Genomic DNA, 144179 nt, shown 5'->3' on the forward strand with positions numbered 1-144179 from the left:
ACATATGACTTTAAGAAGCGTGTTATGACCAGATTGATCACATGTGCCATGCAAGGAGCGTGTGTCAGGTGACCTAGACGCAGTGCAGCCACAACGTTCTTGCCGTTATCAGAGACAACATTGCCCAGTGTGAGTTTCAGAGGAGACAGCCAGCGTGCGATTTCCTCCTTGATGCACAGCAGCAGCTCCTGCCCTGTGTGGCTTTTCTCGCCCAGGCTCAGCAGGTGTAAGACAGCGTTGTGGCGCTTCACCTTGCACCTATGAAAAGAGGAGGGAGGAGGAGTGGAAGATACGCTGTGTCCTGTCGGGGACGGGAAGACCTCCAAGGAGGAAGGCAAGGAGGAGGAGTAGGAGGAGAAGGATGGTAGGCGCCTGGTGTCCGGAGTTGAACTAGAAACATACAAGCGTGGAGGTGGTAATGCCTGGCATTGCTGCGGTGGTGCATCGGACTGCAAAATATTGACCCAGTGGGCCGTGAAAGACATGTACTGTCCCTGCCCATAGTTGCTGCTCCACGTGTCGACGGTGGCATGTACCCTGCTGCACACGGATAATTGCAAGGACTTGGACACCTTTTCCTCCACATGCTTGTGCAAGGCAGGGACAGCTGTTTTGGAGAAGTAATGTCGGCTAGGTATTCGCCACCTAGGCTGAGCGCACGCCATCAATTGCTTGAAGCCGGCGGAGTCGACCAGGTGGTACGGCAGCGACTGCACCACCAACAACTTTGCCAGGTGTGAATTAAGCCGCACGACAAGTGGATGACTGGGTATATATTGTTGCTTATTGGACAACGATTCCGTAATGGATAACTGACGGGACATAGGAGGAGCACTAGATGACAGTGATGATGATGATGACAACGACATGGTGGATAAGGCCTGGCTACTACTTAGATGACAGGGACTCGGAGCAGCAGCAGCAGCGGAAGAGGGGTCTTCATTAGATGTACATGATGGTGGGGCATGTTGATTGTCCCACATGGCCTTGTGATGCCGTTCCATGTGTTTACGTAGAGCAGTAGTTCCTACATTGCTGCCCTGCCCACGCCTTACTTTCTGCTTGCAGATACGGCACTGTGCCATGTTTTCCTCCTCTGGGAAGGTACAGAAAAATTGCCACACGGCAGAGTACCGTAAAGAGGTAGTACCACGTCCACCACCACCACCACCACCACAACCACCCGAGCTTGCCCCTTGTCTGGCAGGCTTTTTTCGGGAACCTACACCAGCATCTGTGTCGCCGTCACCGGCTCCTGAGCTGACCCTACCGCTGCAACGTTTTGCAGATTGACTTCTGCCCCTACCTCGGCTTGGCTGTTTATCACATCCAGTGCCGCCACTACTACCCTCCTCCTCTGACGCCGTCATCACCTCGTCACCTGGTTCCCACGTCCTGTCTAAAACAACATCATCATCATAGCCTTCCTCATCATCCCCGCCACTTCTGTCACTGTGTTGTGAATGTGATGTGACATCATGGCGGGCTCCATGCCCCCCCTCATTACTGCGTCTGCCACCACGGCTACCACCACCAACACCCCCACTACCGCAGCTATGCGTCTCGGTCACCGCTTCCACCTCCACCACCGCCGCAACACACTCCGTTGGCTGACTCGCGGAAAACAAATCATCATCATCACTATGTTGTTCAGTATCTTCCTTCGCACCCGAGGAGATGTCTCTTAGGACTCTCAGGAAAGATGGCTTCCCGCTAGGAAGGGGGAGCGAAGACATAGATGATGGAATGGAAACGCTAGAAATACCTATATTACTACTGTCACCGTGCCAAGGAACTGTAGAGGATCTGGAATCCAACGAAACCTGGCTTGAAGCCAGATCGTCAGAGTCTTCCTGCTGAGATGACCGCGAGCCAGCCAACCAGTCCACAATGGCCGTATTGTCTAAAGTAACCCGCCCACCGGAGGAGATGGACAAGTCTGGCTTGCTGATACTACTACTAGCAGGCACATGGCAGCTGCTACTAGTGGAACTGGGCACATGTCTTGTGCCACAAATGCTGCTACTGGGTCTGGCACCAACAGATCCAACATTTGGACTGGAAGAGGAGACGGCATGGGTGTTTCTTCCTCTACCCCGTCCTTTCACAACCTTTTTTTTCCCAGACATTTCAGAGCCCCTTTTAAAAGCGTATTCACACACGGACACTGGCTTGGCAAATGGCAATGAATGAGAATTTCAATCAGCCTCGCTGCAGTGCACTCAGGGAATGCTGGGCCTTGTAGTACTACTAGGCTGCCTGTATGGCAAGTTGGATTGTTATCCTGTTAATAACGGCCAGGGATGAGCCCCTTTTAAAAGCGTGTTCACACACGGACACTGGCTTGGCAAATGGCAATGAATGAGAATTTCAATCAGCCTCGCTGCAGTGCACTCAGGGAATGCTGGGCCTTGTAGTACTACTACTACCACTACTACAAAGGCTGCCTGTATTGCAAGTTGGATGCAATGGGGATGAGCCCCTTCTAAAAGCGTATTCACACACGGACACTGGCTTGGCAAATGGCAATGAATGAGAATTTCAATCAGCCTCGCTGCAGTGCACTCAGGGAATGCTGGGCGTTGTAGTACTTCTAGGCTGCCTGTATGGCAAGTTGGATTGTTATCCTGTTAATAACGGCCAGGGATGAGCCCCTTTTAAAAGCGTATTCACACACGGACACTGGCTTGGCAAATGGCAATGAATGAGAATTTCAATCAGCCTCGCTGCAGTGCACTCAGGGAATGCTGGGCCTTGTAGTACTACTACTACCACTACTACAAAGGCTGCCTGTATTGCAAGTTGGATGCAATGGGGATGAGCCCCTTCTAAAAGCGTATTCACACACGGACACTGGCTTGGCAAATGGCAATGAATGAGAATTTCAATCAGCCTCGCTGCAGTGCACTCAGGGAATGCTGGGCGTTGTAGTACTTCTAGGCTGCCTGTATGGCAAGTTGGATTGTTATTCCAGGGATGAGCCCCTTTTAAAAGCGTATTCACACACGGACACTGGCTTGGCAAATGGCAATGAATGAGAATTTCAATCAGCCTCGCTGCAGTGCACTCAGGGAATGCTGGGCGTTGTAGTACTTCTAGGCTGCCTGTATGGCAAGTTGGATTGTTATCCTGTTAATAACGGCCAGGGATGAGCCCCTTTTAAAAGCGTGTTCACACACGGACACTGGCTTGGCAAATGGCAATGAATGAGAATTTCAATCAGCCTCGCTGCAGTGCACTCAGGGAATGCTGGGTGTTGTAGTACTTCTAGGCTGCCTGTATGGCAAGTTGGATTGTTATCCTGTTAATAACGGCCAGGGATGAGCCCCTTTTAAAAGCGTATTCACACACGGACACTGGCTTGGCAAATGGCAATGAATGAGAATTTCAATCAGCCTCGCTGCAGTGCACTCAGGGAATGCTGGGCCTTGTAGTACTACTACTACCACTACTACAAAGGCTGCCTGTATTGCAAGTTGGATGCAATGGGGATGAGCCCCTTCTAAAAGCGTATTCACACACGGACACTGGCTTGGCAAATGGCAATGAATGAGAATTTCAATCAGCCTCGCTGCAGTGCACTCAGGGAATGCTGGGCGTTGTAGTACTTCTAGGCTGCCTGTATGGCAAGTTGAATTGTTATTCCAGGGATGAGCCCCTTTTAAAAGCGTATTCACACACGGACACTGGCTTGGCAAATGGCAATGAATGAGAATTTCAATCAGCCTCGCTGCAGTGCACTCAGGGAATGCTGGGCCTTGTAGTACTACTACTACCACTACTACAAAGGCTGCCTGTATTGCAAGTTGGATGCAATGGGGATGAGCCCCTTCTAAAAGCGTATTCACACACGGACACTGGCTTGGCAAATAGCAATGAATGAGAATTTCAATCAGCCTCGCTGCAGTGCACTCAGGGAATGCTGGGCGTTGTAGTACTTCTAGGCTGCCTGTATGGCAAGTTGGATTGTTATTCCAGGGATGAGCCCCTTTTAAAAGCGTATTCACACACGGACACTGGCTTGGCAAATGGCAATGAATGAGAATTTCAATCAGCCTCGCTGCAGTGCACTCAGGGAATGCTGGGCGTTGTAGTACTTCTAGGCTGCCTGTATGGCAAGTTGGATTGTTATCCTGTTAATAACGGCCAGGGATGAGCCCCTTTTAAAAGCGTGTTCACACACGGACACTGGCTTGGCAAATGGCAATGAATGAGAATTTCAATCAGCCTCGCTGCAGTGCACTCAGGGAATGCTGGGCGTTGTAGTACTTCTAGGCTGCCTGTATGGCAAGTTGGATTGTTATCCTGTTAATAACGGCCAGGGATGAGCCCCTTTTAAAAGCGTATTCACACACGGACACTGGCTTGGCAAATGGCAATGAATGAGAATTTCAATCAGCCTCGCTGCAGTGCACTCAGGGAATGCTGGGCCTTGTAGTACTACTACTACCACTACTACAAAGGCTGCCTGTATTGCAAGTTGGATGCAATGGGGATGAGCCCCTTCTAAAAGCGTATTCACACACGGACACTGGCTTGGCAAATGGCAATGAATGAGAATTTCAATCAGCCTCGCTGCAGTGCACTCAGGGAATGCTGGGCGTTGTAGTACTTCTAGGCTGCCTGTATGGCAAGTTGGATTGTTATTCCAGGGATGAGCCCCTTTTAAAAGCGTATTCACACACGGACACTGGCTTGGCAAATGGCAATGAATGAGAATTTCAATCAGCCTCGCTGCAGTGCACTCAGGGAATGCTGGGCCTTGTAGTACTACTAGGCTGCCTGTATGGCAAGTTGGATTGTTATTCCATGGATGAGCCCCTTTTAAAAGCGTATTCACACACGGACACTGGCTTGGCAAATGGCAATGAATGAGAATTTCAATCAGCCTCGCTGCAGTGCACTCAGGGAATGCTGGGCCTTATAGTACTACTACTACCACTACTACAAAGGCTGCCTGTATTGCAAGTTGGATGCAACGGGGATGAGCCCCTTATAAAAGCGTATTCACACACTGGCTGAGTAGTGAGTAGTGGATGAGCCCCTTCGATTTCTGAATTCCTGCCTTTTAGATTCCTAAAGCTTTCCCTTACTGCACAGAGATGCTATTCCTACAGCTCCTGTCTGTAAAATGGCCGCTGAGCTCCGTGCATAGACTTTTATTGCAGGCTTGAGCCCGCCCCTATGCTGCCTCCCGATTGGCTGGGAGAGCCGTTTGCAAGGCATTATGGGGTAGCCTGATGTCAGGTGATCTTCTGTAATCCTCCATTTTAGATGTAACATGTGGCAGGCGCCAAAATGTAGCCGGGTTCGGTCAAAACGGGTTCGGCCGAACCCGGTAAAGTTCGGATTCGCTGCGAACCGAACTTTTCCTGAAGTTCGGACCGAAACCGGGTTCGGTTGTCCCGGTTCGCTCATCTCTACTGCTGAATATAATTATAGTAAATGAAATCAATATTTTAGACCATTTGAAGGCTATATGACAAACTCTAAAACTGTGTTATCAGCCTTTTCATTCCACAGCATATTACCAGAAAGACTCTTATAGCGTCTACAGCGTGACATTTATTAGTTACTATTATCACTTTGACTACCAGTCATTCTAGTTTTGTCAGGTTCCAGTAATAAAAAAATAGACATGGTTTATCTGAAAAAGAGATTAGTAATTAACCATTCCTAATGACCTGCAATGAGTTTGCAGCACAGATGGCTATTGTTTACAGAATTTAATTTGATAAAATGCTATTCATATTTCCAGATTTCCTCCATTTTCTATTCAGCTATCCAATTGTATAATTAAGCTTTTATGTTTGCCATTCAAAATACATTGCTAAAGGTAAAGCTGTACTTACTGTACAAAAGATACAATTTGTCTGTTCCTTTATATGAGCACAAAATAATAACGTCAAATTTATTTTCAATTCACTATTAAAGTTTTAAAGTGTTTGTTGTATAAGGTTTAGTGGATAGCAGCGTGTAATGCAATTTCAATGTAACTGCCCCACAATTACTCTGCATTTGGCCATTATTCCAGTCAAAGTGGCTTTTTACAGTGCAGTAATACAGACTATGACACTTTTTTTTATTACAGCCACTGTAGATTTTAACTTTTTGAACATTTTTCTCAAAGTACCATTGTTCTGCGCTGTCATAGGAGCAGATCAGCGAGGATACCAGAAGCTCAGGATCAGTAGCATGATGGAAACCAGCGTGCTGCCCTATTTTGTTTGACAGTAAGAAGGAATCCGTGATGGAGGCCCTAACGGAGTCTCTGACGCAGATGTGAACAGCAGAAGTAAACAGCCCCGAATAATTTTACAACTTGTTTAACCCCTTAAGGACGCAGCCAATTTTGGACCAAATGACACAGCCTCATTTTTTAAATCTGACGTGTGTTACTATATGTGGTAATAACTTGGGAATGCTTTTACCTAGCCAAGCGATTCTGAGATTTTTTTTTTCTCGTGACATATTGTACTTTAAGTTAGTGGAAAAATTTGGTCGATATATTCAATATTTTTGTGTGAAAAACACAAACATTTTGAGAAAATGTGCAAAAAAATTAGCATTTTCTAAATTCAAATGTATCTGCTTGGAAGACAGATAGTTATACCACACAAAATAGTTACTAGTTAACATTTCCCATATGTCTACTTTAGATTGGCATAGTTTTTTGAACATACTTTTCTTTTTCTAGGATGTTACAAGAATTATAAGTTTAGCAGCAATTTCTCAAATTTTCAAGAGAATTTCAAAAGCCTATCTTTTTAGGGACCAGTTCAGTTCTGAAGTATATTAGGAACCCACACAAATCACCCCATTTTAAAAACTGCACCACTTAAAGTATTTAAAACAGCATTTAGAAAGTTTCTTAACCCTTTATGCGTTTCACAGGAATTAAAGCAAAGTGGAAGGGAAATTTGCAAATTTCATTTTTTTTTTGCAGAAATTCCATTTTAATAAATTTTTCCTGTCATACTGAAGGTTTTTACAAGAGAAACACAACTGAATATTTATTGCCCTGATTCTGAAGTTTTTAGAAATATCCCACATGTGGCCCTAGTGCACTACTGGACTGAAACAAAAGCCCCAGAAGCAAAGGAGCACCTAGAGGATTTTTGGGCCTTCCTTTTCTTAAATTATAGTTCAGGCACCATGTCAGGTTAGAAGAGGTCTTGTGGTGCAAAAATAAAGGAAACACCCCAAAAAAGACACCATTTTGGAAACTACACTACGCTTGAGGAATTCATCTAGGGATGTAGTGAGCATTTTGACCCTACAGGTGTTTCATAGATTTCATTAGAATTGGGCAGTGAAAATGAAAAATTACGTTATTTTCCAATAAGATGTAGCTTTACCTCAAATGTTTAATTTTTTTCAACAAATAAATGAGGAAAAGCACCCCAACATTTGTAAAGCAACTTCTCCAGAGTACGGAAATACCAAACAAGTGGTCATAAACTGCTGTTTGGGCAAGCGGCAGGACTCGGAAGGGAAGGCACGCCATTTAGCTTTTGGAGCGCTGATTTTGCTGGATTCATTTCTCTGCACCATGCATACAAATAGTCAGCAGATTAAGGGTATGTTCACACGGCCAAATTTCAGACGTATACGAGGCGTATTATGCCTCGTTTTACGTCTGAAAATAGGGCTGCAATACGTCGGCAAACATCTGCCCATTCATTTGAATGGGTTTGCCGACGTACTGTGCAGACGACCTGTAATTTACGCGTCGTCGTTTGACAGCTGTCAAACGACGACGCGTAAATTTACTGCCTCGGCAAAGAAGTGCAGGGCACTTCTTTGCCACGTAATTTGAGCCGTTCTTCATTGAAATCAATGAAGCACGGCTCAAGGTTTACGAGCGTCTCAGACGCCTCGTAAATTACGAGGAGGAGCTTTTACGTGTGAAACGAGGCAGCTGTTAACAGTCTGTCTTTTCACACGTAACTGCCTCTCAGCGTGTGAACATACCCTTATACCACACTAGGGACATATAGTAATAATTATTCAGTAGTGTAGTCTTACAACTATTTCCTACAGTTGTATACATGAAGGAATTTAGAAAAAAAATACCAGCTGCATAAAAGAGGTCCACAAGCCACAGGTAGCTACAAAGCAAAATAAAGCCTTATAACAGTATAATAAAAAAAATCAACATTCTAATATTTTGTTTTTATTAATTGATTACCATTTTAAAGATCTCTAATCGCTGTAAGGGAATGTAAACATAATTTTTTTTACTATAGGAGACTATCTGTAAATATCTAATAATTCTCTTAGTTGAGGGTTTTCCCACAATGCTTGCGAGCTAAAAAAAATAAAAAAAAAATAAAAAAAATTACTTTCTCTCCAATCTAAAATAGCTATTATAAAAAGTTGGCAAAAAATAGATACAATAAACAGAAATGTAAAAAAACTAATAAAAAATAAGTTTACTTGCACATATATCACATGACAGGAAATAGTGTCCTCCTAGGTTCATATTTCAATGTGATATTTTTTTCTGAAATGCTCATTTGTGAATCATATTGGGACTTGTGAGTTTCAACCACTGCTTTTAGCTGCCATGGGTTTCACAAACTGCCTAATAGATATTAATACAGTTGAAGGGTAAAGGGAAAGTTTACTATGGCCATGGATGAAGAAGGTGAGAATGAGGTATGCAAAAAAAAATTGCTGTAGCGTTCTCCACATGCCACATGTGCCTATTAATGGTTTCATAAAAGATCCCCAACTGAGGCCCCAGAAAAAGTAGAACACATACTAAAAAAGTTTGGCCAATCCTTATTTAGGGAAAAATCAAAATCACAAAGGGAGAAATATATAAAAACTGGTGTTAAGGGAAAGTGAAATTATATTCCACACGAAACAATCATGATCTCTTATTTCATATTTCAAACTATATTGAAAAATGTTGGCTGGAATATAAAGGGTTACTAACAGTACCACCAACAAGATATAATAATACACGGAGATATCGATAATTGTAATGTTTCTGTTTGTCTCTAAAAGCCTAGGCAATGGCAATGTTTCATATTACAAAACAGAGTCAAATCTTTATAGTGTTCACTTAGTGCACGGAAACGATAGACACTTACAGATACCTGGTAGTATTGTCAGCTGTATTTAACCCACAAGTGGTGGAATCGACATGCGTACAGAGTGTGTTGAGCAGCTGAGGATCTGTACTCTATACAAAGCACGGTAGCTTTGTAATATCTAATGCAAATTTCTTTATATTGGAGTTTTACAGTAAGTACACTTTAGGGCTATCATCAGTGCAACATATTTGTTTGCTGTCAGATTCCTGCTTACATTCAGAGTCACAAACCCTTATGCCTCATGCACACGACAGTGTGTGCCGGCCGCATCCCGTCAGTGATCCATGGAAAGATAGGACACGTCAGGAAAGTAGGACATTTCCTATCTTTCCACGGATCAGAGAACAGCGGCAGTTTTCACAGAGCCGATTCACCAGCTAAAGTCAATGGGTCCGTGAAAACTGTCGCGTGCCACTCGGTCATGTGCAACTAGACTTACATGTCTATTCCTGCTCTTATCTGAGAAGTAGACACAATTGTATCCAGTCTAGACAATGCTCTGTGAGCTAAACAACCTGTAATCCAGACTCATACATTGTAGCAAAAATATCAGTGAGATTTATGCAGCAGCTGCTGCTGATGTGTTTAGCTCACAGGGCATTGTCTAGACTGGATACAATTGTATCCACTCCTCAGATGAGAACAGGGCTGTCTGCAACTGTCTGTGCCGGTATGCAGCCTGTGAATATAAACAAGAATGTTCTCATTCACGGACACCAAACAAATATCTTGGAAAAAACTCACATAAAGGCCTCATGCACACGACCGTAAAAACTCCCGTTATTACGGGTCGTAATTACGACCCGTAATAACGGGCTCATAGACTTCTATTGGCCATGTCCTATTTCAGGCCGTAATAACGGCACGGACAGTCCATAGAAGTCTATGGAGCTCTCGTAATGACGGGTGGCTACATGTGTGCACCCGTCATTACGGCAGCGTTGCTAAGCGACGTCAGTAAATAGTCACTGTCCAGGAAGCTGAAAGAGTTAACTGATCGGCAGTAACTCTTTCAGCACCCTGGACAGTGACTACCGATCAGTATAAACCTAGCAAACGGCCGGGTAAGCATGAATTTCTTTAACTTTTATTACAGAAAGGGCTGTCCCTTCTCTCTATCCTGCACTGATAGAGAGAAGGGGCTGCCGATTAGTGCGAGTGCTATTTTGCCGCCAAAAACGTGCCCGTAAATACGGGTGGAATACGGGTGACACCGGACCCATATTTACGGGCACGGGTTCGTAAATACTGGTGCAAAACGGGTCGAATACGTGTGACACCAGACCCATATTTACGCCAGTATTTACGGGTGGGAAAAAATACGGTCGTGTGCATGAGGCCTTAGAAAGACTGGCATATCTTACTCCAATTTAAGTAAATTAGTTAGTTGGAGTGATTTGTGCCAAACTTACTAAAAGGTGCACGTCTCTTAATAAATTTGGCACATTTGGGACTGTATAATCAAAAATCAGAAAATAAAATCTATGCATGCTATAAGCAGGTATAGAAATGTAACTACTCCTTGACTACTACCCCAACTTTTCAAGTCACTTTTCAATGCATAAATTTGTCACACGTCATAAGTTACTATTTTGGCGCAGTTTATGCCAAAAACTGCTGTAAACCGCATAGTAAATGTGAGCCAAAGTATATTAAAAATCTGTATTATTTTTCATTTACTGTTTAGAATAGAATAGAATACAATAGAGTGGAAAACACTTTATTCATCCCCAGCGGGAAATTATTGTGTTACATCATCACATAAAAGAACTAACACGTACTCGTAAAAACATAAATACATAAGCATGTAGAGTCAATAAATTATCAGGTAAAAAAAATCTACCTCCAATAAGTAACCTACGTCTGATCACAAACTATATTAAAAAGTCTACCTACTCATCATTTACAGAGATTAAGCATTATTTGCCTAAAACCAGAAAACCCCTTAATTAAAACGTATTTTTATCATTTAGGAATGGTCATATAAAGTAATATTCTATCTGCTGCAAAATCTAGATCTACAATATTAATAATTTTATTTACAAAAATATACCCCAAAAATGCACTTCTATATTACTAATGTAAGTAACTAATCAGTTAATTACTAATCGTCATTAATTCGTGTTGAAACCTACCTGTAAGACATATTAAAAATCTTGAGGGTATCCAGAAAATAATGCCCCTTGTAATTTCTACCATTTTCATAGAAATAAAATAATATAAAAGTAAATATGTATGATATTTAAGTAAATGCAAATTTTCACTTTCTTAATGTTTAATTTGACTAAAAAGCGTAAAACAAATTTGTTTACCCTCACTCAACCATTACTAATCGTTTTCCATTTTTATTTACTTTATTTATTTTTAGCTTTATTAAGAACCCCAGGCTAAGTGTTTAATGATGTTTAAAAAACTTGTATGTTGCTTTTTACCCTGCTGTTTCTTTATTAAAAAAAAACCAGCAATAAATAACATTAAATATAAGCAATTGCAGTATTTTTAATTATGTATTTATTTTTAAAGGTTTTTATGATTTATATTGCTACTTGTATACATGAAATATCTATGTAATAAAAAAAATACTACATGGAACAATACTACTACTGATGAAATCATGAAGATACTATTCTGAACCCCCTCTTTGCAAATGTAAAGGATGCATATACTATAGTTCATCTGCACTTCCACCATTAGGGAGCTCAGACCATAACGTTCTATTATTGAAACCGGTTTATGAACCAGTTGTTTTGAAACAGCTGGTTATAATTAAAAATATTTGACAATGAACAAATGAGGATGAGAAAGCATTACAGGAGTGTTTTAAATATACGGGCTGGGACAGTTTATGTGGGACAACAATTGGTCGGGTTACCAACTATAAACATTTTTGCACTGATATGCTGATTCCTGTTCGGAAGGTGAACTGTTTTCTATAAAACAAGCCGTGGATCCATGGCCGTAACTAGAAAAGACTGGGCTCCATAGCAAACTTTTGACTGCCCCCCCCCAACCTCCCCAGTTCTGCGTGCAATGTAAAAATACAGCTATGCCACCAAATTGTAGATCATCTACCCCCTATTTTATGAGACCCCATTAACACAGCCTCCTGTAGATAGTGCCACACCCCGTGTAGATAATGCCACACCCCCTGTAGATGGTGCCAAATAGCCCTGTGGTAGAGAGTGCCACACAGCCCCTTCTTGTAGATAGTGCCCCACAGCCCCCCTTGTGGATAGTGCCACACAGCCCCCACCGTAGATAGTGCCACACAGCCCCGCTTGTAAATAGTGCCACACAGCCCGCCCTTGTAGATAGTGCCAAAGAACACCCTCTTGTAGATAATGCCACACAGCCCGCCTTGTAGATAGTGCCACACCCTTCTTTGTAGATAGTGCCACACAGCCCCCTTGTAAATAGTGCCACACAGTCCGCCCTTGTAGATATTGCCAAACAGCCCCCTCTTGTAGATAATGCCACAAAGGCTGCATTGTAGATAGTGATACACAGCCCGCCTTGCAGGCAGTGCTACTCCCCCCTTGTAGTTAGTGCCACACAGCCCCCCTTGTAGATAGTGCCAGACAGCCCCCGCCCTTGTAGATAGTGCCACACAGTTCTCTCTTGTAGATAGAGCCACACAACCCACCTTGTTAGTGCCACACAGCCCACTCTTTTAGATAGTGCCAAACAGCCTCCTCTTGTAGATAGTGCCAAACAGCCTCCTCTTGTAGATAGTGCCACACAGCCCCTCTTGTAGATAGTGCCACACCGCCCCCTCTTGTAGATAGTGCCACACAGTTCTCTCTTGTAGATAGAGCCACACAACCCACCTTGTTAGTGCCACACAGCCCACTCTTTTAAATAGTGCCAAACAGCCTCCTCTTGTAGATAGTGCCACACAGCCCCTCTTGTAGATAGTGCCACACCGCCCCCTCTTGTAGATAGTGCCACACAGGCCCCCCTTGTAGATAGTGCCACGCAGCCCGCCTTCTAGATAACGCCACACACACCTTGTAGATAGTGCAACACAGCCTCCCTTGTAGTTAGTGCCAGACAGCCCCCCTTGTAAATAGTGCCACATAGCCCGCACATGTAGATAGCGCCAAACAGCCCCCTCTTGTAGATAATCCTACACAGCCCACCTTGTAGATAGTGCCACACAGCCCCCTCTTGTAGATAGTGCCAAACGGCCCCCTCTTGCAGATAGTGCCACACAACCAACCTTGTACATAGTGCCACACAGCCCCCTCTTGTAGGTAGTGCCCCTGAGGCCCCTCCTTGTAGATAGTGACACACACCACTTAGCCCCCTTGTAGATAGTGCCCACCAAACAAAGAAGAAAAAAATTGTACTCATCTAGCCCCGATCCCACGATGAAAGAAGCTGCTCCACAGCCTCCCCAGCAGCCTATGAGACCCTGAGACAGGACACTTCTGTAGGCCAGCGTGATCCACTGAAGTCATCAGGCCAACCCACGCAGTGATCCTGTCCCCAGCGCCTTATAGGCTGCAGGCTTAATGTGGCCTGTAGCCTAGTGAATGGCCATAGCATTCAATTGTATTTGATACAATTGAATGTACCAGTCACTCAGGGCCCCGGATGTCCGGTGCGAGTGATTCCAGTGGGAATCAGGGTGCCCGTGCCGCCCAGCCCATAAATGATATGGGCCGGGCAGCATGGGCCCCCTCATGCCGCGGGACCTGTAATAGCCGCTATGGCTGCTATAGCAGTATTTCCGCCACTGCGTGGATCACTAGAGAATTGAAGAAATTGTTGAATAAGAAGAAATTGGCATTTAAAACAAAGGATAGGAAACAGATGAAAATAGTACAGAATAAGCTAAGGGCCAGGTTAAGAGAAGGAAAGGAGCTTTCACAGAATAATTCTAGGGAATTGTGATCTGGAATGATATTATTAACTAGATGTGAAATGTTGTTGTCAGTCTGGATAGGTCTAAATAGCTGAATTAATATTTTAATAGATTTAGTACTGTGGCCAGTGTGCCAATAGAGGAGGATGTTGCCCCTTCTGATTAATTGTTGTTTCAAGTGTTCGGAGCTGATATGATAGATTATATGGTCTCTTAAAATGAGTGGTGAAGGGACAATTTTTGTGATTAAAAGTGTTTAAGGCTGGATTCACACAAGCATGTTCGGTCCGTAAAGGACGGAGCGTATTTTGCCCGCAAGTCCCGGACCGAACACACTGCAGGGAGCCGGGCTCCTAGCATCATAGTTATGTATGATGCTAGGAGTCCCTGCCTCGCTGCAGGACAACTGTCCCATACTGTAATCATGTTTTCAGTACGGGACAGTAGTTCCACGGAGAGGCAGTGACTCCTAGCGTCGTACATAACTATGATGCTAGGAGCCCGGCTCCCTGCTGTGTATTCGGTCCAGGACTTGCAGGCGAAATACGTTCCGTCCTTTACGGACTGAACATGCTCGTGTGAATCCAGCCTAAAGCAGCAGGGCCGGATGGAATTACACCACGTGTGCTTAAAGTGTGTACAGATCAACTTGGTTCCAACTTTCATAGGTTATATAATTTGAGCCTCGGTTTGCAGAGTGTACCACTTTTATGGAAGACCTCTGGCCGTGTGCCGGTTCCAAAATGAACATTACCATTCTCCTTAAACGATTACAGTCTGATAGCTTTGACCTCTGATGATAGCTTTGACATGTGATGAAGGCGTTTGAGAGGATAGTTTTGCCATATCTGAGTCCTAAGTTTAAAGTTTTTACAGATCCACTACAGTTTGCTAATTAGCAAAAGATGTGGGTCGATGAATCAGGTATGTATTGTCTGCAAAGGGTACATTCTTATTTGGACTGCAATAATAGTGTTGTACGCATCATTTTTTTTATTTCTCAAGTGCATTTAATACAATACAGCGGCATTTATTGAGTGGAAAATAGACCGCTATGCATGTAGAAAATGAGATGATTTGATTGGATTACAGATTATCTGGTATATAGGCCACAGTTTTTATGGTGGGATACAAATGTGTTGAGAACCGTATTGAGTAATATTGGTGCACCGCAGGGAACTGTGTTGTCCCCGTTTTTGTTCACTTTATACACATCATATTTTATGTACAACTCAGGCTCCTCTCACTTCCAAAAATGGAAATGAGTAGACTGTATTTTCTGAGGAAACTGAGGTCATTTAATGTGTGCAGTAAAATGTTAGAGGTGTTTTACAAATATGCAGTAGTGAGTGCTATTTTTTTTTAGCTATTGTCTGCTGGGGAAACAGTGTGCCAAGTGTGAATGCCAACAAATTGAATAAGCTTATCAGGAAAGCGAGTTCTGCGGTGGGATGTACATTGGTTAGTTTAGGGACAATACTAGACCGGATAATTTTAACTAAGTGTATGGCAATCTTGGGAAACACATCTCATCCCTTACACCGTTTGTTCATAAAACAGCAATTGTTTTATTCAAATGAAGTGAAATAAAGAGATGTTTAAGAAATCGGTTGTGCCTACAGCTATTGTGGCATACAATAGGTCACTAAAATTATTGCATCTCTAGGAAAACCAGGATTTTTTTAGTTGATGTGGTCATTTATTTATTAGTATTTATATTATTGTTATGTATTTTAATTTAGTTGTTGTGCCGTCTGTGTTTAGGAATTGTTTATTGTGTCTAATTGTACGGATGTAGTCATCTTTAACTTGATTGATAACTTGCTGCAGCGTGATATCACACAACAAAGTTAATTGAAAAGTCATTGAAAAATTCAAGGGATCTAGCCACTGTTTATTTAAAGTGTTACAAGTCAAAGTAACGACGGCTACATCTGTATGTGATGCGTCTATGGTTATGTTGTGTGTTTATATGGTATTGCCTAACTGTATTGTTTTATTGAGATCTGTTGTGATACATAAATTTCCCCTTTGAGATTAATAAAGTTATCTAATCTAATAATAAGTAGTAATAATAATAATTAGAGATGAGCGAACTTATGAAAAGTTCGGTTCTGCTGGTACGCCGAATTTCATGAAAAAGTTTGATTCGGACCAAACTAGTTCTGACCGAACTAGTTCTGACCGAACCTGTAATTTCCGTGCGCCGAGCATGGTACTGTCCATGGTGCTGAAAGAGTTAATGGGCTGCACTAACTCTTTCAGTAACCTTGACAGTACCATGCTCGGCGCGCGGAAAATAAAATTTTAATGTAATAAAAAAAATAAAAAATACGTTCATACTTACATTCCTCCTGTCCGGCCTCCAGCGATGACGTTTCATCCATGTCGCTGCTGCAGCCAATCACAGGCTGTAGTGGCGGTCACGCACATCACGTGACCGCCTCTGCAGCCAATCACAGGCTGCCGCGACCTCTGCAGCCAATCACAGGCTGCCGCGGCCTCTGCAGCCAATCACAGACTGCAGCGGCCTCTGCAGCCAATCACAGGGTTTGTTTGTAATCGGTTACCGTAGAGACACACATTGTGTTTTTAACTGGGCATGTTTATGTGTATGACACTGACCAATCAGTGACCAGTCAGCGTCATACACTCCTCAACATCTGCACGCTCCTCTCCTGAAATATTCTGTGCTGCTGTGAACTCTGCTCTTACCATTACGTAGCTCTCAGTCTGTTACCTCTCCTCCACTCCCGTCCTTAATAACACCTTCACATGATTGGCAAGTCACCACCCCGCACAACATCCGCACGCTCATCTCCTGAAATACTCTGTGCTGCCTTAAACTCTGTGGACAGGTCAAGATCTTGTTTCTTTTAAATGCTGCTGGGGAACCCGCTCAATCCACTATATAAGGCTGTGCCTCCATCCTCTTCTGCCCCAGTCACTTATTCCCAAGCACTGTAAACTTTCAGATTGGTTGCGCTGTGAATATTCGGAGAACGTGATTGGTTTATGTGCAGGGTAATGAACATACAGACAAGCAGTAGAAGACTGACTAAGGGCTGAGCATTTCATTGAATTCAGTCTTCTACTGCTTGTCTGTATGTTCATTACCCTGCACATAAACCAATCACGTTCTCCGAATATTCACAGCACAACGAATCTGAAAGTTTACAGTGCTTGGGAATAAGTGACTGGGGCAGAAGATTATGGAGGTGCAGCCTTATATAGTGGATCGAGCGGGTTCCCCAGCAGCATTTAAAAGAAACAGGATCCTGGCCTTTCCACAGAGTTTAAGGCAGCACAGAGTATTTTTCAGGAGATGAGTGTCCCTCTCTTGACATCCAGCCCGACCTCCCTGGATGACGCGCCAGTCCATGTGACCGCTGCAGCCTGGGATTGGCCTGTGATTGGCTGCAGCCTGTGATTGGCCTGTGATTGGCTGCAGCGGTCACTTGGACTGAATCGTCATCCCAGGAGGTCGGACTGGAGGAAGAAGCAGGGAGTTATCGGTAAGTAGGAACTTCTATTTTTTTTACACGTTGATGTATATTGTGATTGGACGTCACTGTCCAGGGTGCTGAAACAGTTACTGCCGATCGTTTAACTCTTTCAGCACCCTGGAGAGTGACTATCTCCGCCGGTTTCGGTCAAAACGTGTTCGGCCGAACCCGGTGAAGTTCGGATTCGCTGCGAACCGAACTTTTCCCGATGTTCGGACCGAAACCGGGTTCGGTTGTCTCGGTTCGCTCATCTCTAATAATAATAATAATAAAAAAAATTATAATAAATTACTAAAAGAAATGAACAAAGAACATTTTAAATTATTAAGAATACTCTAGAAATAGTGCAAGGGGTTCTGAAAAAGAAGGCTGTTATAGCTCATTGCCATCATGACTCATAAAAGCAAGCCAGTTAATCTTTATGTAAAGGAAATTTCTAGCAATTTCTATTGATGACCTAGCTTCCATATAACAGGAAGTACACAAAACCATGTAGATTATGCTGTAATTTTAAAAAAGCGACTCTTACGCTGAATTACAGTCAATAAATAGCAGAAAGAAAGAGCACAATGCATTCATCTATGGACAATCCAAAACTAACATAAAAAGATGAGTTCAATAAGCTTTTTAACTCTTTTTCCTTTTGATTTTATCCTTCGTGTATTTACAAGCACAAACATACATTGTAACTTATATTAAATCACATAGTAACCTCTTCAATCACTAAATTAATTTATGGCAGTTTCAAATGCCTATATGCATAATATGGAACTGGAATAACTCTGGAATTACGGATACTATATAGTCTATGTCATCTCTATTGTATCAAAATTGCATCTTTCTGGTAGATCCGTAAGGCCAGTTCCACATGGCATGGCACCGTTTTTATATGTTTTTTTGTGACAGACAGGGATTTATTTTTGTTAAAAACACTTTTTTTAAGAATTACTGTGTTTTTAAGTGTGAAAAAGATTTGAAATTTTTTTTTTAGTTCAAGCATTTATATTTCTGTCCAACTTCCTCTGCTGACTATTTTGATATGCAACATAGTCTAGTTGATATCCACCTCAGTTTAGCCAGGGAGACCGAAACTGCAGGGAGATCTCCAAAAAGTAAAATGTTAAGTAGGCATTTCTTTAAAGTGACTTAATGTAGTAGAAGTAAAAAGACATGAATAAAAAAGTAACCCGAGATTGTTACTTTTAGAATCATAAAACACATTCAATCATTTATGCAAAATGCGTCCTAAACCTTTTCGAGAACAATCCACCAAGGACACATGCTATTTTAAAACTATTTCAACAAGATCAATGCACTTTTCCCAATTACTGGAATAGAAAAAGGCTTAGAGGATTTTCCACCTACACCTACTATGGTCTGGTCTGGATTTCCACATTAAATATAGTGGCTCATTATCTTTGTATGTGATGATGACTGTGGATCAAGAGGGATTTTTTTTCTTCTGTTTTGCTCCCACTGGGATCATGACTTAAATTTTTTATAGAATTCATGCTAGGTCTGACAAATCCATGTTGATCTATTGTGATCCAACATTCTCCATTTTTTTTAACAGATTGTAATAGATTCTATTAACTTATAAGAAATCTGTATATTTTTTTTTATTAGATAGAATAGTGCATCATGCTACATTACTGTGGCCATTAAAGAGCAACAAGAAGAAGATGAAAAACAGCTAATACTAAGGCCTCATGTACTACGGAGCCACAGGATCTTCATGTATTCCATGTGGCACCATATGATGGAGATATTCTCTAGAAGCAATGCTTTAAGGGGACAATAGTTCCATAATATGTCCTCTTATGGAGGATGCCACATATAGTGACTCTAACAGAAAAAAAAACCTATGTATGCCTTGTTATGAAATCAGAGGAACAAGAAGGTAGCGCAGGGCTTCTTAGAAGTCTATGGTTCTATTAAGCTGTAATATGACAATGTACCTATTGGCCTAAAGTTTGCCTTAGACATAAGATAAGAAAAAAATTAACACATTTAGGCTATGTTCACACGGAGTATTTTGGGGGAGGAATATCTGCCTCAAAGCTCCAAACGGAATTTTGAGGCAGATATTCCTCCCCCAAAATACTCCGTGTGAATAGCAATGATCGCGCCGTTTTTCGCCCGCGGCCATTGAGCGCCGCGGGCAGAAAACACGCTTTCTCCTGCCTCCCATTGAAGTCAATGGGAGGTCGGAGGCGGAAGCGCCCGAAGATAGGGCATGTCGCTTCTTTTTCCCGCGAGGCAGTTTTACTGCTCGCGGGAAAAAGACGCCGACGCCTCCCATTGAAATCAATGGGAGGCGTTCTCGGGCCGTTTCTGCCGAGTTTTGCGACGCGGTTTCCGCGTCAAAAAACTCGGCAAAAGACCCCGTGTGAACATAGCCTTAACATGCATCTTCCACAAGCTCCCTATTTACATGTATGCTCGGCATGTTTATTTCAATGGGGATGCCTGCCACCTCTGACAACGGATTATATTCCAGCAGAACAAAAGGATTGGGAAGTCCAACATGAACAATCCTCGTTTCCCCCAACATGAGGGGACAGTAATGAGGCCCCATACACATAGAAGGTTACATCATGTTACATTTTGATGTAATCTGAGGACATGAATCAAAAAATGATGGTCAGTATACAATTCTATTGTTAACTCCTTTTTGTTTACTTGCACTTCGTATTTGCCTATGACTTTTCATTTATGTATGCATGATCTTACCTAATATAGAAAAAATTTACATTGAAAATGTTGAAAGCTTCAAAAATATTAAGCATGCTTGAGTCAAATTGACCCACGGCCCATATTGAAAATTGTTAAGCATAAGGAAAACCGGCAAGGACTGGTCACTATATAAATCTTTATGCCATTTTCAGCACCATATTTAATTTAAAATGCTGTCTGTGGCAGTTTTTATACATGTGCCTCTGTGTGGTTTTTCTTGTTTAAATTTAATCAGTTGCAAATTCTCCATATTTCTTGTGTTTTTCTATTTTTTCAGTTTCCTTGGTATTGGCTTTATGATATTATTGTCTTTGGGTTTGTCTTGTTGTCTAGGCAGTTACTAGTATTGTTTCTGTGCTATCCTAGTAACGATCTGTGCCTCCAGGTGTCATGTATTGCACAGTTTGACATAGTCATGGTAATAACCACAAATAAACTTTTCCTACTGTGTGTGCTTTGTTTTTCTTTATGTATACATTAGTTGGTATCTTTCATATTGTATTTTATCCGTTTTTTTAGTAACCTTTTCATATAGTGTCAATGATGGGTTGTTTGGGACTTGTCTGTTTTTTTTCTTTGATAAATATATCTTGTTAGGGAATTCTGAAGCAAGTTCCCCTTTCAGGATTCTCATCTATTAGCCAGCCCAAAGAGAAGCTCCATAGAGTTTATCTTGCTATGAAGGACCAGGCTCGTCCACACATTACACAGACAGCCTATTAATTTAAATAAGAACTGTGCAAAATATAAGTTCTCCTGTCGTGCCACGGTAAAGTAATGTAACACTATATGTGCTTTCTCCCCTCACTTATCATAACTGCCATTACAACTGAACCTGTAAAACATTGCAAGAGCAGATCACATTTGTTGGGAAACAGACAATATCTCACTTACCTGCACTCAAACACCTGCATCTCAGTCTTTTACAGTAGCCTGAAACTATCCACCACATAGGCATAAGCGATTATTCGAGATTTACAAGGCCAAAACTGTGAAATTGAGTATCTGTCCTATACGTATTCAAAAGTCAATACCCTTACCCTGAGGATTGTGGTTTACAACAGTGCTACAGTGCCTGAGCAATAAGATGGTTGTAGATGGTTGCTCACCTGTCAACATGAGTAGTATATGCTGGGGTACGCAACCTATGCGTCCAACTGTATAAGTTAAAGTGTGGTTAAACGTTTGACAAACTTCTGACATGTCAAGTTTGTATTGGTGGGGGTCCGAGCACTGAGACCCCCACCAATCGCTAGAACGAAGCAGCTGTGTATCGAAGTACGGGCTCATAGACTTTCTATTGAGTCCGTACACCGATACATTTATTTCCGGAAAAAGCCGAACAGACACGAAGCAGCTGAGCGCTCACACGAGTGCTTCAGCTACCACGTTTTACCGATTGGTGGGGTCTCAGTGCTCGGACCCCCACCAATTCAAACTTCTGACATGTCAGTATGACATGTCAGAAGTTTGTCCAACGTTTAGCTACACTTTAAGGTTAAAGAGTGGGGCTCAGACTCCCATTTCTGTTTTAGGCTGGAACATCTGTATTGATATAGGATGGATTTACATGCTGGTGTGGAACATTTGCAAAGCAATATTCGATTTCTACCTCCTAAAGTCTAAGTATTGGGTATATTTGAAAAGTTTTAGCATTTTACAAGTTTCCACTTTCTAACTGCTACTGTTTTGTCATTCTTAAAAGTTTATGCTCAACAAAGGCAGATTTGTTACACACAGTGGTCATATAAAATGTGTTCTGCTAAAAAGGAACATGACAGTATTAATGTGTACAAAAGTTATAAACGTAATTAACTGACTGAAAGAGTCACTTGATATGTTTGCAACAGATGCTAAACCTTCACACATCTAGAACCTTATTAGCATAATTTAAAACCAGATGGCAATAACACTCCTAAACTAAATTCCTAAATTAAACCCATGTCATAACCATTGAAATTAAACAGTCAAAGATTAAAGATTTGTAGAATGCACTAGGACCTATACCTGATATCCTGGTCTTTGGATGACACTATTTATAGTGTACCTTGATTACCAAAAACTATAACCACCTACATTGTTTAAGGATAATTATAGAGTAGTATGGCTGAGAATTTACAATGCGGTTCAAATGCATTTTTGGCGCTAATTACGACCAAAAAATAAACTTTAATTTAAACATGAATTCTCAGTCTAAGAGTGTGTAAACATTGTGGATGCGGATTCACTTTCCTTTTTTGCCATATATTAAGTCTTGCATTCTGCATTAAATATAATTCTTACATGAATGCAGTCACCGTATATGTAATACAATGAAAAATAGGCACAAAAAGTGAGCCTGGAAACTTTAGGCCTGTAAATTTAAACCGCTATTGTGAGTAAAGTATGTGAAGGTTTCTGAAGAAATTCTATTCTGGAGTACCTCATCAAAAATAACATTATTACATATAATCAGCATGCGTTTATGAGCGATTGGTCCTGTCAAATTAGACTCATCAGCTTCTGTGAGGTGTTAAGTTCTATACTGGACCTGGGTAATGTTGTGGATGTTGTCTATCTAGACTTTTCAAAGTCGTTTGATACTGTTCTCAATAAAAAAATGTGTAACTAAAATGAGAATTCGTACAATTGGATTAACCCCCACATGTACGTGACAAGCGTTAAACGGAAGTTTGAAGTGTGCTTACGGGCTGAGCGCGCTGCATGCTCAACAGATGTGGGCTGTGTAATACAGTTGACATAGGCGGAATTAAAGACCATTTTGATTCCGCCAATTTAACCCCTTAGATCCTGCGGTCAATAGCGACCACGGCATCTAAGCCGTTAGAAAGAGGACGGCTGTCCCCTCACCCCCAGGACGAAATCGCTGGGTGCCGATGGTTGTCATGGCAACCTGGGGCTGCCATCTTTGTGCTCCTATTCAGCCCTGGCTTGGGCTGCGGTTGTGTGGGGCTTGGTTTGCGGTTGGGGGAATTTGTTGCGGAAAATCCGCAGCATAATACAGTTGCAGCAAAGTGGATGAGATAAAACAAATCTCATCCACACTCTGCATAAATAGTGTGCGGACAAACCACTCAGAAATTCACATGCGTTGTGGAGTTTTATTCTGCAGCATGTCAGTTATATTTGCGTAAACGCTGCTTATTTGTTGCGGGTTTCCATGGGAGGAATGGGAGGTAAAGTTCAATAGGAGGTAAAACCCACAACAAATAGCAGTTGTTGCATTTATTGCAGTGATTCCACCTCAAAAACGAAACTCAGGAAAAAAAATGTACCCAGAAGTCTACATTCTTCCTCCAGGCCGGCATCCTTGGATGACGTTTCATCCCATGTGACGGTGCTGCTGGGATAAAATGACATCCCAGGAGGCCGGCCTGCTAACAGGTTGGCTAAATCATCAAGAAAGTTTTCTGCAGCGGACATTCCGGGCAAAAAACTGCACTACAGTTTAGTGCGGTTTTTCACCAGGAATTTCCTTGCAGCCTCTGGGGCAGATACCAGATACCACGGCCCCGTACCAAATGATCTGTGGCCCGGTATTTGTTCATGGCCTGGTGGTTGGGGATCACTGCATTAGTATACAGCAGTATATAGTGTAAGCGATCGCTGGTTTAAGTCCTCTAGTCTAATAAATATAGTTAAAGTTTTTTTATGTCCAAAAAAAGAATAAATATTAATAGATCCAATAACCTTCCTTTTTCCATTTTTTCTCTGAAATAATGTTAAAAAAAATAAAAATGAACATAGCTCCAAAAAAATATGCAATAATAAGTGATCAAGTGGTTGCAAGTACCCCAAAATGGTACCAATAAAAACTACAGCTCCCACCGCTCATTCAATGAAAATATAAAGAGCTATGGCTCTCACAATGCGGTGACACAAATTATTTTTAACTGGTTGCAGACGCAGGACGAGAATGCTCGTCCTGAGCGGCGGGTTGTTGCCGCATTAGGACGAGCATTCTCGTCCTGCAGTTAAACTGTCACCGCTTGTAAACAAACGGTGACAGGACAGTGACTTCAGCTGTCACAGACAGCTGATCGTCACAGCTAACGGCAGCGGGACCAATTGCGGCTCTCCCCCCCCCCCCGCCCGGGGATCGCTGTGATTGGTCAGTAACTCCAGACTGACCAATCACAGCAAAAAATAGAATTTCTGCCATCCTCTGTGACGGATCTCCTCATTTCTGTCACAGTTGTGACAGTTCTAGGGAGATCGGACCTGAGAGACATTAGTGCATACCCTCACAAGTGTAAAACACAACACAAACCCATTTTTAACCCTATAAAGCTCCCTGATCCAGCTCACCCCCCTCTCCTTTTGGGGACCTGTCAAAAGTTATTTAGTTTGTTAAAAAAGCAATATATTATAGGTAGTAGTGTAGGATATATACAGGTGTTTATATTTTATATATATATATATATATATATATATATATATATATATATATACAGGGTGGGCCATTTATATGGATACACCTAAATAAAATGGGAATGGTTGGTGATATTAACTTCCTGTTTGTGGCACATTAGTATATGGGTGGGGGGAAACTTTTCAAGCTGGGTGTTGACCATGGCGGCCATTTGGAAGTTGGACATTTTGTATCCAACTTTAGTTTTTTCAATGGGAAGAGGGTCATGTGACACATCAAACTTATCGAAAATTTCACAAGAAAAACAATGGTGTGCTTGTTTTTAACGTTACTTTATTCTTTCATGATTTATTTACAAGTTTCTGACCACTTATAAAATGTGTTCAAAGTGCTGCCCATTGTGTTGGATTGTCAATGCAACCCTCTTCTCCCACTCTTCACACACTGATAGCAACACCGCAGAAGAAATGCTAGCACAGGCTTCCAGTATCCGTAGTTTCAGTTGCTGTACATCTCGTATCTTCACAGCATAGACAATTGCCTTCTGATGACCCAAAAGATAAAAGTCTAAGGGGGTCAGATCGTGGAGACTTAGGGGGCCATTCAACTGGCCCATGACGACCAATCCACTTTCCTGGAAACTGTTCATCTAGGAATTTATCTTTGGGGTCATCTGAAGGCAATTGTCTATGCTGTGAAGATACGAGATGTGCAGCAACTGAAACTACGGATACTGGAAGCCTGTGCTAGCATTTCTTCTGCGGTGTTGCTATCAGTGTGTGAAGAGTGGGAGAAGAGGGTTGCATTGACAATCTAACACAATGGGCAGCACTTTGAACACATTTTATAAGTAGTCAGAAACTTGTAAATAACTCATGAAAGAATAAAGTAACATTAAAACCAAGCACACCATTGTTTTTCTTGTGAAATTCTCGATACGTTTGATGTGTCACATGACCCTCTTCCCATTGAAAAAACTAAAGTTGGATACAAAATGGCCGACTTCAAAATGGCCACCATGGTCAACACCCAGCTTGAAAAGTTTCACCCCTCCCATATACTAATGTGCCACAAACAGGAAGTTAATATCACCAACCATTCCCATTTTATTTAGGTGTATCCATATAAATGGCCCACCCTGTATATTTACACGTGTATATTATATACATACATATATACATTATATAGTATATAAGTGAAGATTGGCTTTAAATAGAAATGTCTTAGTGAGTACCTGTATGGAATAATTGCCAAAGAGCTATCTGTATCAGCAGCCAAGTAACTGGTAGGCTGGTAGGTCCTGCCATTGAATCTTGAAATGCCATATTGAAGGTAGACTAGACGATGACCAGCAGAGGATTTTCTCTCTTCATTAACATTTCTTTATTTAATTTTTTTTGTCTATGGACTGTGTCTGTTATTCAAGTGAACGGTGCTGAGCTGCAATACCAGATACAGCACGTAGACGCGAGTGACCATTTTTTCTAATCCCAGACAACCCCTTGAAGTTTATTGATCCTTTACATATTTAACCTAACTCACAAGCAGCTTACGATAAGTAAAGCAATGGATTTACGCAGTTACTAAACTTATTCTAGAAACTAATACTCACAGGTGTGCCTACATTTTAAATAAAATAGGCAGTAATCATATTCATAACCTGCTATTTGTATCTTTTCATTTTGATTATGTACAAACATTACATTTACAAACATTTGCCTGGCAGGAATTCATCTTTAAATTTTTTGACTGAAGAATTATTGCATTTAATGCCGGCAATTTCATAAACTCCACAGCAGCATATATTGAATAGCTCTAGACCTTTTGGATACACAACAAATATATTCAGCCAAATAATGAATAATTGAATTACCACTATCTCTCTTTCTATCAATCTTTTCCCCACCTACTCAATAATATAGCAAATGATTGAAAATAGGAATGTGGCATAGATGAAGCCTTTGAGAGGAATTTGTTGAATCTAATCTAGCCCGGAATTAAAATTTGTAAGAACTATACCAATTAGGGTAAATAAGCAGTAAAATGAATGCTTGCTGAGAATTAAACGCAGCTACAGTAATTTAGCATATTTACTGCATATCCTTATCCCTGCCAATGCTAATGCCTCTCCCACAAAAAAATCTAAAATTGAACAATGGCCATAAATTCCACTATGTTTCTCGTTGAAGATATGCTTACTAGGATTATTTATGAATCCAAACCTTTGCAATCTTATGCAACTACAGTATATGTATAGATTTATGGTAAGTGATAAAGGAAGCTTCATTTACATCATGTTGCAAATGCCAGTAAAATATAAATTGCCTTAACAGCATAAGACAAACAAATTAGTTAATAATGCAGCCTGTAATCTTTTTTTATTGCTGGGAATCTCACATAATTTCTAATCTGTTTCACACTAAATTAGGTCTTAGTTTGTCCTTAATCTGAGAAGGGTAGGTTGCTTTGGCCAATATTGAGATAGTAAAAAAATCTAAATAACACACAACCTTTCACAGAATGGAACAGGCATTGCTGTCTATATACAATGATGTCTTGGAAAAGATTTACTCAGTGCAGGAGTCCAGCAAACACATTAACATATTCTACAAGGATATCACTTTTCTGAATTTTGGCATGCCACTGTAACTATATCTCTGAAGGAGTCTTCCAAAACATGCAAAATGTATTATGAAAGGTACATAATTATTTTTACTCTAATACTGAAGTATAAACCATGATGTTTGATTTATATTGATTTGATTAAATGGAGACTCTGGAAGAATAGGAGAAGAAAAAATATTGCAATTGAAAAGTGAAGAAGTTGACCATAGCCACCAAACAAACCAAACATATGCTATAAACCTTCTGTCTAAAAAAATATAATATAATATTAGATTTAGGTAAAGCCATGTACACAGAGCCTGTTTGGTGGCACTTGGAGTTCCTGCAGTTTCGTATAATAGAGTTAAAGGATCATATTCTCCCATAAAATCAATGGGGAGAAAACCTTTTTAATACTGTATTCAATTGATTTTCATTTCGTATGCTTTACAACAGCCACATGGACCTTTGAACAAGAGCTGACCCATTGACTTCTATGGGAGAGTTTTCTAGGCATGGCTGGCACCTGTGCAGTGGTCATTGTGCAGGAATGGATAGGAGGGGAGCTGTGTCCATGACCTATTGTCAGTTGTGGATTCTGTGCTATCTATATAGAGGTGTTATCTGTCATTGTAATGATAATCAGATGACTGCTGAGAAGTGATCTCTACAGAACAGGAAGTGTCATTCTATTAAGAGGCTCAGTGGTCAGAGTAAAAACTGCAAGATTTTTTGACATTTTATTAATATAGATAATGACATAGAAAATAAAAAAAATTACTTAAAATGCTGAAATATGTTTAACATAATAACTTTATTTAAACAATAGGTAATTTTTTTGATGACACATTCTCTTTGGGAAAACAGCATCACACGGAAGTAAAGTATGGGCCCATAGATTACTACAGGTGCCAAATTATTCATCCATACAACACAGATTTATAATACAGTTGTGTTCAGATGCTCTAATCTGACTATAAACAATGGCTCTGTTTTAATTTTGGTGCATTTTTTTTTTACAAATCTTCACAATTGTGGCACAATAACTCTCTAAAATTGATGATATCAAAATTTTAAATGTACAAGTTTGTAAATTGAAGTGACAGTTACTTTTGTTATTATGTTAGGACTGAATAACTAACAGTCCTGACATACATTAATAGTGTCACCAATGTATAGTGGGCCCAGAATGATTATTCAGTCAGAAAACTGAATGCTACTATACTAACATTTTACAGAATGAGAATTTTTAAAGGTAAATTAGGACATGCAGGAAGTCAATTATCTCCTATACATTTTATTATTTCATGGCTGGCATTAAAAAAAGGAGCCTTTTTTGTAGTACGGTAAATAACAAATTCATATTCCTAACTTACCTGCAATATGGTCAGTATTTTAAATAAATAGGTTCAGAGGGGTCAATCCAAGCTACATTAAGCATATGTCTGAGCTCCGCGGCCAGTCATTTTATATCGAGTCATCAGTGCATCAGATCAAAAATAGGACATGAGGATATGTGGATTCAGTAAAATGCTCTACTTTTTAGTAAAAGGAGATTTCCTCCTCTCTTGGGGTGTTGTAGAATTTTCAAAATCTGAAACCGTAAGGCCGTGTTCAGACGTGGCGGAATTTGTCCGCTGAAAATGTTGCTGCAGATTCTTTGAGAATTTGCAGGAACATTTTCATATTTGAGAGGTAATTCAGACATTGTGAATATCACAGCAGACTTGCTGCAGATTTTAGCCTTTGCAATGCAAATTCTGAAATCCGCAGTGAGATTTCGCTTCTTCTCCGCGACATAATGAGCATGCTGCCGGGGGAAAATTCTGCAACACAGCCTAAATTCCGCACAGTTAGGGCACGTTCAGACCTGGAGGAGTTTTTCCGCTGCAAATGTTGGTGCAGATTTGGGGCAATTACGCAACGAATCTGCACCAACATTTGCATATTTGACAGGTACTTCAGAAGTTGCAGAAAACACAGCGGATTTGCCAAAGGCTGAAATACGCAGTGAAATTCCGCTTCTTCTCCGCAACAGTCAGTGCATGCTGCGGACTGAAAATTCTGCACCGCAGCCTATGGTCCGCAGCAGAGTTTTCTGCAACGTCTGAACAAACTTGCCTAAAAATTTATTGAAACAAATTTAAAAAATGGCCGCTTAATAGCCAGACACTGGAAAGAGGTTGATCCCCCTACAATCACTGAGTGGTTAAGAGAAATAAATATAATACAATCGTACGAAAAAACTAAATGGCTTTTAAACCAACACCTAGACAAATTCCAACATATATGGGACAATTGGATACAATTTTATAAATCTGTAGATGTATCCTAATTATTAACTAATACCTCAGCTAGATCCCCCAGCTACATCTTCATCAGCTTTTATTCCTGAGGCAAGCCATCTACTCACCAGATCTTCCGTATATAGGTTCAAGGGATTTAATGCCATATTCTTTAAGATCAACACATTATTGATTTCTCAAAACACATTATTACACCTGATTATACTGTTTGAGATGCATTATTATATTAATAGATGTTTTGCATTGTGAAGATGATCTGATACCCCTTCTATTTTTTTTATTTCTATATCCCACCCCTTCCCTTTTTTATTTCTGTACCCTTCCTTTTTCTTTGTTGGAAAACTCTTAAATAAATAAAGATTTTACAAAAAAAAAAAAACGTCCGCTGGAGGATTCCACTGCGGACTGTCCACAGCGAAATTCCATAGCAATTCCGCCACATGTGAACCTGCCCTTATTTTCCAAAACCTCTGAACTAAGTTTCCTAAAAATGTTTATAAACAAATATAACAAACAGCTGCTGCAGAATTCAACAGCAATTCCGCCACGTCTAAATGTGCCCTAGTTCTGAAGCTTTATGCGCTTTCTTTCCAAAATGAAATGGTACGGATAATAGCAAGTTTTTATACTAACGTTTAGAAAAAGAAAAGTTAAGTGGGGCGTGGGCGGAAGCGGACCTAGGAAGACGTGTGTGTCAGAGCTCCAGATCTCTTCCTCCTAATCTGGTGGAATCCGGCTTCCCTGATGACATTGAGGACTTGATCCTTTGAAATAAGGTGCCACACATTAAGAGCTACTCTCTGACGCGTTTCTTGAGCTCATCGGAGCATTTTTGGAGTTGCAGCCTGGCGCCGCATGTGAAGCCGCAGCCTCAATTTTGGGCCCGTCCCGTTCGCGGACCCTCTCATTGCCGCTAATAGAGCTGGGCTGCATGAAACAGTGAATTGGTGCTGGTTGCTGCATTGAGGCCCTGAGTGGATTTTACCTAGGCCCTGGACTTCTTAATTACTGCAATCTGGACAACTGTTTCACCTGGGAGATACTGCAGAGAGAAGGTGAGACTGCGATCTTTATTATAAGTCCGCCCTTGTCCCTTCAGTCATATCTGTACCAGAAACAGACCTCTGTATTATTGTGGGCCTGGGACTAAATTTTTGGACAGACTTATGCAGTCATATTAACCTATTTGATACAACATTATATATATTTCCCTGACAATAGGACAAGGAGACAACTGCCACAGGGATTTACTGGGACTTACAATCAATATATGTCCTTATAATCTACATGAATTGTCAATGATTGTTGGATACACAGATGACTTTACAATACCCATGATGTAACAAAAGTTACTGTACTTATGACTCCTATATAATGCAAGCTTATGTGAACAATCAAAATGGCTAAGTATGGTGGTAGCACCGCTAGGGACAACAGCTCTAACTCTAAGTCACAAGTCGCAAGGGGCAAAATTGATAAATTTATGAAGAAATGCTCACCAGTAGCATGAGCGATTGAGCTAATCTAACCCAGTTAAGTCTGCCCTATTGAGGGTAAGAGAAGAACAGTGCACAGTGATACTACTGAGGACAGCGCTATTTTGCCTATCTCTCGTTCATTCTTGCAGCAAGCCCTCCACAAACCTTGGACCGTATCGCACGGGACCTCCAGGATATCAAACAAGACATTAAACATATTGGAAATAGAGTGGAGGAACTAAAAATCAGTACAAGCTTCTATATGTGAACATGCAACGGTGACTGCAGAGAATTTCAAGACATGTCAGAAACACTTAAATTCGCTCTTTGATTATGTGGAGGATCAGGATAATAGGGGACGCCGTAACAATTTACGTATACGGGGCATCTCAGAAGAGATATTGCCATAATCCCTCCCCTCTACTGCTAGACAGATTGCCCTAGAGTTACTTGGAGAGTCCTATACAGATCCGATCATTATAGAAAGAGCGCACAGATCGCTAAAAGCCCGTCCCAAACCTACCGAGCCACCCAGGGATGTTATCTGCCGTATTCTGCATTACAAAATCAAGGATGATATTTTGTGTAAAGCAAGAGATAAAGGATCTATTTGCTGGGAGAATCAGACTATCACTATCTTCCAAGATCTTGCACGTATTACCTTAAATAAACGTTGCATACTTAAATCAATTACCGATGCTCTACGATCCAGGAAAATTTTGTATTGCTGGCTTTTTCCTTTTGGATTGGCGACAACGGTCGCAGGAAAGAGACATGTCATCCGCCATCACACTGATCTTGATGGTATACTGACACAGATAGGGCTTCCACATCTGCAAATTCAGGATTGGTCCACGGTGCAGGTCATGTCCTCTCTACCGCCGATATCTCTGCCTACTGCATGGTCTATGGTGATGTCTGAGAACCCTAATAAATCCAAGAAGCGCTCAGGAAAACTCACGCCAGAGCGTTTGATTGCTGAAACCACTTGAAATTGATATACTTCATACATATCCTTTGGTTTACCTAGTAGACTGCTTAACCTATTTTTCTATGTATTATTAGCAACTGTTAATTTTTTTGTTCTCTGAATTAGTATAGCCTGAATAGGCATAGTATATATTGGATATAGGAGTCATATGACTTATGTCTTCCACTATGAAACAGATATCTTATTCTATCATTAGATATCTCTGGGGCATATATCATATTCTCCAGCCTGTAGTTCTTTGTTTACTACTTGTTGCTTCTCTTCCTAAAGTTAAATTACCCTCCCTCATCCCTGGTCCCCGAAAATGTACCTTGAGCCCTTACTCCAGAGTTCTTAGACTGGTCGCTTCACAAATAACTTTTAGTCATGGCATCCATTAAGGTCTCATCCTATAATGTGAGAGGTATGAACTCCCCTGCCAAGAGAGTTCAAATATTAGCTTATCTTAAAAAAGAACATGTAGATATTTGCTTACTACAAGAAACACACTTTAGAAGTAATATCTTTCCAAACATGACACGTAATTATTTTTCCAAATGGTTCCATAGTGGATCTCAGACTGGGTCATCAAAGGGAGTCAGTATAGGGATTTATAAGCATCTTCCTTTCTCATGTTTTGATGTACAAGCTGATATTGATGGTAGATTTTTATTCCTTAAATGTATACTAGACACTCAGAAGGTCACGATTGGTAATGTATATGCTCCTAATATGCATCAAACAAGATGGATAACAACACTTATTACTAAATTTAATGGTTTTGCAGAAGGGATCGAAATCTTAGGAGGTGATTTTAATGTTGCTTTGGTCCCGCTATTAGATTCCTCTACAGGTAAATCTGCACTTTCTGGCAAAGCCTTGAACGGTCTGAGGAGAGGGCTACATGATGCAGTTCTGGTTGACATTTGGAGAACTTTTAATCCACGAGTGAGAGACTATACTCATCGCTCTGACCCTCACGACTCCTTCCAGAGACTGGATTATGTGTTTATCTCCCGGGTCTTCTTGAAATTTTGTGAACAACCCTTTATCGGGTTGCATATATTTTCTGATCACTCGCCGATTGGGTACTCTTTAAAACTATCCAGCATTCCAAGGAGGGAATTCAACTGGCGATTGAATGAATTATTACTTAAAAATGTAGAACATGTTAAAAAAATAAGACAAGAAACGAGTTGAATTTTTTTCATTTAATGACCAAAAGTCACGTCAAATGTTGACGTAACAATTTTGTGGGAAACCCATAAGGTCTTATAGCTTTGAGCTCTTTTGTAAAAAAGGAGACGGACCAAAAACTGACCAACCTTTTAGATCGTATCGAGTAATTAGAATCCACTATAAAAAGGAATCTAGACACGCAACATTTAGAGGAACTTTCTTCATTACGTTCTGAGATTAAAAATATGCTTACTTTACAATCAGCTAAGGTTTATTTGTCTTCACAGTTCAGACATTACGCTCATGGTGATACACCTACTAAATTTATGATATCCCAGATTAAGAAACGAAAAGTTAAAAACGTTATTAGCAAACTCACCACTCTGAATGGCTCGACATGTCATACTTCTGAGACGATAGCAGAGGAATTCCATAGCTTTTACCAGGCCTTATATAATCTCAATATTTCAGAGAATTCAGACATGACACGACTTAAACAGTCGCTAACGAGGGGGCGTGGCCTAGCAGCAGATGTAAGAGGACGTGTGTGGCTGGAGCTCCTGCTGTATTCATCCTGAAAATACTGTTTATCCCTGAAATACCCGGTAATATTCACCGATCTGGAGGCTGGGAGGCTGGAGGAGTCGGTACCGCTTAATACAGCTGCAATGACCCGCTCTAAGAAGCAAAAAACGCCGCCGGCGAGTCCGGGGCCGAGAAGGCAAGATGGCGCCGAGGAGACTGAATGCAGGAGCAGACACATGCGGTCTGAAGCGGCAGACAGGCTGGAGAGATTTGCAAGAACCCCTCGTGCAAGCGGATCTGCAGCAGGCAAGACGCCGGTGGCTTGCAGTGGGAAGGCAGACAGCATGGCCTCAGGTTCCAGATACTCCGTGCTGGGAGAGGACACGATGAGTGAGGAGGAGGAAGAGCTGGGGAGTCAGCGGCGGGACAGGCGTGTGGAGGAAGATGGTGGCAGAACGCATAGCAGGAGAGACCAGGTAAAGGAGCCTTCCCTTGCTGATATATTCGCTGCGGTAATGCAGAACTCCTCAATTTTATCTGTGCTGACCGGGCAGGTGGGAAGCCTGAAGGAAGATATACTGCTGTTACGTAATGACTTACAGAAAGTGTCAGAAAGAACCACAGTTATTGAAGGGAGAGTGTCTGAAGTGGAAGATGTTCTGCCGGTGCTCAGGCGGGATGTGCAGTCTCAGTCCTTGGCGGTGGTGGCCCTGCAGGCTAAGGCGGATGATTTAGAGAATCGGCTACGCAGAAACAACGTGCGTTTGGTCGGAGTGCCCGAAAAAACGGAGGGCAATAACTCAGATGAGTTTTTTGAAAAATGGCTGCTGGAGCAGTTTGGCCGGGATGAACTGTCTCCTTTATATGCTGTTGAAAGAGCGCACAGAGTACCTACCAGACCGAGACCACCGGGGAGACCCCCGAGGCCGGTCTTAGTGAAGCTGTTGCACTACAAGGACAGAGATAAGATACTGAGGAAGGCAAGGGAACGGCAGGATATCTCCATCAATGGCGCCAAAATATCCTTTTATCCGGATTTCTCTGCGGAGGTACAGAAGAAGCGGCTGCAATACTGGGATGTCAAGAAACGTCTGAGGAACTTGTCCATACCATACTCCATGATGTATCCGGCCAAATTGCGGGTGGTTGCTTTTGGGACTGCTTCATTCTTTGAGAACCCCAGAGAGGCTGCAAGATGGCTGGATAGCAATGAGGCACGGTTGCGGAGACCGGCTGGAGAAGAAGATGCGTGAAAGCCCGCATGGGCGGTGAAGTCTGGAACCATGTTGGCGTTTGCGGGACTGTAGCATATTATATGTTATTATGCAGTTCTCCGAAGTGTGTGAACACCCTTGTATGAAACATAGCAGGGTGGTATCCTTTTAACAAAAATGGCCGCACCTGACGGCAATGTTATTGAGGGATTGTTACTGGGTACCTAATGTATCTGTAAATTCTGCTGATTGTGTGGGATTGTTTAATACATGCGAATAGCAGTGGGAGCCAGCGCTCACTGGAAGTGGTGAGAAAGTTAAACGGTTCAAAGAGAGATGCCAGTAGGGCATGTTAAAAGTTCGCACTATGGTGCGTTTATGCTGGATAGGAGAGACAGTACATGTCGCTCTGACCCTTTTCAGAGGGGAGGTTTTGTTGGGGGGGGAGGGGAGGAGGGAGGGAACGCACGGCCTAATATCTTGACTGGAGCAGGCTGGAGGAGTAACAGATTTCCTAAAGATATGGCGCCTGATGGGATCGGTTAAATGTCTATCCTGGAACGTCCGGGGAATACGGGAAGCTAGGAAACGGCAGGCAATCTTTAACTGGGTTAAACAGCAAAATGCCCTGATAGTGGGGCTGCAAGAAACGCATCTGACTAGAGAGTCTGTATCCTTATTGCAGAGAGTGTGGATCGCACACGGGTTTCACTCTTTTCATACGACGTATTCCAGGGGGGTGAGTTTGCTGATACACAGGAGTCTTCCCTTTGTCTGTCATTTGTCCTTTTCTGATGAGGAGGGGAGGTATGTGGGAGTGCACTGTACTATATATCACTGGGAGTGTATTCTGGTAGTGTTGTATATCCCTCCGCCTTATTCTAGCACCGTACTGAAACGAGTTACGGAGAAACTCTCCAGGTGGCCTGAGGTACCGCTAATTGTGATGGGGGATTTTAATGCAGTGATGTCTGAAGGGTTGGATAGGTTTCATAGAGGAGGAGGAGGGCAAAGAGGAGACCTGACTGCCTTTGGAAGATTAATGGAGGAATTGGGTCTGTGGGATATTTGGAGAGATAAACATCCAGGGGTGAGGCAGTACTCATGTACATCATCCACATTTCAGTCACTTTCGCGAATAGACTTGGTAGCATGCTCAGCTTCAGCGGTGCCGTACATAGCGCAAATAGAGTACCTACAGAGGGCATTGTCAGACCACTCTCCGATGGCGGTGATGCTGGAAGTGGGGGTAAGGCATACCAGGAACCCCGGGAATTGGAAGCTGAATGCGTTTTGGTTAAGATTGATGGATGGCGGGGAAATACGGAACCTGATAAAATAATGTTTTAATTTTAATACTGAGTCAGTGCCGCGAGGAGTGTTATGGGATGCCATGAAAGCCTGGTTGAGAGGAGTATTCATTCAAAATATTAAACGAATTAAAACTAAATCCAGGCAGTTGGGAGAAAGTTTAGAGGATCGGGTGACAGAAACAGAAGGGAGACATGTAGAAGAGGGATCCGAGGAGACACTTAGACATTGGGTGGAGGCACAGACGTTGTTAAAAAATCACCAACTAACAATGGCGGATAATAAAAGATTATTCCTTAAACAGCAATATTATGAAGAAGGGGAAACGGCGGGGAGATTACTCGCTAGGATGGCAAAACCGCATGGGGGTAATAATTTCATTCATGGCCTTAGGGGGGAGGGGGGGAGGGTGGAGACATACACGGGGCAAATCCTGCACATATTTCAGAGGTTTTACACTGACCTATATACATCCAAAGTGCATTACGACACACAGCAATTGGACGAGTACCTGGGAAACATTAATTTGCCTACCTTGGGCCGGGAGGACCGTGAAAGATTGGAGACCCCTATTTCACTGGAGGAGTTGGAACAGGCGATAAGGGATATGGCAAATGAGAAAGCTCCGGGTCCAGATGGGTTACCGGGGGAAATCTATAAGGAATATGGGACGGAACTAGCGCCAGAATATTTGAGTACTTTGCAGGATAGTTTTGACAGAGGTAAACTACCAGACTCCCTATATGAGGCTACGATAGTGGTTCTCCCAAAAGAGGGGAAAGACAGTCAATTGCCGGAGTCCTACAGACCAATATCCTTGTTGACATCGGATGTCAAGATTTTGGCAAAGATATTGGCGCTGCGGCTGAACAGGGTGGTACAGCATGTTGTAAATGAAGACCAATCGGGGTTCATGCCCTCCAAATCGACAGCGGTCAACCTCAGGCGGCTGTTTTTAAATCTTCAGGCGACACCGGATGAGCAAGGAGGAAGGGCGGTGCTAACGTTAGATGCTGCAAAAGCGTTTGACTGCGTAGAATGGGGGTATTTATGGCGGGTAATAGAAAAGATGGGATTCGGACCTAACTTCGTGAAGTGGGTACAGTTGTTGTATGTGGCCCCTACAGCCCGCATACGGGTGAATGGTGCAATGTCTGAGAAGTTTTCACTGACCCGGGGTACGCGACAGGGGTGCCCACTGTCACCATTACTATTCGCCTTGGCGGTGGAGCCACTGGCGTGCCTCATAAGACAGGAGGAGCGTATAAGAGGCTTGCAATATGGGGAAATGGAGGAAAAAATTTCATTCTATGCAGACGATATTTTAATATATATGACGGACACTGAGAATACACTGCAGGTAGTAATGGATACGATCACAAGGTTTGGGGAGTTCTCGGGATTAAATATTAACTGGGCAAAGTCTGCTCTGATGCCACTTGACACAGTGAATATTGTAGATACTGGAGTGGGACTCCGGATTCCGATAGTCTCTGAATTTACGTACCTAGGGGTTAAGGTGACGGCTAGGGTCCAAGACTACATGTCTTTGAATGTTTCACCACTGCTGCTCAAGGTGAAACATAAGGTGGATGCCTGGAACAGCCTCCCGCTCTCTGCTCTGGGGAGGACTAACCTAATCAAGATGATCCTTATGCCTCAAGTTTTATACATTCTTCATAACTCCCCAGTATGGATACCTAAGCACTGGTTCAGACGATTGCACAATCTCTTTCGGGATCTGGTCTGGAAAAAAGGGGTTCCAAGGATTAAATTGGAGAAATTGCAATTGCCCAAAGACGAAGGGGGGGTCGCGCTGCCAAATGCCTGGATATATTACCTGGCTGCCCAGAGCCAACAATTTAAGGGATGGGAGGACACAGAGACTTGGGGTTCCAGTGCACGTTTATTGTCATATATGGGGGGAGGACACAACCCACTAGAGAGTCTGGAAGCACATACCTTTAAGAGATTGGCGAGTGCTAAACCAACGTTACTCCTGATACATAAAATATGGTGGCAATGCAAACAGATCCTGGGAGTGGGAATGTGCACCAAATATACTCCCCTATGGCATAATCCGGTCCTGTGGGAATTATACCAATTAGAGGGCATGCAAAAATGGGAGTTGGCAGGGGTTAGACGAATACAACACTTGTATGATGATAACGGGTTGAGATCATTTCAGCAGTTGAAAGACCTATTTCCACTAGAGCACAATATGTTCTATCAATATTTGCAGATCCGTCATGCCCTACAGGCGCAGACGCATGTGGTGGACCTGACGGTCTGTGCTCTTGGGGTCCTGGAGTATGTGGGAAGGGCTGACACGACCAAAGGCCTGATCTCAATGGCGTACAGGAGCTTACTGTCCAAACACCTGGGAAACCCAATGGTGCTGGTAAAAGCGAAATGGGAACAGGATGTTGGTCCATTGACTGAGGAGGAGTGGGAGGAGATATTAGCGTCCACATGTCACTTATCACTCAGTCTGGCGCAGAGGAGATCCCAACTTTTTCTGATACATAGAGTGTATCGCACCCCGTGGGTATTAAAACAGATGGGTATTAGAGCAGATGCTAAATGTCCTAGGTGCACGGAAGAGAAGGCGGATATACGGCATATGTTTTGGTCGTGTGAGGCTCTGAGGACCCTATGGGGGGAAATATTGGATCTGATAAAGCAGGTGTATGGTCGGGAATTGGCGGCAGACCCTAAAGTTATGTTGTTGGGAGCGGTGGGAGAATTGGAGAGTGACCGAATGGCAAACCTGGCAATTGCCAAGATATTATATCAGACAAGGAAATGCATTGCTAAACACTGGCTGGATGAGGAGCCACCAGGGATGAGGGAAATTGTAGGAATGTTGAACTATAATATCCTGATGGAGCATAAGATATTTTCTAAAAGGGGCACGGAAAAAAAATTTGAGAAGCAATGGAGCAGATGGATGGCATGTCCTGAGGTGCTGACACCTGAACTGAGCAGAATAAGGGCGAGAGTCGTCTGAGGAACTGGAGGTGATAGAGCCTGGAGCAAAAAGGGGTGGTGGGGAAAACTTGATAAGAGAAATGTGCTCTGACCAGGAATGGTACTAGAAACAAAGGGCGGCGATATAGTGGGGGGCCGTGCGGGGAGGGGGGGAAGGGGGGAAGTTTTTTGGGGATTTCCTGATATGCTGTCACTATTGTATACGATGTTGGAAAATTGAAATGTGAATGTTACTATGTTATTTCTTTTCTGTGTTCGTATCAATAAAATTGGTTTGATTTAAAAAAAACAGTCGCTAACAGTCGACTTTCTCGATTCATCCCTTATAGGTTTGTCCCTTATAGGTGCTGAACCTCATACAGTATGCTCAATCGAACAAACTTAATGCAATCCTCCTTGGTACTGATACCGAAAAGGCTTTTGATAGAATATCATGGCCTTTCATGAAATCCGCATTATTTAAATACAACATTCCTATACAATTTGTTAACGCAATTTTTGCAATTTATCATAAACCCTCTGCTAAAATTGCTGTAAATGGCACTTTCTCAAGACCACTGAATATTGCAAATGGTACCAGACAGGGCTGTCCCCTGTCTCCACTTCTCTTTGTACTCACTATAGAAACTTTATTACAAAAAATACGCCAATCTGATCAGGTTAAAGGGATTTTATTTGGGGCTCAACATCACAAAATAGCTGCATTTGCAGATGATATTCTGTTAACAATCACTAATCCAACACGAGCATTGCCTTATTTGAAGTCACTATTTGACGAGTTTGGCACTATCTCAAACTTTAAAATAAACAAATCTAAATCTCAGGTTTTGGACAATTCCCTGTCTCCTTCAGAGAAAGCAACTCTGTTTGTAGACTCCCCTTATGACTGGTCTCGAGACACGATACGTTACCTTGGGATTAACATCGCTGTAGATCACTCAGCTTTATATAAATTAAACTATGTTCTTTTATTGCATGATATACCAAAAATTATTGAACGGTGGATTATACTATTTACCTCATTTATAGGGAGGAAGAATCTGCTTAAATGTATTATTTTGCCCAAAATTATGTATCTATTCCAGACACTACCTTTCAACATTCCAAATTCATTTTTTATCTCTGTTAGGAGAATATTCTCTTCTTTTATATGGAGATCCAAAAAACACAGGATTGCCTTTAGGACACTCTCGAGAACTAATCGTAGGGGTGGTATAGGTTTACCGGACCCTTCTCTGTATTATAAAGTGGTTCAGTTGAGTAGAGTTTTAGATTGGATGAGAAACCCATATCAAAAGTTGTAGATTAAAATAGAGGAATCCATTTCCCTGCTACCGCTTAGATACTTACTTCTAAATTGTACTGGCCTTTCTCTCCCGGGTATTCTAAATAATTCCTTGTTGAAAGCCACCTTTCTAACTTGGAAATTGTTAAATCTCTCATGTCCTCTCTCCTCCTTCCCTTTGCCAACTCTTCAAATTAGTGATCTACCTATTACATCGTCTATTTTGGGTGATGGCGCGGTGCCGATATCAATTTTGCAAAATAAGAGATCTTACACTATGTTATTAGAGTCTGGCTCCATTCCTTCACTTTAGGAAATGTGTACCCTTCTAGACTTGTCTTATTTGAGTTTTCTACTCTATGATAGAATTAGATCTCGTCTGGGCGCCATCATCAAACATCCTTACGTCAATAGGTCACCTACTTGGTTTGAGTCTTTAATATTAGCCCAACATCCTCCTACTGAAATTATTTCCTCTACATATAAGCATTTGTTATCTGTTTCCTATGTAGAGTCCAGACTTTTGCCATATGTTAAGGCTTGGGAGACTGACCTTGACATGGAGTTCACAGATACACAAATTGATGCTTTGTTCTTGGCTCCCAAGTTGGATTCAAGGTGTGTTATAATACAAGAGAATGCCTTTAAAGTCTTTACCAGATGGTATATGACTCCTGAGAAAATTAATCGAATTGATCCCACCTACCCAGCTACATGTTGGAAATGTGGAAGTGATGAGGGTACTTATATTCATATGTGGTGGGCCTGCTCTATTGTCACTCCATTCTGCAAAGAAATAATAAGTATAGTTAACAATGTCTGTAAAACTAAACTTCAATTTCATAAAGAAATCATCCTTTTACATTTATTTCCCCAGGATAATAGGGAGGGAAATGTTGGACTGGCCAGACATTTATTAGCAGCTGCCCGAATACTCTTGTCAAAATTTTGGAAAACATCCCACCCCCCCTCACTTTCTGAATGGAAGTTGAAGGTTGATAGCATCTGTCGTCTTGAGGAACTTGCGCACTGGGAGACTAAAAATCATATTAAATTTAAGTCCATTTGGAGTGACTGTAGTGTTTATAGAGGATTTTCTATTACTTGATCAATATACTTTAAAATCTGGCAGGACAAATCTCACAATCTTTTCTCGTTTTTGGGTACATAATCCCCCCCCCCCTCTGTCCATCGGTTCTTCACCTACACTCTATCCCCCTAACGTAGGTGTTTTTATGTTCACCCTCTGGTTTTAATAGTATATAAATTGCATTGAATTCTCTTTTTCATAAAATGTATAACTTCTTATAGATTCCGTACTTATATTGTATTTTGAAATAACCAGATTTTTTTGTATACACATTTATTGTAGTATTACAGTATGGTTGCAATTGATGTTTATCTTCTGGATAATTTTTTTATACTCTGTTTACTTGGCATGCAAAATATTCTATCATTGGTTTGTCATTTTTGGGTAGACGTATTTTATGCATTTCTGTGATTAAGAAAAGTATTCAATACCGTTTATGTAACCTTGTTTGAAAAACAATAAAAACAGTTTACAAAAAAAGAGAAAAAAAAATAATAAAAAGTTATAGACCCTTGAACCTCATGAGTTAAATCGGGAATACAAGTTATCCACAGTTGCGCTGATTACTATATATATATATATATATATATATACATATATATATATATATATATATATATATATATATATATGTTATAACCTACAGGAAAAGAGCAAAAATACCTAGAAAATCAATGCTATCTATGAATAGTATGTATCAATGCTTTGCCCCCCAAGTAGGGTGGGGGTTTACACAGAAAGCCCACGCGAATAAATATAAAAAAAAAATACTCAATTCAATTATCAATTCATGAACACATAATAAATAAGTATGCCCATGTTATAATTATAGAACCCAATTTACGTGTGAAACATCTCAGTCACATCCACCCGCCAGAAACATCTTTATTTTCATTTTATTTTGATGTAAAAGTATAGGTAGTTTTTTAATATTGTGTTATGTTAAGATTCAACTGTAACATTAGTTTTAACCCTTTCAGGACCGAGCTCATTTTGGCCTTCAGGACCAGCCCCATTTTTTCAAATCTGACATGTGTCAATTTATGTGGTAATAACTCTGGAATGCTTTTGCCTATCCAAGCGATTTTGAGATTGTTTTCTCGTGACATATTGTACTTTATGTTAGGGGAAAAATTTGGTCAATAAATTCATTTCTTATTTGTGAAAAACACAAAAATTTTGAGAAAATTTGCAAAAATTATGATCTTTCTCATTTTAAATGCATCTGGTTGTAAAACAGATAGTAATACCACACAAAATAGTTACTACTTCACATATTCCATATGTCTACTTTATAGTTGCATCGTTTTTTTAACATTATTTTATTTTTCTAGAACGTTACAAGGCTTAGAACTTTAGCAGCAATTTCTCACATTTTCAAGAAAATCTGAAAAGGCTATTTTTACAGGGACTAGTTCAGTTCTGAAGCGGCTTTGAGGGCCTTATGTACTAGATGGACCCCATAAATCACCCATTTTAAAAACTGCACCTCTCAAAGTATTCAAAACAGCATTCAGAAAGTGTCTTAACCCTTTAGGCGCTTCACAGGAATTAAAGCAAAGTAGAGGGGAAATTGACATATTTTTTTTTTTTTGCTGAAATTAATTTGTAATACAATTTTTTCTGTAACACAGAAGGTTTTACCAGAGAAACGAAACTCAATATTTATAGCCCAGATTCTGCAGTTTATAGAAATTTTCCACATGTGGCTCTAGTGTGATAATGGACTGAAACACCATCCTCAGAAGCAAAGGAGCACCTAGTGGATTTTGGGGCCTCCTTTTTTTAGAATATATTTTAGGCACCATGTCAGGTTTGAAGAGGTCTTGTGGTGCCAAAACAGTGGAAATCCCCCAAAAGTGACACGGTTTTGGAAACTACACACCTCAAGGAATTTATCTAGGGGTATAGTTAGCATCTTGACCCTACAGGTCTTCTGCTATATTTATTGGAGTTTGTCTGTAAAAGTGAAAATCTACTTTTATTCTGAAAAATATTTAAAAAAAAAATATTTGCAAGGAATAAAGAATAAAAAGCACCCCAAAACTTGTAAAGCTACTTATCCCGATTACGGCAATACCCCATATGTGGTGCTAAACTGCTGTTTGGACCCACGGCAGAGATCAGAAGGGAAGGAACGACATTTGGATTTTGAAGCGCAGTTAGCATTTTGACCCCAGTTTTTTTGGGTGAATTTAGTGGAATTAGGCCGTGAAAATGAAAATCTACTTTTTTCTGAAAAAACATAGAAATGTTTAATTTTTACAATAAATAAAGGAGAAAAATCACCCCAAAATTTGTAAAGCATTTTGTCCTGATTACAGCAATACGCCATATGTGGTAATAAACTGCTGTTTGGACCCACGACAGGACTCAGAAGGGAAGGAACAATATTTGGCTTTTGGAGCTCAAATTTAGCTGGAATGGTTTTCGGGTGTCATGTCGCATTTGCAAAGCCCCTGAGGTACCAAAACAGTGGAAACCTCCCAAAAGTCCCTTTAGGGGACTGGAACGAGCGATCATTAGGTCACTGGTACAATACACTGCAATACTAATGTATTGCAGTAGAATATAATTTTTACAGGCTCCTGTAACAGCGCAATCACTGTTCCTGTCCATTAGTCCCGGGTGTCAGCTGTAATACATAGCTGACACCTGCAGAATATGGAGCGGGCGCAGTGCATGAGCCCACTCCATATATAACCCCCCGCACCACGACATGCTATTAAGTCGTGGTGCGCAAAGGCGTTAATGCGCAGCGGATGGTGCAAAGTGAAAATTAAAATTTTCCACTGATATGCTATTTTAATGCACAATATGTTGTGCCCAGTTTCTGCCACTGAAGACAAATACCTCAGGCAATGTTGAGTGGGTTCTCCCGGATATAAAATATCATATATCTGGACGTAAGCTGGTGTTTTGGCACGCTGTGGGGCTCAGAAGGGAGGGAGCACCATTTGGCTTTTGGAGCGCAGATTATGCTTGGTGACTGTTCTGTTTGGGGTTTAACTGGTATTTCAGTTTATAATGTGGGGGTATGTGTAAACTGGGCAGAGTACATCAGGACATAATAAGAGGTTATAATAATGGGGTAAATAAATAATAATCCGCAGATATGTGGCCGATGTCGCATTGATAAATGGCGCCCGATCTTATCTGCTTTTGTACACTGCACAATTTCTGTCGCTATATTCTGAGACTCAGAACTTTTTTTATTTTTTCTTCACCGGAGCTGTTTGAGGGCTTATTAGTTGCGGAACAATCTGTCGTTTTCATTGGTACCATTTGACATGTGATTTTTTTTTAATCACTTTTTAGTAGATTTTTTTGGCAAGCAAAGTCGCAAAAAACTAATTCTGACAATGTGTTTTGTCTTTTTTTTACAATATTCACTGTGCGCTATAAATGACATTTTACTTTATTCTACGGGTCGATACGATTACAGCGATAACATATGTATATTGTTTTTATATGTTTTGTGACGTTTATGCAATAAGTCATAACTTTTTTATTTTTTAGTCAAGAAAGCTGTGTAAGGGCTTGTTTTTTTGCGGGATGGGTTGTAGTTTTTATTGGTACTATTTTGGGGTACATGCGACTTTTTGATCACTTTTTATTCTATATTTTGGGAGGGTTGATGACCAAAAAATAGTGATTCTGACATTGTTTTTTAATTCTTTTTTTTGCGGTGTTCACCGTGCGGGAAAAATAATATTATAGTTTTATAGTTTGGGTCGTTGTGAATGCGGTGATACCAAATATGTGAACTTTTTTTTAACATTTTCATTTTTTTCCTATAATAAAAGACTTATTATAGGAAAAAAAGCATTTTTTGCTTTTGTAACTTATAACTTGTTTTTACACTTTTATAAAACATTTTTATTACTTTTTTTTTACCTTTTTACTTGTTTTACTTGAAGATCAGCAGCACTGATGGCTGCTATAATACATTACACTACCTAGTTAGTGTAACGTATTATAAACTGTCAGTGTGATGCTGAGGGTATGTGCACACACACTAATTACGTCCGTAATTGACGGACGTATTTCGGCCGCAAGTACCGGACCGAATACAGTGCAGGGAGCCGGGCTCCTAGCATCATACTTATGTACGATGCTAGGAGTCTCTGCCTCGCTGCAGGACAACTGTCCCATACTGTAATCATGTTTTCAGTACGTGACAGTGGTCCTGCAGCGAGGCAGGGACTCCTAGCATCGTACATAAGTATGAGCCCAGCTCCCTGAACTGTGTTCGGTCCGGGACTTGCGGCCGAAATACGTCCGTCAATTACGGACATAATTAGTGTGTGTGCACATACGCTAAGAGTCACACTGACAGGAAGCTTATGAGGACCGGCCTCCGGCTGTTTCTCATAGGCTGCCGTGCATGGCAGACCCGGGCTGTTGTATGGCCTCCAGTTTTGCCTTATAACTGATTTCAGCACCCACAATCGGTCCCCGGGAAAGTTTGTTGTAGCAACAAACTTTCCAGTTTGTTATAGTAACAAACTTTCCATGTGATCATGTCTCCAGGACCAGAGGTAGGAGATAACAGCGCGATCCTGGTGTCAATCCTACTCTGAGACACCTGGATCGCGCTTTTAACACCCACCGTGAATTCACGTTGGCGCTGCACAGAGCCCAGCAAGTGTCGACGTGAATATACTGTGGGCGGTCGGGAAGCAGTTAATGGTTGTTCACATTATTACCATGACAATGCTGATGTATTATTTGATCGCCACACAAGTGATACTAATTAAATTGCCCCATTGTACCCCCAAGGATGCCATCTCGGTGAAACATTTGCGGGGGGGGGGGCTTTGTTGAATGTTTCTGTCGCCATTGTAACCCTGAGGACGCCATCTTGGCAAAACATTTTGATGGGGCTTTTTTGAATGATTTTATCGTCAGCTTAGAATCAATTGTGGTATAGCGGTCTGCAGATGCTTCCCTCTAGTATAGACAGTATATTAATTCTTCTCCTGTTAGCAGAGACCATTACATCTATATGAGTGATTCTTGTCTCATGGGTTTCTTTTAGAATATAGGCTCTGTGCCTTTAATAAAGGTTATTTTCATTATTAGGAATTATGTGAATGCAACAATTCTATAACTTCTGTTAGTAGTGTGGTAAATAGGGTTAGTTGCCTTATAGGCAAATTCGGTTTTGTAATTAAATGTAAAACACAAGTGATTTGATCATATGTTTGAGAGAAGAATCTAGCCTAAACATTGCATATCATATGCTGTTTTCTTAATGGAATAAAGCTACTGTTAGGTGAGAGCAGGGCCATTCTTTGAACAGTTTGGAGTCCCCTCAGGCCATGAGCACTCCTAAATCATAGAATGCTAATTTTAATTTATTTTAAGTTGAAGTTTTGTCTTCGGATTCTTTTAGTATTTACTGAACTTAAATTAATGTTGTTGTTTTTTTTTATTCTGTTTTTTATTAGCAAAGGTAATAGAAGTGCCAAAACCTAGTACACAACTTATTGACATACAAATGCAGTATGCAAACATAAAAGAAAAACAATAAAAGTTAGAATATTTTTCAATGCAAATCAGCTTACTAGTCCATTTAGATTGTACTGGGAGAAACCTGAAGAAGGAATTAAAAAAGAAGAAAAAGGGGGTAAGGATGGAAGGGGGTAGAAGAAGAAAGAGGGTAAGTGGAGTGGGGGAGGGGAAAGGGGGCGTACCTCAGTACCCTTCTAGTAAACATCTTCCCCATACCGGGTACATCTTTAGGATAACAATGAGACGTATTCAAGTGAGTTCTCAAAGTTCACCCAGTGAAATCAGGAGCGCATACATTTTTCATGTGTGTCCCTTAGAGAGGCCATAAAGCTCCTCCATGCGTTTCACCTCCTGGATCTTCTGAATCCAAAGGCGCATTGTAGGTGGGTCAACTTGTTTCCACAGGGCTGGGATACAGGCACGGGCCATGTTGACTAAGTGATGTACAACCGATTTTTTTGTATGTAGCGATAGGGATGTCACACAGACGGAGCAGGAAAAAGTCAGGTGACTTGGGGAGTGTGAAGTCAGTAAACTTTGAGGTGAAGTGCCAGACATTGTCCCAGAAGGCAGTCAGCCTGGGGCCGCTCCAAAGGGTATGCAAGAGATCACCTACCTGGGTACCACACCTCCAGCACATGGGGGAGACCTCAGGGTAAAAACTGAAGAACTTAAATGAATGTTGTGGTTAAATATGTACATCACTAACATGTTACATAGTTATGCAACATAAATCACAGAAATTATGAAATACAACTAAAGCTTAAAGGCTATGTGCACCCTATCTTTTATATAAAAAATGTGCATCAGTGTGTTCGGTTCAACTTTGCAGTTACTTTTTATGAAAAAATATTTTAACTTTTTCAGATACGGCTGCTTTGTATCCTGTATACAGAGTAGCTGTAACTTGTGCTGAGACCTGAATCCGTCAGGTTAGCCGGACTGACGGGTTTAGGGACAGTGGGTCCTGCGTGTCAGAGATCGAGCTGTTATCGATCACAATTAAGTTCATAACTTAGATATGATCAATAACAGGTGGATCCTGCATGTCAAAGAACCCGCTGTCACTGAACCCGTCAGTACCAATGACCTGAAGGATACAGGTTTCAGCGCTAGATACAGCTGCTGTGTATACAGGATACGAAAAAACGTTATCTTAAAAAGTAAAAATCATTTTTAATCCTACGCGTTCCAAATTATTATGCAAATATTATTTTTCGCTGATTTTTCTAAATAGTCGATGCAAATGACAGTCAGTATAATCTTCAAGCCATCAACCATTGGAGTATAATGCAAATTTTATTGAACAAATCTCCTAATGATAACAGATTTTTTTTTAGGAGTAAAAAACTCAAAATGCACTGTTTCAAATTATTATGCACAACAGAGATCAAAACATTTTAAAGGCTGTAAAGAGAACTAAAATGGTAATTTGTTGAATTTTCAGCATCAGGAGGTCATATTTACAGAAATCAAAAGCTCTTTCAATAAAAAAAAACTTAACAGGCAAGTTAACATAGGACCCCTTCTTTGATATCACCTTCACAATTCTTGCATCCATTGAATTTGTGAGTATTTGGACAGTTTCTGCTTGAATATCTTTGCAGGATGTCAGAATAGCCTCCCAGAGCTTCTGTTTTGATGTGAACTGCCTCCCACCCTCATAGATATTTTGCTTGAGGATGCTCCAAAGGTTCTCAATAGGGTTGATGTCAGAGGAGCATGGGGGCCACACCATGAGTTTCTCTCCTTTTATGCCCATAGCAGCCAATGACACAGAGGTATTCTTTGCAGCATGAGATGGTGCATTGTCATGCACGAAGATCATTTTGCTACGGAAGGCACGGTTCTTCTTTTTGTACCACGGAAGAAAGTGGTCAGTCATAAACTCTACTTACTTTGCAGAGGTCATTTTCACACCGTCAGGGATCCTAAAGGGGCCAACCAGCTCTCTCCCCATGATTCCAGCCCAAAACATGACTTCTCCACCTCCTTGCTGACGTCGCAGCCTTGTTGGGACATGGTGGCCATTCACCAACCATCCACTACTCCATCCATCTGGACAATCCAGGGTTGCACGGCACTCATCAGTAAACAACACGGTTTGAAAATTAGACTTCATGTATTTCTGAGCCCACTGCAACCATTTCTGCTTGTGAGCATTGTTTAGGGGTGGCCCACTTGCAAACCTCTGGAGGATCCTACACCTTGAGGTTCGCGGGACTCCAGAGGCACCAGCAGCTTCAAATACATGTTTGCTGCTTTGCAATGGTATTTTAGCAGCTGCTCTCCTAATCCTATTAATTTGTCTGGCAGAAACCTTCCTCATTATGCCTTTATCTGAACGAACCCGTCTGTGCTGTGAATCAGCCACAAATCTTTTCACAGTACGATGATCACACCTTAAGTTTTCCTGAAATATCCAATGTTTTCATACCTTGTCCAAGTTATTGCACTATTTCACGCTTTTCGGCAGCAGAGAGATCCTTTTTATTTCCCATATTGCTTGAAACCTGTGGCCTGCTTAATAATGTGGAACGTCCTTCTTAAGTAGTTTTCCTTTGATTGGGCACACCTGGCAAACTAATTATCACAGGTGTCTGAGATTGATTACAATGATCCAAAGAGCCCTAAGACACAATACCATCCATGAGTTTCATTGAAAAACTACTAATTAAATGTTTATGACACTTAAATCCAATGTGCATAATAATTTGGAACACGGTGTAAGTAATTAGAAAGGTGCACCAATCACACTGATACAAAGTTTTATAAAAAAAATCAATATTAACCCAATTTAGTTATGATTATTTTGTACACAGGGGTTCTCTGAGAAAAAACATTTACTGTTAATTTTATCTAACTCTTGATGTCATACTAAACCTTGCCGTTTACAGATCTTTAAAATTATGTCCTTGCTACACCAGGATGTCTTCGTACGTTCTGGTGCAGGGGTTGAAGTATGGAGTCAGGTGACCTCTGATCATGACTGTTTAACCACTTAGATGCCGCGGTCAATAGCGACCGCGGATTCTAAGCCGTTAGAATGAGGGGAAGGGCCCCATCCGACAGCCCAACCGCAACGCAACTGGGGTTTACTGATGGTTGTCACAGCAGCCTGGAGGCCTGATGAAGGCCTCCAGGTCTGCCTTCTTTCTGCTCCTGTCATCCCCTGCCTCTGGCAGGGCTTAATAGGAGCCTGTAAAAATGGCAATACACTGAAATAGATTGGTATTGCTGTGTATTGAACAGCAATCTGACAATCACTGGATCATATCCCCTAGGGGGACTAATAAAAAGTGTTAAAATAATTAAACAAAGATTTCAGTAGTGTCTAAAAATTACAAAACACCACTTTTTCAATTTTTCCTCTAAAGTAATGTAAAAAATAAAAACATTAAACAAAATTGGTATCGCTGTGTCTGTAAAAGTCCAAACTATTACAATATAACATTATTTAACTCGTACAGTAAATGCCAGAATCACAGTTTTTTTTGTCACTTTTGCGCTACATTTTTTTCATAAAAAGTGATCAAAAAGTTGTATGTATTAGTACATGGTACTAAAACTACAGCTCATCCCGCAAAAAATAAGCCAATCGACGAAAAAATAGCTTTCAGAATGTGACGACACAAAAACATTTATTTTTTAACAAATAGATTTTTCTTTGTAAATGTAGTAAAACATAATAAAAAAAAGTACAGAAATTTGGTATAGCCATAATTGCATTGACCAACACAATAAAGTTAAGTTGTTGTTTTTACCGCACAATGAAAGACACAAAAACAAAATTCCAAAAAATGGAGTTTGGAATCGCAGTTTTTTTCCAATTCCACCCCACAAATATATTTTTTTCCAGTACATTATATGATACTTTAAATAGTACCAATAGAAACTACAACTCCTTCCAGATAAAATAATCCTTTGCACTTCTTCGTTTACGGAAAAAAAAAGTTATGGTTCTTGGAAGGAGGGGAGTGAAAAACGTAACAATGAAAAATGGCTGTGGCACTAAGGGGTTAAGCCACCAAGCTAAGATCTTGGAAAATAGCAAAATATGGGTAGTTATTGTACATCTGTACATTTAAGTCAAGTATATTGATTTCTATGTACATAGCTCACTCCATGGGCCAGCTATGTATATGATAATACTTAGAGATAAAAATACATGGCTCATCCAGAGATTAAATGGTATAGGTGAGCATATTTTGGCCATACAGCACCAAATCTCAATTAAATTGCAAAGTAGTTTATCATTAGGTGTTTGTTTTAATGTTAATCTCATAGAGCCCTTTTGAAATCATTTTTTTAACGCAGAGCTATTTGTTTTTATTGCTTTATACTACAATTAGAATATTAAGGTATAACATGCGTATGAAAATTGCAAGTAAAAATTGAAAAAGAACTTGTCATGAATGAAATACAGATGAGTCCACCCTTACTTTTTCTTGAATTGCATTAAAGCGACCCTGTGGACAAAATTATAACTGTGATGGGGTATATGGAGTAATATTACCTGGTGCCCTCCAGCTGTACCCCTATGACATCGATCTGCCATTTTAGGGTCCCCTCAGTGTTGTCTCAAAATGGTGACAGCGCTTCTCAGACCGAGTCTAAGACACGGAATGGATGGAAATGATCACATGATCAGCTCTGTCCAAACCAAGAACAGTTGGAGTATCTCAGACTTGTAGTCTAAGAAGCGCTGCAGCCATTTTGGGACAGCACAGAGGCTCCACAGCAGAGGGGCACATTGGAGGGCACCAGGTAATATTACTCCATAAACCCCATCATATTTAAAATGTTATCCCATGACCGGAGGGTCGTTTAAGTTATACAATTTGTCATAATACCAATTCAATACAATCTTGTGCCTTCCAATAATAAAACACATACATTAAATGAATATTTTTTTTAACATGGGAGTCTCAGGGCAACGGATGGTCGTGAGATGGCATTTGTCAGGTGCATTTGTCACAGTCATCCAATAAAAATAAAAAAACGTATATGATAAACATGTAGGTTTTTTAACATTAGAGTCTATGTGCAATGGAGAACAATGGATGCCCCCAATCCGTTACCCATAAAAAAATGGATAAGTTTAACGTGTACAATTTTTTACTGGATGGCGTTGACGTTTACATTTTTTAACTTGCGAATCTATGGACGAAGGATGGCTGATAATTAGCTTCCGTAGGAGGCATCCATTGAAGGTATATGTTGTGTTTTTAAATGTTTGTTTAAAATATCGCACCATTCATCTTATCTTATGTCAGATTTATAGAGAAAGTAATGAAGGACACATCTGTAGATGTTTATAAAAAGATTGGGGGGGTTCACTATGCAGAATATTGTCACAAACTGAAGCAAAAAATTTGAGTTCATAGCATTTTTGTTTAAAATGAATGGTGTAAATGTATGCCAACCATGAGTTGGTGTAAGAGAAATGGGTCAAGGACTTGCAGCAAATTTCTCAGGCCATGTGCGCATCGTTTTCATCAATTTAAATTAGTTAAAGAGGCTCTGTCACCAGATTTTGCAGCCCCTATCTGCTATTGCAGCAGATAGGCGCTGCAATGTAGATTACAGTAACGTTTTTATTTTTAAAAAACGAGCATTTTTGGCCAAGTTATGACCATTTTTGTATTTATGCAAATGAGGCTTGCAAAAGTACAACTGGGCGTGTTGAAAAGTAAAAGTACAACTGGGCGTGTATTATGTGCGTACATCGGGGCGTTTTTACTACTTTTACTAGCTGGGCGTTCTGACGAGAAGTATCATCCACTTCTCTTCAGAACGCCCAGCTTCTGGCAGATCACGCTGTGACGTCACTTCCCCAGGTCCTGCATCGTGTCAGACGAGCGAGGACACATCGGCACCAGAGGCTACAGATGATTCTGCAGCAGCATCAGCGTTTGCAGGTAAGTCGATGTAGCTACTTACCTGCAAACGCTGATGATGCTGCAGAATCAACTGTAGCCTCTGGTGCCGATGTGTCCTCGCTCGTCTGACACGATGCAGGACCTGGGGAAGTGACGTCACAGCGTGATCTGCCAGAAGCTGGGCGTTCTGAAGAGAAGTGGATGATACTTCTCGTCAGAACGCCCAGCTAGTAAAAGAAGTAAAAACGCCCCGATGTACGCACATAATACACGCCCAGTTGTACTTTTACTTTTCAACACGCCCAGTTGTACTTTTGCAAGCCTCATTTGCATAAATACAAAAATGGTCATAACTTGGCCAAAAATGCTTGTTTTTTAAAAATAAAAACGTTACTGTAATCTACATTGCAGCGCCTATCTGCTGCAATAGCAGATAGGGGGTTACAAAATCTGGTGACAGAGCCTCTTTAATCTTACTAATCACACTCCATTGCTGAAACTAAAATGTCAAAAGAGACTACAGCTGGCCAGAGAGAATTTATGTGTCCATCTGCTGCAACACCCATAGGGACAGAACCCTACAATACATCTCTTGGAGCACACGTTCTTAGGCAGTGCAGAGGCCCTTGTGAACATTATGGATCCTCTGTGCTCTGTACTGAAGAGCATGCTCATCGATCCTCCGATAAAACTCAAAACTATTACAAAGCTATTTACAGCCAAGAGCATATTGGTGACTGAAGCGATTAAGCAGCAATCTTAATCTAATATGTGAAGTGAGATGTTCTTCAAAGGTGACAAACCCACATGATTGTTGTAACATTTGAAAAACATAATGGGGGGATTTATATGCCAGTCTTAATAAACAGCTCGCTGGGGTAACATGACACAGCGGTGAGGTGAATACATATTCTTTTTTATTCTGTTTTATTTTCCAATGGAGAAGGGGGTGTAGTCTGATCAAGGTAGAGCAAGCTATGGGGCCTTGATAGGGGCCTCTACCTTGCTTTGCCCCATAAAGTGAGACCCACATCAGCATTTTTCTAGCATAAATTATAGTAAATCTGTCAGACTGCTGTAGCCCTGCCCCCTTTGTCAAGCCCTTTTTTCTTAAAATGCCTAAAAGTTGCATTTTTTTCTGAAAATTTTGACTTTTGAGCCTTTTGCAACTTTTCTATGCCAGAAAACTGTCATAGAAAGGTAAATAAAGTCCCCCCAATTTATGTAAAATATACTTATTCTCACCAGCATCTACATTATGTTTTTGGTAATAAAATGGGGATGATCATGTTAACTCATGTTATGTCTGATTAGTACTTTTGTGTTGATAGCCATGCTGGTTAACCCGTTAGTGACCGCCCATAGGTGTTTTTACAGCGGTCACTAACTTTATCCTGGCCCAGAAGCCTTCTTAGGCCACAGATTTCAGTTTTTGCATTGCAAAGGCTGAAATCTGCAGTGAAATTCCGCTGCTTCTCCGCAACATAATGTGCATGATACGGAGGGAAAATTCAAATTTCCGCAACGTCTGAACTAAGTTTCCTAAACATGTATAGAAACAAATGTAAACATTGGCTGCTGCAGAATTCCACTGCAGACTTTAACAGCAATTCCGCCACATCTGAACGGGCAACGAAATGCCAAGAACAGTAAAAGCAGGGCTTCGGAACAGACCTGCTCGAGCGGGCAGGATTGAAATCTGAATCTGTTCAACACCTCATAAGCGGCAGTAAATAGCGACTGCCGCATCTTTATGGCAGTCGGGGCTCTAACAAAAGCCCCAGGTCTGCTTTTAATTAATGCCTGCTAGGCCATGCCAGAAGCAATAAGGCACTGCAATAAAGAAGTATTGCAGTGTATTGTAAGGGCATGGCCAGACATGGCGTTTTTCTGTATGCACTGTCCGCATCAATGCCGCACATAATCTGTGTTACAGATTCCGTTGCGGCTTTGCCTAAAATGTGCAGTAAATTGCTGCAGATTAGCCGTTGCGTATTCAGGTGAAGAGTCAATCCTGCTGTATTTTAAAACATTTCATCTCAGTCTGGCTATAGACTTCGAAACACAGAATGAAGAAATATTCTGTTCGTAAAACCAATCCGCAATGCAACACACATAACATCTGCGGATTTCATTGCAGAATTTTGAATCTCCATTGAAGTCAATGGAGAAATTCCGCAACAAGTCCGCAACAAGTTCGCAACAGCCAGTGTATGCTGCGGACACCAAATTCCGCACCGCAGCCTATGGTCCGCAGTGGAGTTTTCCGCCACGTCTGCAGGAACCTAACTAAAAAGGTGTGGAAACCAATGGAGAAAATGTCCGCTGCGGATTCCAGAGCAATTCCACCACGTCTGGCCGTGCCCTAAAGGAGATAAAATGATTGCATAGTAAAGCTCCTTAGTGGGACTACAAAAGAAAACGTAGCAAGTTTAATCCCAGGTAAAAAAATAAAAATAAAAACCCACTTTTTCCCCCTACTAAATGCTTCATATTGAAAAAACAAGAAAAAAAGTAAAAAAGTTGCACATATAAAACTATATATAAACTATAAAATAATTACATTATTCAACCTGCACAGTGAACCCTGTAAAAAAAAAATTAAAAAAATCCCACAATTGCTGCTTTCTGTTCATCTTGCCTTCAAAAAATGTAGTAAAATGTGATCAAAAAGTCGTATGTAAAAGTGCAGCAATAAAAACTACAAGTCGTCCAGCAAAAACTAAGCCCTTGTACAGCTATGTCAGCAGAAAAAATATAAACGTTATGGCTCTTCAAATATGGTGACATAAAAACAAATAATTTTGAAAAAAAAATTGTTTATACTGTGTAGAAGTAGTAAAACATACAAAACCTATATAAATTTAGTAACGCCGCAATTGTACCGACCCGCTGAATAAAGCTATTCTGTTATTTATACCGCACAGTAAATTGTGTAAATTTAAGACGCAACCAAGAGTGGCAAAATTTATGTTTTTCTATTCCACCACAAAATTGTGCTATTAAAAAATACAACTTGTCCCTCAAAAAACAAGTCCTTATACAGCTATGTCGACAGGAAAATAAAAAGTTATAGCTCTTGGAATGCGACGATGGAAAAACGTGAAAAATTGCCTGGTCATTAAGACCTAAAATAGGCTAATCACTAAGGGGATAGAGGGATATTCCCAAAAAATGGCACATCATCATGTATGTATGTTTGGCAGGTCTCTGATCCTTGGGACCCCTGCCGGCCACCTAAATAAAGGGACAGTAGTCCCTTCACCTATTACACTGCTCAGTGGCACTCCTGTCCACATGTAAATGAGGCTGTGTTGCAGTTTGATCATGGTAAAATCTGTGAAGCATCTGTGAAGATCTGGCAGTCAGACCCCCACTACTTGTGATGTGCCAATACTTCTAATGGTTGGAAAATCCTTTTAAATTTCAACAAAACCTCTTATAAATATGAATATGCAAATCAAATGTATTTGTCTAATGCAAATCGTTTGCATATTGAGCCAGCAGTGCTATTTTTTGCATTACAATATACGAATGAGGAAAGAATCGATTGATTTATAATTCAGTATTGAAATATAGAACAGAAGAATGAAATTGGGAAAGGAAAGGTGGCTTATACAATTAAATGGAGAGACTTTCCCTCTTGTAGAATAGGTGGGGTAAAACCAACTTATTCCCTCCGGATTTACAGCAATGTTCTAAGCCATCCAATATAACAACTGTGCATCACTCCTTTCTTTGAATTATTTTGTGCAGAAGCTAATTAAACCAAATGATGCATTATATGAAATCTATCTGACATTCTCAATAATACAACTATAATTTTTCATTTTCATGTAGGAATATTTGAAAATAAAATAATTACAAACAAAGAAAAGATAAATCAAATGTCCTTGATTATAAAAGTCCCTAGTGCATTTTGGCATTCAGTTAGCTATGCATTATTCATCAAAAAGCAAACTATCTTAGGGGAACTGCTTACATAATATCACTTTGAATTATTTCTGTATTGGTTTAGTTAAACATTGATGTTGCAGTGTCCACATTTCATGTCTGTTATATTGTCTTTTTTGGGTCTTTTTTTTTTGTTGTTTCAGCTATACACTGGTTTTAGCGTAACCTCATAAACTAGAATTTCATTTTCACAATGGCAGAATTTTTCAAAAATTGACATGTAATAGCATCACTAAAACACATTTTGTTTATTTACTTAATTTATCATTTTTACCCACGTAAATTTATGAATGTAATAAAGAGAACTAGTCATACCACAAGCCTCCTTTAGGTGTAGCATTTCTATGGTGCTCTTCTCAGCCGTGTACACACTTACACACAGTTGTGATTCAGTTTTTGGCTCCATTTTTTTTAACAAACACAGGAGAGGACACAAAAGAAAGGAGACGTATAAGATTTTCTTTACATATTTCCTGCCTTTTGGATATACTTCTGGCTTTGGCCTTAAAAACTGAGCCAAAAGACACAATTGCATATACACACACACACACACACACACACACACACACACACACACACACACATACATACATATTTATCTATGTATATTTATAAAGATAAATGTGTAATATAAGTGTTATTCATTTTATTTCATCCAGTTAAAAACTGCTAAAAACAGCAGTAACCTCATCAAAATTGCTGCTTGTGACAAATTTTTATCTTATGGTCTACTACACATTGCATACAGGGGGAGACACTGAGCTCATAAATACTAGACTGACAACTTTACATGTAAACACACTAATAGAAAGAAAGCTGTCAATAAATAGTCTATGGACGTAAGACGTAGGACACTAGGGCTCATATTTTCATATATTTTTACACATAAATACTGAATCACAAGAAAGAAAACAATATATCTCTAAACTAAGTATCTACCTCTCTACCTAATTCTACCATTATGCTGCTTTATTGCAGTTATTTCCCTAAAGTATCATGTTTACGCTTCCTTCACACACTTTGTTCTGTTGCTTTTTTTTTGGCCAAAACTAAAATTTCATAGTAAAATGGTACATATGTTTTTTATAGTGTTTTTGGTGTCATTTTTTTGTAAAGAGTAGGACAGATTTACTAATGTGTTGAAAATGTGCCAAACTTTCTTGCAAATTGGCACAGTTTTGTGCAATTTTGATGTTTGCATCTCACTAGCCACTTTTTAAGTGTTCCAAAAAGGGGTGTGGCTTGATTGGAAAGGAAGTGCATAATCTGTAAGAAGCGCGACTTATCTGCGCCAATGTGCACCAAAAAACTAGCACAAAATTCTGGTGCAAAAGAAGCCAAATCAAAAGTGGTATAAGGAAAAGTAAAGTGTCTAAAAGGTCATGAAAGATGTGCCAAAATTAACATACAGCATGCACCACTGTGATAATTGTGTGCCTATCTGGTTTAAATTTACTCCGTCTAAATATTATGCAGCATTAGTAAATCTGGGCCAGTGTGTTTTCCTACCAGCAGTTTTTTTAGGTGGAGTTCTTCGCATTGCAAATCATGTGACACAAAGATTTCTCTTTGCGTCACATGATATATTCTGAATAAACGCTGATAAAAATGACATCAAAAAGTTACACACATTGACACATACTGTTTTTTAAAGATGCCAAAAAAAACTATAAAGTTGTATGGGAAAAAAAAACTATAAAGTTGTATGGGAAAAAAAAACTTTACTAAATGCATAAATAAATGCATGAAATAAATGCCAAAGCCAGGCTTGCACGATTTTGTAAAAATGGCACTGAGACAAACAATGCAAGATAAAATTAAAAAAATGGAGTTTAAAAAAAGGCATGTTTGTAGTGCGTTTTATATTTCCCCCATTGACTTCAAGCCAACACCTGGTCGCAGCATTTTTGCCACATAAAAATCTCATTAAAAAACGCAGTAAGCGCATGTGAAGCTGCCACTTTATTGCTTGGGTAAGTTCATACTACTATCACTATACATTTAGTTCTCTTCCTTTAGAGGAAGAGAGGATTGAAAAATTAATCGGAAAGCAACGGTTTCGTTAGAATTACCATTGATTTCAATAGTAATTCTTTTGTTTCAGTTGCATTCCGTTTGTCTCAGTTCGCTAGGTTTGCAAAAATGCAGTCTGCAGAACTTTTGTTTTTGTGAAAAACGGAAGCCTATCAAACTGAGACAAACAGAATGCCACTGAAACAAAAGAATTACCATTAAAATCAATGCTAATTCTAATGGAACCGTTGCTTTCCGTTTAATCTTTTGATCCTCTCTTCCTCTGATGGACGAGAGGTAAACCTATAGTAACGGTAGAATGAACTTAGCCTTAGTTTACTGTTGTTGAGTATTTTGAATCCATCCATTGCATAATAGTAAATCAACTCCACCAAATAACTTATAGTCCACTCACATAAAATATAATATTCTACATGTACTGTTTCTTAATGGACTAAGAAGTGTTTAGGAAAAAAATTAAGTTATTTTATGACATTTTAACACTTTATAAATAATATATATTCACTTGTATCTATTAATCTCCTATCTCCATTAAACAAACATTTTATTATATGTGATAGTGTGGTATAAAAGGCAAATGTCTATGCTAGAATCTAATTGATGATTGGTTGGATTGTTCATCTCTTATTAATAATTACTAATGAGCAGCAATGGAATAATCAATGCTGAGACACTGGACATTGCCAGATGTCATGTTAATAGCAAGTACAGATGGCAGTTGTTGAGCAATATTAGAAAATAATGAAAGTAACTTGTTTGGGGTCCCCTCTTTTTGCTGAGACGTGTTGTCGGCACTTTGGCATTACAATTAAATAAAGTTGTTAACACATTTCTTTCTTTATGTATTGGTCTTTATTGTAACAATTTGTTTTCTAAAGTGTAAGAAGTTCTTATTTCAATTAATATTTTATTTTGTTGATAAATTAATGTGACCTTTCAAACAGCTATATTAAAGTGGTTTAGCCAGGCAATATTATTAGCTGGATGAAATTAAAATATTTTATTTGTAGGCAAGATATTTGTTTGTCTTTATGGACCTGGTGAAATAACATTGTGTTTTACAGTTTGTAAACAGAAATAGAACAATAAACATATTCATCAATTATGTTATGTAAAAACAAACAATAGTAAAATACTGCATCACTGACTCAAGTGATGTCACATTAGTATTTGCTTACAGAACGACCTTGGTGAAACTGTAAAGCATTATTGTTTTACAAAGAGAGGGTTGAATTGGTTTAACTGATTAAAACATATGAATAGTTTTAAAATGGAGTTTTCTAAAGTTGTTAAATAATTTACAATTGTTACAGAATTTTATGGCAGTGTATTCCCTCGTAAAATAAAACCCCCACACATGACTTGACACTGCACTGTTCATATATTATTAAATGACTGTAACTGACAAGCTCTACTCATAATAGTGGGCCCAGATCCCATATACAATTAAATCCTAGGTATCCATTTACCAATGTTTTATCTAATACCATATTATCTAATACGTCATAATATATTGTATATATACACCTCAAAAACAGTGAGGTTTTTGTAGGAACTAAAGGTAGCCAAAGAAGTTACATAGCTGTAGGCAAAACAAATTATTTTGGCCTAAATGTATTAGACTGGTTTACCCAAATAATTTTACATTTGGCTCATATACTGTAAATTCTGTTTTAGTAGAGTTGGTGTAATGAGCGGCTACTTGACGTGCTGATCTCTTGTACATGCAATAGGATTAGACAGGTAATATCCTAACTATCCAACCCTTGTCTCTATTAGGCAAATAACTATATCTACTGTATATATCTTAAAAATCTATAGGAATTCTAAATTGGAGAAACAAAGGTAATCCAGTCAGCAATACTCACTGCTGGAATCCTATGTGCCTTTAACTAATGGGAAAAAAAAGGTGAATGAATAAGCAAAACATTGTCATTAAAAAAATACCTTCCTACAGAACAAGTTATGTAGCAATGCAGGTCAAACCCATTAAGAATATCCAACGTTCCTCCTCATAATACTTCACAATGCCCAATAACCTATGGCAGTTCTACTCCTAAATGCTGGATTCAGTATGCAGTTAAAATAGATGATGTTAGATTCCACTGGAATCAATCTAAAAGAAATCTGCCATAAAAATTGCCACATACCTGTTTTTTCTTGGCGTTATCCTTTCTTTTTCCCCTTTGGTACAAAACATCAAGGCTCAAAAGGTTAATTAAATTTTTTTGTCTTGCTTTTTTTTAAAATAAAATTGTCCCTGACTTGCTACAACTAAGGGCCTGTTCACATCACTGTTCGCTTTCCGTTCCGGGGTTCCGTCTGAGGTTTCCGTCGTGGAACCCCACAACGGAAAGTCAAACGGAAACCACAGCTTCCGTTTGCATCACTGTTCCGGCAGGTTTCCGTTTTTCCGACGGAATCAATAGTGCAGTCGATAGTGTTTTTACGTCGGCCGTTCAGGGTAGTTCTTCTGAAGTGCCGCCTTTTCACGTCGGCACTTTAGAAGAACTTTCCCTGCATCGTGCGGGGTGCTGCTGAAGCCCGGGCTGTTAGTAACAGCCCCGGGCTTCAGGGCAATGATCGGAGACCACTAGCAGTGGTCTTCGATCACATTTAACCCCTCAGATGCGGCGCTCAATAGTGAGTGATTTTAGAATAAAGACGCAAAAAGTTAATCAATAAATTATGTGTACCCAAAAATGGTGCTATTGTAAAATACAACTTGTCCCACAAAAAAGTCCTTATACAGCTACGACGCAAAAATAAAAACGTTAGAGCTCTTTGAATGCGACGATGGAAAAACTTACAAAATTGCTCGGTCATTAAGGTTCAAAATACCTTCGGTATTAAGGGGTTAAAGGAACAGTTGATTTTTCAAACACAAAATGGATTCTTTAAGATATAAAATGGATACCCCATGCAGGATGGAGTCTCATAACCATACTTTCAAAATAAAGTCACATAAACACATTTTACTCACTTTCACACAGACGCTGGCGGCCTGGAAGAGAAATAAGCTGGCGGCAAAGACCGCTAGTAGAAGCAGGACCCGCCGCCTGCATTACTCACAGATAAGGCTTTGTATGCAGCTTCCCTGACACTTCCTGGTGTCTGGGGGAGGGGGCAGTACGTTATCTCTTCCCAAAGACTGTTTTTGTCTATGGACAGTTTCTGTTAATTAACTTCCATTTGTGACAGCTGGCAGCGCAGGAAAGATAAATGCAGGAAGGAACTGTGTGCCTCCAATATAAAAAGTCTTTAAAAATGAAAAATGGCTACAACATTTTAAAAAATAATAAAACATATTGGTACAGATTTCTGAATGCTATCTTAAATTTAGACAGCTTAGAACTAAATTAGATTCGCCAAATTTATCACAGTGGCTCATGATGTATAATAAATTTGTCACATCTTTTGACACTTTTGTCTAACTTTATGCCATCTCGTACGTTAGACCAAGATTTTTACGCTATTAAATTGGTGCATTTAAACCACGCCCCTTTCATCCAACTCACACCTTCATGTCGGCCTGGCACAAAAAGTGTTTAAAACTGTTAAAACAGTTCATTAACATTTAATCAATTTGAGCCAAAATTCTGGCACATTTTAAATAGTAAATATGCCCCATTATTTCGCCCCATTATTTCTCCCCCACGGTGTCATTTGTCAGAAATTACAATATTAGCCTTATTTTACAATACATTTTTGCCCCAGTGGTTGGTGAGGGAATTACAATAAATATTTACAATTTGCCCATAGAACAACAAATTGACCTTTAATTACCAATTTCTATAAAATATAACCTTTAATTTTCTTCCTTAATATTGTCTATTTATTAAGCAGCAAGAAAATCCAGCATTTATGTATCCCTTCACTGGTTGTAACACTGTATCTAAACTGTTTGTGAGGATCAACTTGTGTATCCACAATATGCGATCTGTTTCAAATATAACCACTAACAGCTGAAATCCATTAGTGCCAATAGTTGTTTAAAAGCAAAAAAGTGGATCTAAAACATTCATCTAAGACTCCAAGACATATATTTTGCCTAGAAGCGGTATTCTCTCTGCTCTCCCCCTCCCTTGTCTAAGTATTAAAGAAGGCAGCAGGACGGATGGGGAGGAAGTTGTATAAAGTAGTTTGAACTGTATTATAAAAGTAGGAGTGCACCTATTGTCTGCAGGAGGAGGGAAAGCGTACACACAGCACAGAGATGGAGGGGGAAAGCAGTATAGGGATGAAGCTGTGCTGATACATGAGAACTAATGAAAGCTATAGCATCCGAGATTCACAGAAGTCAATTCCAGCAAGTGTTCCTGGGAGGGAAGTTTTAATTCACTATTTAATTTGTTTAACAGTTTGACCTCATTGTATTAACAGAATAATACTAAAAACCAAGTTTGAAACTTGGAGCAGGTTGCAAACTGCATATCAGGGAGTCTGAAAATGAATGAAGGAATGAAGATTGCAGGCTGAAACTTACCACTAAGATATGTAAAAATCTTGTTTTCCATGTCAAGGGTGTATAGAGATTTCAAAGGGGAATTCCCAACTTAAACATTTATGGCATATCCACGTTATATGCCAAAATGTCTGATAAACGTGGATTCCAGCTCTTGGACCAACTCCTTTCTTTAGAAGAGGAGTCAAGCAGGCTCATCTGCTTCTGTAACTCCTGCAGGAATGAGTTGAGAGAACTGTGCACATCTGGCTGCCTCCATTCTGGAGATGAGCATGGGTTCCAGAGCTGGGACCTGCATTTGTTAGAAATGTACGGCGTATCGTGTGTGTATATACCATAAATGTTCACGTTGGCCATACCCCTTTAAATGTAATAAATTAAACTAAACGTAAATGTTTGATACATTCCTTGTAATGCATATAATACATAAATTTAATTGGCTTTAAAAACTCTTGGTACATCTGAATTTCACGATGCCATCCTGGCTAAATTTATTCTGACTTGATGAGCTAGAAGAGGACAAAGATTCTGTGATTTGCAAAAAAAATATTTTTTTAAAAGAATGTCATGCATGTTAATGTCATTTAGTTATAGAGGGGCACATTCAGACAAAGACTCCTTCCTCAAACTGAAGAATCATCTGTGACTTTCTGAAAACTGTCCTAAGGCTGTGGCTTTGTTACATATATTGACATTTCATTATTTAGAGTGGCAAAGATCATCTCTTCTTGATTCAAACTTGCCAAAGTTGTTAAAATGTCTGTGCTCACATAAAAGGCCAGGTTAGGTAACACTGATGCAGCTTTATTTAATGCCTATATGTAATGTCAGCTAATACCAGATTGTTTATGGATTAAGATTCCAAAGGTCAGATGAAATAAATAGTGTTGAAACACCAAGAAGCAGCTTGGCACTAATAAACACTGGCTTATATGAATTACGCCGACAGATGTAGACTTTTCTTGGCATAACAATATATTATAATATCAAATGATATTTATAATTTGTGTTATGAACGTGTAGCCGTTCTGTGCTGGGCATTGTTTTTGCTTTGCAGAACTTATATGTATATGTATAGAAGTCATATGCTAATGCTTTCTAAAAAGTCAAGTTTAAGGTAAAGCTAATCACAAAAATGTCTAATTGTTGGTCAATTTTATTCTAATTAAAATGGTAAATAAAGGAAACAAAATATATGTCTTACTCACCTGTAGAGATGATTCGACATATTTAATTTGTTACGAATTTCCCAAAAACTTCGGAATTTATTGAATTTGAAACATGTGGGATTCGTCCCGCACTAATCGCTGCCATTTTACAGATCAGAAGAAAACTATAAAACAAAGAAGAAGGATCACATGACCTTGGGCAGCAGCACGGCAAGCTTCCCCATAGTGCCTTGAAGGCAGCCCTCCCTCTAGCACAGTCAATCATGAGGGGTATAGGTGTGAGTCAGTGGATGACAGTTATATGAGTCACAGTCACTATAAACAACCCAACCAGGAAATGCTGCTTCTTTGTGGGGATAGAAGAGACAGGTTGATAGACATAAAGTAGGAGATAGTGTAACACAAAATACAGATTGATAGTGGATTAGTGTCAGTGAGTGGGTTTCATAGTGAGGAGAAGTGAATAGATAGTTATATTTACAATAATTTGATAAAAAGATAGATTTTAGAGTGAGATAGAAGTCAGTGTCAGTTAGGCAGAAACAGGCAGCCATTGCTGTGAGTGAGTGCTGCTGCAGCTATACAATTCTTACATCAATTTGTGAATCCTCAATCTTCATTACATAATTTACAAATCTTCTTCAATAAAATTAATTCTGGTGCTGATTGCATACCCCTGTCTTCTGAAACAGATGTCTTGGATGTGACGTCACTCATTGTTTTGCATATCTAATCGTGCTATCAAAATTGACTTCAGTTTGTATCCAAGTGACAAGTGTATTTAAAATAAATAGATTTTAGTTTAAATTTCAATCCTAGTGCCCATACTGGGCTGCTGCCTGCTCATCCAGACATCACGTCACGCATTGTTTTGCATGTATCTGATAGTGCTACAAAAAATTGGTATAGTGTGCTGCGTCAAGCATTTACACCGAATTTTTTAAAATAAATAGATTATAATGTATATTTAAATCCTGTGGCTGATAGCGTGCTGCTGCCTGCTGATGAAGACATCACGGACGTGACGTTACTCATTGTTTTGCATGTCCTAATACTGTAGTAGTGCCATCCAAAAATTAGCGTATTATTCTGTTTCAAGCAGTTATACATCAGTGCATGTCCAAGTGACAATTTGTTATATGTATATATATATATAAACACCAGCAGCCATCTTCCCCCAAAACAAGATAATTTTTGAACCGGTTATTTCTTTTGAAAAGCATAAAGAATCCCAACATTGCAGTGTATTTGCAGTGATCAACAGTAACATGTTTGTATACAATTCCATGTACTTATTTATTGTGAAATCCACTTACTTTCTGAAATAATAAACTTTTGGTTTCTTAGCTCAGCAGCGTTGTTTCTCCTTGGCTTCTCTATCAGGAAGTCCCTGTCTATATTTTCTTAGTGTTCTGTGTAAATGAATGAATGATAGGATGCAGCATTAGTCCCCAAACAGAAAGAAAGTATTTTTTGCGCCTAAATAATTTAATGCAAAAGGCAAAATATAGCAGGGTTATGTTATCATGGAAAGGTAACCCCCATATTACACTGAAACCTAAACACAGAGCTGCAGGCTCCAGAAATTGTTAGTGCATATTCGTACAACAAAAAAATAAATGCAAAAAAGGCAGTGCTAAACAAGTACATGGGGAAGGGCTAGAGTATAATATGGAGGCGGAAAAAAATCACCTAGGTATTGTTTTAGGATTATTTACATTCTACTGATAGGATAATGTGTAAGGTTATGTTGTGGTCATATGAGAAGAACCAAAAATCTTCAAGTATAAGTAACGTGCTTCAGGATTTGGACTTGTTTTATATAGGGAGTTGGCCGCATAGCAAAGATCAATATGGGTCCCCATTATAGTGCTAGCTTTTGTTAACCAAGAAAGAAGAGCTTGGTGTTTCACCCTCAGCCGCCATACAGTATAATGTCCCCCATATCAGCTCCCCATACAGTATAATGCCCCCATATCAGCTCCCCATACAGTATAATACCCCCCCATATAAGAACCCATACAGTATAATTCCCCCATATCAGCCCCCCATACAGTATAATGCCCCCATATCAGCTCTCCATACAGTATAATTCCCCCATATCAGCCACCCATACAGTATAATGTCCCCATATCAGCTCCCCATACATATAATACCCCCCATATCAGCCCCCATACAGTATAATGCCCCCATATTAGCTCCCAATACAGTATAATGCCCCCATATCAGCTCCCCATACAGTAAAATGCCCCCCATATCAGCCCCCATACAGTATAATTCCCCCATAACAGCCCCCCATGCAGTATAATGCTCCCCCCGCTGTATCAGCCCCCCGCCATATCAGCCCCCCATACAATATAATGCCCCCATATGTGCATGATAAAAAAATAACATAATTACTTACCTATTCCCGTCACCATGCCACGTGGATGATCCTTCTTTTCCTCCGGTGTGTGCTATGAGTTACTCGGTGCAGACAGGCGTGATGATGTTGCTACATCGTTCCTGCCTACATCGAGCCACTCAGAGCACAGTGAAAGCTGGAGCAAGGAGACATCAGCTCCTTGCTCCAGCATTGAATGGAACCGGGACCTTGGTGACTGACTCGCGACCCCCCGGAGGTCTTCACATGACCCCCCAGAGGGACGCGACCCACAGTTTGTAATGTATTCTGTTGTATTGTGCAGTTTGTGGTGGAGAGAGGAGGGGGGCTGTAATTTAATCTCAACAGCAAACACAGACAGCACAATACAACACACTACATTACAAGACAACACAATACATTACAACACAATACAACACATTACAACAACACAATGCATTACATTACTTTACAATACAGACTCCGCTGCTCACCTGGAGTCCTCTGCACCGGCTCTTCCACTGCACTGGCTGGAAGACGCGTCACGTGATGTCACGGTCACATGGTACACTAAGTGTACCATGTGACCGTCACCAGGAAGTGCCGGCTTCATGGCACCCAAAATGTATTTAACCAGTATGCTGTATGGCAACGGGGGCCCCATGGACCCCCAGGCTTAGGGGCCCGGTCGCAACATTAGTAATGCTGTAATCTGGGTAGTGTTTAGCAATGTTGCATGTGCAAATAGACAACCCACCATGGTTTTCTATTTGGTAAGACAAATAAAACAAACATGTATTTGCTTGCTTCCAAACATTTGATACAGAATAATTAGTCCCCATTCATCAGTCGAGTTAACATACAACCCATGTCGACATGTGTTAAAGGAACACTCCTGACAAAACAAATACACTTTAGGAGATTTATGAATAGTTGTTGCAAGATGTGTGCATTTGTGTGTCAACCAAAATGGAAAATTTATCAAAATGACACGTGTTACAACTCCCAGGGGAATTAGAAACATTTATTTTCTTTACCCACTAAACACATTAATATTTAGCAACACAAAAATTATGCATGTCTTTGATAAATTTGACGCATCTTGTGACTTCTTTTATGCTCCGGCATGCCCTCCTTTTTTGTCACTTTTTAATCCAGCCTAGGTGGGTGTAAATTGTATCTAAAAAATAAAAATAGATTTTAAGCATGTCATGTACTACATATCACTGACAGAATAATGTCTCCCGCACTGCAGGGCTAGTGCATCTAGTAATTCTCTCTTTGGTGTTCTTTGAATACCTGTGCTCTGCACCAACCCCTTTGGCCCTGTACTAGACATAAAATAGTGTATAGTTTATGCCTAGAGTGTTTATTCAGCCATATAAAAGCTACGGTTATTTATAATTTATTGCTGATTGCCTATGTAGGGCACACATATTTTGCTGCGCCATACAGAGATTACCACCATTCAAATCAGTCCTTGTACCTAATAAAACCACAGAAAAGGCCATACTCACAGATTAGGTGGTGGGTAAAATACCCGTTCCAAACAGGACGCAACCAGGTCAGAGAATGCTGTTGATGGGAAGTGCCCAGGTGTGTTTAAATAATGATAGCCACTCCCACTAACCTTGAGGGGAGTGGTGTGTTGGACATGGAAGTAAATGTGTAATAATAATAAATAAATAATAAAGTACTGTGTATAGTGCACATGTGAGGTATAGGGGACATGACTAAGTGTAGTGTGTAGAAATAAGGGCTGTGAGTGAAACAAAAAAGTGAGTGTAGTGTGTAAAACATGGAGGCATAGTGTTTGGATAGTGAGGCACAGCATATATCGCCGAATAGCAGCCTATTTATAACGCCCATATTGTAAGAGAGCGGGCTGCCCTGCATGCAGTGTCAAACATCCGCACACCAGGCTATCCCAGCATCATAAGACCCGGGCGCGTCGTGAAAAAAAGTATGTAGAATGTAAGTAACCATGAGAAAACATGGGGTATTAGTTGTTGTTTTGGCCAAAAAAACGCAAGCTCGCAATCCACGTCACGGATCCCCACACTTGCGAGTCCCTACCTAGAACTTTTCGTTCCAAAATCTAAGATATACAAAAAAAATGGGACATAGAATGTAATTAAAACCACAGAAAAGGCCATACTCACAGATTAGGTGGTGGGTAAAATACCCGTTCCAAACAGGACGCAACCAGGTCAGAGAATGCTGTTGATGGGAAGTGCCCAGGTGTGTTTAAATAATGATAGCCACTCCCACTAACCTTGAGGGGAGTGGTGTGTTGGACATGGAAGTAAATGTGTAATAATAATAAATAAATAATAAAGTACTGTGTATAGTGCACATGTTAGGTATAGGGGACATGACTAAGTGTAGTGTGTAGAAATAAGGGCTGTGAGTGAAACAAAAAAGTGAGTGTAGTGTGTAAAACATGGAGGCATAGTGTTTGGATAGTGAGGCACAGCATATATCGCCGAATAGCAGCCTATTTATAACGCCCATATTGTAAGAGAGCGGGCTGCCCTGCATGCAGTGCCAAACATCTGCACACCAGGCTATCCCAGCATCATAAGACCCGGGCGCGTCCTGAAAAAAAGTATGTAGAATGTAAGTAACCATGAGAAAACATGGGGTATTAGTTGTTGTTTTGGCAAAAAAAACGCAAGCTCGCAATCCACGTCACGGATCCCCACACTTGCGAGTCCCTACCTAGAACTTTTCGTTCCAAAATCTAAGATATACAAAAAAAATGGGACATAGAATGTAATTAAAACCACAGAAAAGGCCATACTCACAGATTAGGTGGTGGGTAAAATACCCGTTCCAAACAGGACGCAACCAGGTCAGAGAATGCTGTTGATGGGAAGTGCCCAGGTGTGTTTAAATAATGATAGCCACTCCCACTAACCTTGAGGGGAGTGGTGTGTTGGACATGGAAGTAAATGTGTAATAATAATAAATAAATAATAAAGTACTGTGTATAGTGCACATGTGAGGTATAGGGGGACATGACTAAGTGTAGTGTGTAGAAATAAGGGCTGTGAGTGAAACAAAAAAGTGAGTGTAGTGTGTAAAACATGGAGGCATAGTGTTTGGATAGTGAAGCACAGCATATATCGCCGAATAGCAGCCTATTTATAACGCCCATATTGTAAGAGAGCGGGCTGCCCTGCATGCAGTGCCAAACATCCGCACACCAGGCTATCCCAGCATCATAAGACCCGGGCGCGTCCTGAAAAAAAGTATGTAGAATGTAAGTAACCATGAGAAAACATGGGGTATTAGTTGTTGTTTTGGCCAAAAAAACGCAAGCTCGCAATCCACGTCACGGATCCCCACACTTGCGAGTCCCTACCTAGAACTTTTCGTTCCAAAATCTAAGATATACAAAAAAAATGGGACATAGAATGTAATTAAAACCACAGAAAAGGCCATACTCACAGATTAGGTGGTGGGTAAAATACCCGTTCCAAACAGGACGCAACCAGGTCAGAGAATGCTGTTGATGGGAAGTGCCCAGGTGTGTTTAAATAATGATAGCCACTCCCACTAACCTTGAGGGGAGTGGTGTGTTGGACATGGAAGTAAATGTGTAATAATAATAAATAAATAATAAAGTACTGTGTATAGTGCACATGTGAGGTATAGGGGACATGACTAAGTGTAGTGTGTAGAAATAAGGGCTGTGAGTGAAACAAAAAAGTGAGTGTAGTGTGTAAAACATGGAGGCATAGTGTTTGGATAGTGAGGCACAGCATATATCGCCGAATAGCAGCCTATTTATAACGCCCATATTGTAAGAGAGCGGGCTGCCCTGCATGCAGTGCCAAACATCCGCACACCAGGCTATCCCAGCATCATAAGACCCGGGCGCGTCCTGAAAAAAAGTATGTAGAATGTAAGTAACCATGAGAAAACATGGGGTATTAGTTGTTGTTTTGGCCAAAAAAACGCAAGCTCGCAATCCACGTCACGGATCCCCACACTTGCGAGTCCCTACCTAGAACTTTTCGTTCCAAAATCTAAGATATACAAAAAAAATGGGACATAGAATGTAATTAAAACCACAGAAAAGGCCATACTCACAGATTAGGTGGTGGGTAAAATACCCGTTCCAAACAGGACGCAACCAGGTCAGAGAATGCTGTTGATGGGAAGTGCCCAGGTGTGTTTAAATAATGATAGCCACTCCCACTAACCTTGAGCGGAGTGGTGTGTTGGACATGGAAGTAAATGTGTAATAATAATAAATAAATAATAAAGTACTGTGTATAGTGCACATGTGAGGTATAGGGGGACATGACTAAGTGTAGTGTGTAGAAATAAGGGCTGTGAGTGAAACAAAAAAGTGAGTGTAGTGTGTAAAACATGGAGGCATAGTGTTTGGATAGTGAAGCACAGCATATATCGCCGAATAGCAGCCTATTTATAACGCCCATATTGTAAGAGAGCGGGCTGCCCTGCATGCAGTGCCAAACATCCGCACACCAGGCTATCCCAGCATCATAAGACCCGGGCGCGTCCTGAAAAAAAGTATGTAGAATGTAAGTAACCATGAGAAAACATGGGGTATTAGTTGTTGTTTTGGCCAAAAAAACGCAAGCTCGCAATCCACGTCACGGATCCCCACACTTGCGAGTACCTACCTAGAACTTTTCGTTCCAAAATCTAAGATATACAAAAAAAATGGGACATAGAATGTAATTAAAACCACAGAAAAGGCCATACTCACAGATTAGGTGGTGGGTAAAATACCCGTTCCAAACAGGACGCAACCAGGTCAGAGAATGCTGTTGATGGGAAGTGCCCAGGTGTGTTTAAACAATGATAGCCACTCCCACTAACCTTGAGGGGAGTGGTGTGTTGGACATGGAAGTAAATGTGTAATAATAATAAATAAATAATAAAGTACTGTGTATAGTGCACATGTGAGGTATAGGGGACATGACTAAGTGTAGTGTGTAGAAATAAGGGCTGTGAGTGAAACAAAAAAGTGAGTGTAGTGTGTAAAACATGGAGGCATAGTGTTTGGATAGTGAGGCACAGCATATATCGCCGAATAGCAGCCTATTTATAACGCCCATATTGTAAGAGAGCGGGCTGCCCTGCATGCAGTGGCAAACATCCGCACACCAGGCTATCCCAGCATCATAAGACCCGGGCGCGTCATGAAAAAAAGTATGTAGAATGTAAGTAACCATGAGAAAACATGGGGTATGTCTCTATGACGATGCCCGGGGGGTAAGTATTGGCTTTTTTTTTTTAAGCACTGTTTTCGACAGAGTAGTATCAGCCCGAAAAACTGCATAAATTGGTGCTGTTTTTCTGCCATTCAAATCAGCCCATGTCCCCTATAAGGCCCACAATCCCTATATCAGCCACTCACACTAGGGCCAATTACAGTATCTTTTTGGAGTGTGGGAGGGAAGCCAGAGTACTTGAAGGAAACAGACAAGAACACGAGGAGAACCCCATGTAGATGTTGGGCTTTGTCGGATTCAAACCCAGGAAGATGCTGGAGGGCAACAGTGCAAACCACTGAGCCACCGTGCTGCCACAAAACATTTAACAATTTCAGAAGTATGTGGTTGCACATTTCATCAGAACATAAATAATGCAATAATTGCAAATGTAATCTAGTTGTTGGTATACATACTGTAAACCAACTGTTAAAAGAACACAATAAACTGTATGGTATCACATATTAGATTTTTTACTTGAATTCACAAGTATTAATGCAATATATTTTGGTTTCTAGAAAGACAATTCTACTGGCTGTGTTAACTGGCTGCTTCAGAGAGTTGGAAGAAGCCCAAATTGTGATGAAGGAAGTGAAAAGACAGCAATCAGAAAGGTAAGCGCTGATGTCATCTGTGCCAGGTTTATTGTTGGCAGTTTCTACAAAGTGGGAAAAGTCCTCTAGGGACATAAAAGTGCTACATACCACTACCTTCAGCATAAATGCTAATTATGCAACAAGCCACACATATTAAGATATATTTAATTAATATTTCAGAAATAGCACCTGCTTATGTGTGGTAAGTTTTTTTTAGAATCTTGTAGTTGCACATTTCATCAGAACTCAAATAATGCAATAACTGCAAATGTAGTTTAGTTGTTGCTATCATATCAGCTGTAGCTGTATTGTATCACATATTAGATATATTTTTTTTTCCATTGAGAGGATCTTTCTTGAATTCATGGTGTGTTAATGCAATATATCTTGGTTTCTAGAAAGACCAGCTGGACTTGGGCTGCAAGCCTAGGGGGAGGCCACATGACCGGGATTATAGAAAGGGGAGGAGCCAATGGGGCAGAACAGGAGTGAGGTCAGGGGCGCTCTGGTTTGAGCGCCAGTCTGACTGGAAGGAGCAGGGGAAGCAGTGTGTGTCGCTCTGCTCCAGCCACTGTTATCTCTCCAGTCTCCCGCATGTGATGGGGTACATTAACGAGCTGCTGGAGCAGCTCTGGTCTATGGCCGATAAGCGGGGCTCTGATTGGCTTAGGGAGCAATTCGCCAGGCCTAATGTGTTACTCCTCTTCGCTGAAGGGTGGTTGGGAGATGCGTCGTCAGCTGCGGGGGTAGCTGGGGGCCAGTCTGGACGTGACCCTTTAGCTGTGCGACCACGGTGGTCCAGGAGCACTCGCCCGCCGTCTCGTTTGAGCCCTGACGCCACACCTAGAGGCCGGCACAGGGTTAGGAGCTCCTCCAGGGACCCTGCAGGCTGGGGAATACTTGGGAAATAATGCCAGGTCAATGTCTTTAGGAAATTAGAAGTAGTGTTACGGTGACATACTCTTTATGGCTCATATTTACGTAGCGTAAATATATGCTGCGTTACATTATAATGTTTGCCTATGGAAAAAATATTCCGTAACTCAGATTCATTCTAGTACTTGCATTGTGGAATACTTTTCCCATATGATTGCATTGAAAAGTTTTCCACAGCATATTTTTACACTGCGGAAATACAAGGCAAATATGTATTGCACCCTTAAAATTTATTGGCTCGTATAAATACCTTGACAAAGGAAACAAAAACATAACTTATATTATATCAGGCCCCTCAATGTTAACCCCTTAAGGACGCAGCCACTTTTGGACCAAATGACAGAGCCTCATTTTTTAAATCTGAAATGTGTTACTATATGTTGTAATAACTTCGGAATGCTTTTACCTATCCAAGCGATTCTGAGATTGTTTTCTCGTGACATATTGTACTTTATGTTAGTGAAAAAATGTGGTCGATAAATTCAATATTTTTTGTGAAAAACACCAAAATTTAGAGAAAATTTGCAAATATTAGCATTTTTCTAAATTCAAATGTATCTGCTTGTAAGACAGATAATTATACCACACAAAATAGTGACTAGTTAACATTTCCCATATGTCTACTTTATGTAGGCATAATTTTTTGAACATCCTTTTTTCTAGGCCGTTACAAGGCTTATAAGTTTAGCAGCAATTTCTCACATTTTCAAGAAAATTTCAAAAGTCTATTTTTTTAGGGAACAGTTCAGATCTGAAGTGGCTTTGAGGGCCTTATATATTAGAAACCCCCACAAATCAACCCATTTTAAAAACTGCACCCCTTAAAGTATTCAAAACAGCATTTAGAAAGTTTGTTAACCCTATATGCGTTTCACAGAAATTAAAGAAAAGTGGAAGGGAAATTTGCAAATTTCATTTTTTTTTTGCAGAAATTCCATTTTAATACATTTTTCCTGTAATACTGAAGGTTTTTACCAGAGAAACACAACTGAATATGTATTGCCCTGATTCTGTAGTTTTTCAAAATATCCCACATGTGGCCCTAGTATGGTAATGGACTGAAACAAAATCCCCAGAAGCAAAGGCGTACTTAGTGGATTTTTGGGCCTTCCTTTTCTTAAATTATATTTCATGCACCATGTCAGGTTAGAAGAGCTCTTGTGGTACAAAAACAAAGGAAACCCCACAAAAGTGTCGCTATTTGGGAAACTACACCCCTAGAGGAATTCATCTAGGGGTGTAGTGAGCATTTTGACCAAACAGATATTTCATAGATTTCATTAGAATTGGGCATTGAAAATTAAAAATGACATTATTTTCCAATAAGATGTAGCTTTACCCCACAACTTTAAATTTTTTTCAACAAATAAATGAGGAAAAGCACCCCAACATTTGTAAAGTAATTTCTCCAGAGTATGGAAATACCCCATATGCGGTCATAAACTGCTGTTTGGGCAAGCGGCAGGACTCAGAAGGGAAGGCACGCCATTTAGCTTTTGGAGCTCTGATTTTGCTGGATTGCATTCTCTGCACCATGTCGCATTTGTAAAGCTCCTAAGGTACCAGTACAGTCGAAACCCCCCAAAAGTGACTCCATTTGGGAAACTAAACCCCTAGAGGAATTCATCTAGGGGTGTAGTGAGAATTTTGACCCCCCCCTACCCCAGGTGTTTCATAGACTTCATTAGAATTGGGCAGTGAAAATTAAAAATTACATTATTTTCCACTAAGGCGTAGATTTAGGTAAACAATTTTCATTTTCTCATGAAATAAAGGAAAAAAAGCACCCCAACATTTGTAAAGCAACTTCTCCAGAGTACGGAAATACCCCATATGTGGTAATAAACTACTGTATGAATACCCATTAGGGCTCAGAAGGGAAGGAGCGCCATTTGGCTTTTGGAGAGCAGATTTTGCTGGATTGGTTTTTCTGCACCATGTTTTGCAAAGCCCCTTAGGTACCAGTACAGTTGGAACTCCCCAAAAGTGACTCCATTTGGCAAACGACACCATTGAGGAATTCATCTAGGGGTGTAGTGAGCATTTTGACCCCACAGGTGTCTCATAGATTTTATTAGAATTGGGCAGTGAAAATGAAAAATTACATTATTTTCCAAAAAGACGTAGCATTAGTTCAGAATGTTTAATTTTCTCAACAAATAAAGGAGAAAAAGCACTGTAACATTGGTAAAGCAACTTCTTCAGAGTAGAAAAATACCTCATATGTGGTCATAAACTGCTGTTTGGATACACGGCAGGATACAAGGGAAGGAGCGCAATTTGGCAGTTGGAGCGCAGATTTTGCAGGATTGATTCTTGGGCGCCATGTTGCATTTATAAAGCCCCTGAGGTACCAGTACAGTAAGAACCCCTGAAATGTGACTCCATTAGGTAAACTACATCCATTGAGGAATATATAATAATATAGGGGTGTAGTGAGCATTTTGACCACACATTTTTTCTGAATTTATTGGAATTGGGATGTGAAAATAAAAAAAGTTTGCTTTTTTTTTGCGAAAAGATGTAGTTCTAGCCCAAAATTTAGCATTTTCACAAAGACTATAGGAAAAAAGCACCTCAACGTTCGTAAAGCATTCTCTCCAGAGTAAGGCAATACCCCACACGTGGTCATAAACTGCTATTTGGACACACAGCAAGGCTCTAAAGGGAAGGAGCGCCATTTAGTATTTGGAGTGGAGATTTTACAAGATTCGTTTTTTGACACCATGTTGCATTGAGCTATCATATAGCCCTCTCTACATATGAGATGGGCATAATAATACACGGTTTTTACTGATAGGCTAATCATTTCTTTGGATATATTTGTATATTCCAAAGAAATCTGTGCTGGATAGCAGTAATTAACCCCTATCCGCACCAGGACGTAACTGTCCGTCGTTGCGGGAGGTTACTTCCCGCACGAGGACGTACAGTTACTGAGTTAATCCCGGTGCACACTGTCGGCGACAGTGTGCACCGGGAATCGGGAGGTCAGCTGTCGCCGACAGCTGACACTCCCCTCTTGCCGGCCAGCGGTCCTTTGCCGCTGATTTCGGCGCATTAACCCCTTTAATTTGGCGATCGGGTGCAATCGCCGAATTTTAGGGGTTTCTAACATATCGGCAGACCCCCGTCCGAAATCGCGGGGTCTGCCGATAGTTAGTATGGCAAACGGAAGCCAAACAATGGCTTCCGGGTCTGCCATGGATGGAAGCCCATCAGGACCAACCTTCGGCTGGTCCTGATAGGCTTCCTGTCAGAGTGACAGAAAGTCACTGTGCCGTTACCGATGCACACTGTCGGCGACAGTGTGCATCGGGAACTTGGAGATCAGCTGTCCCCGACAGCTGACACTCTCCAGTGTTGCCGATCAGCAGCTCATCGCCGCTGATTTCGGCAATTAACCCGTTACATGTGGGGCTCGATTGCGATCTCCGCATGTAGCGGGTTTGTAGCGCATCAGCAGCCCCCATGCAATCGTGGGGGCTTCTGATGCTTGTGATGGCACCCGGGGGCCAGACAACGGCCCCCAAGTCTGCCATGTATGTCAGCCTATGAGGATCAGCTTCTGCTGATCCTCGTAGACCAACTGTCAGAGTGAATGTGACGTCACACTGACAGTTGGAATACATTACACTACCTAGGTAGTGTAATGTATTCTAGCAGCGATCAGAGCTGCAGGTCAAAAAAATAAAGTGTAAAAAGTAAAAAAAAGAGTTAATAAACAAAAATATAAAGTGTAAAAAGTAAACAAAAGTTAATAAAAATGTTTTATAAAAGTGTAAAAATAAAAGGTTTTGTTTTCCTATAATAAGTCATTTATTATAGGGAAAAAATGAAAACATTAAAAAAAAGTACACATATTTGGTATCGCCGCATTCGTAACGACCCAATCTATGAAACTATAATGTTAATTTTTCCGCACGGTGAACGCCGCAAACAAAATAAACGGAAAACTGTCAGCGTCGCTATTTTTTGGTCATTACCCCTCCCAAGATAGAGAATAAAAAGTGATCAAAAAGTCGCATTTACCCCAAAATGGTACCAATAAAAACTACAACCAAAAAACAAGAAACAAGACCTCCCACAGCTTTTTTGACGAAAAAATAAAAACGTTACGGCTCAAAATAGCGTGTCCCAAAAAATAAATTATTTAATAGAAAATTAATTTTATTGTGCAAACGCTGCAAAACGTAAAAAAATCTATACACATATGGTATCGCCATAATCGTACCGACCGGCAGAATAAATTAAAACGTAATTTATTGCGCACGGTGAACGCTGTAATAAATAAAGAATTTAAAGCGCCAAAATCGCTGTTTTTTGGTCACCTTAGCTCTAAAAAAGATCCTGAGGGGCCAAAATGTTCACTATACCCCTAGAAAAATTCCTTGAGGGGTGTAGATTCCAAAATGGGGTCACTTTTGGGGGGTTTCCACTGTTTTGGTCCCTCCGGGGCGTTGCAAACCCGACATGGCACTGAAAACCAATCCAGCAAAATCTGCGCTCCAAAATCCAAAAGGCGCTCCCTCCCTTCTGAGCCTTGCTGTGGGTCCAAACATCAGTTTACGACCACATATGGGGTATTGCCGTAATCGGGAGAAATTGCTTTACAAATTTTGGGGTGCTTTTTCTCCTTTATTCCCTGTAAAAATGAAAAAATTCGATGTTTCCACAGAAAAATAGGTGATTTTTATCTTCACAGACTAATTCCACTAAATTCTGCAAAAAAACTGTGGGGTCAATATGCTAACTATACCCCTTGAAAAATGCCTTGAGGGGTGTAGTTTCCAAAATGGGGTCACTTTGGGGGGGTTTCGACTGTTTAGGTACCACAAGACCTCCTCAAACCTGACATGGTGCCTAAAATATATTCCTAAAAAAAGGAGGCCCCGAAATCCACTAGGTGCTCCTTTGCTTCTGAGGCCGGTATTTCAGTCCATTACCGCACTAGGGCCACATGTTGGATATTTCTAAAATCTGCAGAATCTGGGCAATAAATATTGAGTTGTGTTTCTCTGGTAATACCTTCTGTGTTACAGATTTTTTTTTATTACAAATGAATTTCGGCAAAAAAAATGAAATTCGTAAATTTCACCTCTACTTTGCCTTAATTCCTGTGAAACGCCTAAAGGGTTAAAATATTTTCTGAATGTGGTTTTGAATATCTTGAGGGGTACAGTTTTCAAAATGGGGTGATTTATGGGGACTTTCTAATATATAAGGCCCTCAAAGCCACTTCAGAACTGAACTGGTCCCTGAAAAAATAGCCTTTTGAAATTTTATTGAAAATATGAGAAATTGCTGCTAAAGTTCTAAGCCTCGTAACGTCCTAGAAAAATAAAAGTACGTGAAAAAAAATGATGCAAACATAAAGTAGACATATGGGGGATGTTAACTAGTAACTATTTTATGTGGTATTACTATCTGTTTCACAAGCAAATACATTTAAATTTAGAAAAATGCAAATTTTTGCTAAAATTTGAAGTTTTTCACAAATAAATATTGAATTTATCGACCAAATTTTTTCACTAACATAAAGTACAATATGTCACGAGAAAACAATCTCAGAATCGCTTGGATAGGTAAAAGCATTCCGGAGTTATTACCACATAAAGTGACACATGTCAGATTTGAAAAAATCATCTGTGTCCACAAGGCCAAAACAGGCTGTGTCCTAAAGGGGTTAAGAGAATTTTTGTTTGTTTATATACCTATATATCAATATTCTCTGTCATCGATACCTCATAACACTTTTCTCATTAAATTATAATGATCAATATAAAATTATTTAGATAATAATTGATGCTTATTGGAATGTCTCAATTAAATTTGAATTAAAATACTAGCTATGCCTGGACATTTGCATTTACATACTTTCTATTATGAACTCTCATTGTTTCTTTTATGAGACATTACCTTAGCATATACATAAAAATAACATTTACAGGCAAATGTCCGGGCATTACCTTCTCATAATGCAGATATGGGGAAACAAACATTTGGGCTATTCTGAGTCATTCTCATGACATAAAATATTCTCTAGCTATTTGTCCTGATTTCTGACGAACCGAAACCAAAGTGCCAGATTCCTTTCTTTCATCCCCCACTCCCGCTCCCTCTGGACATGTTCTGCGCGTGTGCGGGTAGCCGCATCATGTTGTCATGGTGTCGGTCCCGACGCATGCACAGTTAGTGTGGCAACACGCCGTCTTTCCATCACGGCGCTTCGCACTTCCGCCGGGTGTACTGCACATGCGCCGGGGCCGCCATCAGGTGCACATGGTGTTGGCGTTGGCGCATGAGCACTGCACACGAACGGATGCCGATTTGTGCCACACCGGGTGTCCATTGGAACATGGAGAGGGGTAAGTGCGCCCTAGTGTGCATACTATTGCACTAATGATTATTATTAATCACCCTATATAACATGACCACATCCGCACATGCAAATTAACCCCTGAGGAAGCCACTTTGTGGCGATACGGGTGGGGCTTAAAATCCCTTCTCCCCTCTTGGTTCAGGACCAAGACATGTTGATTTGATGCAACATTTTTCTACATGTTTTACACATTGAACGCTTGTTGAGGGCTCTAGGTGAGTGAGTGGGGGTTTCTATTGTTTGCCACTTATCAGGGTGGCCCCCCTCCCAGATATTTTTGTATAGCATTTCTATGCTAATTCATGTGGTGTATTAAATTTAAATTTAAATATTTTTTCGTTACTAATACAGCTATTTTATGATATTTTTGCCTCTTATACATACCCATTTGGTGTTTTGAGTTTTCATATTGCATCAAGCTATAGTACCAGTACAGTGGTACCCCAGAAAAATTACCCCATTTTGGAAACTAGATCCCTCAAAGAATTTATCTAGGGTTGTAGTGAGCATTTTGACCCCACAAGTGTTTTGCAAAAATGAGTACACAATAGATGTTGCAGATTGAAAATTGCAGTTTTCCACAGATATGCCATTTCAGTGCCCTATGTGTTGTGCCCAGCTTGTACCACCGTAGACACACACCCCATAAATTGTTAAGCGGGTTCTCCAGAATAGAGTAATACCCCATATGTGGTCATAAATTGCTGTTTGGGCTCACTGCCAGGCTCAGTTGGAGCACCATTTGGCTTTTGAAGCGCAGATTTTCATGGTGTTTTACTGGTATTTCTGCTTATAATATGGGGGCATATGTAATTTGTGCAGAGTACATCAGGGTATATGTAAGCTGGGCGGAGTGCATCGGGGTATAAGTAAACTGGGCGGAGTGCATTAGGGCATAGTAGAATGATGTAATAATGGTGTGAATTAATAATCCATGGATTGGTGTGGTACGCTTTGAACCAATTCTTTATGCACAGGCCGGGTTTATTGGGTATTATACAAAATATCTGCGCTCCAGTATTGCATTATAATTGACTTCTTCACTAGTCCTATAAGCCGCACAAGGCCCTAAAGTTTCCTCATCTCCTCTGCATCTACAGGGTCTACCTGTGGGGTCCAGCAAATGATGATGTGTGGTATTTAGTGAAATTCTACTGGACCTAAAAAATTAGTCTGGGCCGTCATTTAGCATCATTTTGCATCATTGCGTTTTGAGAGTCATAACGTGTTATTTTTCCGTTAACGGAGCTGTGTGATGGCTTGTTTTTTGTGGAATGAGCTGTAATTTTTATTGGTTCCATATTGGGGTACATGCGATTTTTTTTTATCACTATTTATTCCATTTTTTTGGAGATGAGGAAACCAAAAAACAGCAATACTAGCACGTTTTTCTTTTTTACAGTATTCACTGTGCAGTATAAACAACATGTTAACTTTATACTGTGGGTCGATACGATTACAGCAACACCAAATTTATATCATTTTTTTACGTTTCACTACTTTTCTCACAATAAATATACTCTTTTCTAAAAAAAACATGTTTTAGTGTCGCCATTTTCCGACAGCCATAACTTTTTTATTTTTTAGTTGATATCGCTCCGGGAGAACTTGTTTTATGCATGACAAACTGTAGTTTCTATTGGTACCATTCTGCGTTACTTGCAACTTTTTGATCACTTTTTATTCCATTTTTTTGAGACAAGATGACCAAAAAATAAAATGCTGTCATTGTTTTTTATTTATTTTTTTACAGTATTCACCGTGCGGTAAAAATAATGTAAGATTTTTATAGTTCAGGCCGTTCTGAACGCAGCGATATCTATTATGTATATTTTTTATTTATTTTTTATTTGTTTTCTAATTATAAAGGAGTTGATCAGGGAAACAGGGCAAATGTTGTTTCTATTAATTACAACTTTTATTTATTTATTTCTCTTTAACTTTTCTTTGACCTATTTTACTTTTTTTTTTACACTGACCTGGGGACTTGAAGATCTGGTCTTATGTAGTGCAGTGTATTGTATGTCATTCTTCATCTGACAGTTAGCGTATTAGGTCCTGCTGGACCTAATAGGCTTCCGTACCTGGGCAACCAGGAAGCCTAGCAACGGCTTCCTGGTTGCCATAGCAACCATTGCCACCCGCAATCCATCGCGGGGGGGGCACAGAGGGAACCCCCTCCCTCTGTCAACCACTTCAATGCGGCGGACGCCATTGACAGCCGCATGGAAGGGGTTAATCGGCGGCGATCGGCGGTAACTGCCACTGCCGCCTTTGCAGCTGGATGTCAGCTGTGTATTACAGCTGACAGAAGCTGAAGATGAAGCGCGCACAGCTCCTGTGCGCGCTTCATCTACAGGGCGTGACTGTACGCCCTATTGCGGGAATGCACTTTGAATCTGGATGTACAGTCACTCCCAATAGCGGGAAGGTGTTAACCGGTTCAGGACCAGGCTATTTTCTTTCTTTCTATCATTTTCTTCACTTCGTTCTTTCTGCATGCTAGCTGGGGGAATGTCAAACCCTTGATGGACACTTCAGACTTTACATCCACAACCGTCTGAGCGGTAAAAAACTATCAATTTGTCTCTGTTTTTTGTGGTGTTGAGGATTTCACCTCTTTTTTATCTGCTCTGGTTATTCATCTCCTTGTTGAGATATTTCAGTAGAGCTGAGTTGTATATTTGGTCACTTTTTTATTTGTTGGGCTAGCGACTTGATTTTTGCGATGTTTTTTTTTTAACAAAGCAGGTTTCTTTTTTTTTAAATAATTTTTATACACATCCTTTTTGCCATTTTAGAATTTCTAGGCTTAAACCCTTAATGACCAGCCTATTTTAGACCTTAATGACCAAGCCATTTTTTACGTTTTTCCATCGTCTCATTCAAAGAGCTATACACTTTTTATTTTTGCGTCGACATAGCTGTATAAGGTCTTGTTTTTTGCGGGACAAGTTCTAATTTTATATAGCACCATTTTTCGGTACATAGAATTTATTGATTAACATTTAATAACTTTTTTTTGGGGCGGAATAGAAAAAAAACACCAATTTCGCCACACTTTTTTGCGTCCTAAATTTACGCAGTTTACCGTGTGGTATAAATAACACAATAACTCTATTCAGTGGGTTGTTGCAATTGCAACGATACCAGATTTGTATAGTTTTTGTATGTTTTACTACTTTTACACAGTGAAAACACTTTTTTTTCAAAATTATGTGTTTTTGTGTCTCCATATTTGAAGAGCCGTAACGTTTTTATTGTTTCGCCGATGCAATTGTAGGAGGGTTTTTTTTTGGCGGGACGTCGTTTTTATTGGTACCATTTTGGAGTAGATGGGACTTTTTAATCACTTTTTATCACATTTTTTTTAAGGCTGGATTCAAAGAAAACAGCAAGTTTTGCATGTTTTTTTATTTTATTTTTTACGACGTTCACCGTGCAGGTTAAATGATGTAATAAGTTTATAGTAGGGGGCGTTACGGATGCGGCCATACCAAATATGTGTAACTTTTTTACTTTATTTTGTTTGTTCATAATAAAACAGTTTGTAAGGGGGAAAAGTGGGTTTATCACTTTTTATTTTTTCACTTTTTTTTTTCACTTTTTATTAAACTTTTTTTTAAACTTTTTTACAAGTCCCACTAGGGGACTTCACTATGCGATTATACGATCACATTTATAATACACTGCAATACTTCTGTATTGCAGTGTATTACTGCCTGTTCGTGTAAAACGGGCAGGCATCTGCTAGGTCATGCCTCCGGCATGATCTAGCAGGCATTGATTACAGGCAGACCTGGGCGTCTTTATTAGGCCCCCGGCTGCCATCGGAGACACAGACACTCGGCGATCTTATCGCCGGGTGTCAGTGGGATGAGAGGGAGCTCCCTCCCTCTCTCCAAAACCACTCAGATGCGGTGCACGCTATTGAGCACTGCATTTGAAGGGTTAAACGGGTGAGAGCGATACTAATATCGATCTCACACATTCGAGCAGGGACGCCCCCAACCCTCAGCTACCACTTTGACAGCTCCCTGCTCTGTTTACTTATTCCGATGCAGCGACGTAAAAAGTCTATTGCATCGGAATAAGGCCCGTTAGTGACCGACGTAGAAACACTATAATAATAGTATATAATATAATAATTACTCTGGTAATAGTATAGTTTTTCCCTAAAATAAACCTTTTATTTGTGATCGTCATTATCTACCACAAATTTTGATATATTACAAATCTATTTTAGGGAAATTGGGTCAGGGCTAGCATCACAACAATGATTGGCGGGGTAACGTTTGTGTGTATTTAATATTATGTTTTTTTCTGCACTGTATTTTAATTTAATTATTTTATTATTATGGTCTGTCCCACAAAGGTCAGCAAAGACCTATGGAGTCCTTATTTATTTATTTTTATTTTACATCTTATTTTTCCACTGTAACTTTTTTCATAGCAAAAAAACATGTAATTTGCTGCTGAGCAGCAACCAAGACATGTTTAGGATAAAATAAGTATTTATTGGGGTGCAAAGTAGCATATTATTTAATATAGTGTATGTATCAACATGTAGCAGCTGATGCTACATAGTTTACCAAAATATACCTTTGTTTCTTTTTTTGCATGACAGATGGGACTTTAATCCCTTGGAGACACAGACAGTTTTGGCCTTATGGACACCGTCCCGTTTTTTCAAATCTGACATGTCTCACTTTATGTTGTAATATCTTTAGAATGCTTTTACTTATCCACATTGTACTTTATGTTAGTAGAAAAATTTGGTTTAAACATTCAGTGTTTGTTTGTGAAAAACACAAATATTTTGAGAAAATTTGGAAACATTTGCTTTTTTCTAAATTTGAAAGTATCTGCTTATAACACAGATAGTAATACCAAGCAAAATAGTTAATAATTAACATTTACCATATGTCTGCTTTATGTTGGCATCATATTTTGAACGTCATTTTATTTTTCTAGAATGCTAGACAGCTTATCATTTTAGTAACAATTTCTCAAATTTTCAATAAAATGTTATGAAATGTTAAATACTTTTGTGTCAAAAAAGACAAAAGTATAATAGGTATGATACCTTTATTGGCTAACCATAAAAGTTCTATATGCAGCTTTCAGAGCACAGAGGCTCCTTCTTCAGGCAGTTTACAAATGAGTGACTTAGAAAAAAGCACAACATTTAGATGTTACACAAAGACAATTAGTACATGAGGTGATACATCATTAAGATAAGCCGGGGCAATAAAACTGAGGTTATAGGGGTGATGACTTAGGAGTTAAGGCTTCTGGAGTCAGTCTGATGGGGGACGTGACGTGTGTCCATGTAGTGGCTCATAAATCCTGGTGTTAGATTGAGGCCTTGTGTCAATGACTGGAATTTTATCATCATCTTGAATTCCCAAATTTTTCTTTCTCTGTTGTTTTTAAAATGACCCTTCAGAATGAGTACCTTTAGATCTGCCAAACTGTGGTCTGGTCCAGAGAAGTGTTTTCCCACGGGTGTATCCACCTCCTGTTTTATTGTATGTCTGTGAAGATTCATCCTGGTTTGTAGTTTTTGTTTAGTTTCCCCAATGTAGATTCCTTTATTGATGCACCTTGTACACAGGATCATGTACACTACATTGGAGGATGTACAGGAGAACGTGCCAGTGATTTTATAGTCCTGCTGCGTGTTTGGTATCTGGATGGTGTTTGATGACAAGATGTTGGTACAGGTCTTGCATTTTCTACTGTTGCAAGGAAAAGTGCCAGTCTCTGATGGTGGTGAGAGGGCACTTCTGACCAGGAGATTCCTTAGGTTTGGTGGCTGTTTGTAGGCAAGGAGTGGTAAATCTGGGAATATTTCCTTCAGTTTATTGTCTTTGTTAAATATAGGTTGGAGATCAGCAGCAATTTTCCTCAATTTTCCTCAAGATGTTCATTTGGGGGTTCTTTTTGTACTCCAGAAGATTGCTCCAAGTCAGTTCTGAAGTGGCTTTGAGGGGCCTTTATTTAACCCCTTCAGGACTGAGCCTGTTTTGGCCTTCGATTTTTTCCAAGCGATTCTGAGGTGTTTTTTTTTCTCGTGACATATTGTACTTTATGTTAGTGGAAAAATGTGATCAATAAATTCTGTATTTGTTTGTGAAAAACACCAAAATTTCGAGAAAACTTGCAAAAATTTGCATTTTTCTAAGTTTAAATGTATCTGCTTGTAAAACAGATAGCAATAAAACACAAAATAGGTACTAATTAACATTTCCCATATGTGTACTTTATGTTGGCATTATTTTTTGAACATCCTTTTTTTTCTAGGATGTTACAAGGCTTAGAACTTTAGCAGCAATTTCTCACATTTTCAAGAAAATTTCCAAAATCGATTTTTATAGGTAACAATTCACTTCTGAAGTGGCTTTGAGGGCTTTATATATTAGAAACACCCCATAAGTCGCCCAATTTTAAAAACGGCACCCCTCAAAGTATTCAAAACATCATTTAGAAAGTTTCTTAACCCTTTAGGTGTTTCACAGGAATTATAGCAAAGTAGAGGGGAAATTTAGAAATTGCTTTTTTTTGTCAGAAAATCTATTTTAATCCATATTTTTCTGTAACGCAAAAGGTTTTACCAAACGCAACTCAGTATGTATTGCCCAGATACTGCAATTTTTAGAAATATCCCACATTGGGCCCTTGTGTGCTAATGGACTGAAGCACAGGCCTCAGAAGCAAAGGTGCACCTAGCATTTTTTGGGGCCTCCTTTTGATTAGAATATATTTTCGGCACCATGTCAGGTTTGAAGAGGTCTTGTCGGGCCAAAACAGTGGAAACACCCCCAAAAACACACCATTTGGCAAACTACACCCCTAAAGGAATTTATCAAAGGGTATAGTGAGCATTTTAATCCCAAAGGTGTTTTGCTGAATTTAGTGGAATTTGTCCGTAAAAATGAAAATCTACATTTTTTCCAATAAAACTTAGAAATGATAAATTTTTACAAGGAATAAAGAAGAAAACGCACCCCAAAATTTGTAAAACAATTTCTCCAGATTCCGGCAATACCGCATATGTGGTAATAAACGGTTGTTTGGACACATGGTAGGACTCAGAAGTGCAGGAGCGCTATTTGGCTCTTGGAGCTCAAGTTTGCTGGATTGGTTTTCGGGTGTCATGTCACATGTGCAAAGCCCCTGCGGGACCAAATCAGTGGAAGCCACCCAAAAGTCACCCCATTTGCGAAACTACAGCCCTAAAAAGAATTTATCTAGGGGTATAGTGAGTATTTTAATCCCATAGGTTTTTTGGTGAATTTAGTGTAATTAGGCCGTGAAAACTTCTATAGTTTTTTTTTTTTCGTTTTTTTACGGCGTTCACCGTGCATTATAAATAAAATATTTATTCAGTGGGTCGATGTGATCACGGCGATACCATATGTATATAGTTTTTTTATGTTTTACGGTGTTTGCACGATAAAATCATGGTTTTAAAAAAAAATTTAGTTTTTGTGTCACCATATTCTAAGAGCCACAACTTTTTTATTTTTTCATAAAGAAAGTTGTGTGCAGGCTTGTTATTTGTGGAATAAACTGTCGTTTTTATTTGTACCATTTTTGAGTTTATGGGAGTTGAAGTGACTAAAAATAGCGATTCTGGTATCGTTTTTGTAATTATTTTTTTTATGGCGGTCACCGTGCGGGATAAATTACATTCTTAAAGTTCAGGCCGTTATGGATGCGGCGATACCAATTATGCATTGTTTATTTTTTTTTTTTTTTTTTATAATATTAAAGGACTTTTGAAGGGAAAAGGGGAAATTTGTAATTATATTAATTTGAAATGTAACTTTTTTACTTTTGTACATTTTTTTTGTAACTTTAAAAAAAAAAAAATTTTTAGTCCCATTAGGGACTTGAAGATCCAATTGTTGGATCGTTGTTATAATACCCTGCAATAATTACGTATTGCAGGGTATTATACTTATCAGTTTCAGACTGACAGGGGCCTCTGGCAGGACCTAATCGCCTTCCATAGATGGCAGACTGGAGGCCTTCGTTAGGCTTCTGCTTGCTATAGAACCAATGGCGCCCTCCCCGCAAGCGCCCTCCCCGCTGTGATCCGACCCAATGTTTTCCTCCAGTACTAAGGCTGCTAGTAGCAGCCTGTACTGGGAGATGCCGGGCTGCGGGAGTGCCTGTGCGCTCTATTGGGAGCACACGTAGATTAACGGGCTGCAGGCACCAGGACCAGTGCTGCAGCCTGTTAATCTACGTGGGGTGGTCGGGAAGGGGTTAAGAAATCCCCTATATATCACCACATTCTAAAAACTGCCAAATTAAGGACTCAAAACAGCATTAAGAAAGTTTCTTAACCCTTTAGCAATTTCACAGGTTTTGAAGAAATTTAGGGGTCAAATTTACAAATTTCTTTGTTTTTTTGCAGAAATTCAATTTTAATATTTTTTTTCTTTAACACAGCAGGCATTGACAGAAAATGCAACTCAATATTGATTGTCCAGATTTTGCAGTTTTTAGACATTTTCCATATGTGGCCCTAGCGTGCTATTTAACTGAAACACAGGCCTCAGAAGGATCACCACGTGGATTTTGGGGCCTCCTTTTTATTAGAATATATTTTAGGAAGCGTGTCAGGTTTAAAGAGGAAACACCTCATATGATAAATGTAATTTTATTTATAAAATTTTAGCTCCGAATTTTACAATTTCACAAGAGAAAAACACCACACAATTTCTAACGCAATTTATCCTGAGTACGGTAATACCCAAAAAGGGGTCCCTAAACTGCTTTTTGGGCACATTGCAGGGCTTTTGGAACACACTCCGCACTTTTTATGTCACCACATTCTGAGAGTCATAACTTTTTTTTTTTTCTTTGACGGAATTGTGTGAGGGCTTTTTTTGTGGAACAATCTGTCATTTTTATTAGTACCATTTTGGGTTGCATGCGACCTTTTGATCACTTTTTATTACATTTTTTGGGAAGTGAGGTGACCAAAAAACAGCTATTCTGGTATTGTATTTTATTCTTTCTTTTTTTTTTTTTTTTTTACCACGTTCACTGTCTGCTATAAATGACATATTAACTTTATTCTGTGGGTCGATACAATTACGATAATACCAAATTTGCACAATAAAATCCCTTTTTTTTAAATCTTAATGGCTGCAATAACATAGCAACCATTGGCTCCCCGCAATTGTGTCACATCAGGGGTGAAGACGTTCTGAGCTAAGCAGATCGATATATAAAATTGTGGAAAAAGATTTAATATAACTTGTAACTCTAATATTAGTTCATTTCAATGCCTGCTGTTTTTTATGCCTAATACTATCATTTTATATCTGAAATAAATCAAAGGAAGAAGCGCCTCATGGTGCGTGCATGCGCACTGTTTATATTCCTACAGGTGAGAATGTACATGTGATTATATTTATATTTTTTTTATATATTCTATATATTTTTTTTATATATATCTATATTTTTTGTGTGAAGTAATTTATATGTGTATTATACATCCTTTTATGTATTACCCACCAACAGCTTTATATGCATTAATTGTATTTATTTATACTCTTATCGAGTTATATATATATATATCTCTTTTTTTCACTGTTATAATTCTGTATCATATATCTGTTGACTGAGATTTTCTCTGATAATATATTAATCTAATAACACCTCTCCTTTTAATAATATAAATTTCCATTGATAGAGTATATTGTTAGATCCTGTCACCTACAATAAATTCATTTAATGATTTTTATTTTTTATTTTTACTGATGTATTGCTTCACCAAAACTTCCTTTTATAGATATAAGCTTGTGATTATCCCCCTTTTTATTAACTTTATCAATTATGTCTTTATATGCCTTCACCTAATGAATCGTTCCTTCATATACAGCCTTCTAAAATTCCTAGAAATATTCCTGCACTACCTATTACAATTATTGCCTTTCAATTTCCTGTACCTCTATTTCCTTACTCCTTGTCATCTCCATTCCCTATTACTCTCCCCCCTTCTCCCCCTTGTTCTCCCCCCTGCTTTTTTTCTGCTTTTTTTCATTCCTATCTCCCTTCTCTCAGTGGCCGTTCCGTTCCACTGGGGGCTCGTCCTTTTTCCCCTCCTCTGCTTGGCTGCTTCCCCAGCCTATCAGGGGAGCATCCGATCTCCATGACAACTGGGGGTTGGCCGAATGCTGAACTCTGATTAGCCACTTCCCGTCACACTGCCGCCAATGATTTTAATCCTCTCGTCCCTGCGCTCACAGTCTACTAAGCATTATACTTCGGGGTTATATTTGTTTTTGGGGATGCCGTGCATTTCCACTCCACTCACTCCCTTGCCTCGGCTTCTGACATATCATGCCCTAACCTCTAAACTCCCTGGCTTCGATCCTTCGGTCCTTCCGTCTATGTCCACTGCTCTGGGCACATCTTTACATACATTCTATATTAGTATTTTTAATCAAATTAATACAGCTAATCAACATTAACATATGAATAACCATTATATTGTACCCTTTGTTATATGTTCTTTGTTCTTTAAATAAAGTTTTTGTGATAATTTTTTTTATTTAATTTTTTTATTGTTTGTATACCTTTGTCTCCTCTGATTGGTGGTTGTAACTGTCACTCAGGGGGCAATTTGGCATTTTTTTATGTATATAAACCACACTGTCTGTAGCTTTTAATGTATTAGGTCTGATGAAGGCGCCAATCCGGCGTTGAAATGCGTTACCTTAACAAATACTCCTTAAATACTTAACTCAATTTCTTTCCACCTCCGAATGAAGTAGCGCTTCTTGACTTCCTCCAATATATGTATTTCATATATATATTAAAAATGTGTTTGCACTGATCCATTAACACTATAATTGACAGCTTTACATGTATGCGTGTACCCACAAAAGTACACTATATGGACAAAAGTATTAGGGCACCTTCACATTACACCTCCTGGTGCTTTTATGACATCCCATTCTAAATCTATATGCATTATTATGCAGTGTGTCCTCTTTTTGCAGCTCAAACAACTTCCACTCTTCTGGGAAGGCTTTCTACAAGGTTTTGGTGTGTCTGTGGGATATTTTGCCCATTCATCCAGAAGAGCACTGATGTTGGAAGAGGGGGCCTGTCTCACAATCTCCATTCTAGTGTATTCAAAAGGTGTTCAATGGGGTTGATGTCAAATCTCTGTGTGGGAAAGTCAAGTTCTTTCACACCAAACACACCCAACCATGCCGTTATGGACCTTGCTTTGTGCACTGATGCACAGTCATGCTGGAACAGAGAAGGGCCTTCCCCTAACTGTTCCCACAAAGTTGGAAGCAACAATTGTCCAAAATGTATTTGTATGATGAAACATTAAGATTTCCCTTCACTGGAACTAAAAGGCCAACCCCTTAAAAACAACCCCATTGAATTATCCCTCCTCCACCAAACTTGGCACAATGCAGTCAGTCAGGTAACGTTCGCCTGGAATTTGCCAAACCCAGGCTTGTCCATCAGACTGCCAGATAGAATAGCGTGATTTATCACTCCAGATAACACATTTCCACTGCTCCAGAGCTCAGTGTAGGTGTACTTTATACCACTCCGTCTGACGCTTGGCATTGTCCTTGATTATGTAAGGCTTGTATGCGGCTGCTCAGCTATGGAAACCCATGCCATGAAGCTCCCGTCACACTGCTTTTGTGTGGATGCTAATGCCAGAGGAAGTTTCAAACTCTGCAGTTATTGAGTCAGAAGAGCATTGGCGACTTTTATGCACTACATGCCTCAGCGTTCGGTGACCCCCCCCCCCGCCTCTGTAATTTACGTGATCTGTCGCTTCGTGGCTGAGTTGCTGTGGTTCCTAAAATCTTCAACTTTGCAATACCACTCATAGTTAATCGTGGAAAATCTAGGGGAAAAATAATTTCACTAATTGAACTGCAACAGTGGCATCCTATTACAGCACCACGCTCGTATTCAGTGAGCTCTTTAGTACGACACATTCTTCCACAAAAGGCAGTCTGCATGACTAGGTGCTTGATTTTATACGCTTGTGGCAGTGGTACTGAATGAAATACCTGAATTTAATGATTAAAAGGTGTGTCCCAATACTTTTGTCAATTATTGTGTAGCTGTCAATCACTGATTAGGACCATCCACTGGTCTCCTTAGGCCAGAATGAGCAGGTTTGATTTAAATGTTATGCTGAATATTTTCCCAGAAAACTATACATAAATCTGCCATCCTGCCATGTAACATGACTCTGGCAGATAAGCCTGCATTTTAAACAAGGCAGGCTCCCTTTAAAAAAAATAAAAATAATTAGCAACTTTCTACCATTTTGTGTCTACCGCTACTATGAAGTTCTCTGTGTCTCCATGGTTGCAGACAATTCATAATTTTAATGTGTCTGCTGGGCCGCTCTACTTGGCTTCTTCTCAGCTCAGTTTGATTGACAGGTCTCTCTTATATTCAAATAAGGAGAGACCTGTCAATTAAGCTGAGCCAGTTGGGGAGAAGGTAGAGGAGAGCCACCAGTGGACATTTCTCCCTGAGTCTGACCCTTAACGCTGGCCGAATGCTAGTGTTAAAACTATGACTTCTCTTAAACACTGTAGTCCTTTTGAGTAGAACCTTTTTCTATTTCAGGCTGCCCACACGAATGTACTGACAGCATGAATGTACTGACAGGTACCCTTTAATTAAGTCTTAGGGCCAGTTCACACTGAGTTTTTTTACACATTTTTTAACGCGGAAACCGCGTCAGAAAACGCGGCAAAAAACGGCCGAAAATGCCTCCCATTGATTTCAATGGAAGGCGGAGGCGTTTTTTTCCCACAAGCGGAAAAAACGGCTTGCGGGAAAAAGAAGGGACATGCCCTATCTTCGGGCATTTATGACTCTGACCTCCCATTGACATCAATGGGAGGCGGAGAAAGCGTATTTCGCAGCGTTTTATGCCCGCGGCGCACAATGGCCGCGGGCCAAAAATGCTGCGACAACCACAGCGAAAATCGACGTGCAGGCAGAGGAAAATCTGCCTCAAAATTCCAAATGGAATTTTGAGGCCGATTTTCCTCCTTCAAAAAACTCTGTGTGAACCCAGACTTAGTGCTACTCTTAGCCTTAGGTCCTTAAAGGGAACCTGTCACCAGCATTTCACCTATTAAACCAGCAATACCTGGTGGTAGTGGGTGAAAAATAATTTCTATATAACCTATAATTGTCTTCTTAGTCGGCTCTGTACCTTTTGTATTCAGTTTTTTTTGTGTTCCCACACCGTATGCAAATGAGCAGAAAATAGTCAAATCTTCGTCTGAAAAGAGTCAAATCTTCATTTGAAAAGAGTCATATCTTCATTCCTCAAGTCTTTCCGAGTTTACCCCGCCTCCTTACTTTTGATTGACAGCTCCTCGCCACAAAAAATCCTGAGCTTGCGCATTGATGTCCTATTCTGGTGTGTGCGTACAACGGGAAACACCGGATTATTACGATAAAAGGCGTGAAATGTTTGCAGACCGTTATTTACAGCCAGAGGATTAGTTTAGGAGAGGGGATAACGGCAATGAACTTTGATAGCAGCGGCCAGTAATGGATAAGTAAAGTTCAATAATGCTGGTGACAGGTTCCCTTTAAGTACTCTGTGTGCAGCGGTATAGTTCTTCCATGCAGCACTATATTTTTCCATTGAAATCCTACTTCTAGGGTGATATACCGCTGTAATACACCACGCGATGTAACTTGCCATGATTTTCTTTTCTAACAGATTTCTACGAAAGAAGGACATTCTCTGTATGCCACTATATGAAATTTGAGTCATACGGAGTTACAGTATGGGCCAAGGATATTATGAATCCTTAAAATACAGATCTGTAATATGGCTGTGTGCATGAGGCCTTCCATGATCATAGGAGGTGGGGTGATAAGAATGGTGACAATCAATTATTTTTCTTGTGAAATTCTCAATAAGTTTGATGTGTCACATGACCCTCTTCCCATTGAAAAAACTAAAGTTGGATAAAAAATGTCCGACTTCAAAATGGCCGCCATGGTCAACACCCAGCTTGAAAAGTTTCCACCCTCCCATATACTAATGTGCCACAAACAGGAAGTTAATATCACCAACCATTCCCGTTTTATTTAGGTGTATCCATATAAATGGCCCACCCTGTATATATATATATATATATATATATATACATATACATACATATATATATATATATATATATATATATATATATATATAAATATATATATATTATATATATATATATATATATATATATAAACTATGATTTGGATAACTTTCCTGGGCGGGTATCGGTTGAGATACCCGTCTAAAACTTCAGTCTAATATATATTTTGGCCATGATTGCGTCAACAACAGTAACCATCCTAAACCCCCTCTCACCTGCTACAAATGCTGTTAAGGCAGAATGAGCACAAATTCCTATAGAAACCCTCCAAAATCTTGTGAAAGGTCTTTCCAGAAGAATAGAGGATGTTATAGCTGTGAAAGGGGGTCCAGCTACAAATGAATTCACAGTACTTATTTATTTTTGACCATATGGGTGGTTAAGGCTAAATGTATTCATTCATTCAGAATTTGCTGTAAAGCAACAATTACCCTTATTTCATCCCACTAAAACATAACTTTTGTTAGTGTTTTAACTTAAAAATATAAATTCAAAATTTTCCTAGATCAAGATCAGCCGAGATCCAAAAGCGTTATTATCCATTTACAGATGTATGATTACGTATATATGATCTGCAGTCACATATGCCTAATCATACATCTATGTGTTAAAGGATAATACCACTATTGGATCTCGACTGAGATCTAGATCAATAATACTATATTTCAGATAGATATTCGCAGTTTTAAGAAAATGTTAAATTCATCTATTGAAGATTTAGCAGTTTGGAATAAGAGTATTAATTGCCTTATGAATGCATCTACACCAAATTAACATCCATGGTTTTGGATCGACATGTCCAACAAGCTCATATATACAGTAGGTGTGATGACCAGGTGTCCACATACTTTTGGCCGTATAGCGTAACTAATAAGAATAGTACTTTAAAGTCATTTTAATGGCAATTGTGATACATTCATTTAATACAGTATTCTGGTATCAAAGGCTATTTTTATTTACTGTTTAAAAACGTTTGATATCCTGTTGATATTTCTGTTTTTCAAGATTAGAGGTAAAAGGATTTTTCATACTGAGAAACTAAATGATGAATATTTTTGTGCAACATACTTATATATAAATGGACTCTGAGTACTTTAGAATTATGAGTCTTATGACTAATCTAAAAAAAATCATTAAAGGCTTTCTTATTTACACTATTTTGCACTTATAAGATTTCCTACACAGATTTTAATACCTTCCCATCTGGTTTGTTGTGACACTTGGAAGCGCTTATCAGCTTTATATAGAGATAAAATATTTTCTATCAAATGCTGTAATTGATGAGTACAGGGCTGTATGACAAGCGAGAAAAAGAGAGAGAGAGAGAGAGAGAGAGAGAGAGAGAGAGAGAGAGAAACCAATATCTCTATAGACTCTGGCTCTCAGTTTTCTAAGGCATTATCATATATGGTTTAGCAACAAAGTGACGAGCAATGTATTGTGTCTCCATTTTGCCATGTTGATGGAAGTATAAATTGATTAATAGGGGTGACTTCTAAATCTTCTCCTAGTTTTAAGAAAATTCTCAGTAGGAGAGCTCTTTCAACCTGCACATTTTTTTTAGATGTCAAATAGAAGAGGGTTTTACATTTAGTTCGAAGACTTACATTATAATGTATTTTTCACATAGCATTATTTTGGATAGTATTTTGCATCGGTATTTGTAAGCCAAAGTCAGGAAACCAAAATACTGCCACGTGAAAATGGCATAGGAGGCTTTTCCTGAGCCTTTATACCTAAAATCACACAACCCATAAGCTATTTAATCACATAATCTGCAAATTATTTGTATTTATTTTTATTGCAGAATTACAGTTAAAAAGCAAATATTCAGTTGTGGTCTTAACAATTATGTGAAAATCACTTGGTTAAATCTTACCTGCTATTTAGGATAGACAAACCCCTAGATTTATTTATTTTTGCTCGCTACGTAATATCTCTCAGAAATCTCTTCAAAATTACTCCAGTCGTGCGAGTCACATCTATATTTTTTTGAAATCACTATAAGATGGAATTTCTAAACAAATTTAGAGCATCTACTTTTTTCCTCCATGGCGTTACATGAAAATCAATTGAAAATCTATTGTTTATGTTGAGATTACTAGATGGAAATAAGTCTTACTATAAAAACTCTGTGTGTAGTCATAGCCTATTTTCTTATTTGTTGCCGTCTTAATTGGTCTGTTAAAAAATGGAAATAAACTTCTATAAAACTTTTGACATGTCATAGTGGCATGTCAGAAGTTTTGATCAGTGGGGATCCACGCACGGAGACTCCCACCGATTGCTAAAACAAAGCAGCAGAAGCGCTCAGGTAAGCACAGTGCTGCTTTGTTTTTCATTGGCTTTGCTTGGCTCTCCTTGGAAAGCTGAGCGAGCAGTGTACGGCTCAATAAGAAGTCTATGAGTTGGTACACTGCTCGCTCGGCTTTCCTTCGAAAGCCGAGAAGAGCCAATTCAAAACTAAGCAGTACCGCGCTCACCTGAGCACTTCTTCTGCATCGTTTTAGCAATTGGTGGGGGTCATAGAACTCGGACCCCCACTAATAAAAACTTATGACATGTCACTATGACATGTCAAAAGTTTTATGAAAGTTTATTTACAAATATGATTAGTGACTCAAGGTGAGTTAATATCTGTCTCATCAAAGGTTCAGGTTTAGGGTACATCTAAACACAGCGGGATTCCCATCTGGATTTTTTGTGTGGACATTCCGCAGCATTTTCTCAAGAAAAATATACACGCTGCAGATTGAGAATTTGCACTGCAGGTCAATTTCCGCATGTGGTTTCTGCAGGTTTTTTTCCGCAGAGTGTGGATAAGAATTTTTCAATTCTCATCCACTTTGCTGCTACAGTAATATGCTGCAGAATTCCTGCATAGAAATCCGGGCAGAAATTCTGCTTTGTTTACGTTGTGTGTGGATGTACCCAGGGATGATTCTAGGTTTTCTGCTGCCTGAGGTCAAAATCTAAATAGCACCCCCATCCTAGACCAGGATGAACATCACCCTGGTGGTCCTACATTACTAACAGCCTCCTACAACTCCCGTTGTACTCCCTGAAAATGTGCAGTGCGGGGCATGCGCGGTGCAACAATAAAGCTGGCAGATTATACCTTGCTGCACTGCACATACCCGGGGAATACAAAGCAACGGTGTATCCGTGAGAGTTGGAGGAGGCTGGTAGTGACGTAGAATGGCCAGGGGGATGTGAATCAAGTGTGAAATAGTGGGTTTGGAGACCTTTAAAAGTTAATTAGCATACAGCGTGCACCATTTTAAAGTTGTCTTTTTATATTTTGCTGCATCTAAAAAAACGTACAGGAATATATAATGTATTACGGCCAGGGCTGGTACTGCAGTCTAGGGCTCGGCCACAAGGCTGCAAGAAAGGGGCCCGTCCGCTTCTTAGTAATTTTTAACATTTCTATCAAGGACCCAGAATTAGTTACTTGGAGAAAGGAACGGACACTTCAACTAGGGCCCGTTCCGTCCTCTGAAGTAATTAACGCTGGGACTCTGAGAGAAATTCGGGGAAGCTGCTGCATGAGCAGCATTAAAGCAGAAGGTCCATGTGGAGAGAGCCGCCCACCAGACAGCTCCTTCTCTATGCAGCCAACTCTACTCTGCAAGACTGGTGAGTGCCCCATCCTCCTTTACATCCCCCTGAACCCACTTGTAGAAAATAAAGTGTTGTTGTTGTTTTTTTTCCATTCACTTTGAATTTTTATTGCCGCGATTTTCGTAATCGTGGCAAAAATGGCGTAATTTTGCCGTGATTACAAAAATTGCATAAAAAAACGGCACATAACATGAAAAAAACCTGTATTTTTAGGCTATATTACCACAGTGCAGTCAAATCACGTTTTTGCTCTGATTTTGACAAAAATGGGATTTGACCACCCAGTGTGAATAGATCCTAAGGCCACTAAAGACGTGCTGGATTGTCTCCTATTTTCAGTGCGGATTGTGCACTGAAAATCCACTACAAATTACAATACAACTCATATAAATGGGGTTTTCAAAACCTCATTCACATGCAGCAGAAAAAAATCTTTAGAGTTTTAGGGCATTCTGCTGATTGTTAAATCAGCAGCATGCCTATTATGTTGCAAAATTGCCACACATTTCACCCTTTACAATGCAAAGGGTAAATTTGCTACGAAGCCTTAGCAAAATCTGTGTAAGGCTACACTCACAAGAGCGTAACAGATTTACACGCGTAAAAAAACGTGCGTAAATCTGGAATGGGTGCATTGCATTATTGCACAGTGCTTTCTGCATTTATGGACAGTGGCTTCAGAAGTTTCCCCAGGGCCATTCCCCAGGTGACGTATCCCATTGTATGCCCTCTAGTGGGAAATGTTTTTGCTGAATTCAATAAAATCCATGGTATCAAACGGTCACTGACTGCTTCATGGTTTCGTTCGCTGTAACTTGACGTCAGTAACAAAATCAGTTACTGCGTATAGCATACAAACATGAACGCCACACTTTCCATTGCCCACCCCCGGTAATGGAGGGCAATCTCTTTGGCTGTATGGAGCCAAGAAATTCCTGATTCCTGATTATGGCATGGTGTTGGTTTAAGAACTAAAAGAACCTAAAAGGTTACTTTTGAATATGCATGAAAATGCAACAATTCCAGCTGCCCTTCAATTTTTTGTCCAAATAAGTATATCCTACATAAATACATAAATGCAGCTCCAAGCTCAGTTCATAAATATAGTACCAGAACAAGGCTTAGTACATAAATACAGCACCAGAATCATGCTCAGAATATAAATACAGCACCATAACCAAGCACAGTACATATATACAGCACCAGAAAAAAGCACATAACATAAATGCAGCCCCAGAACCAAGCTCAGTACATATAGTACCAAAACCAAGCTCAGTACATAAATACATCACCAGAACAAAGCTCATTACATTTTTACAGCACCAGTAACAAGCTCAGTACATAAATATAGAACTAGAACAAAGTGCTACATACATAAATATGCACCAATACCAAGCTAAGTACAAAAATATAGCATCAGAACCAAGCTCATAACATAAATACAGTACTAGAACGAAGCTTACTACTTAAATACAGCACCAGAACCTAGCTTAGTACATAAATACAGCACCAGAACCAAGATCAGTACATAAATACAGCACCATAACCTAGCTCAGTACGTAAATATAGCACCAGAACAAAGCTCAGTACATACCTACAGCACCAGAACCAAGTTCAGTACATAAATATATGGCATTTAATGGTATTTGGCCTCTCTAATGCCCCATATATAATCACGAGGGTAATGAAAGCTATCATAACTTTTCTGAGAGAGAAAGGTGTTCTATGCATAATATACCTAGACAATATACTTTTATTTCATCAGGACAAGGAGATCTTGATTACACACAAAGACATGCTAATATATACACTATCAGACACAGGTTTTCACATAAATGTAGTAAAGTTAGTTCTTCAGCCCACAATGAGTTTGATTTTCTTAGGTTTTCACCTAGATACAAAGATGTTTCAAATACATGTTCCAGCAGAAAAGTGGTTGGACTTAAAAGAAAGAGTGAACATAATTCTCACCACAGATATTCTCTCTTTAAGAGATCTGGCAAGACTCATTGGAAGAGTTGTAGCGTTATAACCGGGTTCAAAATGACTCCCACTCTTTGCTGGGAGATGCAGTTTTAGTTAGGAGATTTCCTCAGAAAAAGAAATCTTGGAAACAGTGTGTTCAGAATTCTTCTACAGGTCAGAAGAGAATTAGTCAGTCACAAGATGGTGAGCAGTCGCATGTAGTGAGAGCTCCTGAGTAACCTGTGCTACAGCGGCCCTCAGCGACACCTAGTGATTCACAGCATTCCGCGACAGTTGACCTACCTAGCAGCCTTGGAGCCCTGGACACAGCGGACACAGCGGATGTAGCAGATTTAGAGGTCACTAAGGTGGTGATGCACTTACCAACTCCTGGGCATTTTTAGCGGTGTTATTCCTGCACCAGCGAGCATCCAAGGGACTGCTGGCGCCCCCACGTGGCGAGGCTCCGGTACAGACCTAGCTCCTGTCAGCATTGTTTGGCAGTGACTGCTATCTGGGACTTCTGGTAGCTCTGCAAAAAAAAAAAAAGGTTGATGGTTGTATTTACCTCAGGCTTTTGGGAGAAGTCCTCTCTATAAAAAATTATTTCTATGGTTCATCTGTTGGACGGATAACCAGATTAAAGCACATCAAAGCACGGTGCGTTTATCCTCGCTGGTACTATTGGTTCTTCTTGGTTCTTCCAGCTCTGCGCATAATTAACCGGCCCAGCCCTGATACATAGGGAGCCCTGTAGATTCCCTGCTACTACTCAAACAGGGGATATGGTAAAACGGAGAGGCAAAATAGTGGGTCCTCGGAAGCTGACAGCCTATTTTACTAATGTGGAGCCTGGAACTGAAACAGCTACAGGTTCAATTGAAGTGGAGGCCACACTCGGTACATCTCTCCCTCCCCCCCCCTGCTCTTTCACCTTCAGAGAGACCTTCTAGTTCTCAGATGGAACCTGAGACTTGTCGGGCGGATATAAATCCCTTATCAAAGTTATCTCATACATCTGTTAAAACAGCAGATTCTCATGGAAAGGGTCTGTGTGATATTGCAACTGATATTGCAACTGCGGGCTCCGACAACTTGGAAGGGTTTCCGTTCTCCTCAGCTCCACTGACTGAAGACTTTCTTAAATCTATGTTAATAATGTTGCAGAACAATATCTCACAGCGCATCTCTGCTTTAGCCACTAATCTCCAAACCAATATCGATGCTCTTGGTGTTAGAACTGATCAAGTTGAGAGAAAGATGAGTTTTCTACAGCTAATAACAAGTTAGTGGATGCCCATACCGCATTGGAAGAAGAAGTTCACTGGCTTAAATCTAATGTTGTAGATGCGGAGGATAGGTTCAGACGCAATAATATAAAAGTGAGAGGGATTTCTGAAAGTGTACCACCACCTGACATCCCGGGCTACCTTGCAAGAGTGTTTAAAGCTTTGATCCCTACTCTCACGGAGTTGGATCTGATTCTGGATAGAGCACACCGTATACCGAAATCTAAGATGGTTCCGGATAAGGCCCCTAGGGACGTCATAGTGAGAGTTCATTTTTTTCTTATTAAGGAACGATTCATGTTGGCGGCTATAAAGCTGGATCGTCTTCCACCTCCCTTTTCTGATGTCTCCCTTTTTCCGGATGTGTCGGCAACAACATTACAGGCCAGGAGGCAGTTCTCTGTTATCACGCAAGCTTTGCCTGTATCCCGCATCAAATATAGATGGGGGTTTCCAGTTAAGCTCCTGATCGTTAGAAATGGAGGCCTGACGGTGATCTCGTCAGTGGAAGAAGGTTTCTCCTTGTTAAAACAGTGGAACATCTCATTAACGGGCCCTGCTCCCTCATCTTACTGCCCCCTGGCTCCTTCACCTCTGCGGATCACAGAGGATTTGTCCTCAGTTGCTCTATAGGGGGGATATTACTTGAATAGGCTGATGCCTGTTATGTGTGATGCTGATGTTGTTTTTCATACGCTGTCTACTAATATAGCACATTGGAAATTTTGTATTTTTTGGGCCTTCTTTTTCCCTTCTTGGGAGTACTGCTTCTTTGGCTATTCCCCCGATGCTTCGGTGTGATGGTGCACCTAGAATTTTTTTCCCTTTTTCTTTTTCTTTTCTCCCCTTATTATTATTATTTATATTTGTCTTATTTGTTTTTTGTTATGTCTGAGTCTAATTGTTTCCTTCACAGGGATGCTATGCATTGTTTTACAGCCATTTTCATGTTATGTACAGGATAGTGGGTTTTTCTCTTTGTCAATTTGTAGGTTTGACTCTTCGATCGGCTGTCTGGTATTTTTTTTCCTCTCTAGATTTAATGCCTCTCAAAATCTCCCCTATTAATGCCCATGGACTTAATAGTCCATTTAAACGTAGTTTGTTATGTTAAAGAAGCTTGTAGCTTAAAATGTGATGTTTTGCTGGTTCAAGAGACCCACGTCCATAAACTCTTGGCCCTGAATGTATGCATAAGGCTTTCCCTCATGTTTTTTTTAGCTTCAGCTGATATTAAGAAAAAAGGGGTGCTTATACCGGTGAAAAATTATGTGGCCTTTGTTAGTCATAGAGTGGAGTTGGACCCCTTAGGTCATTATCTTATATTAATTTGTGATATCAATAAAGTGAAATATACTATTGTAAATGCATATTTTCCAAATAAGAGGCAAGGCAAGTTTTTTTCTAAATTAGCTACAAAAGTGGAGGAACATTTTAATGCTGTATCAGATGGTGATTTGGATTCTACTACGATTGGAAGGCGGCATGATTTTCTCTCGCGTCAGGTACTTGAGGAAGGATTATTTGATGTATGGAGATGTCAACATGGAACTGAGAGAGACTATACGTTTTTCTCCCCTCCTAGATTAATTTATTCACGTATAGATTATTTTCTCATTGATAGAAAAATGCTAATGCTGACTAGATCTTCCTCTATAGGGGACATCACTTGGTCTGATCACGCTCCGGTTTCAATAATTGTTGAGGAAAGGTTTACTTCTCACCCTCCTTCCCGGTGGAAACTCAATGATTACATCTTATCTCATCCGGATCACCAGACTATCATTAAGGATGCCCTCACCACCTACTTTAAAAATCAATGCTCCATCTGTTACTAATCCTTATTCTCTGTGGAATGTGCATAAGGCTTATATGAGGGGTATCTTCATTCAGACTTCCACTAAGGCTAAACGTATGAGGGATGAAGATGTGACAGAGACGGTAACTAAAATCTCCCATATAGAGAGCCTTAATAAAACATCCCCCTCGATATCCTATATGCACAATTTATGTAATCTGAGGACGCATTTACAAACTGTGCTAAAGTCTAGATACGATTACACCCTGAGGAAACTGCAACTGAGCTCTTATGTACATAATAACAGAGCTGGGGCTCGCTTAGCTTGGAAATGTAAACATTTTGTCGGGAGGTCCAAAATTGCTCATCTAATAGGAATAGGAGGTGGGAAAGTGACGGACCTGAGGTTAATAGCAGAACAATTTCATTCATATTATGAGGGGCTATATAATCTGTCTTAATACCCCTCTACATATCACCCTTCATAACAGGAGATTTCCTCATTTTTAGACAGCGTACAGTTGCCCTCAATTGACTCAGAGTCCCTGAGTTTACTATCCGATCCTATTACCACTGTAGAGGTTTATAAGGTATTTTTTTCACCCAAACCATTCAAAGCTCCCAGACCTGATGGATTCATAAATGCGTATTATAAAAAGTTTATTGATCTATTAGTGCCCCATTTAGCAGCTGTATTTAATAAAGCCATGGCGGATGAAGCTTTCCCAGAGGAGAAGCTATCTGCAATTATTGTCACTATTCCCAAACCTGGGAAGGCTTCTGTTATTCCAGCTAAGTTTAGGCCTATCTCCCTGTTTAATTCAGATTTGAAAATTTCTGCTAAATTGTTATCTGAAAGGTTGCGCCATGTCATTCCAGACCTTATCTCCCCTGATCAAGTGGGCTTTGTTGCTGGGAAACAGGCACCTGATGGTACCAAACGGTTTATTGATTTAATTCAATGGGTTGAGCACAACAAAATACCGTCTTTATTGTTAACTTTGGATGCAGAAAAGGCATTTGATCGAGTGAGCTGGGCATATCCTTCTAACACCTTGGAGAAATTTGGTATTTCGGGTTATAAAAAATCTGCCATTCTTGCGTTATACTGAGTCCAAACCTTCAGCTAAAGTGTTCGTTTCTGGCTTTCTCTCCGAGTCTTTTCAAATTATGAATGGAACTCATCAGGGTGCCCACTCTCTCCACTTATTTTTGCTTTAGTGATGTAACCTCTCGCTGCTGGAATTAGAGAAAATAGGGAGATCCAAGGTATAAAATCGGTCTATACGCTGATGATGTTCTTTTAGCACTATCACATCCTCCTTGGTAGTAGTGCAGGCTACTTTGGAGAAGTTTGGCCGTGTGTCCTATTATAAAGTTAACCCAAGTAAATTTTGAATATGGGAATATCTACTTCTTTACAGTCAAAATTAGCTGTTAAGTATCCGTTTAAATGGAATACTGATAACATACAATATCTGGGAATTAAACTTGTATATCCAAGCTCCTTTCTGTTTGGTTATAACTACTCTCCGTTATTTTCTAAAGTGTCGAATTTGTTGGGGAAGCTTTCCACTCCATTTATTTCCTGGGCCGGTAGAATAGTGTTAATTAAAATGATGGTTCTCCCAATCATTCTATATACTTTTTGGACGGTTTCCATACCCTTACCGTCCTCCTTTATTCCAAGATTACAAAGGGAACTGTCCCAATTTATTTGGAGGTAAAAGCCTCCCAGAGTTAGGATGTCTATTTTGATTAGACCATGGCAAAAGGGGGGTGGGAATTCCCGACTTACATAAATATTATTTGGCAACTGTTCTAGAGCAGTTTGGCAGCTGGTGGATGTCTAATAGCAGGAAGCGATGGGAGAGCATAGAACGGAGTGCGGTGGGTTTATCCTTTTCCCATGGTGCCAGTTCGAGGGTCAAGCTATTGGGGATACAAGCCTCAATTCAAGCATGGTCCTATCTGCTTCACTGTCATATAGGTGAGGATGGTGGGTCACTGAAAACCCTGCCCCTTCGATACCTGCACTCTATGTTGGAAAATGTTAACATTGGATTCTGCGAGTCTACTGGTATGACGACTATTTTGTCTCTCTATAGAGAATCTACCTTTCGTTCGTTTGAGGATTTAACTTCTTGTTATGGTATTCCCAGAACATAGTTCTATAAACACCTATGTATCAGACACGCGCTTTTGTTGGTGGATATAGTCACCCCGCTTCTACCACGTCAGGCTGTACTCTTTTTTGCTAATAAGCTCCCTAAGGTTATAGGCATCTCTTTATTTTACAGCCTATTTTCTATCTATACCTCTACTGCCAAACTCTCATACATGTCCACATGGGATATGCATTTGGGGCTAGATATCTCCTTCCAAGATTGGTTTAAAGCATTGGCTTGAGTGAGAAAATCTTCTAAAAGTTTGATACATTGGAAAATGTCCCGTAAAATTTCTTTCCGTTGGTACCTTACACCTGTACGTGTCACTAAAGTGTCGAGCCTGGCTTCGGAGTCATGTTAGAGGGGATGTGTAAAGGGTTAGCCTGACACAAGTTCTGTGTCGACGCCTGGGGTTAATCAGCCTTCATCAGCTCCAAGGTCTGCTAGAGTGACGCGATCTGTTACAAGAAAGAAACAAAAGGAGACCCAGCAGGCTGGCAGGCATTGAACTATCACAGAAGAATGTTAATTTTCGGTTAAGCAAAAGAGGAAAGTGCCTTTATTCCCAGCTGGCTATAGGAGTATGTGTATGTTAAAATATAACTTTTATTAATTAGGATTAAATACAAGGGTAACTAGACAAAACGAACAATATTTAAAAATTTGCCAAAGCTCACTGACAGGGATATGTTTTGCATCAAACAGATGCAATGAATGCACAGTGGAGTCTGTCTAAGTTTGTGTCTCCCACAGCGTCTGCAGAGCGCCGCGACACACGGGTTAGTGGTGTCAGTAACTAACAGTCAGTGAGACAATGATATTAAAAGGTGAAGAGAAGCCCCCCCCCCCGACATGTTTCACTGCATCCGCAGCGTCCTCAGGGGTTCAAATGGGGCAACTGATCTGTTACCACTCAGGCTTGCCAGGCTGAGGAGAGGGAGAACCTATCAAAGCCTGGCCTGACGGTTCTAGCTCCCGCCCTTGGTCTATTTATACCCTCAATTGCAGCATGTTCCTTGCCTGTGATTTTCTTTAGTTTCCTGGCTCTGCTATTCCTGCTATTTACCTGATTGACCGCTGTAACTTTTTGACCATGGCTTGCTTGACTATTCTCCTGCCCTGTTTTGCTACTACGTACTCTCCTGGTTTGATTTAGCTCATTCACTACTGCTTGTTGCTCACGGTTTTCCATGGGCAACTGCCCTTACTCCCCTTTTCTTCTGTGTGCCCTTGTCTTGTGTTGTCTGTCTTTGCACTTACTGAGCGTAGGGACCGTCGCCCAATTGTACGCCGTCATTTAGGACGGGCCGTGCAAGTAGGCAGGGACTGAGTTGCGGGTAGATTAGGGCTCACCTGTCATCTCCCCACCCCATACTGCTACATAATCACAGGCCACATACCTTTTTGTACCCTGGTCCCTGACTCCACTATGGATCCCCTTGAGGCCCTGGCTCAATCCCTGGTCACTCCCTACAGGTCCAAGACCTGGCTCAGAGGTTCAACCAGCGTGATGCTACCCAGGTAGTACCCTTCATCTCACCTCTTGAACCACACCTCAAGTTGCCTGACCGGTTCTCAGAGGACCGGAGGACTTTTTTCTCTTTTCGGGAGAGTTGTAGACTCTATTTCCGATTAAGACCCCACTCCTCATGTTCTGAGAGCCAGCGAGTGGGTATAATTAGGTCCCTGCTCCAGGATGGCCCCCCGGAATGGGCCTTCTCCGTGGCTCCTGACGCCCCTGAACTTTCTTCTGTTGAGCTTTTATTTTCTGCTCTCGTGCTCATCTATGATGAGACTGACAAGACTGCCTTTGCCGAGAGTAAGCTGATGACCTTACGTCAGGGTAAGAGACCCGTTGAGGAGTACTGTTCTGACTTTAGGAAGTGGTGTGTAGCTTCTCGGTGGAATGACTCTGCCTTGAGGTGCCAGTTTAGATTGGGTCTGTCGAACGCACTTAAAGACCAGTTAGTAAGCTATCCCACCTCTGACTCTCTAGATCAGGCTATGGCTTTAGCGGTACATCTTGACCGATGTCTCAGGGAACAACGACTTGAACATTCTGGTGCCTTCACCTTTGGCTCCCCTATGACGGCTCCAGAGGTTCCGCTGCTTTGTTCCTCCACGGAGAACTCGGATGAACAGATGCAACTCAGGGCCTCCGTGTCTCCCCAACAACGTAGAGATTTCTGCAGGAAGAATGGTCTCTGCTTCTACTGTGGGGATGACAAGCACCAATTGAACGCCTGTCCCAGGTGCAAGAATAATCAGTCGGAAGGACTTCTGCGCCTAAGTGACCATCGGGGAGGTCACTTGGGCGCACAGGTATTTCCCGTTAACATGAAGCCTAATAAAATCTTGCTTCCCTTTCAGGTCTCTTTTGATGGAAGTTATTAAACCAAAAAATAATACCTATAAATTCAAGGTCATATATCAATGAGTATAGTTGCATATATGGGACCCCATGCATAGAAACACCAAAAAGTTATCCCTATATGCTCTAATAAGACCAAATCAAACGTATCTTAAAAAAATACAAAATGACTTTATTGAAGACAAACAGCACAGTTGATCAAGACACTTTAAAAATTAACACCCATGAAAAATGGATAGTGTTGAATATAGGGCAGGGCAAACAATGGTAGTATAATGCATACTATATCATAGACTATAAAGTATGTATCATGAGTATAAATATACTGATAACAATCACCACAGCAAAGGGCTGTAATATGACCACAAAGATTGTAAGGTAACAGTCATGAAAAAGAAAAATCACTAAGACCTCAAGATACGCATACCAAAAGACCCACCATGAGCCATTCCACTGCCACAACACTGTCAGAACACCCCAATGCGCGTTTCGCACCTGGCTTCGTCAGGGGGTGCTGGAAGAGTGTGATCAGAGGATTTAAATAGGGGGTACACAGCTGAGCAGTGTACCACACTTACTTGTCCATAGGATGTTCAGCTGGCGCCTGCACGAGGAGAGGCAGAACCTCAATCACGCAGTACACAGCGTCCGGAAGTGAGCAGTGCGCAACTGCACAGAGCCCAAGTCCATGTTGCGCCGTGAACTACGTGATGAACGGCCCCCCGCCCCGCGCATGCGCACAACAACCACAGACCACCGCATCCATCTTGGAATAGGGCAAGGCATCCACAGTTGCCCATGTCCAAGAATAGAAAGCGGTATGTATACAGGAGCGCTATTGACAGTTAGAAAAAATATATACACATTTTATACATTTACAGAATGAGAAAGATATTATAGATGAGAGCATATTTAGACATTTCAAAATATAGATATATCATGGATCAAACATTGGTTCCGACAGATAGAATTCAGGCAACAGCACATCGAGCAATAATGTAGATGAACAGAGTGTACAGAAGGGGACCCAATGCATGCCTAGGAGCCCACTGTGCACACAGATCATAGATATTTGGGGTGAAATATCACCATATATATATATAGAATTGTATGACCAAACATCATACCAAATCGAATAGATGGATCAAAAAATATGTAAATAAAAGAAAATAAATAAATAAAAATAAAAATAAAGGAAATATGGAAATATATAAGTTAAGATGTGACATAAGTGGTTAGAGTGCGTACGTGAAAAATGGGTAAATATATAAAAGAATACATATTTGAAGCAAATATATATAAGTAATCATATATATTATAAACGTGCATAAATACTTATAAGTGTATATGGCCATATGCATGCACACATAAACAAGAATAAAGTAATATTTAATAAGTGTGCGTAAACGGACCAAATAGGTCACAAAAAATGTGGGAATATATGAAAAATAAGGTTAGGAGTGCAATTAAAGCACAATAGTGTAGCTTCGAAGCAACAAAAATAATAAAGATAATAAAATGTGAAAAGACATTTGGATAAAAAAAAGCATATGATAATCAAGAACGTGTTAGAACGAAACATCCATCAGTGTTATAGTGCATCTATGAAATGCCAGGATATAGAGACAATCCACTACAAAGATAACTGTACCAGATCATGAGCAAAAATATCACTATTACTACCTAATGCGGTCATCGCATAACCACAGTCATGAAAAGAAAGGTTAGAAAAACCAATCATTACATTACAAATATTAGCAGATGATATTGACACCGGAACCTCATTTGTATCAGAGAATATAAGATAACTATCGTCATGTGCCTCCAATGCAACCATGCATCTCAATATAAACATGCACCTCATGCGCCTCCAATATGACCGATACAGTCCACTCTGAAAAGACAAGCAAGCAGAAGTTAGATAATAAATCCTCCCTACACACAAAAGGATAAAACATAACAGAGGTTGGCACCTACTAGAGATTCGCATTATAAAAATGGAGCGAAACTGATCATTTCATTAAGCCCCTTAGGAAAAACTGTTTGTAATTTCACAATCCATTTACATTCGCGTTGGGCAAGGATTCTCTGAGCATTACCCCCTCTGTTTCCTAGAGAGAACTTATCAATTCCCCTGAAGGTGAGAAGTCTCCAATTACCTTGGTGGTGGTCACGAAAATGGCGAGGTATCGGTTTTAGTTTGCTTAACTTTTCAGGATCATCAGTTTTCATAGCACCCTTTATGTCCCTTATATGTTCAAGGATTCTCACACGAAGTTCTCTAGAAGTGAGACCCACATATATTAATCGACATGGACAAATGGCATAATAAACCACAGCAGTTGAACGACAAGTGATGTTATGACAGATCTTATATTCTCTTGACCCAGAAGAATCACTAAAATTTAGAGATCTAGTCATGAGGGAACATGCCCCGCAGTCACCACAGGGGTATGATCCCCACTTTGGTCCTCTGGAATTAAATATAAATCCTGAGGTAGGAGCTACATAATGGCTCTTGACTAATATATCCCTTAGATTACGTGATCTACGTGAAGTCATAAGGGGATAATCTGATAGCACTACACTCAGGTCCATATCAGTGTGGAGAATTGGCCAGAACCTCTCAAAAATCGATTTCATTTCTCTCCATTGGGCATGATATCCAGTAATGAACCTTACCTCTTCATTGCTGTTCTTTTTCTTAGATTTGGGTATGAGTAGGTTGCTTCATATTACAGGCCTTTGCTGTGGTGATTGTTATCAGTATATTTATACTCATGATACATACTTTATAGTCTATGATATAGTATGCATTATACTACCATTGTTTGCCCTGCCCTATATTCAACACTATCCATTTTCTTTGTACTATTGTACATTGTTTTTATGGGTGTTAATTTTTAAAGTGTCTTGATCAACTGTGCTGTTTGTCTTCAATAAAGTCATTTTGTATTTTTTTAAGATACGTTTGATTTGGTCTTATTATAGCATATAGGGATAACTTTTTGGTGTTTCTTTTGATGGAAGGTCTGCCACCGGCAGTGCCTTCGTGGATTCAGGGTCTGCTGCTAATATTATGTCTGTGGAATTTTCCATGTCTCTAGCTATGCCACTAATTGATTTGCCCAAACCTGTCCCGGTAGTGGGTATTGACTCCACTCCGCTCGCTAATGGTTATTTTATGAAGCATACCCCTGTTTTTGAACTCGTTGTTGGCTCCATTCATTTGGAGCAGTGTTCTGTGTTAGTGATGCAGGGGTTATCGTCCGATTTGATTTTAGGCCTCCCTTGGTTGCAGACGCATAATCCCACTTTTAACTGGAATACTGGTGATCTTACTAAATGGGGTAAAGAATGTATGACGTCATGTTTTTCTATTAATTTGGTTTGTCTTGCTGAGGAGGCGATCACTCTACCTGAGTTTATTCAGGACTTCGCGGATGTCTTTTCTAAAAAAGCCTGCGAAGAGTTACCTCCTCATAGAGATTACGATTGCGCTATCGACTTGGTACCAGGAGCTAAGTTCCCTAAAGGAAGGATATTTAATCTCTCTTGTCCTGAACGTGAAGCCATGAGAGAATATATCCAGGCAAGCCTGGCCAAGGGTTACATTCGCCCCTCTACTTCTCCGGTAGGTGCTGGCTTCTTCTCGTGGGGAAGAAGGATGGTAGTCTTAGGTCGTGCATCAAATTTTAAATAAAATCACTGTAAGGAACCAATATCCCCTTCCTTCGATTCCTGATCTCTTGAATTAGGTTCAGGGGGCCAAATGGTTCTCTAAGTTCGATCTTCGGGGGGCTTATAACCTTATCCGGATCAGAGAGGGGATGAGTGGAAGACTGCGTTTAATACACCCGAAGGTCATTTCGAATATCTTGTCATGCCCTTTGGGTTGTGTAATGCTCCCGCGGTCTTCCAGAATTTCATAAATGAGATTTTAAGAGACTATCTGGGGGTATTTCTTGTAGTGTACCTTGATGATATACTTGTGTTTTCCAAGGACTGGTCCTCCCACATTGAGCATGTCAGGAAGGTGCTCCAGGCCCTTTGGAAAAACAAACTCTTTGAAAAACCCGAAAAATGTGTATTTGGGGTGCAGGAGATACCATTTTTGGGTCAGATCCTCACTCCTAACGAATTCCGCATGGACCCTGCCAAGGTTCATGCTGTGGCAGAATGGGTCCGCCCTGACTCCCTGAAGGCCTTACAGTGCTTCCTGGGGTTTGCTAATTATTACAGGAGATTTATTGCTAACTTCTCGGTCATCGCTAAGCCTCTTACGGACCTCACTCGTAAAGGTGCTGATCTCCTCCACTGGCCTCCGGAGGTGGTTCAGGCTTTTTAGATCCTTAAGAGGTGCTTTGTCTCTGCCCCAGTGCTGATTCAGCCTAACCAAATGGAGCCATTCATCGTGGAGGTTGACGCTTCCGAGGTGGGAGTGGGTGCTGTCTTGTCCCAGGGTACTAGGTCTCTCACCCATCTAAGATAACAGCTTCACCTGGATTGGCTTCATGTTTTCTAGGTGTGGACCTCCTTCCTCCCTCTGGGGGCATTGTTGCATCAAACATTATTATGGCCGCGAGACTTATGATAGCTCGACAATGGAAACTGGCTGACACTTTGACTAAAGCGGAGTTAACCAAATTCAATTCTCTTATTATATGGAGAAGTTGTGGGCCTTTAAGACCCTCTCGATAGTCAAATTCGAAAGAATGTGGAAACCTTGGAATGAATCTGCCCTACCCTTCCTCTCTCAACATGACTCTTCAGCCAGAATAGGTATTTTGTCAGTTGCCCGTATACCTTATACTGCCCTATCATTTAGCCCTATAAGTGGCTACATGTAAATCTATGCTAATCAATGCCGCTCTTTTTTTCCTGATTCTATTCTTTGTATATTATACCATAAATCCCTCTCAATAGTCAAATTCGAAAGAATGTGGAAACCTTGGAGCGAATCTGCCCTACCCTTCCTCTCTCAACATAACTCTGCAGCCAGAATAGGTATTTTGTCGGTTGCCTGTATACCTTATACTGCCATATCCTTTAGCCCTATAAGTGGCTACATGTAAATCTATGCAAATCAACACCGCTCTTTTTTTCCTGATTCTATTCTTTGTATATTATACCATAAATCCCTCTGATGTTTGTTGTGTTTTGTACATTTTGTAAGTGATATTCTATGTCTATGTGCGACGAGAAAATCCTCATGTTGAGAACCCTCCCTGTCCAGTTTTGCCAGTTTTTCTTTAAAAAAAAATTCAATAAAAACTTTAGTGGAAAAAAAAGAAGAGAATTAGAGGCAATTATAGTCTTGCAATACCCTATTCCAAATTTTATTTGCGTCCCAGCTGCAGACTTAACAATAACATCTCTTATGGGGTGGGACGCCTACTTACTAGACTCCACAATAAGGGGCACTTGGTCAGGCATAGAGAAAAAGATGCATACCAATGTCCTAGAATTAAAAGTGAAGGCAGACATGACCTGTCAATCCATTCTGGTCCAGATGAACAAAAAGACAGCAGTGGCATACCTCAACAAGATCGGAGGTACAAAAGCCAAGAGATTATGTGCAGAAGAACTGGAGTTCTAGACTTTGGCAATAGACAAGAAGTTAGACTTGAGAGCACAATAAGTTCCGGGACACACAAATGAAATTGCAGATGCGATCCCCAGACAGAAACTATCCTTGGCAACAGTTGCCCTAAAGAACCAGCTATTGAAGTTAAAACTTCGGGATTTTTGAGATAGATCTATTTGCGTCGGAGACCATGGCACAGACAGGGAGATTTGCTGCATGGACATGGTCCCCAGGAGCTTGGAGATAGATGCCCTATCCTTCCCATGGAGGGACTTAATACATCTTTATGTGTTCCCTCTTTCAACCTTACTGCCACAAACTCTTCAAAGGATAGAAGAGGAGTATGTAGCACGGTTAATACTAGAATACCCTGTATGGCCATCAAAACCGTGCTACCTCAAAATACACTTATTGACAATAGAGTAGAAGCTCCCGTTGGGGATGACAGTGGAGTGTTTCTAGGGACCAGTGGGCCTTCTATTAGAGCTCCCACAACTGATGTGTATAGCCGCTGGAGTCAGCTGTTCTAATTTCCGGAGTTATCAACACAGGCAAACAACCTAATAAATTTGTATTTTTTTCATATTTTAATTTTTTATTCTTTTCCAAAGAGAAACACAAAATAATTGACATACAAAGTGTCAACAAACAAACAAACAAACAAACAAACAAACAAACAAACAAACAAACAAACAAACGTAACATGTCAGCCATCACATATATCTGTAATAACACTATAAAGCTGCAGATAATCAAATAATCCCTATTTAAACCATTATATTTTCCAGTAGGAAATACCCATGACTTTGTCATATACTATTATATTCTCTGGGCAGAAGAGCCAGCAAGCTTTTTAACCAAGCGTGCCAATGAATTTTGAGTGCGATCAATTGTGATGAATAAGAGGCTAATGCAAATTCGTGATGCATATGGGAGTTAACCTTAGCACATAGGTCTGTAATTGTTGGGGTAGTAGAAGACTTCCAGTTTAAAGTCACACATTTTCGCTCTGAGTTTAAAATATGCACCACAGGCCAGCGATGTTCTGGAGACATCTCTGCTACCCTGATATTCAATAAGGCTATGTATGCGGCTGGGAGAGCATCATAACCAGCCACCAAAGAGATAATCTGGAAAGTAGACTCCCAGAACCCTTTAACTATTGGGAAGGACCACCACATATGCTCCAATGTACCTACTTGCCCACATTGTCTCCAACAAAGATTCGAGGTACCATCGTAAATGTATTTTTTAACCTGTTCCAACTGATTCACACAATGAGAAGAACACGAGCTCTTCTCCACTGAGTTACAGTTGTCAGAATATTTAAATCATGATCCCATTTGTGCATATACGACAGTTTCTTTTACACATTACCCAACCTCAACAACGCTTTATATGCAATGGACATCCCCCTCATATAGTTTTTATAGCTCAATATAAACCTTTGAATCGGAGACGTTGTGCAAACAGCCTGCGGCTGAGGACACTTTTGAAGAGCGTGACGAATTTGCAAGTATTGATAAAATACTGCCTTTGGTAAAGTGGCTTCAAAGCTTAGGTCCTCAAACGACCTAAAAATAGAATTACAATAGAATTGATCTATAGTATCTATCCCTGACCCCCCTCCACAACTGGAAATTCGAATGGGGTATATGATATTCCAGACTTTTTAAAGAGAGATATTTAAATGGAATCTGTATATCTGTATATCTCCAGACACACAAAGTGGCCTGCATAGATGACAAACAAGTGTACACAGCAGACTGTTGCAAGCATTCCGCCTCCAAAAGAAGTCTAGTGGATTGAAACTTAGTAAAGGTTTTTTCTATTTGAATCCATTTATGGTCAGAAACAGGATTCCACCACTCCCGCAATGCATCAATTAAAGAAGCTCTGTGGTACAAAGCGAGGTTAGGAACACCCATGCCTCCTAATTTAAGGTAGGTATAATACCTTACGTGATACCCTAGAGTGTCCGTTAGCCCATATAAACTTCCCAACTAGAGCCTGTAATTTATTAATATGAGTATTAGAGAACTTATAGGGAAGACATCTCATTACATACAAAATTTTTGGTAAATACAACATTATGAAACGATGAATTCTTGCTATCCAAGACATTTCAAGTTTAACAACTCTCTCCATCTCGCTGTGTAGATGATTAATAAGAGTGTCCACATTACGATCTATCAGGGACCTTTTAGGAAAGGTCAATTCCACCCCCAAATACGGAAACCCATCAGTCACCCAAACAAAGGAATACAATTGTGGTAAGGAACGCAAGGAATTGTCTGACATAAAAAGAGGCAAAATAAGAGTCTTGGACACATTTAACTTATAGTATGACACTTTAGAAAAGGTGTCCAACACCCCCATTATGGCTGGGATAGATTATTCTGGTTTAGTGCATGTGACAATAACATCGTCTGCATAAAGACCCAAATAATGAAATCCCCCCTCCACCGAAATGCCATCATGTAAACGAATACACTCTACTAACGGTTCCATGACTAGAGCAAATATTAACGGGGATAGCGGGCAACCCTGCCTAGTCTCATTGCTAATAATAAAACTATCTGACAAGAATCCTGATGCCAGTACTCTTGCATTGGGGGATACATATAAAGCCATAATAGCCTGCTTAATGTCTTAATGCTTTTTCTGCATCTAAAGACAAAAATGCACTCGGAACCATGGCTATCTCAACCACTTGCAAAAGATCTACCATACGCCGTGTACCATCCCTGGACTGTCTGCCCGCTACAAATCCCACTTGATCCAGGGAAATCAAAGTAGGAACGACCTCTTGTAATCGAAAAGCTAGCAACTTGGAATACATTTTTAAATCACAGCTCAACAATGCTATAGGTCTAAAATTCTCTGGTTTAGTTGGAGACTTCCCTGGTTTAGGCAAAGCGGAAATAATAGCTTCAGAACTCAGTGCGGGAATAGAGCTAGAAGTTTGCCAAGAAACATATAAACATAACAAATATGGTGACAACTCTTCTATAAAGATCTTATAGTAATCGTGGGACAAGCCATCAGGGCCTGGAGCTTTATGCCTAGCACACGATTTGATAACACACTGAATCTCATCGATTGTAAATGGGGCATTCTAACGATCCAACTGAAGTCGAAAGACTGTAGGAAGATGTAAGGAATCCAAAAAGGATTTAATGATGGACTCAGACGGTTGATATATAGAAGAATCTGTTTTTAAAATATACAGACTATCATAATATTGCGCAAATAAATTAGCAATGTCAATGGGGTTCCTGATTTTAGAGCCCTTAGAATCTTCTAGATATTCTATCTTAGACTTAGCTGATTGTTTTTTAACTCTATGAGCTAGAAGAGCTCCCGCTCGATCCCCCATGGCATAATATTTTGTTTTACACTTCCTCATATTATATTCATACTTATCCAACATAACTGAACGTAACTTGGTACGCAACTGCGTAAGATGATTGCCAAGAAGTTGAGATGGGGAGCATTTGTTTTCATTTTCCTTCTGAGTAATCTGAGTAAACAAAGTGGCAATTTCACTTTCCCTTTCACGTTTCTAATTGGCTGCTAATTTCATGCAAATACCTCTCATAAATACTTTATGAGTAGCCCATAAAGTCTCAGCAGTAACTTCCCCATTATCATTAAACATGAAAAATTCCCTTAAATGCGACAAAATGTCATCCCTAGGGGCAGGCAGTCTAAGAAGGGAACTGTTTCATTTCCACAGATATGGAGGTAAGGTCTGGAATTGTTCCTGCACCACTAAAGTGATCGGGGCGTGATTCACCCAAGTAATAGCACCTATGGACGTCTCTGTGCACATATGCAAGCAAGAGGAGCTCACTACGAAATAATCTATCCTAGAATAGAACGCATGTCTAGAGGAAAAATAGGTATAGTCTACTTCATTGGCATGATGGTACCACCACACATCATGCAGATTTTCTTCTCTAAGCAAAGAATTTATCTCGCCTCTTTCCTGCCGAGGTGAAGACGAAGTGTCTATATTTCTATTTACAGGGGAATTAAAATCTCCACAAATTATTAGGTGCCCTACCCTATGTTCTCCAACCTTCTTAAACACTCTTCTCAGGAATCTAATCTGAGCCTTATTTGGAGTATATAAAGCAACAATAGTAAATTGCCGACCATTTATAGTGCAAACCAAAATTATGAATCTCCCTTTCTCATCATTAAACGTGTAGTCAACCACCAAAACCACAGTGTTGTTTTTACTATGATACAAACCCCAGCTTCTTTAGCACTAGATGTTGAATGCACTATATATGGTACCACTCTACAGCAATCCTTCGATAACAAATGTGATTCTTGAATACATGCTATATCAGCTTTGGATTGCACAATTTCTTTCCACATAAGGCTCCTCTTAAAATGAGAATTTAAGCCCCTAACATTAGGCAATAATATCTTAATGCCCATCAATCAGAAAAATAGGCACACTTGTCACATACACAGAAGCTCCATATCTGCTACCAAAAAGCATACGTGTAACTGACAACAAACGTACAAACATACACATATTGGCAAACCATATAGCCAAATAACAGTGAAAAACACTAATACATATTAGTGTATTGGGGTACAGTAACCCGCAATTGTGGTACATGTATAGAACAAAGAACATTTAGAGTCCATCCATCCTCAAAATGAAAAAAAAAAAAAAGTTCTTCAAGCCGTAGCCCAGTCTGCGTCCAATCTGCTAACATGCGGTGAACTAGCTTGGGGTGAGCGTTGTTGTTGTACGGCCATGAGATTCCATCTGCACATCAGGTCTTTAGCTCTATCCGGGTTATTACAAATAAATATAGATCTCTCTTTGCGGATAATTAGCTTCACTGGAAAACCCCACCTATAGGGAATACCAGAGTTCCTCAGAATCTTGGTCACGGTGGAAAATTCCCGACGTTGTGCTAAAGTTACAGCTGAAAGATCTGCATATAATGATATATCACCATAACCTTCAGGCATAATAGGATTCCTCCTCAGATGATTTAGGAGTAAATCTTTAGTCTTATAAAAATTAACTCTGGCCAAGGTATTTCTAGGCACTGAGGGGCCCAAATGCTTGGGCTTAGGGATCCTATGTATTCTATCCACAGATAGATCCAAAACACTGCGTCCCGGCAGAATTGTTTGCAACAACTTTTGAAAATATAACTCCAGGTCGGAATCAGGGATCGATTCAGGTATACCTCTAATACGCACATTGTTCCGCCTGGATCTGTCCTCCAGATCACATACTTTGCTCCTAAGCTGTTTAACCTCTTCCTCCAGCACATTTTGCATATCAATCAGCTCATTATGTGAATTAGCGTATTCTACCATTTTAGTTTCAATACGGGCCATCCTGTCTCCTAACTCTACCAAATCTCTCTTCATGTCTACCAGCATAGTTTTAAAGTCCAGTAACAGAGTGTTTCGTAGAGAGTTCAACATGGATTGCATGGCAGTTTTAGATATAGGAGAATCAATTTGCTCACCCCGTTCCTCGTGACCAGATACATCAGAAAGGCAGCCTCCAGACGAAGCAGGTGAAACCTCCGCACGAGACGACGCCATGCAGGGGGATGAAGAGGTAGGAGCAGGCGTTTTAACAAAAAACTCAGTGAGCTTTGCTGGAGATCAAGTTGTTTTCTCCTTTCCTCGAGGCATACTGAAGCTGGGACCTTGATACAGGTAAGGTATCCAGGAATCCAGGAAATGACAGCTCAAGCTGAGGGTGTGCCGCTAGTATGCCGCTAGTTGAGAAGTTACGAACGGAGCTCTAAGTTCATGCGACCAGCACCATCAGCATTCCGGCAATGCCTACATCCTGTCCCTTAATTAATTTGTCTTTGAGACCGAGGACACGTAATAGATATCGAGCCATCATATCTGAGTTCCAGACTTGGAGATCAGAAACATATAGAGAAGTTAGAGATCCCTCAGATATGTTGACAGCACTGGCATTCTTGAATTCAAAACTTCATTCAGGTATAGCTTCTAACACTTTAAAATCGATAGAATCCGCTCTTAATGTCATTATTCCTAAACTGATTGAGAATAGAATATACTTAAGGCTTCTAAAAGGGACTTTTGCATCCCCACATAGTCTTTCAAAGTACTCAACTACTTGGGATATAGAGCCGCTTTTGACATATTGAAGCCAATACTATGTCTTTACGCTCGGTCGGTATAAAACTAGCATGCCTTTTAGCTCTTGCTATGGCTGCTAAACCAATGGAGTTGACTTTGATTCATGTAGTGAAGCCATGGCTCTCACGGACTCCTAAAGGTTATCATATTATTTTAGAAGGCAGGACTAAGACCTCACATATTGATAATAGTCCTATAGAGATCGATTTCTTGGAAGATGTGGCTGACTCTAATCCCTCTGTGTTGTGATGCTGTTAAAATTCCATCTTGATAAGACATATACATTGAGGGGAGAGATTATAGTTTGTTTGTAACTTCGAGACAACCACTTAGGAAAGCCATAGACAATACCATTAGGGGTTGGATACTCTTGGCTATGCGTAGCGCAGGTATAGATAGAAGTATCTATAAAGCACATTCCATTAAAGCACCACTTCCTCCAGTGCAGCAGCTACAGGAATTCCTTTGGATTCCATCCTTAAGGCAGCTAGATGGTCATCAGAGAGAACTTTTTTTAAACACCACTGGAGACACTCTGACATAGATCAGATAAGATTTCTTCCCAAAAGCTGGAGCTAGGTGGCTGCCTCCCAAAGAACAAAGATCAATTTGCAGGAATATATGATCTGCAAACTGTATTTGTTTTAGGGAATAGCCCAGCCACCTAGCAACAGCACCCACCCCCTGATCCCTGATGTTATATTCCTGGTAGTCCCTCTCAAATAAGGCTAATTATGCGCTTTATTCTGGGAGCCACCATGAATCAGAAGCCGACGTCTCTTCAAAATACTTTGGAGGTCAAGAAGTGATTCCTTGAGGGACAGACCGCATTAGTTGATCAGAAAACTCGTATTAGGATTCCTGAAGTTCAAAAAAAAATAATTATAATTTGTACATATTATAGTTATGACGAAATAACGATAGAGTTGTGGTTTGAAATAACTGGCAGGCATTAAAATTCACTTTGAAACATGATCTAGCCTGCAGAATATTCTGGGGATGAGGTCTTTTCAATGAGCCTCTCTAAAAAATTCTGAGGTAATCCCGCACATGCGCGCGCACGGGAGTACCTCACGTGACCGCACTGGTACAAGGTAGCAGCACGCAGACTTTATCGTTTCAGCTGCAATTTCAGGAGGCGCCCGCCGACACTCAATAGGTGGTGCCAGGTTATCATAGATTGCTGCAAACTGATCCGTTTTCAACTTGCCATTTATTTATTTTATGATTTTGTCTGCATATTTATTATATTCTGGAGGTATAAGAACGTACAGTAGGAATGAAAAGGATATTGTGATTAAATTAAATGTTTGTGTCAATGGGTGCTTGTGTGTCTGGTCTACGAAGTTTCAATGTTTTTGCACACAAAAAAAATAAAATGATATATTTATATATTTTCTGTACATTGTAACTTTGCCTTATTTCAAACTTTTCATGTTCCTGTCAGTGCTTGAAAATGTCACAACCGCTTTTACCTTCATCTAACTCTGTCATATCTGCAGAACTCTATAAATGTCATTATTCTTATTGTCATTTTCTGAAGATCTTCACTTGCTCATGATTCAGTTTGAGTCATTTCACTTTTTTGTTTACTGCTTATTTTATATTTTGTGCCCGCGTCAATGTCAGTGTCTGTCAAGGACAGCTACCGCACCTCAACCTCAAGACCCCTCCTCTATCTTTTAAGGCTTTAGCTCCATTCAATGCTTAAAAAATACTGGTGTTTCTAATATTTAATATAAAGACTGTAATTCCTGTATCTTTATTTACATATATTTTTAAAGCATTATTTTTATTTTATTGCATGCATGCAGTAAAATAACATGTATTTCATGTATATTGTAAATAACACATTAGAAGTTACATTAGATCAGTTATAATGATAGCTAGTGCATACTTTAGGTTACACAAAGAAGTGTTGTTCCAAAGTTTCACAATAGAAATGTTACAACGGAGTATGCATTTATAAACTAATTCAAGTATATAGTTAAACCAGGAAAAAAGGGTGGGGGACAAAAAAAAAAAAAAAAAAATGTTTAATAGTTATTGTTACAATTGTTACTTTTTAAAGTGTATTTGTATTTTAAACCCTTAACCCCTTCCCCCTGCTTGCATTCTGGGCCCTAATGACCAAGCCATTTTTTACGTTTTTCCATCGTCACATTCGAAGAGCTATAACTTTTTTATTTTTGCGTCGACATAGCTGTATAAGGTCTTGTTTTTGCTGGACAACTTGTAGTTTTTATTTGTACCATTTTAGTGTAGATGTGACTTTTTGATCACTTTTTATCACATTTTTTTAAAGTCAGGATTCACAGAAAACAGCAATTTTTCGATTGGTTTTTATTTTATTTTTTTACGGCGTTCACTGTGTGGTTGAAATAATGTAATAGCTTTATAGTCGGGGTCGTTACAAATGCGGCGATACCAAATATGTGTAACTGTTTTGCTTTATTGTGTTTTTTTCTTTATAGTAAAGCATTTTGTAAGGGAAAAAAGTGGGTTTTTCTTTTTTTTCACATTTTTTTTTATTAACTTTATTCAACTTTTTTTTTTACTTTTATACTAGTCCCACTAGGGGACTTTACTATTGGATCATCCGATCGCTTTTATATTACACTGCAATACTTTTGTATTGCAGTGTATTACTACCTGACCGTGACCTGGCATGATCTACAGGCAGACCTGGGGGTCTTTAATAGGCCCCTGGTTGCAATCGGAGACACAGACACTGGGCAATGTTATCCCTCCCTCTCTCCAAAACCTCTCAGATACGGTGCTCGCTATTGAGCACCACATCTGAGAGGTTAAACGGGTGAGATCGATACTTATATCAATCTCTCATGTTTGAGCAGATACGCCCCTAGCCCTCAGCTACTTCTGGCAGCTGAGAGCAGGGAGATTAAACGGCTCCCTGCTCTGTTTATTTATCCTGATGCAGCGCCGTGAAAAGGCTATTGCATCAGAATAAAGCCCACTAATGACCGCCGTGAAAAGGCTAAGGGGTTAACGACCGCAGTATAATGTTTTAATGTCAGTCATTCAGGAGACGTCTTCTGAAGCGCCACCTTTCCACAGCGGTGCTTCAAAAGAAAATTGCACCGCTATGCGCTGTACAATCCTAGTGCTCAGGCTGTCGGTAACGTTGGTCACCGATCATTTAACCCCTTAGATGCCACGGTCAATAGCAACCACGACATCTAAGGTTTTTGACAGAGGGAGTGGGCCTTATTCTTTACTATGGTAGTCAGGGGCCTATCAAAGGCCCCCAGGTCTGCCATAAGCATCTGCCTATTAGGCCATGCCAGAGGCATAGCCTAATGGTAGGTTCACATAGCATATGTTTGAGGCAGAAATGCTCCAAAACACACCTGAAAATAAGCCATGTATAGATATCTTAATAGTTTGCAAGTCAGTGTAGCACTAAAATGACATTAATGCTTTGAACTGCTGTGTTATTCAAAGCATTACCTAAGCGTTTAAACAATCATTGCTGCAAGTCCCCGAGGGGGGTCAACATTTTTTGTAAAATTAAGTTTAATAAAGTTTTATATAAAAACAAAAAAAAATTTAATATATTAAAATATTTTACCATATGAAAAAAACATATTTGGTATTGCCGCAATGGTAACAACCCAAAGAATAAAGTTAACTTGCAAAAAACAATGGCAGAAGTGTGGCTTTCTTACATTTCCCCCCAAAACATTATAAAAGGATTCAATAAATTATATGTACTACAAAATTGTACCAATAAAAACCTCAACCCGTCTTGCAAAAAACAAGCCCTCATGTAGGTACGTTAAAGGAAAAATTAAAAAAGTTATGGATCTCAGAATGCAGCGACACAAAAAACTATAATTATTTGGTATCAGGTATTTTGACTAAGGACCACAGTGGTCTGAAACGCGTAAGCGTGGTCCCGGGATTTTTGTTTTAATCTCTTTGTTTTAACATGACGGAATAAACCATTTAACTTTTATACCGAGTGCTGGATATACCTTCATTATTCACCTCCACTACCTTGTATACCTGCTGTCGACACAGGACCTCATTGGGAGTATTTACAAGCACCTGCAGCACCTGGATCAACTTATACCAACTTGTACCAATTAACGCATTGGAAACCCATTGGAAACGCGGTGAGCGAACTTTCTGTAATACATTTCCTTTTTATTTTTGCATCTTCCTATTTTTTTTTATAAGAGGTAATCTATAAATTATATGTACCCCAAAATATTTTAATTAAATAATAAATTTCGTAACACAGATATAGGCCCTCATACAGCTACATCAATAAAAAAATAAAAGTTATGGCTCTTGAGATGTGACAAAGAAAAGATGAAAAATATTGCTTGGTCCTAAAGGTCCAAAACCTGTGTGGTATTAAGAGGTTAATGGTTAGTGAACAAATTAGGATCAAATCAGTAAAATAAAAAATATATATCACAGTGCATTTAGGTTTTATTTGAATTGATCAACAGAAACAAAAAAAAACAACACTTTTTCTCTACAAAAAAATCTACATATATTCAAATTAATAAAAACAAAATAAATGCTTAAAGGGGTTATCCGGGGACCAAAAATTGCATTGCAATAATATATTTATGTGAAACTAATTAACTTACTAATATACTTTAATTAAAAATTCTGTACTAAATGGTGCAGTTCCAACCTCGTGAATTGTTCCCGGCAGTGCTGGAGCTTTTTTAAAAATGATGACGCTCCGACACGGCCTGACTGAGGGCTTGCTATATAGGCTGTTTGTGAACATGACTGCAAGGGGCTGTCACATTGCCTATTGCTTGAGTCCCGAGCACTGCTCCCGACATCCATATTTGGTCAATTCCTGAAGTTCCAGGTCAGAGCATCTCTGCCTGGGGACTAGAGCACTTCTGCCATCGTCATTGTCACTGTCCATATATGGACAATGACGTAGGCAGCGGTACTAGAGCCCCCGAGTAGAGCAACAGCTGATGCTCTGCCTGGGGACTCCAACACTTCTGCCCACGTCACTGTCACTGTTCATATATGGACAGCATTACTGGGGTCCCCGAGCAAAGCCTAAGCTGATGCCCGGGGACTCCAGCCCTGCTCCTGACGTCGATGTCCATATATGGTCAGTGACTTCAGGGGTTTCTTATTGCTGGAGTTCCCAAGCAGAGCATCAGCTGATGCTCTGATCGGGGACTCCAGTACTGTTGCCGACATCATTGACAGCCCCTTGCGGTCACGTTCACGAACAGCACATGAAGCCATCAGTCACGTGAAGCCGTGTCGGAGCGTCATCATTATTAGAAAAGCTGCAGGACTTCCGGGAACAATTCACGAGGTTTGAACTGCACCATTTAGTACAGAATTTTAAATTAAAGTACATTAGTAAGTTACCTCGTTTCACATAAATATATTATTGCAATGCAATATTTGGTCCCTGGATAACCCCTTTAACTGCTCCAATTTCAATAGAAATTTATTTAAGAAAAATAACATATACCACAGTAATGCTAAATGTAAAGGCCAAACACAGTGTGAATTTAGCCTTATTTGGACACACCAAAATCATCTCTGGATAGCCAATTGATTGTTGAAGTCACATAATTCTTCAAATGGAGATTCCCTGTCAAGAGATTCTGGTATAATATGTCTGTATCTAAAAGCTCCAACTGTCGATAAGTCAGTTTCCTAAAAAAAACAATGGGGCAGATGTAGTACTGTGTCTGGGTCTTGAAAGTATCAAAAAAAATTACCAAATTTGCACAACTTTGCTCAGTTTTGCACAGTTTTAATGTTTGCACTTCACTAGACAATTTTAAAAGCTTAGCTATTAGTTTACCCTTGGTACCTCATCAGTTCTGAGGTGATTGGTTTGATGCGCAAAGTAGGCTTCTGTTCTGACCACAAGAAGGTTACTGATCTTGACTTCTATTTATTTTGCTGACTGTATTTGATTATGTCACCTTTTGTTACTAATATGATACTGCTCTATGTTTTTCTTTTCTCTATATTTTATTCTGAAATGTATTAAACCCAGATTTTGCAAAAAATACCGTAAATAAAATACAACACTCCCTACAAGAAATATGATTAACATATACCAATAGAATAACATTTGGGCAAAACATTTTCTCTCCATCTAAATCTTTCTATATCACAACTGCATAAAGATAATGACCACATAAAAATGCATAACTATAGATAATATTAGCTGCAAAGTACAGGAAAAAGAGCATGCTTTAAAAAAACAAACAAAATAAAACCTACAATGAAAAAAATATAGCTTTACATTTAAATCCTGGTGGAGAATTATACAACAATACAGCCAGAATACCAGGTATACCATGCAGTAGCAAAACATGCCAAGTGGCATAGAATTCAATGTCAATTGTAACTCCATGAAAATTTTTTTACAAATGAACATATAAAAAGTATATACCAAACCAACAGTAAACTAGAAAAAAATTGCATAACTGCAGAGACAATGGAAATCACCACCGTCGCCAATTCATGTTTCACATAGCCACTGATTTTTATACCAGAATGCAAAGCAACAGACTATGCACTATGTAGATGTTGAGCCAACAAGAAAATGTGGGATATTTCATCTCTGAAGCCTGCAGAATTGTGAATGCAGCTCTGGATTATTATACAAGATTAGTACAAAGTATACACAATATTATTTATCATTGTATGATGATTATATGTAACCTGTAAATTATTTTTTAAGTATGGGCATACTCTTTAAGTATATACAGTATGGGATAGAACATAAAATTTCTGGAAGAAAAGCTTGTAGATTCTGCTGAAATGTCTATTTGAAACAAAGCAATCATTCCCAAGCAATTAAATAGACACTAACGTTTCGAACAACTTTTTCTAATCTAATAGAATACCTGATATATATCAACTTTGGAATTTACTTACTGTTAACATTTAATCGTTTTATCCATGAAAATGCAGTGTGAAGCTACTGCCACTGGGTGTCTTCATTCCTGTAATCTGCTGTCAACCCCCTATTGTCAAGCAAACTCTATCTCTAGTTACAGAGCAGAGGAGACAAATTGCAGAAAGTGGGCTTAGCCATATGGAGAGGGGAGTCAGTGCAGATGGAGGGACCAGGGAAAGAAAGACACAGACACGCTGCCCATAGAAGTTTATGGAGAGGGGAGGGGGAGTAGTAGGAGGGAGCAGAGAGAGGTACACACAAACACGCTGCCCATAAAAGTCTGTAAGGAGACGAAGGGGAGCAGGGAGAGAGAGGGGACACAGTTTAATGGTAAGAGTTATATCTCACCCCAGTGCTGGATTCTCAGCTACACTGCTCATTACTGCTGTATAATCTCCTCCATGTTGCTGCAGCTCCTATATACACTATATGTGATAAATAAACATAGGAGAGCAGGATTGTTCCCTTTTCTGTGTGCAGTGTATAGAAGACATGATAGCAACTGGGCTCCTTCCATTAGCTCAGGGAAAACTGAGAATTAGACATAGAACCTGCAGAGGAAAAACTGCTAAAAAAAATGACATAAACAAGTCCAGAGGCGTAGCTAGGTTCTCCTGCACAGAAACAAAGATTCAGTTCCCGCCCCCCCCCAAACTTATTTCCCGACATCTCATTCCCCCTCGCCATGTTTGCTTTCTCTACCAATCAATGAGGTGTATTTTTTCACAATTTTTTTTATGTAACTCGAGCATAGAACCATTTGTACATTTTAAAAGCAATATAATTATGTAAGGTAGTTAACATAACAATCAATTAAAAGAAAATAAATTAAAGAGGTCATTGTGCCTGACTAAAACAGATTGTATAAGTAAGGATAAAGAGACTATATGGTGACATAGTGAACAGCCTCCTCCTGTAGATAGTGCCACACAGCCCCCTGTAGATAGTGCCACACCCCTCTTGTAGATTGTGCCACATAGACTCTCTGAAGATAGTGCCACACACCCCCTTGTAGATAGTGCAACACAACCCCCCCTGTAGATACTGCCACACTCTCCCCTAGTAGATAGTGCCACAAACACCCACTTGTAGATAGTGCCACAAACACCCCTCTGTGGATGCTGCCACATGGCCTCCCTTGTAGATAGTGCCACACAGATCACCCTTGTAGATAATGCCACACTCCCCTCCTTGTAGATAGTGCCACACAGCCCCCTTGTAGATAGCAACACACAGCCCCCAAACAAATGATTTTTTTTTTTTACACATCTAGTACCGTTCCCATTGCTAACGGAGCAGCTCCACAGCCTCCAAAAGTAGCCTATAAGATGGGATCCTTGCATAGGCTGGGGTGATCCATTGATGTCATCAAGCCGGCCTGCGCAGGGATCCTGTCCCAGTGCCTAAGTGATTGGCAGCTTAGTGAATAGCTGTTTGCTCTGTCACAGTATTAAGTTGTATCTGCGTCTTAAGGCCATAGATACAATTGAATGTGGCGGTCGCCCAAGGCCCTAGATGGGCAGCATGGGCCCCCTCATGCCACGGGCCCCATAGCAGCTGATATGGATGCTATAGCAGTAGCTCCGCCACTGGCGGCAGCTGCACTAGCGGAACATGACAGTAGCGGCATTGCGGCGCCCCCCTTCCTTCCCTCCTAGTTGCACCCAGGGCACATGCCCCGCCTGCCCCTCCAACTACGCTCCTGAACAACTTATATACAGATGTAGCAATCCTTATATTGACTCTGATAGCGGTGTGGTAACTTGTAACTTAAGACATTGAAAACCATTGAAAAAGTCAAGTTAAAGTTTCTTGCCATAGTGTATTTGACACTTTAAAAGTCAAGTTAAAGACCGCTACATCTGTAATGTCCAGAAATAATGTTATTCCTCATGTACAAACATATGACAGATTATTTTGAAAAGTCAGGTATGCTTTAACAAATGTTAAAATTATGTGAGGCTACAGATGTAGCCATCTTTAACTTGATTCTGATAACTAAATGCAGCGTGATATCACACAAAAGTCATTGAAAAGTCATGTAAAAAGTCAAGATAAGAGATCTAGCCATTGTTTATTTAATGCGTTAAGTCAAGGTAATGACGGCTACATCTATACTTGTGAGTTTATTAGATATATGCAACAATTGCAAATATTTCAGAATTATGATTAAAATAATTTTTACTGGTTTTACTTTTATTTAATAAAAACATGAAAAAGCAGTAATACAGTAGAATATACTGTCAAATACTCATACTCTTCAACACTATGTGCTTTATCTAGAAAAATATTGAATTTCAAAGTGCTGCAGAATACTTTTCCATCTATATTGTTCTTAAGATCTCAGCCTCAGCTCATGCCAATAAATAATTTAAAGAAAAAAATGTCCTAAATAGACATACTGGCTTGTATGCCTGCAGCATTGTACATGTATTATAGACATTTTCAGCTCATAATTACATTTATTCTCTCTAGATAATACTCACTAAAATTACATATAATTTTAATAGTATGTGAACTTCCACAGAAATCATGTAAATTAATAGGTAAATAAAAGCTGTGAAAAAAACAAACCCTTAGATGCAACTCTTCATGATATTTTCACACATTAAAAAGCAAAAAATAAATAAAATGGCAAACCCAACAATAAGAATGTAATGGGTAACTACTTGCAATGCAATATGCTCTAATAAAGTGTTTGCTATGTTAGATCTGCAAAGATATCCAAGCTCACAATTTCACCTGCATGGTCAACTGTGCTGCAAAGGGAGATTGTAGAAGCAATTGTTCCCTGGATTGATGGGGTCTCAGTGGTTAAACCCCCTACTGATTAGACTGATGACATTTTAATGCCATGTCTAATCGACATGACATAAGGTTAATAGAGTGAAAAACCTTTTAAAATGCAGTGTGTCCATCTCACCAGTCTCCCTCTCTCTCTGTCTATGACAGAAGTGATTAAAAATTGTCACATATACAGGAGCTGTCTACACTTTGGAGCTATACCTTTCACCTTAGGTGCTAAAGAAGACTTTCATCGAACAGAAATAACAAGACAGCTTAGCATCTGCATAGCAAACTGGATGTGCTTGAGCCACTGCTTCTGTCTGTTGATCCTGGCTTTGAAACAGTGTCAGAATGGAGTACTTTTGGCCCATCAGAGAAAATAATTATTGGGGCCCACCCTTCAGCTATATAGAAATAATGTGAGCACTCTTAATTTGTTGTAAAACAAACACCAATCCTATATATAGTGACCACATAGTGAGATACACATTGTTCTGCAGACCATATACAGTGAAGGAAATAAGTATTTGATCCCTTGCTGATTTTGTAAGTTTGCCCACTGTCAAAGACATGAACAGTCTAGAATTTTTAGGCTAGGTTAATTTTACTAGTGAGAGATAGATTATCTAAAAAAAAACAAACAGAAAATCACATGGTCAAAATTATATATATTTATTTGCATTGTGCACAGAGAAATAAGTATTTGATCCCTTTGGCAAACAAGACTTAATACTTGGTGGCAAAACCCTTGTTGGCAAGCACAGCAGTCAGATGTTTTTTGTAGTTGATGATGAGGTTTGCACACATGTTAGATGGCATTTTGGCCCACTCCTCTTTGCAGATCATCTGTAAATCATTAAGATTTCGAGGCTGTCGCTTGGCAACTCGGATATTCAGCTCCCTCCATAAGTTTTCGATGGGATTAAGGTCTGGAAACTGGCTAGGCCACTCCATGACCTTAATGTACTTCTTTTTGAGCCACTCCTTTGTTGCCTTGGCTGTATGTTTCGGGTCATTGTCGTGCTGGAAGACCCAGCTACGAGCAATTTTTAATGTCCTGGTGGAGGGAAGGAGGTTGTCACTCAGGATTTGACGGTACATGGCTCCATCCATTCTCCCATTGATGCGGTGAAGTAGTCCTGTGCCCTTAGCAGAGAAACACCCCCAAAACATAATGTTTCCACCTCCATGCTTGACAGTGGGGACGGTGTTCTTTGGGTCATAGGCAGCATTTCTCTTCCTCCAAACACGGCGAGTTGAGTTAATGACAAAGAGCTCAATTTTAGTCTCATCTGACCACAGCACCTTCTCCCAATCACTCTCAGAATCATCCAGATGTTCATTTGCAAACTTCCGACGGGCCTGTGCATGTGCCTTCTTGAGCAGGGGGACCTTGCGGGCACTGCAGGATTTTAATCCATTACGGCGTAATGTGTTACCAATGGTTTTCTTGGTGACTGTGGTCCCAGCTGCCTTGAGATCATTAACAAGTTCCCCCCGTGTAGTTTTCGGCTGAGCTCTCACCTTCCTCAGGATCAAGGATACCCCACGAGGTGAGATTTTGCATGGAGCCCCAGATCTATGTCAATTGACAGTCATTTTGTATGTCTTCCATTTTCTTACTATTGCACCAACAGTTGAATCCTTCTCACCCAGCGTCTTACTTATGGTTTTGTAGCCCATTCCAGCCTTGTGCAGGTCTATGATCTTGTCCCTGACATCCTTAGAAAGCTCTTTGGTCTTGCCCATGTTGTAGAGGTTAGAGTCAGACTGATTAATTGAGTCTGTGGACAGGAGTCTTTTATACAGGTGACCATTTAAGACAGCTGTCTTTAATGCAGGCACCAAGTTGATTTGGAGCGTGTAACTGGTCTGGAGGAGGCTGAACTCTTAATGGTTAGTAGGGGATCAAATACTTATTTCTCTGTGCACAATACAAATAAATATATATCATTTTGACAATGTGATTTTCATTTTTTTTTTTTATATAATCTATCTCTCACTGGTAAAATTAACCTAGCCTAAAAATTCTAGACTGTTCATGTCTTTGACAGTGGGCAAACTTACAAAATCAGCAAGGGATCAAATACTTATTTCCTTCACTGTAAGTTAACATAGTGAATTTCAGTGACTCACAGGTGACGGCTTCTCAGATTGGAGTAGTTCACTTTCCCTTTTCTTCTTCATCTGGACCAGACCGCCATGTCGGCTTCTTTCAGCCACGAATCACCTCTGCAGAATTTCCAACACAAAAATCTTTGTCTACTCGCTTTCCAGCAGCCCCTTCCTATTCTACAGCCTCTACAAAAACTCACCATTTATAGTGCCCCAGATGGAATTAATGCCTATTCTAGGTGTGCCATACTGTAATAGTACCCTCTTGAAGGCCCCACACAATAATAGTGCTCCTCTTTGTGCCCAACACAGTAATAGAACCCTTAAACAGTTCTAGTGCCCCCTTTAGGCCCCACACAATAATAGTGCCTCCAAAACAGTAATAGTTTCCCCTTTAGAACTCGCACAGTAATAGTGCCCCTTTGCCGCTGCACGTGGCCCGGCGCAATGACGTCACCTGCACCAGGACATCTTCTGCGTCTTTCTGACCTCTAGTAAGCCAGAGGCTTTAAACGGCCTGTGGCCTACAAGAGTAAGCGGCAGATCAGGGAGCCAATCACTCTCTTCTCCATGGCCAGAAAGAAGCAGTTTAATGCCTGGGCTACTTCGACGCTGCTTTGAAGTTTTACTCCAGGGTGCATTGCAGATAGTCTCTGACCATTCCAACTATTGCACTTGGGCAAGATCAAATTGCTCAGTTTGGGATTAGAGCTCCAAAATGGCTATGATACTTAAAGGGGTTATCCAGTCGCTAAAAATTGATGGCCTATCCTCAGGATTCACAGGTATTGCAGTCTTCCTCTCCCATTCACTTCAATGGCAGAAGAAGGCTGCAATACCTGTGAATCACCACTAAACGTGTTCAGAGATTCACGTGAGCAAGTAGAAATGGAGGGGAAGTAGTGCTCGTATGAATGCTGCACCCCCTTCAAAATAGGTGATCGCTGTCCATATATGAACAGTGACATCAGGGGCTCCTCTAAAAGACGAAACCCAGTGCCAGTGAATTGTTCTGGCTGGGGATTCAACTCCTAGAGGATCCCCTGCCTAGGAGCAGAATCCCCGGCCAGTGCGTTGTCGATGCACTGTCTGGGGATTCCTATTCTGGAGGAGCCCCTGATGTCACTGTCTATATATGGACAGTGAGGTCAAGGGCTCTTACTGGACCGGAATCCCCTGAAGATGGCGCCACACACACCCACTTGTAGATAGGGCCACACACACCCCCCTGTAGATAGTGCCACACACACACCCCTGTAGAAAATGCCGCACACATCCCTGTAGAAAGCGACCGACACATCCCACTATGTCAACAGCACTACAGCCCCGTAGATAGTCGGCAATGCACTGAATGGGAATTCCATCCCTAGAGGGATCCCCTGTGGAGATATTTACACGAAGGGGTGTTTTGCTATATCTACAAATGGAATGAGGCGCTATCTACAGGGGTGTGTGTGGCACTATCTACAATGGGGTGTGTGGCACTACCTACAGGGGGTCTAAACTGCATGCCCGCTGACTCACAGTTAATTTGAGCTCATATCTTTCCTTTACTCCTTATATTCATTCACTTGTACGTCACTCATGTCACCCACACCTCAAAAACGTCTCCAGAATCCGCCTTATATTACTGTAGAAAAAAGCCAAAACTCTTATTGTCACACTGATTCATTCTTGTCTTGACTAATTCAGCTCCTTATTTATTGATCTTTATCACTAAACTCTCCCCTATCCAATCTATCATGAATGCTGCAGCAAAGCTTATCTTTCTGACCATTCGCTATGCTAAATTCTCTACTTTGTGCCTGTCACTGCACTGGTTACCCATGCCCTTTAGAAAACAATTTAAACTTATTATTCTCACCCACAAAAGCTCTCCACAGTGCTGCACCTCCTTACATCTCCTTCCCCATCTCTGTCTACCACCTTACCTGTGCTCTACGTTCTGCAAACAATCTAAGACTAACATCCTTAATAAATCGAACATCTCATTCCTGCCTCCGAGCGTTTGTCGTGCTGCAACATTCTTCTGAAATGTGCTACCCCGGGTAGTCATATTAATTTCACATATCCACAGGTTTAATTGTTCCCTGAAAATGCATATTTTTAGACAGGCCTATCACAATACCTAATCTGACTCCTTTCCTTTACTCCCCCAACATTATTCCTTACAAACTGACCCCTTCATTTAACAGTATTCGTCCCACACATCTTGCACCCAAATCAGGGGCGTAGCTAAAGGCTCATGGGCCCGGGTGCAAGAATTCAGCTTGGGCCCCCCTACCACTCCCAACCACCACCATCATCATCATCAGACCCCTGCGCATGCCTATGCCCAGACGCCTTGCCCAACAGCCCCCATAGTATAATGCCCCCACACAGTATAATGCCCCATAACGTATAATCCCCCCCCCCATAACAGCCCCATACCGTATAATGCTCCCCATACAGTATAATGCCCCCCATCTTATCAGCCCCCATACAGTATAATGCCCCAATATGTGCATAATAGAAAAATAGCATAATTACTTACCTTTCCCCGTTCCCACATCGGGTGGAGGATCCTTCACCTCCTCCGGTGTGTACTATGAGTGACTCGGCGCAGACAGGTGCGATGATGTCGCTACATCCCGCCAGCCTGCGTCGGGCCACTCAGGGTACAGGGAATGCTGGATCAAGGAGATGTCAGCTCCTTGCTCCAGGATTGAATGGAACCGGGACCTCGGTGAGTGACTCGCGACCTCCCGGAGGTCTTCACACGAACCCCCAGGGGGACGCGACCTACAGTGTAGGGATGTCACGATACCAAAATTTGGACTTCGATACCGATACTTCATTTACTTTGTGAACAGTAATAAAAAAAAAAAGTTCTTTCGTTTTCTAATGTGAGGCGCGAGGTGTGATGCTGAATTTTGAATGTGCCTCACATTAACCCCTTAGTGACCACCAATACGACTTTTTACGTTGGTCACTAATGGGCTTTAGGCTAGGCTGACGCCTTTTCACGTCAGCCTAGACCCGTGGAGACCCGTGATGACAGCTGAGCTCCTGCTCCAACGCCCGCGATCAAAGTTTACTTCGATCGCGGCCGTTTAACCCGTTAAATGCCGCCGTCAATAGCGACCGCGGCATTTAACTTTGTTTACAGAGGGAGTGAGCTCCCTCTGTCCCCCATCGGCGGCCCGCGAATGCAATCGCGGGTCTCCGATGGGGTGTCATGGCAGCCGGGGGCCTGATAAAAGCCCCCAGGTCTGCCCTGGACATATGCCTGTTAGGACGCGCCGGAGGCACGTCCTAACAGATTGCCTGTCAGATTTACACTGACAGGCAATAATGCTCTGGTATACGAAGTATACCAGAGCATTATAGCAGCGATCGGAAGATTGCACAGTAAAGTCCCCTAGTGGGACTAATAAAATAAGTCATCAAAGTGAAATAAAGATTATTAATAAAAAGTACAGTAAAAAAATAAATAAAACCATTTTTTTCCATAAAAAGTGGTTTTATTTAGTAAAAGTGTAAAAAAAAAAAAAAGTACACATATGTGGTATTGCCGCGACCGTAATGACTCTATTAATAAAGTTAATATGTAATTTAAACCGCAAAGTGAACACCGTAAAAAAAAAACGCAAAAAACCATTGCAAAATTGCAATTTTTTTCCATTGCCCCCCAAAAAAGTCATAATAAAAATGAATCATTAAGTCCCATGCACCCCAAAACAGTACCATTTAAAACTACGTCTCGTCCCGCAGAAAACAAGCCCAAAAAATCACTACATTGATGGAAAAATAAAAAAATTACAGCTCTTGGAAAGCGACGATGCAAAAACAAATATTTTTAGTTCAAAAGTGTTTTTATTGTGCAAAAGTCGTAAAACATGAAAAAAACTCTACATATGTGGTATCGCCGTAATCGTACCGACCCATAGAATAAAGGTAATATGTTATTTACGTCTAACTAATGGTCTCCAAAAGCAAACAGTATTATTGGGCTAGGTATTGTTCCAAGGAACATCCTCCCACATCTATTAATGAGGCAACTCTATGATACATATATAAACATAGAAAGAACAGAGTCTGTAGCCAATATATAATCGAAATATCAATACAAAACTTTATTTAAATGTACACAATAACAAATATTTAAAAAGGTATAACAACAGGAGAAACTCGATCACAAGATGACATAGAGACAAATCAGGAGAGCCAAGGTAAGTATATTAAACCTTTGAAGTATGGGTTCAGAGTAAAACTAGCACTAGTATAGCATAAACTAGTTAGGTCTATTTACGTATTTAGATACTGTTAAAGGGCACAAATGGTCCTAAAAACAGACATCAGATGATAGAAGTAGAGGGTCTAAACAAGACCCTATATGAACAATTACTAGGATAGTCTTACCCATAAAAAGTCCTTGGCTGGGTCCCGATGGTCACTGTGTGCGCCCCGACGCGCGTTTCGCGAATGTCCGATTCCTCAAGGGGGTATAGTGTGTCTGACCAGGAGGCGCCCTATATACCGTAGCTACCCAGATGTAATATATCTACATTCTGTTCCGTTCAAGCGCAATTGGCGCGCATCCGACGGCGAGACCGGAAGTGTGGCAGGCCCCACTTCCACCCTCCAGTGCTGCGGCGCACATCCGGTCTCTGGTCGCGTACCAGAAGATCCGGACATGCACACCGCACTCTCGGAGAGACGGGCGTGGCCTCACCCAGTCCCGGCCGCGTACGTCAGAGGCGCGCACCCGATTGGACAGAACAGAACACTGTAAACAGGTAAGTAAATTGAACCATCTCAAAACCCATTTACTGCTGCATAATCTCTCATTTTCCCAGTTTAGTGTGGTTATCCAGGAAATACAGGTGGTTACACCTGATTTTTAAAACGGCAGTTGTTATTTGTACCTCATTAGGGGCCGATCTCAGAAGAAACATTACTCACATTGCATAGTATTTAACAGAGACAAAAAAGAGACATTTAATACTTGGAATGGTGATAACAAAAAATGACCTGATTTAGTTAAATAAATAATATATATATTGAAATACAGAAGTAATATAGAAAAAAATATATATATATAAATTGATGTGTGAATATAATGTATCAATTATGAACATATCTGTGCCTCACATTTAATAATATGAAAACCCTCATCATCGGAGATACATTGATCTTCAAAAAACATATACAAAATAAAAAACATGAATAAAAGAATAATGAATAAAAAACATATAAAAGTAAATAGTGCACAAGAATAATATATTAGAGACTGTTGCCATAAGGGACAATCATGTAAGGTTGTCTGTAATTGGAACAGGCAACTAAAGTGCTTATACAAACATAGGAGCAAAAATCGTAAGCAAGTTACATAACAGTTAATTTAATATAAAAGACTGTTCCATAAGGGACAGTCGTGTAAGGTTGTCTGTGAAAGAGACAGGCAACAATAAAGTGCTAATGCAAACATGAGGACAGGATCGTAAACAGGTTACACAAATAGAGTCCTGGGTATACGTTATCCACATCGAGATTCGCAGCATGAAGGGTCGTCCAATTATACAGGGCTTCGGTCAAGAATACAGGGATGCCTTCACTGGATACTGGCCAATATATCTCATACCTACTAAAAGAGTGTATGCATTAAAAACTAAACACACAAACAATTCACAGTTTAAAAGTCATAAAACAATAATCTGCTGGTAGTATGGTGGTTACGGCTTCCTCATAAGAAAGGTGCAAAACTCAACTGTTCGTTAAGTCCAGCCGGTGCCATAGATCCTGGTTGCACAATCCATCTACATTCTTTCTGTGCCAGGACCTTCTTCACATTACCCCCCCTGATGCCACAATGGATACGTTCAATCCCCCAAATTTTAAGGGATCTTGGGTTACACCCATGATACATTTTAAAATGTCTAGTTAGGGTTTTGAGTTCGATTGGATCATCGATCACTCCCGCTGCAATGATATCTCGCACATGTTCTCTTGTGCGTATGCGTAATTCCCTCGATGTCAGGCCTATATAGACCTTTGGGCACCCACACACAGCGTAATACACTATGTGTGTGGTACTGCACGATATATAGTCTTTGATCTCGAAAGACTTAGTACCGTCCACAGATTCGAACTTATTAGTTCTACTAATGTTGGGGCATGCAACACAATTGCCACATGGATAGCAACCCTTTCTTTGTCCCTGGGTTCCGAAAAAATTGATTTTTTTGGGGATATAGTGACTTTGGACCAGGATATCACGGAGATTCCTGCTCCACCTGGCCGTCATTGTCGGTTTGTCACTTAAACACAGAGCCAAGGTGGGTACCGGAGAGCTAAAAAGACCCCTCGTGCAAATCTGTGAGGAATAAGATTCCTACAATGGGAAAAACAGCTGTTAGGTTTATCTCCACTTATAACAGCAGATGGGATGAGGTGAGGACCATTTTAGGGCGACACTGGCCAATTTTAAGGTCTGAACCCACCTTGGCTCTGTGTTTAAGTGACAAACCGACAATGACGGCCAGGCGGAGCAGGAATCTCCGTGATATCCTGGTCCAAAGTCACTATATCCCCAAAAAAAAATTCGGAACCCAGGGACAAAGAAAGGGTTGCTATCCATGTGGCAATTGTGTTGCATGCCCCAACATTAGTAGAACTAATAAGTTCGAATCTGTGGACGGTACTAGGTCTTTCGAGATCAAAGACTATATATCGTGCAGTACCACACACATAGTGTATTACGCTGTGTGTGGGTGCCCAAAGGTCTATATAGGCCTGACATCGAGGGAATTACGCATACGCACAAGAGAACATGTGCGAGATATCATTGCAGCGGGAGTGATCGATGATCCAATCGAACTCAAAACCCTACCTAGACATTTTAAAATGTATCATGGGTGTAACCCAAGATCCCTTAAAATTCGGGGGATTGAACGTATCCGTTGTGGCATCAGGGGGGGTAATGTGAAGAAGGTCCTGGCACAGAAAGAATGTAGGTGGATTGTGCAACTAGGATCTATGGCACCGGCTGGACTTAACGAACAGTTGAGTTTTGCACCTTTCTTATGAGGAAGCCGTAACCACCATACTACCAGCAGATTATTGTTTTATGACTTTTAAACTGTGAATTGTTTGTGTGTTTAGTTTTTAATGCATACACTCTTTTAGTAGGTATGAGATATATTGGCCAGTATCCAGTGAAGGCATCCCTGTATTCTTGACCAAAGCCCTGTATAATTGGACGACCCTTCATGCTGCGAATCTCGATGTGGATAACGTATACCCAGGACTCTATTTGTGTAACCTGTTTACGATCCTGTCCTCATGTTTGCATTAGCACTTTATTGTTGCCTGTCTCTTTCACAGACAACCTTACACGACTGTCCCTTATGGAACAGTCTTTTATATTAAATTAACTGTTATGTAACTTGCTTACGATTTTTGCTCCTATGTTTGTATAAGCACTTTAGTTGCCTGTTCCAATTACAGACAACCTTACATGATTGTCCCTTATGGCAACAGTCTCTAATATATTATTCTTGTGCACTATTTACTTTTATATGTTTTTTATTCATTATTCTTTTATTCATGTTTTTAATTTTGTATATGTTTTTTGAAGATCAATGTATCTCCGATGATGAGGGTTTTCATATTATTAAATGTGAGGCACAGATATGTTCATAATTGATACATTATATTCACACATCAATTTATATATATATTTTTTTTTCTATATTACTTCTATATTTCAATATATATATTATTTATTTAACTAAATCAGGTCATTTTTTGTTATCACCATTCCAAGTATTAAATGTCTCTTTTTTGTCTCTGTTAAATACTATGCAATGTGAGTAATGTTTCTTCTGAGATCGGCCCCTAATGAGGTACAAATAACAACTGCCGTTTTAAAAATCAGGTGTAACCACCTGTATTTCCTGGATAACCACACTAAACTGGGAAAATGAGAGATTATGCAGCAGTAAATGGGTTTTGAGATGGTTCAATTTACTTACCTGTTTACAGTGTTCTGTTCTGTCCAATCGGGTGCGCGCCTCTGACGTACGCGGCCGGGACTGGGTGAGGCCACGCCCGTCTCTCCGAGAGTGCGGTGTGCATGTCCGGATCTTCTGGTACGCGACCAGAGACCGGATGTGCGCTGCAGCACTGGAGGGCGGAAGTGGGGCCTGCCGCACTTCCGGTCTCGCCGTCGGATGCGCGCCAATTGCGCTTGAACGGAACAGAATGTAGATAGATTACATCTGGGTAGCTAGGGTATATAGGGCGCCTCCTGGTCAGACACACTATACCCCCTTGAGGAAGCGGACATTCGCAAAACGCGCGTCGGGGCGCACACAGTGACCATCGGGACCCAGCCAAGGACTTTTTATGGGTAAGACTATCCTAGTAATTGTTCATATAGGGTCTTGTTTAGACCCTCTACTTCTGTCATCTGATGTCTGTTTTTAGGACCATTTGTGCCCTTTAACAGCATCTAAATACGTAAATAGACCTAACTAGTTTATGCTATACTAGTGCTAGTTTTACTCTGAACCCATACTTCAAAGGTTTAATATACTTACCTTGGCTCTCCTGATTTGTCTCTATGTCATCTTGTGATCGAGTTTCTCCTATTGTTATACCTTTTTAAATATTTGTTATTGTGTACATTTAAATAAAGTTTTGTATTGATATTTCGATTATATATTGGCTACAGACTCTGTTCTTTCCATGTTTATATATGTTATTTACGTCGCATAGTGAACGCCGTCAATTTAAAAACGCATAGAACAATGGCTGAATTTCAGTTTCTTTTATAATCCCCCCCAAAAAGGTTCATAAAAGTTAATATAAAAATTATATGTACCCAAATATGGTGCTATTAAAAAGCACAACTAATCCCGAAAAAACAAGTCCTCATACAGCTATGTAGACGAAAAAATAAAAAAGTTATAGCTCTTTGAATGCGACTATAGAAAAACGAATAAAATAGCTTGGTCATTAGGGCCTAAAATGGGCTGGTCACTAAGGGGTTAATAGTAATTAACCCCATCATTTTTCTCAGTCATAATGGGTTAATGTGTGAGGTACATGATGGGGTTAATTACTATTAGGCCGGGTTTACACGAGTGTGTCATCACCATATGGTGCGCTGCTGCGTGATTTTCGCGCAGCCGCCATCATTATGACACTCTGTTTGGATGTTTGTAAACAGAAAAGCACGTGGTGCTTTTCTGTTTTCATTCATCCTTTACAGTGCTTCCGTGTGACATGCGTGGTTTTCACGCACCCATTGACTTCAATGGGTGCGTGATGTGCGAACAGCACACAAATATAGGACATGTCGTGCGTTTCACGCAGCGGACATACGCTGCGTGAAAATCATGCACCTGTCTGCACGGCCCCATAGACTAATATAGGTCCCTGCGACGCGCGTGAAAATCACACGCGTCGCACGGACGTATAACACGCTCGTGTAAATGAGCCCTGAATGTGAGGAACATGGAGGTTAAATTTATCATCGCACTTCATGCCCCACAATAAGTGATAGAAAGCAGTTTTTATTTTATTTTTTTTACAGCGCACACATCATAAATGATGCAAAAAAAATGTTATGCAGGTTATTACGGCCACGCCAATACTGATTATGTGTATGTTTTATGTATTGAGACTGATTTTAATGTTTATTGTAAAAAAGGTGAATGTGTATTTTTTTTATTTAACATTACTTTGTTTTTACTTTATTTTTAAACTTTAATGTACTGGCATATATCCGATATATGCCAGTACATTAGCCTGTGTACAGATAGTACACAGGCAGCTGTTAGGACATACCTAAGTATACCCTAACAACAGGAAATATGGTAAGACAGCCCTGGGGTCCTTCAATGGACCCTGGGCTGTCTGCCCATATATGGTATGGCCCTCGATCGCGTCACAGGAATTCCCTGTGACACGATCCAGGGGCATCCCCCCTTCTCATTTTCCCCTGAATGCTGCAGTCCACTGTGATTGCAGCATTCAGGAGAATAACAGCGGAGATGAGTGGTTTCTCTGATCTACGCTGTTATAGAGCGGGGCTGCGGCTGTGTAATACAGCCATTGCCCCTCTCCTGACAGGAAGTGCGCGCGCGGTCAGCATGATGCGATGCGGCCGGCGCTACACTAATGAGCGGCGGTGCAGGCACTGAAAACAGAACATGGGGGTGTTTTGTAGTGCACCCGCCATGTTCTGTCTTCAGTGCCGCAGATCATTAGTGCAGTGCCGGCCGTGTCGCATCATCCTAACGGCGCGCACATGTCAGGACTCAGGAGCGGGGCAGTGACTGTATTACACAGCCGCAGCCCCGCTCTCATACATTCATGTGTTACTATACCGTATTGTGTTGGATTGTGCAGTTTGCGGTGGAGAGAGGAGGGGGGGCTGTGATTTAACGCCCCTCCCCTCTCCACCGCAAACAGCACAATACAACACAATACATTACAAGACATTACATTACAACACAAGAGATTACATCACAATACATTACATTCCAGACTGCAGCTTTACCTGGAGTCCTCCGCACCGACTCTTCCATTCCACTGTCTGGAAGCCGTGTCACGTGACAACACGGTCACATGGTACACTAAGTGTACCATGTGACCATAACCAGGAAGTGCCAGCTTGGCACAGAAGATTTCTTTAGGAAGCGTGCTGTATGGCAACGGGTGCCCGTGGGCCCCCCAGGCTTAGGGGCCCGGTCGCAAGTGCGACCGCTGCGACCCCTATAGCTACGCCACTGACCCAAATGCATCTCATATCTATGCATACACAAAAATTGGCTGATGACTGGCTCATGCAGCTTTATGTTTACTAACCTATTTTATATAAAAGATGGCTGGGACATTGTACAAATCAACCACTTTTTACATTTTGTGTCACCCCTATTTCCTCATAGATTTCAAGTTCTCGTGAGCAGGGCCCTTGTTTGAATTGTTAAATAATTTTGTCTCTATGTAATGTTTAATTTTTCCTGTACAAGTACCCTCTGAATTGAACAGTACTGCGGAATATGTTGCCACTTTATAAATAAAGATTATTTTTATTGGCAATATTTGACCAAAATAAAAATTATCTCCCGACAATTATGTCTGCAACATTTTACATGTTCATCAGTCCCCCAATGGATGTCCCATTTCTTTCACTCCGAATTCTCATTCTTCTCTCGTGCTGTCTATTCTGATCCATAAAGACATTAAATGTAATATGCATGATGTCTGTACTGATAAGGAGGGAAGAAATGTCCTACTATACAGTGTTTTTGAGTAGTGGAGCTGTATAATAGCAGCTATGTATATCCTTCCCTCTTTTACGCTTGAGGTTATTAAACTGCTAATCTCTATAATATCTAATCAGACCTCTTTTATTGATGTCCTAACAGTTAGAGATGTACAAGGTAACATCATAACGGACCCTTTGATTATAGACTCTGCAAACTTATACAGTATGAAACACAGATATATGATCACTGACGGGATTCCACTTGAACTATACGGCCAGTACCAGAGAATATTGCTCCTCGAATTATTAGACATTTAATTAAACAAGGTAATATGGTAAGCTTCCTACCTCTATGGAGGAAAGATAAGGATTCTAGTTATCAGGTTGCTTCCTATCATCCTATTTAACTGCTTGAATAACCTTGTTTGTTTCTCCATGCTGTAACCTGTTGTACCCATGGCTATGAATATATAAAAAAAATAGTGCAGCACTATGATAGCGACGCTTCAGAAAGTTTATTTTAATATACTCACAAGATTAAAATAGATACAGGCATATCAATTAAAATACAAGCAGCGCATCTTTCAGACGAAACCTTTGCCGTGCCCAGAAAGCCTTTGCTAGCCATAGAAACAGAGAGGGGCAGTCATGAGTTACTTAGAAATCAGTACAGGAAATATACTCCAACTATTTAACATAATATTGCAATGATGACTACCTCCATGTAGGAAAATAATAGTACACCAGTAATGATGAGGCTTGGATAATATTAAAATACTAAGTCCCTAATTTTTAGGTTAGTCAGGCTCAATGACGTATCATTTCTTCATGCTGCAATGTGGGAAATGAATAAATACAGCAAATAGACGCCACTCTGTTAAAGTAAGGATCATATATAATTACGATGCAATGGTTGATTTTATTTTTGATTGGAGTGTTAATCGCAAATCCCTCAACCTAATCTAATTAACTGATACCAATTTTTTATAGTACCAGTTGGAAACAATTGTTTTTGGGGACAGTAGGTGAAATGATCATTTCTGATTGACAGTAATCTGTCCCATCGGTCAGAAATGTATTATACATTCTTCTCTAGTGATAATCGTTAATGCTATGACTGTATTATGTAATAGGTATCACTTGAGGATTAACTGGTATCAGATGAATTTACACTGAAGATTGTGTATGGACTGGATAAAGACACTGTCAAATTTATAATATTTAGTCAAAAATATTTGTGTGTTGCTAGTGCTTGATGTCATTTACTTGACTGGTAAACAGCAGAGTCGTGGGTCAATAAATAGTCTAATTAAGCACAGAGGGTTGATCAAATGCTCATCTTCTCACTTTTTCACTAGAAAAAATAGACCCATTTATCTGTGACAATAAGGCAGAGTGTTAATCTAAACTAAAGTTCATGTTATTTCCCCCTGGTATCACCAATCGACATACAGGGACAAGAGGATAGTCACAGAATATCCTTCTGTCTTTGCACGCTGACAGTTTGCCCTTCACTGCTCCCCTCTGCGCCTCTCATAGTCTCATAGACTACTTGTTAGCATATCATTTTATACTAAGAAAACAGTAATATCTTACTTTCTATCTAAGGACCTGCTTAGATCACATTTGTGATCTATGCCTAGTCTGTACACTGGAAAATTGTATCTATAGGGCTTCATTAGCCCAAAGGAGACCAAAAGGGTGATTTTTTTTTTAGCCTCTGTCGGGCCGGTATACCGCAGAAATAGTTATGGAAAACCATAGAAGACTACACTATTTAACTATTTAATACTAATACTTAATAACTGCATATATTAAAAAAATA

Source organism: Rhinoderma darwinii, chromosome 2, assembly GCF_050947455.1.
Source record: "Rhinoderma darwinii isolate aRhiDar2 chromosome 2, aRhiDar2.hap1, whole genome shotgun sequence".
NCBI classification, from domain to species: Eukaryota; Metazoa; Chordata; class Amphibia; order Anura; family Rhinodermatidae; genus Rhinoderma; species Rhinoderma darwinii.